Source organism: Delphinus delphis, chromosome X, assembly GCF_949987515.2.
Source record: "Delphinus delphis chromosome X, mDelDel1.2, whole genome shotgun sequence".
NCBI classification, from domain to species: domain Eukaryota; kingdom Metazoa; phylum Chordata; class Mammalia; order Artiodactyla; family Delphinidae; genus Delphinus; species Delphinus delphis.
The window spans coordinates 107,786,192-107,897,625 of NC_082704.1; the positions used below are offsets into that span (position 1 = coordinate 107,786,192).

The 111,434-nt window shown below is 42.9% G+C and overlaps 2 protein-coding genes and 1 pseudogene across 2 annotated transcripts; 1 reads left to right on the forward strand and 2 right to left on the reverse strand.

Moving 5' to 3' along the window:
* Window positions 1–1,619: 1,619 nt before the first annotated feature.
* Window positions 1,620–52,396, reverse strand: SMS (spermine synthase). The gene is made up of 11 exons (XM_060002716.1): window positions 52,022–52,396; window positions 34,761–34,881; window positions 32,655–32,745; window positions 32,038–32,102; window positions 26,803–26,978; window positions 25,116–25,270; window positions 24,363–24,452; window positions 11,099–11,213; window positions 10,170–10,249; window positions 3,556–3,671; window positions 1,620–2,126 (listed from the first exon to the last, which is right to left on the reverse strand). Exons 1-11 carry the CDS (start codon window positions 52,068–52,070, stop codon window positions 2,087–2,089), a joined length of 1,098 nt encoding a protein of 365 aa, XP_059858699.1. The 5' UTR covers window positions 52,071–52,396; the 3' UTR covers window positions 1,620–2,086.
* On the forward strand, window positions 52,360–57,046 carry LOC132418692 (centrosomal protein of 78 kDa-like). Its single transcript, XM_060002685.1, is given in 6 exon segments — window positions 52,360–52,405; window positions 55,851–56,041; window positions 56,085–56,249; window positions 56,317–56,621; window positions 56,707–56,823; window positions 56,825–57,046. Coding segments are annotated over 6 exon segments (972 nt in total). The 3' UTR covers window positions 56,973–57,046.
* Window positions 57,047–67,267: 10,221 nt separating this feature from the next.
* On the reverse strand, window positions 67,268–69,623 carry LOC132419006 (centrin-2 pseudogene; annotated as a pseudogene).
* Between the last annotated feature and the right edge of the window lie 41,811 nt (window positions 69,624–111,434).

Sequence of the window (111,434 nt, forward strand, 5' to 3'; positions counted from 1 at the left end):
GTACACAGAGACTTTGAAAGCATAGAGCCGGAGGGCGGGGCTTGAGTAGGATTCTTAGTGTCTACCAATGCTGTTTTTAACCTCTACCACAAGAAAAATATTTGCTGAAAGCCAATCTAGTTCCCACGTGAGTCTAACTCCTTTATTATTTTTCCCCCATGCCAATCGAACAAAAAAGAAAAAGTGGACATATATTCATTTTTAAAGAATATCTGTTTCATACCATGAACCTATCTCAGGAGGAAGAATGTTCTCGGTTGACACTTATTCTGTCTCAAAACACACACTGGATATTTCATTTTTAATGCTTTGCCTACTGCAAATTCATTGTAAATGAACTCACTCCACTGATAAAGCATAAAACCTTTTAAAAAAACAACAGGGCGGGGCTTCCCTGGTGGCACAGTGGTTGAGATTTCACCTGCCGATGCAGGGGACATGGGTTCATGCCCCGGTCCGGGAAGATCCCACATGCCACGGAACGGCTGGGCCCGTGAGCCATGGCCACTGGGCCTGCATGTCTGGAGCCTGTGCTCCGCAATGGGAGAGGCCACAACAGTGAGAGGCTCGCGTACCGCAAAAAAAAAAAACAGGGGGACTTCCCTGGTGGTGCAGTGGTTAAGAATCCGCCTGCCAATGCATGGGACACAGGTTCGATCCCTGGTCCAGGAAGATCCCACATGCCGCGGAGTAACTAAGGCCGTGCACAACTTCTGAGCCTGTGCTCTAGAGCCCGCGAGCCACAACTACTGAAGCCCATGTGCCCTAGAGCCCATGCACCTCAACTACTGAGCCCACACACTGCACTACTGAAGCCCACGTGCTCTAGGGCCCGCGTGCCACAACTACCGAGCCCGTGTGCCACAACTACTGAAGCCCGCACGCCTAGAGGCCGTGCTCTGCAACAACAGAAGCCACTGCAATGAGAAGCCCGTGTGCCGCAACGAAGAGTACCCCCGCTTGCCGCAACTAGAGAAAGCCCACAGGCAGCAACAGAGAGCCAACACAGCCAAAAATAAATTTTAAAAATTAAAAAATTAAAAAATAAAAGTTTGAAAAAAAAAAAGCAAAACAGGATAACCCAGTGATGTCCAACAGTCCAGGTCAATATAACCTCACCTTTGATGTGGATTGTGACCCACAAGTACACTACCAAGCTGTTACACGTACTTCCTTAGGTGAGTTTAAGCTGTCTTGCGGCTGTGGGCCTCTCCACAACTGTCATCTATCTATGCATCAAAAAACTCAGAAAACTTCACAGCAGCATTCCAAAATGGTCTTTATTTTCACATCTAATACACCAATAAGAGTTGGAATAGAAAGAAGCTTCTGACTTTCAACTTTACAGTAAGGCCAAATCTTTTCCTATCCTTAGGTCAATTTTATAATGAATAACTGGTGAATGTAATAGGTTGTGTGTCATTTACCACGGTGGTAAATGAAGTCATTACTGCTGTTCAAAAAAGGCCCTAAGGCCATCCTATTAGAAAGAGATAAATGGCACCGAGTGATGTAACAGAACTAAAAAAAGACCAAGGAGACATCTTTGTTCTGTGAGATCAGAAGCGAGAAAGAGACGACCTGGCTGAAATAAAACAACAGACACATGAAATTTCTCATTTGTAATTTTAATCGAAAGCATTGCTATTCATTTTTTAAAGTCTTTCCTTATAAGCACCAAATTTTAATACCTATATCAATTTGGGGGGAAAAGAAACTCCCGTCAAGAGCTTCCCTCCAGAAGAAAACAATGATGTTCATTCTTCCAAACAATCAAATTCGAAGTCTACCAAAACAGAAACAAAAGAAGCCCACACAGAAAAACAAAAACGAAAACAAAAATCACATTCTAGAGGTTCAGTGCATTTAGCAGCCTTCACTGTGCTGTCTAATCATCCTTCAAAAAAATAACACCCTAGCTCACCAAAATATACACTTTCCATTTGATTTTTAAATTAAAAAATAATTAAAAAAAGGAAACTTGAAGGAATTCACAACTAATTGCCTGACTCCTTTCGATGTCATGTACAGCATATGAAGGTCAGGAAGGCTATTTGCAGCACACATGATTAGGGGAAATTGATTTTCAAGGTTTAGCTTTCTTCCAAACAGTGTAAAATACCCACCTGCACAAGGAGTCAAGGAATAAGAACAGGTAATTCAAGGAAAAGCAGGCATCACTTCAAATTTGTTTACTGGCCTACAAACTGGAAGATGGATGAAAGCCTCAGAGCTTACAGCACTGTGGTAATGAGAATGAAGACCTCTTAAACAAGGGCACTTTGCAGCCAGGATGCCCACCACCTGTGACGTCGCGGGGTGGGGAGGGAGGGCAGCAGGTGAGCAAAGAAAAGATTAAAGGGACACAAATATCCTCTCAGGTAACACTTCTGCTTGCAAGGACTCTAAAATGTTTTGGGGAATTAACAAGAGAGGAGAGACAAAGACAAGAGGGAGGTGAGAAGTGGGGTGGGGGGGATGGGAGGAAGAGAGAAAGGAGGGAGGTGGGAGAAGAGGGAGCTAGGAAGAGAAGGGGGAGAAAGGTGGAAGGATGGAGAGGAAAGAGGAACCAGAGGGGAGCCAGAGGGCGAAAGCCTTTTCTCCCGGTGTCATCAACTGCTTTCTAAAGTCTTTCAATGTATAAAGAAGAGCTGGAAAAAAAAAAAAAAAAGAAGAGCTGGCTATAACAAATGCTCTGGAGAGGAACCCTGATGAACATGCTCGCCTGTTCGCCAGGGAAAGGTGTCAAAGCTCTCCACAGGCCAGGAGGAACCTGGCGGCCCCTCCTCCCTGGGAGACTGTCATGGTCACAGAGCTCAGGCTAGCAGGCAGCCATGAAACCTGCTCTCACAGGAAGCTAGACCCTGCCACCTCCGGTATGGTAGCTTTGGTCTACAGACCACAGTCCGGTTTTTAGGAGGAAGAAATGCACTATAAATTTCCAATGACAATGCTTTCATTTGGCATTTCTGTGGGTTCTTTTCTTATTTCCCTGGACTAACTTTACTAAGTGGAACTAATGGAGAACATCAACATTAACTTTATGATGCCCACCATTATTTTTAGCTCTATCTCTACTGCAAATCAGAATCAAGTGAAGTGTAGAAACTAATATTAAAGTAGGGTAATTTTAACATAAAAGGACAATGAGCTTCTTCAGTCAGCCTGCTCCAGCTGGGACGGTGTCTAGCTTGGGGCTTCTGAAGCTTTAAAGTGCACATCAATCTCCTGGCAGGCTGGTCAAGACAGGTCACCAGGCCCCACCCTCCAGTGTTTCTGACTGGGCAGCAGGCTGGGGCAGGGCTCGAGAAACTAGTTCCCAGGGGATGCCACAGGTCTGGGGACTGCCTGTGAGAACCAGTGGTGCCAGACCATTAAAACCACCTGAGAAGCTGTGTCAGGCCACACCCCAGCATCTGAGGGGCGGGGGGTGGGGGGGTGGGGACCAGGGCCTTACATGTACTATACAACTAATTCTGTTTCTTTAAAATGTTAAACAGGCATGATATTTACATGGAGGTTCTGATTTGGCAACACAATGTGGTCAAAGGATACAATTCCAAGTATGAAGGGACACAGACGATCTCCTTCGAGAATTCCACAGGACAATACAGGTGCCCCAGCTGTTCTTCATAGAGTGACAGGGCTTCAGTCAAATTGACACAGTTTCCCTAAATCAAAGAGAGAAAAGCAAACAATAGGATTCTTAAGTCCTACTGAACGTCCCACTCATTTGAAGGTCTCTAATAATGAGCAATTCTAGCTTTAGATGAAAGTTCAGCTCTGAAAATGAGATAAGGTTTCTGTACTTTCACAAATTGCACTGAGTTCTATTTATAGATCCATTAGCTCATTATCCTTCTACCTCATTTAACAAGCCATTTCAAATTATTCGAGTATGAAGCAACAGAAACCAGTGAGACCAATTTCTCATTAGTGACACAGTCATTGTATCAACACCATGCAATTAGCAAAGATTCATACACATAACCCATTCAAAATAGTCACCACTGTGTTGAGAATGAAGTATCAAAAAGATAATGTTCTTGGCTTCCAGAAACTACAACCCTCTTAAGAGTCTAAGATGTTGACACAGAACTATATTCACACCTCTGTGCTTTCCCCCAAAATCTGTGATTTATTTTATTTATTTCAATAAGAGAACAAAAGTCTATTCAGGATGTATACACTAAGGATATTCCCCAGTTCTACTCTTTATCAAACATTTTCTCTTGACTTCATTGTTCTAATTTTTCTCCCTTTTTTGCCACCCCTTTTCTGTCTCCCCAGCAGGTAGGAGTGCTCCATGAAATATAGTGGAAGTCTGCTGGGAAAGATTTATTTTTTGAAATGTGTTCTTTTTTTAAACTCTTGAAGTATAGCTGATTTACAATATTGTGTTAGTTTCAGCTGTACAGCAAAGTGATTCAGTTACATATACTATATATATTATTATATATTATATATATATATATATATAGATAGATAGATAGATAGATATATCTATATCTATATATCTTTTCAGGTTATTTTCCATTACAGGTTATTACAAGATATTGCACATAGTTCCCTCTGCTATACAGTAGGTCCTTGTTTATCTATTTTATATATAGTAGTTTGTATCTATTAATCCCAAACTCCTAATTTATCCCTCCTCCTCCCTTTTCTCCTTTGGTAACTATAAGTTTGTTTTCTATGTCTGTGGGTCTGTTTCTGTTTTGTATATAGATTCATTTGTATGTTTTTTTTGTGGTACGCAGGCCTCTCACTGTTGCGGCCTCTCCCATTGCGGAGCACAGGCTCCAGACACGCAGGCTCAGTGGCCATGGTTCACGGGCCCAGCCGCTCTGTGGCATGTGGGATCCTCCCAGATGGGGGCATGAACCCGCGTCCCCTGCATTGGCAGGCGGACTCTCAACCACTGCGCCACCAGGGAAGCCCTGTATTAATTTTTAGATTCCACATATAACTGATACTTGATTCTGGACAATCAAGGATAAATACAGTGACCCAGCTCCTTCAACTTTCTTCCAGCCTCCAACTTAGATAGGATATGTGGAGCTGCAGCAGCCACTCTAGGACCATTAAAAAAAAAAAAGGTGAAGAGAATCAGAAATGCTGGCCAAGACACAGGAGAGCTGCTGAATGCATACAGTACCTGCATAATTCTACAGCAGTGATTCTCAATCTTTAATGTATGTATGAATCATAGGGGGCCTTATTAAAATGAAGATTTTCATTCAGTAGATCTGGGGTAGGGTTTATCATTTGAGCACAATTTTCCCCCAAGGGCTTTTCATAATGGATTTAGAAAACAAGATGGATATTTAATACCAACAATTTCCTCTTAACCTCTAAAATTCTTATATATTTATTTATTTAATTTGGTTGCGCAGGTCTTGGTTGCGGCAGGCGTGCTCCTTAGTTGTGGCACATGTACTCCTTAGTTGTGGCCAGCAGGCTCCTTAGTTGCAGCTCACCAGCACCTTATTTGCAGCTCACCAGCACCTTAGTTGCAGCACATGTACTCCTCAGTTGTGGCTGGTGGGCTCCTTAGTTGCGGCTTGAGGGCTCCTTAGTTGCAGTTTGCTGGCTCCTTAGTTGCAGCTCACAGGCTCCTTAGTTGCAGCATGCGAACTCTTAGTTGCGGCATGCATGTGGGATCTAGTTCCCTGACCAAGGATCAAACCCGGGCCCCCTGCATTGGGAGCATGGAGTTTTAACCACTGTGCCACCAGGGAAGTCCCAACCTCTGAAGTTCTTAACATTTGGAAGACAACTGAATATATGTGCTGATCACATTCTCTCATAAGAACTTTGCTATCAATTTGCCTCAAAATAGCCAAGTATAATGTAAGATGAAAATTATTCACATATAATAAAGCAGCCTGTGATATAAGCGTTCCTGAGGATGGCTTTCAAAACCAAAGAACCAGTCAGTCATGGGCAAGTGGGTAGACAGAACTATTCCAAGGGCTGGCCTGGGCGGTTTTAACGTAGCACATTCGCTCAGCACATCGTCATCCTTCAGTGCCAGCCTGTTTAGTAACCCATCATCTAGGGTCCTGCAGTGGGAACTGGCCAAAGTGCCCTTGGCCAGCATATAATTTGGTTTCAACATCAAGTTCACCATGACAGTACATAAACACCACATGTGTAATTTAAGATTCACAAATAGAAAACACTGCCCGGTTGTTTATAGAACACCTCACTACCGGGGAAGCTATAGAATGGAAATGCCACCAAGGTTCACAGTTCAAGGTTTTCCTTGCCATCTTAAAAATGACACCATGCTCTCTCTTTACAGAGGGTATATGGGAAGTCCTCCTTACAAAGAATGTGGTAAAGAAATAGGATAGTTTCAATTTATGCTTCCCCAAAATTGTCAAAAAGCAGTTTAAAAAAGAAAAAAAAAACCCACAGATACCTACCCAAAAAAAGTAATGTGATACATTTCACTTTTCTATGTATTTAAATGGAACTACACTGTTCTTTTCTTACGACACATGAAGGATGCATAATAACAATCTAATAGCAAAGAATTAAGAAGTTTCTCCTTGCCTCATGTTAGCTGTGGGTGACACTTGCTTTATTACTTTATAGATTTTAGTTCTGTTTGTATCTTTTACACAGCTTGTGTGATTTCTGTAATATAAAAAAGTCTGGACTTCTCTGGTGGTCCAGTGGCTAAGACTCTGCACTCCCAAAGCAGGGTGCCCGGGTTCGATCCCTGGTCGGGGAACTTGATCCCACATGCGTGCTGCAACTAAGAGTTCGCATGCCGCAACTGAAAAGATCCCACATGCCGCAACTAAAAAAAAAAGTCTGGAAGAATACCTCCTTAAGGACACCATTTTTATCTAGTTCAAAAGCAAGCAAAAACAATATGATGATTTAGCAGATCACACGTGTGTAAAACATCTATAAAGAAAGCACAAGAGTAACTGAAACAAAAAAATCACACTAAAAATGGGTTACTTCCAGAAGGCGGGAGGGGATTAGGGAGGAATGCAGACGAGTCAAGCGTACTGGTAACATCCATGACTGCGGGGGGACGGGGAAGTTAATATCTTTGTATCATAACTAATATGAATACCACACACATATTTTTGTACTTTGAAATAACCTACAGTTTTTTTTTATAATGAGGGGTGGGGGGAACCTGCCTCCTAGTCCCACAAAAGCAATTCTTCCCTGGATTCAAATTCCCCTAGCCTGCCAGCGGTGGATCGATGAATCCCCACACATTCCAGGACGCCTTCCCCAGCTCTGTGGCCCACAGACAAGGCTGTCTTCAACCAGCCACAGTGACACTAGTGACATCATGAACTTGCCATTGTGATGCAAGCAGTTTTAGGCAGGAACATTTAGCTTTTGTCAGTCACCAAGTTAACAAGCCAAACAACATTTTTGTCCCATCTTTAACCTTACTCCATTTCTAAGCTACAGGCTCAGGGAAGGGGGGTGGGTGTGAATTAAAGGTATCTCCTGAGCATACCACGTGGTAGTTTTTGAAAGTATTACACTGTGGGAATGACATCAGTACATACTGAGTCAAACCACACTGCAGCTCTTGACTCCTGCTTCTTCAAAGGCCTACGCCCCCTTGGTTCATATGACACATTCAACCACCCAACATACTGTGGGATTCCTGGGTATCATAAAAAGAGATCGCCTTGAGTTTCCAACTATAATGAATGCGGGGGTGGGAAGGATGTCCTAATACATCTTTTGGACAATTCTTAGAAACCAGCACAGCCTTGAGTATTTAAGGTGATTTTTAGTAAAAGTTGGCTGGCAAAGGCCAGGTTATCAAAGCCTGAATCATTAGTATTTAGGAATGGGCGGGGATGATCTGTCAAGTAAGCCTTTCTATTAGTTGTTCATACTGAGAAAGCAGTTCCCCAAGGAAGCAATGTACCAGGTAAATACAACAAAAGAAAACACTCGTGCTTTCTTCCTAACGGTACCTATTCTCTACTATAAACTGACTGGTTTGCAGTAGATCCAAATTGTTTTCAGTCACTTTTGATTAAAGATGTCAGAGCCTCACAGTCTCCCCAACTTAAGCTCCATGAGACTTCTATTTGCAGAAACATAAAAAGAACCAAATTCTATCAATATATGCTCTGCTTGAGAAATATCCACTTATGAAAAGCCCAACTCACTGAATTCGGGTTGTTTTTATAAGAATAAGACCACTTGGTTTGAGCAGGTTTCATTGTAGAGTTCCTGTAAAGCAGGGGTCAGAACCCTTTACAGGGTTCCTGTAAAGGGCCAGACAGAAAATATTTTAGGCTTTGCAGATCATATAGTTTTCACCAAAAGTGCTCCAAAGCTGCCGCTGTAGCAAAAGCAGCCATGGACGCTCTGTAATGAATGGGCATGACTGTGTGCCAAGAAAACTGCAAAAACTAGCAGTAGATGAGATCTGGCCCGTGGTTTACAGATCCCTGGACCCATGGCTTTTAAAAAGTCAATTCTACAATGTGTTTTAAAAATCATTCTTAAGGATCAGGGTAAGAAAAAGTCCATTCGTCGACAGTTGTCTGTTCCCTTGAAGCTTGCCAACACTTTCACCAAGTGCAAGGTCCAGGATTAATTGCCCGTGCAGGGGGAGGAGGAAGAAAACAGGATGGGATGGAAACTAATTCAAGGTATCTCTTAAGTTGCCCAGCTGTTTTCGGCACTATGAATCTCAGATCCCGTAAACTGTCTGGGGTCTGCTTAAAAAAGTCTCCTTGGGAGAATAAAGTTAGGACCTTTCTAGTAGCTCTTGACATTTAACTATAACAATGCTTTAAAAAAGTTGGGGGGGAGGTGGAATTCTCCTGAAAATGCTGAAGAATTACAGGGACCAGAGTACAATACTGTTTATCTTCTGCTTATGAATCAAGGGATTTTTGTACCAAGTAAAAAGACAGATCATCAATTAGCTGCTTTTGCTGTCATTTTCGAAAAGTTAAGGACTTTAGTAGGTTATATATATATGTATTTTTTACATTTCAAGAAATACTAACTTCAAACCTTTTAAAATTAAGAATCCCCTAGAAAATGAGGAAAATACAATTTGCTTCCACCTGGTGGCAGCAGCTCATACTACAGCCAGAGCCGTTTATGAAATTATGTAGATGGCTTTTCCACTAAGAATCTCCTAGAGGATGAGGGGAAAAACCACGGTCTGTGTCTCCATCTAGTGGCAGTAACTCATACTACAGCCAAAGCAGTTTATGAAATTATGCTGATGGCTTTTCCACTAAGAATTTCCTAGAGCAGCGGTCCCCAACCTTTTTGGCACCAGGGACCAGTTTTGTGGAAGACAGTTTTTCCACGGAAGGTGGGGGATGGTTCAGGCGGTAATGTGAGCCATGGGGAGCGGCAGATGAAGCTTCGCTGGTTCACTCGCCGCTCCCCTCCTGCTGTGCGGCCCGATTCCTCACAGGCCACAGGCCGGTACTGGCCCATGGCCCGGGAGTTGGGGACCCCTGCCCTAGAGTTTGGGGGTGGGGGGTGGAATCACAGTCTGTGTCTCCATCTGGTGACAACTGCTTATACTACATCCAAAGCCCAAGTTTAATAAATCAGAAGGTTGTGGTAACAGGACACAACAGAACTCATTAATTCCCGAAAAATGACAGGTCAGCTATTTACAAACTTACTGCTTGAGAACATAATCCAATTATACTGGTCTGTCCTTGAAATTTTTTTCAGTACAATACGGTTTTATTTATCCACTTCTCTATTACATCTTCAACTACTTCCTTCCATATTGACAATGTTGGGGATGATAGAATTAATATATTGCATAATTGCTCAATTGCTTTATGCCACATTACAAATATAACAACCTCAATAACAATACTAATACCATCACCACCAACATGATTACTGAAAATATACAAAGGATTTTTGCATATACTTGTCCCAGTCTCCCCCACTCACCACTATTTTTAATAGTTGTACTATCCCTACATTGTCAGAGCATACAGCCATTACATACTATACGCACTCCCTTTTAACCTTCATTTAGTCTTAATTTTACAAGTAACTAAATAGTTAGTGCTACCATTAGTCTTTATGTTAATGTCTCCTTAAGTATTTTGGCTGTGTGAAGCACAAAACATAAAATCTGAGAGTTTTGGGAAAAAAACACTTAAGTAAGTCTATACCTGTGTAAAATATTTCCCATCCTGTTTCAATACTTTCATTGAGAGGTCAAGAATCAGTCTGAGAAACTCCCATGTGGAATCTGGATGTAAAAAAAAAAAATTAAGTTTTATAAATATGAGTTTACGTGCATGAGAAACAACATCTAAAGTCGAACATTCACATTAATATTCAACAATACAAAAAATAAGAAATAGCCATGAGCTTCTTTAAGACCCAATATTCGAGGGCTTATTCGTGAATGACAGCATACTGTCACATATTTTGTGTCTTGGACACACGTGCACATACACGCATACACAAGCAAGATCAAAAGCAAATGTGCATGTACGTAGCAGTGTCCTCACCATACCCATAAAGATTTGACACAGAGGCAGTGGTTGAAATCTGAAAGACAACAGCTTTAAGTAACGGGGAAAGCAGCAACATCTCAAGAGAGAAACTGCAAGGGTGAGGGTCAGCGAGGGTCATCAGGTGGTGACCCGAGTCTGGAAACTCAGCAGGAAGACAAGGTAATAGAAAAAACATGAACACTGAAATCCTAAGCTAGCAGTAATTTCGAGTGGTGGTCTGAGAAGGGGAACTGTCTCTGGTGTGGCTTAGAAAGGTCACCATATTGTCCCAGTACAGGTTAAAAAAATCACAGTATGTAAAAATAAGTTATCCAACAAGCTAGTGTCTCAATGGTATGAGTCATTTTATTTCATGCTTACTTCAAACAACTGAATTAATTTTTCTCATTTAATGGCAAAACAGGATTTGACCAAAGCCAAATATAGCCATCTTTCCACCTCTGGCCTCAGTTTAACTACCTTTGATAAATGAAGGAACTTTTCTAGACAATCTCTTAAGATCCTTTCATTCTCACATGGTGCCAAGAAAAACGTTGCCATGAACATTATCTTGGTTAAAAAGAAAAAACAGAATCTACCTTCTTCCGGAGATGTGGAGATTGGAACAGCTGTCAAATCATTAATCACATAATCAAACTCTCTCCCTTCTTTGGCGTACCTCTTCAGTACTGGAATACAGTCTTCTATTAGAACCTTCCAGAGAGAACAGGAACAGATGCGGGTGAGCCAACACATATGGAAGTAGTTAAACACTTGTAAAAGGAAAGGGGAGACGGCATGTGGGGGTTGAGGGCCACAGCACCCTGCCGCACAAGCAAAAATGACTTCCACCCATACCTGCTAAGAGCTAAAATTCAGGACCTACTGCATGCTTTACAACTCCTCGCAGGTACTATTATCATCCCCATTTTACAAATAGAGACACAAACGAGAGAGGTCACAAAGCCTGCTCAAAGGCACCCAATAAGAAACGGAGCCAAGAAGCACACCTAGATCTGAAAACCAAGTTCACACTTTTAACTCTAATCTATACTGCCTATCCTACTGCATGTATTTTCTTCTACTTTTAGTTTTTCTTTTATACTAAGCACTGAATGACTTTGTTGTCTATTGATTTATTTTTTGCACCTTACCTCTAATACCTCAAGTACTGATGGTAATAAAGCCATGTGATAAATGCCAGCTCTCACAATCACAGTTATTAACAAGCAGAGTATAGCAGGTAGAAGCTGGAATTCTCATACAGACCCTTTACAGTAAATACAGGAAATAAGTTTGGGGTTTGCCGTATCTTTGGAGTACTGAAGCTATGAGCTAGGGACCCACCTAGCTGTAGGCAAATTCCTGAACAAGAAAGGAGTTATTCTCCTTGTCTTTTCATTTTTCTACTTAACAAAAAACATGTTCGTGTATATAAAAAAAAAAATCACATGTAACAAGTCAGAAATCGAGCTTGCCACAATTCCCTAAGATAAACTATTCCAGATCTTTTCCTATAAATGCTCTTACACATATCCTCAAAACCACAATTCTTGAAGAAACTGGATCTTCCTGTCCGGTTGTTACATAACTCGTTTCATTTAATGCATCAAGTGCAACCATGCAAAGATCTAGAAGGCACTAACACCTCAGCCGCCTCCAACTACGTATCAGTCTTGTTTGATATGTTCAGTTTTCCCTTGTGCTCAAAGTCTTGTGCACATTCACCCGCACATAAACACAAATGCTTGTTCTCGTTTGTATAACTAGGATCACACACATCGTTCTGAACTTGGCAACTTTCACCTAACACCATTCCAGGTAATGATGTTTTTTTAAAAATATTAACATACCACTAAAAGTGCTATATATTCTTACCATCGTCAAGTCTTGGTCTCTACAAACACAGCCATAACAAACCTCCTTGTATAGATGACGGTTGCCTGGATGCCCAAACATTGGGTTGCCAGAACAAAAGGCATGTGTACTTTACTTTTTAATTCTGAAGGCAATTCTTGCTCCATAAAGCACCTGTGTCCTTGCAGCCTTCCCAGTACTGGATGTTGTCCCCGTTGTTTTATTTTGTCGAGTCCCTTGCTAACTTTTCACAAGAACTTCACGCCACCAATAGGGGCAAGCAGCTTGTCATAAGTTTGCAGGCTATTTGACTTTCGTCTTCTGAAAAGTACCAATGAAAGCGAGTACCCCTAAAGCCGAATTCCTCTGCCAACTTTATGATTAACCTCTCTATCCAAAACTTTATTCCCTTTCTTGTCCCACACCTGTTCCCCTCAAGCCTGAGGAGTATCAAAGAAGTTGGGGGCGGGGGGTGTTGAAACTGAGCAGGGCCCTGCGGGCCCTCCCGGGTACAAAACCTTTCTGTATCCCTACACCTAACAATCTGATACATAACTCTGGGATCTTCGACAGGAACTAAGGCCCCCACCCACGTGGAGGCTGGTAACTTCAGGCTGAGCACAAGTACTTACAACCATTAGACTGATGACTGAGAATCCAGTTAACACCACCGGGGTACCTCACCACCAACCAATCAGAAGAAAACTACACACCCTGCAGCTCTCCCCTCAAATTTGCCTTAAAAAACTCTTCCCTGAAAACCCATTAGAGCTTGACCTGCCTGTTCCTGCTTGGCCCTTGCAATAAACCTTTCTTTGCTCCAAACGCTGAAGTTTGTTTGTTCGGCCTCACTGTGTATCAGGCACACGAATTAGGTTTCACCAGTTTTGATGAGCCAACCAAGAGACTGTGTCCGAGACAGGTCGGCCCTGGCCGAGGGCAGCCTTCTTCCCTGAGTCCCCAACAGCCACCAGAGCTCATTTCACTCAGAGGAATTTGGAGGGACGCTCCCTGGCGATGCCGGATGCCAGCCCTTTCAGCACAGGACTGTTTAGAACCAAGAAACATTCTGACCTACGGCCCACCTTAGGTATCGGTTTGGGCTGAGTCTCTCCAGCATGCGTGAGCTAGGAATTCTACCGGCTCCGTCTAGGTTCATTCCCTTTCAGGAAGTGAGCCACTCTGGGTTCACTGAGAGTCAATCTGATTCTCTTTTGGGAGTCAGACGAATCTGTTTGGAGGCCTCCATCTGGGAGTGGGAAAGCAATTTTGAAATATACCTTATCTGATCTCTTGTCTATGCGACCGTATTTGTTTTTTATATCTGTGTATCAGTCAGTACTTGCATTGGCTGGTTAAGATATCTCTGGTAATGGAGCTCATACTGACACCATGGTTATTCTTCCCTATTGCACTGGCTTCACCTACAGCAAAGAAATCTTCCCTTCTAGTTACAAAAAACATGTTCACGTAAAAAAAAAAAATCACATGTAACAAATCAGAAATCGAGCTTGACACAGTTCCCTAAGATAAAGGGACTAGGGGACTAGGCTTGGTCATTTGGCTTCACCTCTGATAGGGCATTGGTTGGCTCTCTCCCTTTCTGGGGCTACGGAACTGTGGCCCTGAGATTGTTCTGCATTGCATTGGTTTGCTCTTTGCTTGGTATTTGACACCACCAGCCATGAATAACTGTGGATGAGCACAGCTCTGGCCCATCTTGTAGTCCCCTAGAGTACATTTTTCAGAACTGGGAGATCAGCTTTGCTCCCATGAATGAAAGAAAATATTCATCGTAACACTGCCTGGCCTCAGTACGCCTTGGGATCTGGACAACAATGGCCCTCTAAATTATAACAGCATCTTTCAACTAGAACTGTTTTATAAAAGGGAAGTGAAATGGGGTGAAATTCCTTATGTATAGGCTTTTATGCTATGTCGTATCTAACTGAGCCTTTTGGAACTGATTTGGCTTTTATTTTGGGTGTGAGCATGAGTGTCTTGGTACACGAGTCCCAATCCTGTTCTCTCTTCCTGGTTTTAACCCTCTTTAAGGGAGTCTTGGTAACCTGAACGCTGATTCAAGTTCATCTGGAAGGGAAGCATGTGAATGTGCGTGAGTGATATGTATTACTGTCTATTACTGTTATTGATTTAAACCGAATTGGCTACTTACAAACTGAAGGAAATCTCACCCTGAAAATGGCTAAGATGGGGCTCTTCTGACATTCCAAAACTAGTTTGTGTGTGCACAGTTAGTAGAGGTTAGCTAATACCTTGGAGATGAAAATGATCTACCTGGGCTCTCAGAAACTTTAATCGTCTGTGATCCCTGACACCGGGGTGGGAGTGGGGGGGACGGGGACAGGGAAGGGGGCTTTTTAAACACAAACAGGAAAACTTTTACATCTGTGTCTATATAGACATATGTATATCTATGTGTACATTATAAATATGTGTCTATCTCCAAATGGCATTGACAAGATTGGTTTGTGGATGAGTTCCATTTAACTGACCTAAACAAAATTATGTGCTTATTTAAATTCTCAGAAATATAAAAAACTAGTTAAATTTCAGGTTCATGTGATCTGGGAAACATTATTAAATTGATATTTGGTATTAAATCTAACTTAAGCATGTTGGTTTAATATACACATGTCTTTAGAGTCATCAGTATTAAGTATAATACTTTTATTGCATCTAGGGTTACTGAAAGTTCATATTGTTATAAAATTTGTCAACAAAAAAAACAACTTGATGAGACATTTGAGTAAATTAAATGTAAATTAGGTAAGTTTTCTAGGAGAAACTTTCTTTTCAAATGTTTAAAAAATAAGGGAAGGGCTTCCCTGGTAGCGCAGTGGTTGGGAGCCCGCCTGCCGATGCAGGGAACACAGGTTCGTGCCCCAGTCCGGGAAGATCCCACATGCCACGGAGCAGCTGGGCCCGTGAGCCATGGCCGCTGAGCCTGCGCGTCCGGAGCCTGTGCTCCGCAACGGGAGAGGCCACAACAGTGAGAGGCCCGCGTACCTCAAAAAAAAAAAAAAAAAAAAAGGCTGATGACGCATGCGCCCTTTTTGGCCAACTGCATCATTGTCGAAGTTCTGCCGCTTTTCATGTGCTTTAAAGGCGAGTCCAATCTACCTCTTGAAAACTGTTTCCTGCAATTCTGCATTGCTTTCAAATCCTCTTCGTTGCCTTACCTCAATATATTTTTGGACGATAGTTATCATTTATAACTCTGCAGGTTTGTGAATTGCAGTGCCCCTGAGCTCCATTTTTCAACTCGCTTATTCAGGAGCTGGCCGCAAAACCCCAGGATTGCTTCAGGCCCTATTCTGGTTCCGGGGGGCAGGCTGATCCTTTGGTTAATTCTTCTTCCTGATTGGAAATTAGAGTGACATGTGCCTGTCCAAACACCTAGAGCTAGTCTCTCATTGGTTCCCCTACTTCCCGTTCATCCTCCGGCCAAATTGCACACTGTATGAAACAGGAGGTTAAAGGTGCTGATTCTCCAAGTGGGGAGATTGTTAGTAAAGCGGCTGGAATGGCAAACCCGCGCACCAGGAGATGAAAAATGAGGTGCGTTTTAGAAACCTTTCCCGATCACACGGTGTACCATCGTCTGGGTTTCCCATGCAGGTTGTAGCTATAGGAAGATTTCCTTGAACCTGGAGATTTGGGACCCTTGGAATGGGTACCACGCAGTATTACTTTAAAGGGTCTGCATTTGCTCACCCAACCTCACCAATCCTCTCAGCCCCAAGATTGCCCAGCCTTATGTCTCATCCAGCTGTGCGTCTAGATGTGGTCAATCCAGGTTGCATCACAGCCCCTGAACGAATTTTGTAAAAATTTCTCTTTCACTGTCTTTTTTTTTGTAATTTATTTTTATAATGGGGTATCTGATTTTCACTGCTGTGTTTATGCCGCTTTACACCCACTTGATTCACTTACAAAGAGATATCAATAAACGTTTTTTTAAGATTCTTAAAAAAAAAAAAGAATAGGCTGATGCAAGACTGGAGTTTGGTTTTTTGGTTTTCTCTCTCTGCTGGCAAAACAAAGTTTTCTTACAATGCTAAGCTGCTTTCAATAACAGATTGTGAGTTTTTTTGCCTTTCTGAGGGATCTGACTGTAACTTTCTATATTTGCCTTTGAGATCTTTTATTGTCACTTTGGTTAGGTGAATGGGTATTGTTTCACAATGACCTATGCTCTTATTTGACCAGGTGTTTTGAAATTTTTTAATATTTTTGACAAACGTCCCAAATATCAAATTCTAACTGATGTTCTTTTGACCTCCAGCTAACTTTAGGATGCTTCAGAAGAACCCTAAGGCATCTCAGAGATTAAATGAACTAGGATACTTCAGTATGTTAAATTACATGGGAAGCATTGTCAAATGAATGTTAAGCCTTATCAGGTTATACGGTATGGGCAAATGTTTTTATATTCTTAAAATTATATGAAACACAACATTATAAATCAACTATACTCCGGTAAATTTTTTTTAATTATATGGAATTTCTCAAAGTCTGGTGTGTCCTGATAAAATGTTACTCATAATTCTAGTTATTATAACCAAGTTTTTGGTCAATTACATTGGGATCAGGTGTTTAACTGTACCTTTTCAGTTTTGTCACTCAGTTACTGTTTTACTGTTTTTCCAAAAGTGCTTCATCTTCAAGAAGATTCATAAAAAGGACTTTTTGACATGTCCAAGTCTCATAAATTTCAGATCATATCGATGAACTGGGTAAGCAATTACAGAATCCTAACAGAAAAACCTGGCGTCTTCATAAACACTGTTAACAAAAAGGATTACTGAGTGAACTGGTGAATATGGTTATAATTTTTATGGTTTTTGTCTAAAATACTACTGGTTTTGATCTGTGTTTTCCAGATATAAGGAAACACTTCCCCTCAAGCTAATTATGACTTACAGCAATGAAACAATGATTTTTTTTTTCTACCTGAGCCCTCCAAAAATTGGCAACTCAGATTTCCCAGCAACCTCATCAAGGTGAACAAGAAAGGTCACTACCTGACAAGCGCAGGAGTCTCAAGATGTTTTGGAGACCTCTAGAAGAGAGGAATTCACCCAGATCTACAGACATGGCAGGCAGAATCTGTGGCAAGCCCTTGGCATAGCTTTCCTGGCCCTGAGGGGCCTTTTAAAAATTCAGTCTGGGATTCCTTATGAAAAGTTCCAGCACAGCTAACTTAAAGGATCAATTACACGTATGTAAATAAATCAGACCAAGTTTGTGAAAGTCTGATTTCCATAATTTGGCTAAAATATTTGGTAAAAAATGAGGGTAATTTTGGAGAAAGATTGTTTCAATAGATATTAAATTCTAGTTCTGTTGGGGTCTGTATTTATTGCCTAAGACTTACTTCCCAGATAGCTCCTTGTTATATAGTTGTAAAGTTTAACCGAATTATTAAAGACACTGAGCTTGTTTCTGAAGCTTATAACAGCAACCTATCTTGAGATGAAGATCAGATGTCCCATGACCTGTGTGTGACAAGGCCCTATCAAAATTGAAAGCTACTGTGTTAACCATATTGTTGCCCCCAATGTTCAGGATAGAAAGAAAATTTTCTAGTGAAGTTGTCAGGGTATAACTACTCATACATGACATATATAATTGCTAGCTTTAAGTCTACTGCTAAAAGCACATACACACTGCTTGTGTTACAATTCGGTATAATTAACTAAATGTGTAGCCTATGAAATGTTTCCCCATTAGCATACCTCTGAGCCTGTTGACAGCATCTGACTAGTTTTCCCCCAAAGTAGATACCTAGGCAAATTTATATAAACAAAAAGGAGGCCTAGCACAGAGGAACATGAAGGACCCAGGGGGAGGCAGCAACCACCCTGACATCGAGGGACAAGTACTTTGGTCTACTGAAAGATTTGCAATCAAAAGGGGAAATGATAGAAAAATCTTCACATATGGAAGTATGGGGGAGTCATTCTGGCTTATACACGGTTTAACTTAAACTTTACTGACCAGAGCGGCCTGGTCATATGGTACATATGCTTTGGCCATTGAGGAGGGGAATGAATTTGTCAAGTCAAAATGGAAGACATGTGGTTCAGACATCCAAGGTAGAACTAGGTGGCCTTTGAGGACGTGATTTTAGACACATCTGTCTTGTTGAGAACTTGAATTTTCTGAACTGTATCAGACTCTGGGATACCACCAGCCATTCTCAAAGTAGTGCTGGCAGCTGCAACCTTATCTCAAGGTCTCCTCTTGTAACTATTAAATTTTTTAGACAACAAAACTGCTTTAGATCATACATTAGCAGAAAAAGGAGACATGTAATGGCCAATAGCTCCTTTCATGTTAATATCACATCAAAAGTTATAACCTACTTAGGGGGAGACTTGTAACCAGTTAATGTAATTTTATCTAAGTGCCAGGTCCAGATTGGTTTTCAGGCTCATTCTCCTGAATTTCTCAGGGAATGATATCTACTTTCCAAGGTCTGTGTGGGTTGTCACTACTACTCCTACTCCTAGATCTGGCACACCAAAACAGTGGACTAAAGAACTGAGATCTTTTTTTTTAAAAGAATTGTTTTGATGTGGACCATTTTTAAAGTCTTTATTGAATTTGTTACAATATTGCTTCTGTTTTATGTTTTGGTTTTTTGGCCGTGAGGCATGTGGGATCCTAGCTCCCAGACCAGGGATCAAACCTGTACCCCCTGCATTGGAAGGCGAAGTCTTAACCACTGGACCACCAGGGAAGTCCCAGGAACTGAGATCTTAATCATACAAGACTCTGATTCAAGACTTGGAACTTGGGAGTATTTCCAACTCAGTGTCCACTCCCCAAGGTGAGGCAGGACTATGCCCCATTTTAGCAGGAAGCAGACAGACAGGTCATCACCCCATTCCCTCAAAGATTTGGAGAAGGTTGAAACAGGGGTGGGGTATTAAAACTGAGTCATCCATCTCCCCAGCCCCCAAAAGTGGACTCCCTCGGCGGAGTTTATGATTAACCTCTTTATCCAAAAGTTTATTCCCTTTCTTATCCCACACCTGTTCCCATCAAGACTGAGGAGTATCAAAGAAAAGGGGAATTTAAAGTGAGTGGGGCGCCGCAGGCCCCTCCCAGGTACAAGTCTTTCTGTGTCCCTATAGATAACAATCTGATACATAACAGAGTTCTTAACCAGGAACTAAAGCCCCCACCCAGGCAGAGGACAGTAACTTCAGGCTGTGCACAAGCACATGGACCCAGCCTGGCTGAAACAAGATGGCTGATGATTTGAGATTTCTTTAACACCACCCTGGTACCATCAACCAGAGGAAGGTCACACACCCTGCACCTTCCCCCAAATTTTGCCTGTAAAACCACTTCCCTAGACACCACCAGGGAGTTCGGGTCTTTATCACATGAGCTGCCTGTTCTTTGCTTGCCCTTTGCAATAAACTTTGCTCCAAATTCCATTTCAGTTTGTTTGGCCTCACTGTGCACTGGGCACACGAACTTGGGGTCTACAACACCAGTTTATATCCTTTACACCTTTAGTTAATATTTTAAAATATTAGTAGGGGCTCTTTGTATTATTAAAGGGATTAATTCCCTATCATGTTTGTTGCCATTATTTTCAGACTTTTGGCTTGGTTTATATAGTATGATGTTACTACTTACTGGTTTCTTGTCTTTCATTATGAGGTTTCCCAACTCCAAGGTTAGATACTCTAAATTTCTCTAAATGTATTAGTTTTAGTATCTAGAGCTTAAGTCATCTGAAATTATTTTTTCTATGGCTTCTAGGGTTAATTTTGTTCTCATGCAGATGGACAGCCCATTATGTCGACATTTACTAAATCAACTAAACCTTTTCCCAAACTGAAAACACTTAGGTCCATATATTAGCTTTGTGTCTACACAAACACCAAGGTGTGGTCAAGTCTCTGTGCCATACTTCTATATTTGTCATCATCATACTTCCTCTATTTGCTTACTGTACTTCACAGTAAATTAATAAGAGGACAAATCTCCCTTCACTGTGATCTTTTTTTAATTTTTTCTTGGCGAGTCTTAGATAATTACGGTTTCAAGAGAACTTCAAAATCATTTGGTCTAATTCTAAAAACCCCCTTGGGGATTATGGTACTTTTTCATCTAAGAAATAACTTGTCTCTCCACATATTCACACTTCAGTTGCTTGTCTATCAATAAGATCTTAACATAATTCTATCAGTCTCAAAATCATTCCTGTTAAATTTATTCCTAGTATCAACTGGTTATTATTTTGAAAACGATTTCTGGCCCACACTCAATTTCCATTCAAACGTTTGCATTTACAATAAGGAAAAAAGTTTTAGTCTGCCTTTATCCTATCGCTACACCAAATTCTCATGAGTTCAGCTTGTTTTCTAGATGAGTTTTCTATATTTTGTGAGCATTCATGTCCTCTGCAAGTAATGTGGTTCTGTCTATGTTTCTACTGTTTTCATTTTCCTACCTTACTGCATTAAGGAGTCAAAAACAAGGTTAAACAGAGCATCCTCTTCTACTTCCTAGTTTTAGTGGAAAACGCTTATGTATTTTGCCATTTAATACAGTATCTTTACATTTCTGATCGTTTCTATTATGTTTAGGTAGTTTCCCTTCTCTTGTAATTTTCTTACCAAGTTTTTATTAAGACTGCTAAATATTCTCAAATGGTTTGTCACCTGTTAATACCAAATTATTTTATTATTTTTATAATGGATTGTGTTGACAATAGATTTATGGATTGTGTTAAGAGATTTAAGATTCATATCTCTTCGGGCTTCCCTGGTGGCGCAGTGGTTCTGCCGATGCAGGGGACGCGGGTTCGTGCCCCAGTCCAGGAGGATCCCACATGCCGCAGAGCGGCTAGTCCCGTGAGCCATGGCCGCTGAGCCTGCGCTCCGCAACGGGAGAGGCCACAACAGTGAGAGGCCCGCGTACCGCAAAAAAAAAAAAAAGATTCATATCTTTATACTTAACTAAATTTTTTTTGGACATAACTGAAAATTCTTTAAACTGCTAGATTTACTGCTTATAAATCTATTTTCTAAAAAAGGATAACATTAATTATGTTTTATAAATGATAAACAGTTGCAAGGACCTGGTATTTTTTTAATGGTAGTATTTTAATGGCTAAGGGGCTTGCCTACTGCTGTCCCACAGACCAGGAACCCCCACCCCTTTAGAGCTCCAGGAAAACTCTCAGCCTCAGAAGAATTTTTCAGACTCCCCCTGGTGGCTTTTCTGTTCCTGAAAGGGAACTCCACAGTACTGAAGGTTTAGGTTTGCGGTTCTTGTTACATTTTTTTCTTAATCCATAAGTCAACCTAAGGAGCCGCCAGGGAGACATGAATTTGAAACATTCCTCTAAAGTTACCCTATAAATTGCCCTTTAAACTCCCTAAACTTACTGTCTTCATCTACAAAATAGAAACAGTTGCCACTTGATACACATGTGAGGATTAACACTGTAGGCAGAGGGTCTGGCTAACAATGCAAACATTTGCAAACAATGGTAACTTTTAGCTCATTGTGAAAAGTCTGTCATGCTCTGAAGAACCTAAATTCCCCCTCTTCTTTTTCATGTGTATAGCATTATATTTTGACTTCCGTGTATACTATAGTATGCTCACTGCCAAAAGCATAGTTTCCATCCATTACCATACAGTTTGATCCCCTTTAGCCATTTCACCCTCCCCTACCCCTTCCCCTCTGAGAAGCACTACTCTGTTCTCTGTATCTATGTATTTTTATTTGGTTTGTTTTTTTCCTTTATTTAAATTTTTTTTTACATTCCACATGAGTGAAATCAGTATTTTTACAGTATTTTTCTTTCTACATCTGACTTTATGCTAAGTGGAAATAATACCCTCAAGGTTCATCCACGTTGTCACAAATGTCAAGATATCTTTCTTTTTTTATGGCTGAGTAGGATTCTATTGTGTATGTATACACCACATCTTCTTTATCCGTTCATCTGTTGATGGACAGTTAGGGTGCTTCCATATCTTGGCTATTGTAAATAATGCTGCAATAAACATGGAGGTGCACGTATCTTTTCGAATTAGTGTTACCCTTTTCTTCAAATAAACACCCAGGATTGGAACTGCTGCATCCTCCCTCCCTTTTTAAACTTTCCAACAGTGTAAGTGAAATACGTACTTTCTTTTCCTTTTGCCCATAAAACTATCACAACTGCATTTTAACATTGATATAATTTCTCTCTGTTTAAAAAATTAACACACGTGGGCTTCCCTGGTGGCACAGTGGTTGAGAGTCCGCCTGCCGATGCAGGGGACGCGGGTTTGTGCCCCGGTCCGGGAAGATCCCACATGCCGCACAGCGGCTGGCCCTGTGAGCCATGGCCGCTGAGCCTGCGCGTCTGGAGCCTGTGCTCCGCAATGGGAGAGGCCACAACAGTGAGAGGCCCGTGTACCGCAAAAAAAAAAAAAAAAAAAAAAGAAAAGAAAAAATTAACACATGTACCATGAAATCGAATTTGGATACACACGTATTAGAGAACATGGGTAGGTGTAGGTAATTTACATAACAAATGAAAGCATTCATCTATATGTTTATAAAACTAGAGGTACACATTTAAGATTCTGGACAAATAAAAATATGCATTTGCTTAGTTATCTTGTTCTACCTAATAATGTAGGTATGGGCACCTAACATATGAATCCTCAAAATACAATACAAAATGTATCCTATAGGGCTTCCCTGGTGGCGCAGTGGTTGAGAGTCCGCCTGCCGATGCAGGGGACACGGGTTCGTGCCCCGGTCCGGGAAGATCCCACATGCCGCGGAGCGGCTGGGCCCGTGAGCCATGGCCGCTGAGCCTGTGCGTCCGGAGCCTGTGCTCTGCAACAGGAGAGGCCGCAACAGTGAGAGGCCGCAACAGTGAGAGGCCCGCGTACCGCAAAAAAAAAAAAAAAAAAAAAAAAAAAAAAAAAAATGTATCCTATAAACTATAATGATCAGTCAACTTACAAGCACAGTAGAATTTAGGAACTTATTTGCTTAGCAAGAATCAATTATTCCTACATCAAACATCATCTACACCCTCTAATAAATACCTGAATTCCTTCTCAAAGACCCAGACACAGAAAGACTCAGGCTAAAGAGACAAAAGTCAAAAGTGGTGGGTTGCCAGGTCATAAAAAAGGTACATGGCATCTTTTATACAAGAATGACTTAATGTTATTAAATTCAAAGAATCTGGAGTTAGCCATTTCTTTCTTTCTTTCTTTCTTTTAAACTATATGTACACACCTTCCCTGAATACAAATGTATATAGAACTCACATAAAGAGAATAAAGGATAGCAGAACAGGCTACCTCAAAATACGGTGCTTTGACATATTGAACATTTTGAGCTGTAGGCACTTGAAAAACAGCAAATGTAGGGAGAGGCTTTCTCTGAACTCCCCTTTATCTGCCTAAAGACACATCCTCCAAAAGGAATTCAACTGCCATAGATCCCCTCCCCGAGGAATTCAACCAGGGAGGATGGCCTCTTATCACAGCACATAAGGCTGACACCACACCCAGACAAACTCTGTCACAAACTATCATACTTCTTTTTCTACTCTTCTAAGGGCCCTGTTCATTTTTCCTAAGTCATTTATTCTCCCTTAAGACTCCTACATCCCTCTAACCCTATTAGGATCATATTTAAGCCTAAATTCTAAAGCTACCTCTGAGTTGCTCATTTTTCTGTGCATCTCCCATAAATACATGAGTTTAAAACATTTAATAACTTGTTTTTCCTCTTGTTAGTCTTTTATTACGGGGGTCTCAGGCAAGTACTAGAAGGGTAGAGGGAAAATTTTTCCTCCCCTACAAGATGACCTATCATCTTGATTATTTATCTTCTTAACCAATTATACTTAAAGCTGTTTTCAGAAGGCACAGTTCTGATCAACATATTATCAGTTGACATAATAAAAAAACATTATCTGATAAATATAATTACCTGATAGCAGTCTCCTTTAAGATTGTCTAGGACATCACCACATGTTTTTCGCATGTATTTCTTACATCCGTCAATCACCATTTGGTCAATGTTCGAAATAGGTTAAGGAGAAATTTCCCCTGGATTTGGATGTATCAAAGAATTCTGAGATATACTTTTTAAAAAGGTTAAGATGAACATAACATTTTTTAACACTAATTTGCGTATCGTAAGTTTAAAAAATGATAAATGAGACAATGACTTCATTTGTTGTGCACCAAGGACACTCAAAAGGAACTCAATTTTCTTCTAATGAAGAAGCCATTTCAGCAATTGCTGAACAGTAGACACAGTACAAAGGTTACTTGCTCTTTAATTCTCAACCCTGCTTCTTTGTTGGTAGCCATATAAAAAGGTACTGGTGGGCTTCCCTGGTGGCGCAGTGGTCGAGAGTCCGCCTGCCGATGCAGGGGACACGGGTTCTTGCCCCGGTCTGGGAAGATCCCACATGCTGCGGAGCAGCTGGGCCCGTGAGCCACGGCCGCTGAGCCTGTGCGTCCAGAGCCTGTACTCGGCAACAGGAGAGGCCACAACAATGAGAGGCCCGCGTACAGGAAAAAAAAAAAAAGGTACTGGTACTAAGTCGAAATGTTTGTTCAAGGTAGTCTTTATAACACATTTACCTCGTAACATTAACTTGAGTCTTAAGACAAAAAACGAGGAAGAAAACAAACAAAGCCCACTTAACTTGATCTCTTATACCACAAAGGATATCTCTACCATAGTGACCATCTTTGGTTTCAGTTTGACTATTTCACATAATATGCCCCCATCTCCGCCTCCTAGAATCAGTACATCTTTGCCAGTGTAATCTTCTTTGCCGCTGCCCATGATGGCCCGGGTATACGCCAGATCACTTTCCGCCAAATCTAGGGAGAAGAAACATCCAAAATGGTGACTATAACCAAAGCCATACACCACCTGACTTATACCAGAAAGTGCTAGAATCTAGAAAATTCAGAAATTTTCATTTTCAATCTTTAAAAACAGCAGTATACAGAGGTGTTGTTTTTCTGGTTTTTTGGATTGTGGACTTTCATCAACCCTACTCATCTTAACACCCAACATAAAATGTTACCTACATAGATTATATACATATATACTTTAGTCAGTAGGAAGAAAATTCAGTCTTTAGACTGTTCTGATATGATAATTAAAAAGCAATTGCATGTGTCCAGATGAAATATGAAGCAGAGTTGCTTCAAAAGAATATGAGAGAGGGCTTCCCTGGTGGCGCAGTGGTTGAGAGTCCGCCTGCCGATGCAGGGGACACGGGTTCGTGTCCCGGTCCGGGAAGATCCCACATGCCGCACAGCGGCTGGGCCCATGAGCCATGGCCGCTGAGCCTGCGCGTCCGGAGCCTGTGCTCCGCAACGGGAGAGGCCACAAGAGTGAGAGGCCCGCGTACCGCAAAAAAAAAAAAGAATATGAGAGGTATGTATGTCCATGCCTCTCTCTCACTTTGTCACAGACATATATATACACTACCAAACGTAAGGTAGATAGCTAGTGGGAAGCAGCCGCATAGCACAGGGAGATCAGCTCTCGGTGCTTTGTGACCGCCTGGAGGGGTGGGATAGGGAGGGTGGGAGGGAGGGAAGGAGACGCAAGAGGGAAGAGATATGGGAACATACATATATTTATAACTGATTCCCTTTGTTATAAAGCAGAAACTAACACACCATTGTAAAGCAATTATACTCCAATAAAGATGTAAAAAAAAAAAAAAAGAATATGAGAGGGAGAAAAGTAGACCGCAGTTCAGGGGAAACAAGATTGGCCAGGAGTTTATAATCGTTGGCACTCAAGGGTGAGTATATGTCGGTTCATCTTACTGTTTTGTCTACTTTGGTTTGGAATTTCCCATCTAAAAGACTTCTTTAAAAATAAGCAACATAAAATAGATAACCAACAAGGACCTACTGTATAGCCAAGGACCTACTGTATAGCACAGGGAACTCTACTCAATATCTTGTAATAACCTATAATGGGAGAGAATATAAATAACAATAATATATATTCATATACATATGTATAACTGAATCACTCTACTGTACACCTGAAACTAACAACACTGTAAATCAACTATACTTCAATAAAAAATTTTTTTTAAAAAGGCAATTACATTTTCTTTTGAAATACAATCTAAATACTAATCACTAAGAAAACTAAGGAAAAAAGAGTAACAAGACAAAATTTTCATGGCTCTACTATAAAACATGAAAGCCCAGACAAGCCACAGGTTAATCCAATGCAAATACTCATCTCAAAAAAAAAAAAAACAACCCAGCAGGGCCATGGACAAATCTGGACAAATCCACAATGGTGGTATGTGTCAGGAAAACACAATCTAATACATTGTCACTTTGTCATGCGATTGGGGTAGGGATGGAATACTTACTAACATCCCCACTGAGGATGAGAATATTTCCAAATTGTTTTGAGTGTAAAATTTTAATGTTCTGGTAAGGTGAGTCTTCATCATACACCACTTCATCTATGTCGTACTCAACCAGGCGGCCATCTGCAGTGGGCCAGTATCTGTCAATGGCCCCTCCTCGAACTATGGGTGGTAATCTGGAAAAAAAGGAAAACAGGAATGAGTCTTAAAAGAAAGGCTGCTTAGGTGAGGCTGCCTTAAAAGAGGACCTGGGAACAAGCATGTGCAGGAGCCACATGACCCCAGGCAGACTCCTAAATAGTACACAACCAATCTAAAACTTGCGCTTTGAGGTTTATACAAACATGGCCACTACCAAATTTCAACACTGTTGTACATTAAGAATTTACTTTTTAAAAAACCTTTCTGGCATACTTTAAATTTTCCCTAAAAAATGTTGAAGGAGAAAATGGCCATTGCAAACATCATCCTTCACCCCCAAATACTCCAGCAGGAATCTGTTAAGACTGCCTACATAGCTACTTTGTCACTACCACATCCACTGAAGTCCACATGGATGGAATACCAGCACCTAGTAAGGAATCCATGTTCAAGTATCCCCAACTGCCAATTATCTCCTTCAGAGCTATTCTACTTTTGAATGAAGAATCATATACTGTATTTTGCTGTTTCCCTTTTTTACCCTCATTTAATCGAAAATAGTCCGTTGCAGGAATAGACACAGACAGAGAATGGACTTGAGGACACGGATGAAGTGAGAGATTGGCATGGACATATATACACTACCCAACGTAAAATAGATAGCTAGTGGGAAGCAGCCTCATAGCACAGGGAGATCAGCTTGGTGCTTTGTGACCACCGAGAGGGGTGGGATAGGGAGGGTGGGAGGGAGACGCAAGAGGGAAGAGATATGGGGATATATGTATATGTATAACTGATTCACTTTGTTATAAAGCAGAACTAACACAGCACTGTAAAGCAATTATACTCCAATAAAGATGTTAAAAAAGAAAAGAGAAAAAAAAAAAGAAAAGAAAATAGTCTGTTGGCGTCGTCACCTCTTCCCCGTGTTTCATGACATTGACATCACAGCAAAGTCCAGACCAGGTGTTCTGCAGGAAATCCCTCAAGTGGGTTTGCCTGAAGATCTCTTCAATAGAGTCAAGTTGGCATATCATGCAAGCATCACATCAGGGGCACGAGATGTGTTCCTGTCCTATTATTGGTGATGCAAAGAGTGACCACATGGTTAAAGCAGATGCCCACGAGATCCCTACACTTGCAAAGGTACCGTTTTTCCTTTTGAAATTACTAAGCAGGGTGTGGAGCGGTCCTGTGAAACTGAGTCAAGGTCCTGATCTTTCAACAAACCTTCACCAGTGGCTTTGGCATGTAGAACATTCTTGCCTGAACCAATTATTACGAGAAGAGCTGCAAACTGATGATTTTCTCATTCAGTTCTTTCTGTTAATACTGAGTATTTTAGATAGGGTGAATGTACTAGAAACTAACAGCAGAAGACACTACATGAAAAGGAAAACCAGACCTGGAAAGGGGGCTTGGCAAATTAAGTGGAACACAAACAAGATGAGAACTCACTGCATACATTACACAACCATGGGCAAGTCCTGTGTTCTCAAGTACAGTGGGGTTTACAGTAAACAAGCCACAGGTACCTAAAATGCTGGGCTGGGCTACCTCTGACTCGCTTTGATAAGTCTTTGCTCTTCCGCTCACCTGTTTCCAAGAATACAGTCTGAACCTGTTACAGGTTAATAAGGCTTTCTATGAGGAAATACTAACATCTGCAAAAAGCACTGAATTTACAAAGCAAATTCCCATAAACTGTCATTTAATCCTAACTCCTCCTAATTTAACCACTTCTTCATCTTCCAGGAGAACAAACTCAGCTGTTGGAATTAGGCAGATCAGAGGTTTTTCTTGTAAAATGTGGCACCCCAAACAGGACAAACCCCGAGAGTAGGCAAACAGGACTTGGGGGAAGCCTCTTCCACCTCTGGCTGATCGGTGGTGGGTGGCATGAGGTGGGAGCATGAGCTACCTGTGACACTGGATGAAAGTAACAAATAGCAACTCAAGGGCTTTCAGGGGAGGAAACCCACCCCTCGGGTCGCCAGCTACCGGCAATTACTGAACTATGCACAAACCCAATGAAAACAATGTCCATTCTCAATTGAGTCAGTGGTGCCTTGGGTGCAGGTAAGAGCTCTTTCCTCCACAGCAACACAGTGGTTTTTAAAGAGATGCAAAGAAGCAAGGATCTTTTTCTTTTTAACATCTTTATTGGAGTATAATTGCTTTACAATGATGTGTTAGTTTCTGCTTTATAACAAAGTGAATCAGTTATACATATACACATGTTCCCATAGCTCTTCCCTCTTGCATCTCCCTCCCTCCCACCCCTCTAGGTGGTCACAAAGCACCGAGGTGATGCAAGGATCTTTAAGGATGGGGAAGCCATCACCTTGATCATACCGAGCAGGACCCTGTGGGGCTCCTGGGCACAAAAGCCTTTCTGTGTCCCCCATTTCTTGATTACAAGAAACGGGGCTTCATTCAGCCTTCAAGACCTTCCCTGAGTGCCGATGGGCAGTTCAAACAGATGCTAATTAGGGAAGGGAGGGGATGTGCAGAAGAGGGAGGAACAGTCAAAGGAAACAATAGTGCAGCCTTGGGTCACGGTCCTGGTTCCCCTCAAGGGACACACATAACAATATCTTTGAGCTGTTTTGCAGATACTGAAGCCCCCACCAGGTGGCAGAAGTTAACTGCATGCTGCCCACCAGCACGTAGACCCCAGACCAGTTGCAACCAGAAGGCTGATGATGCTGACGCCCACTTACCTCCCCACCAGCCAATCAGAAGAATGTCCACGAGTGGATCACGCTCTCCTTGAACCATTACTATAAAACTCCTCACTACCCCCTCCAGGTCGGGACACGCAGTTCTGACGGCATTAGTCCACTGTGGCCCCCTTTGCCTGGCAAAGCAATAAACCTATTCTTTTCTACTTCACCCAAAACTCTGTCTCCAAGATTTAATTCAGTGTTGGGGTACAGAGGCCGGATTTGGCTTCACTAACATGAAGCACATCTCCCTGAAATGGGCTTTGGGAGATATTCTGGAGCCCTACATAACTCTCTTTTCAACCTTCACTACAGAAAGTTGAAAATAGATGGTAGAGAGAAAGACAGAATATGTCCCGGGCCTCAGGTACACCGTGTAAATTGCAAGAATTTTTCTTTTCAACAAAACATTACTGATGTAAGCTTGTTTTTCCTGTTTCTTTTCTTTTGAATAGCAGGATATGAAAATAAAGTTTCTAATGAATCCCATGGCTTCTTAATTCAGATTTAAATCACTGGCCACAGGGGAGTAATCATTTCAGATGTTACTGAGTCATTTGTTAATGATTCAGTCTCTAACAATGTCATTCCCCAGACAGAAAAGTGGCACCATTCTTGTCCTTTTGAGGTCAAAAACAAAGGGCCTACAACAAAGTATTCCCAACAACTTCCTGCCCCCTCCACCCTGATTTTATGAAAAGATGTAAAAACAGTGACAAGGAAAAACAAGGCCTGTGCTGTTTTGAACTGAAGATCGGAAGTATAACTGCATTCTCACTTCAAAAACTCCCATATCAAAACCACAAAGGAACCAGACTTCTCATGAGTGGGGAAGCCCATAAATGCATTCCATCTATTTGCTCACTCCTAGAAGTAATCCCAATAAAAACCAGACCAATTAAAAAAAAAAATCAGGCATTTTGATGTTGGCCAATTCATTATCACCGAGTTAAAGACACAGTGGGAACCCGTTCAATTCAGATGGACCAGGAAAGATTAGGAAAATTCTGCAAGCAGGAAAAGAGGGAAATTCCAGAAAAGATTGTAGGTGTGGACAAGTTCTTTAAGGATGGGGAAGGGCCCGAGGACACGTAAGCTGAACTTGGGTGGGGTAAACAAGTCTGGGTGCTCCAACAGGTTTCAATCAAGTGGCCGAGTTCTACACTGTGTCCTGCTCTCTTCACATGCAGTTTCCTGCTTTGTGTCCATGTTGGAGGTTAAACAATTTTCCAGTTATCTTACATCTGCCCTGGGGCTTTCCTCTAGGCTGATCAAATTTAGCAGGATGAGCCATTATGTACTTAACTGTTCTTAAACAGCCAATAAGGACTCCCTCTTGTGGAAAGTGCCCTGAAATGGAGAAGTCTGTATTCTGGATGGTCACTTCCATCAGTGATGCCCCGACCTTACCGAAGTCTCTCTGTGTTTCTGCATCTACGGGTTTGCCTTTATGAGCAAGGGACAAGCCCACTTTTGAGGGCCTGATAAGGAGCCACCCAGGCAGGGCAAGGCAGAACCGCTCAGAATTACCTGCTGTGCAGCCATGATTAATTCCCAGGACCTACCAGACTCTATCCCTCGCAACAAATGTCAAAACTGTTACTTCTATCACAGCTCTTTTAACATCTGACACCACTGACAAATACTTCTGTTCTGTCCAACAGAACATTTCTGGCACCACAGAAATGTTCTTTATCTGCGTTGTCCAATATGGCAGTCACTAGCCATTAGCTAGAGACATGAGGCGAGACTGAGGAACTGAACTGTTTTTTTATTAACTTAGTTTTAAATAGTCACATGTGGCATATAGTGGCTGCACTCCTCAAGAAAGGTTAATGGTCTTCGTTTTCATCTGAAAAGAACCCACCAGGGGCTGCTCAAGGTGGGTGGCCTCTGAAACTCTTAGTACCTTGCAGGATCAATGTCATCTTACCTGAAAGCACTGAGGCAAATTTTCTATCATCCCATGCTGTCATAAATCTCTTAAAACTGCTTAATTCTACTCTGGGGCCCAGAACTCTGAGGAAAGACAAGACAATCTTTTCTCTTTACTGGACAGGGTCGAGGCGTTTTCTAGCTCCCCTTCGAGGTGCCAGCCCCACCTGATTCTCTGCGTTACACAGTTCCAGCCCCTTGGAATCACTGTACACTCCCTTCTGCCTTTGTTCCACTTTGTCTAGCATCTCTTTCTCTCATATACAGTTAGTCTTCTGTTGTAAGGGCCCACTACCTCAGTCTACCAAGTGGCCAGAAGCAGAAGTAGACTTTGATCTCTTCTACATCTTAGACACTGCTCAGGGATAACACCACCATTCTGATTATTTTATCGATGAACCAAATATAAAAGAACATTCAGGAGTGGACTTACCGCTTCACCCGCTCAGTACTGTCCTGACTCAATTCTTTCATTCTTTCTTCTACTTTGTTCAAAAGCTGCAATCAAAAGAAAAGAAATGGGCTTATCGAATAAGCTGAGTGGAACAGGAGGTTGAGACTGTGTTGGCAGAGCTGTGATACTGGCAGATGCCCAGATACACCTGTCCTCCCTAACCCCTACAGCAGCCTGCAGGCCTGGCACAGTTCCACACGCCACTAGCGCAACACAGTGTCAACCTCGCTTCAGCCTAAAGTACCAACAAAATAATGGCAAAGGGAAAGCCTCAAGAATATTGCAGCTGTAACATCCTGGATAAAGGTTTACATTCCCTCCAGTGCAAAAGTAAAATCATAACTCAGTACTCAAGCAGTCAAGGGAAAGATGACAGCCAGGTTCCTAAAAACTACTGAGGAACAACTATTTTTCTTCTAAAATCACTTACTTGAAGGGAGGCAAGTTTAAAATTAAGTGAATATTTAAGATAAAATAGAAATTTTATTGAAAAAAAATAAGTGAAACTCAGCAAATAGGTGAAAATAATTTTATCATTAAACGGAGCAGTTTTTGTGATCCTCAAATACTTGAGTAAATAAAAGTGGAAAACTGACACTGTCAACTTCTTTGCCTTGTGCATCACCGTCGTAACTCTGAAGGTCCAGCAACACCAATCCATGCGGGTAAATTCTCAAATTGGCAAAGCTACAGAGGAAAGCATAATTTTAAGGTTAGGAATTGTATCACGGCACTCAAAAGAAAAAAGACACCAACCCAGTTAAAAGGCAAAACCACCGCTCTTTTTTCCCTATATTACATAATTGTCCCTGTTGCTTTCTCATTAGAGCCTCTTCATGGGGGCAGGGAAGCCAATCATTTAGGGAAGATTTTAGAGAGAGCCATCAAGTGCTAAGGTTTTCAAAACAGGTTCTTGGGTCCAGAAAGTGATTCAGCAGCAAGTCCTATGCATCTGATTTTTAAGAAGGTTCCCCAGCAGTGATTGACTCCTCCTTAAAAGGAAGCGAGGGTGGTGAAGAGCAAACTGGGTTCTCCCAATTACCCTCAGAGTTCAAAACAGAGCCGTGGTATTTCTTTTGTTTGTTTGAATATATTTATTTATTTTTGGCTGCGTTGGGTCTTCGTTGCTGTGCACGGGCTTTCTCTAGTTGTGGCGAGCAGGGGCTACTCTTCGTTGCGGTGCGCAGGCTTCTCATTACAGTGGTTTCTCTTGTTGTGGAGCACGGGCTCTAGGCGTGCGGGCTTCAGTAGCTGTGGCACACGGGCTCAGTAGTTGTGGCTCGTGGGCTCTAGAGCGCAGGCTCAGTAGCTGTGGCACACGGGCTTAGTTGCTCTGGGGCATGTGGGACCTTTCCGGACCAGGGCTCGAACCCGTGTCCCCTGCACTGGCAGGCAGATTCTTCACCACTGCGCCACCAGGGAAGTCCCCAGAGCCGTGTTTTTCTGACTGCAAGCAGGTGGTGGCTAAATTCACTGAGCTTGGGGCCTGCAAGCCAGATCCAGCCCGCGGCATGTTTTGTAAAGCCTGCAGATTAAGTATGTTTTTTTACATTTTTAAAGAGTTGCTTAAGAAAAAAGAGGGAGTATGTGACAGGGACCTTATGTAGCTCCTTACAGGAAAAGCTTTAACCTCTAATTTAGTGTATCTGACCAGCTTTTTTATGGAATAAAAATAAAGAGTGTATTACACATGTGTAAGAATTATCTGAAGAAACTTTTCTTTCAATTAGACATGTATATTTGTATACATGCAGATGTGTATGTGCACATCTGATATAAAATCACTTCTTACTATAAGGTGTGGTTAAAGAAACGTTTGAATGACACTAAATAAGATGAAGAATTCTGTTTGGAGAATATGGGCAGTGTGCTTAGATTAAAAAAATAAATACAACTGTGGGAGTTCCCTGGTGGTCAGTGGTTAAGAATCCGCCTTCCAATGCAGGGGACATAGGTTCAATCCCTGTTCGGGGAACTAAGATCCCACACGCTGCGAAGCAACTAAGCCCTTGCGCTCTAGAGCCTGCGCAGCACAACTAGAGAGCCTGTGCTGCAACAGAAGATCCCGCGTGCCGCAACGAAGATCCTGCGTGCCACAACTAAGACCCGATGCAGCCAAATAAATAAAATAAATATTAAAAAAAAAATACAACTAGTTAATTTTCACCTTCAGCCCTTAAATGGCCTCAAAATCAAGTTCAGGCCCAGGACACCACAAACTCATCTGCACCTGCACGAGCTGACCATCCCCACCCACCACCACCACCAGTCACATAAAGGAGAGGGGCCAGGGGTAAAGGAAGGAGAGAGAAATGCCACCTCTTAACCAGCTAGGTGGTTCTAGCAAAGAATCCCCCACCAGAGAACCTAGGAACACAGAGAATGCCGAAAGGTAGAGTCAAACCTCACCGGATTAAAACCGGAAATAAAGAAAGAGGAAAAGTTGCAAGGGGGAGAAAATGGAGACCAAGAAAAAAGGTGACTGAGGACCAGGACCACACACAAAGGGGTCATTAACCAGAAGTGAGGCCACCCTTTACACACACATCCACCCACACATACAAACACACATCCCCACCCCTACACACACACACACACACACACACACACACACACACACACACACACACACACACACACACACACACACACACACTGCTGAAGTGCTCAGACCTGAATAGGAGCACTCAAGGCCGCCTCACCTGCCGTTTTTGTTTACGTAGGTCGCTAAATAGCCATGGTCCTGCCAGGTGTGCACCGACTCCATCATCCCCTGCTCCTGGAAAATGGACTGGAGGCCTTTCAGAATGGTCTCACCATCAGCTGGAGAACAGGGGGAGAAGGCAAGATGGTCAGAATGAAACATTCAGAAGCAAAGCCAGCGAGGCACAGTTTGATGAATGAACTTTTAAGAAAACCTGAACAGAGCTGCCAGCGTCGCTTATCCCCTTTGTCATGAGCTACAACGTTCTGAACCCTATAAGGAGAGGCTTCAGATTACCAGGGAACAAAATAAGAATGGCAACACCAACCACAAAACAGCTGTGCCAAAAATGCAGACAGATATTCAGGAAACTAGAAATAGTCTAACAAAATATTCAGGCTAGCCAGAAACCAGAAATACAAACACAATAAAAGACATTCCACTTTAGCTTAAGTAAGTTAATGCGAATACAGAGTACTAGAAAAAGAATTCCATCCACTGTTGATGGGTATCATAAAAAACTTCAAAACTTTTGGCTTTGTGTTCCAGGTTTTCTACAATAAGGATGGCTTGCTTTTATTATTGGAAAAAATAAATGGCGCCACTCAGTAACCTATCTCTAACTGGTAGAAACTGAACAACAATTCAATATGGTACAAGCTGCTAGGCACTGTGACCCCATCTCCCATCCCACTACCTGCTACCCAAGTGGAGCTCAGGTCAAGGACTGAGGTCAAGGTTATAGAAATTGCGTTAACCTCTGTAGGCTCACTTGAAGCCAGAATCTTCAAGAACATCCATCATTATGATATTTAGATAAAAACAAAATGCAATTTATTCTTATCTAGTTGTACCTGCAAAGGTACTCACTCCTTGAGAAGGGTAAGATAAAGAAGCAAGATGAGACAAAAGGAATTACTCTGTATTCTCAGGAGCCCACCACAGGCTGGTGCTTTTTCCACACAAAGGAAAAGAGCAGGGGCTGCAAAGCGTCAAAACAAAGCATCCCTGTGACCTGAACCGAGGGCAAAAGAAAAAAAAAACAAGATCCACAGCTGACCACCGTGTGGTTTCACAAGAAAATTACACTAGAATTCCTTCCAGAAACTAAGGAGTGCCAAAACAGACTGGAAGGATTTCCACAATCTACGCAAGAGTCTATCTCCAATGACATTTGGAACTATGCTCCCAACACCTTCCAGTGCACAATAAGAACGAAGGCCACAAACTGGGTTCAGAGGCCAAACTGGGCAGCACAAGTGTCTTATTCTGGCCTATGCAGACATTTTAAAAAATGTAAATTGCCACTTACATAGCAGATGATTTCATCCACTCCAACTGTCGTGGGTGGAATAGTGACCCCCAAAAGATATGTCCACACCCTAATCCCCAGAACTTGGGAGTGCGACCTGATTTGGAAAAGGGTTTTTGCAGATGTAGTTAATTTAAGGATCTAGCGATGGATCATCCTGGAGCCTCCAGGTGGGTCCTAATTCCAGTTAAGTCCTTATTAGAGACTGAAGCCTGGAAGACCCAGGGAGGAGGAGGAGGGGGAGGGGAGGGGAGAGGGGAGGGAAGGGGAGGGGAGGGGGAGGGGAGGGGAGGGGAGGGAGGGGAGGGGAGGGAGGGGAGGGGAGGGGAGGGAGGGGAGGGGAGGGAGGGGAGGGGAGGGGGAGGGGAGGGAGGGGAGGGGGAGGGGGAGGGGGAGGGGAGGGGAGGGGGAGGGGAGGGGAGGGGAGGGGGAGGGGAGGGAGGAAGACAAAGACTGGTGTGATAATGGCTACAAGCCAAGAACACGTGGAGCCACCAGAAGCTGGAAGAGGCAAGCAAGGACTCTCCCCTAGAGCCCTTAGAGGGAGTGAGTGTGGCCCTGATGATACTCTGTTTTCAGACTCTAGCCTCCAAAACTGGAAGAGAACGCGTTTCTGTAGTTTTAAGTCACCCAGTTTGTAGTACTTTGTTACAACAGCCCTGGCCAACTAATATACCCACCAAAAGTCCTATTTTAACTCTGCTTAACAAACAAAAGCAAATGGAGTAGCAAAAATGGCAGTGAAGGAGTGATTTTTTTAATCTTCTCAATCTCCAAACACAGAGCAATTAGGCTAGCACAACCAAACCTCACAGACAACATTTAGAACAAAACTAAATGACAGACTGCATCCCCAAACAGCACACCAGGAGTAGGCAGAGACAAGCAGCCCTGGCCCACAGACCTGGTGGGGTACCAGCAAGTGTGAGAGAAGTGAGCAGAGCGAAGGGACTGCAAACCCCCATAAAAATACCAACAGCGGTTCACCCACAAAGGAGGGGGGCTCCTCCTTTCAGAAGGCAGTGAGCGCCCAGCAGGTCGCGGGGACCTGGGCAGGGTGGAAGAGCCACGACCTGTGCCCGGTCAAAATGAACTGAGGCCCCTTCAGGAAAAAGCCCCGCATCGGGAAGGGACCACTGGAGCAGCGGCCACACCACGCCCCACCCGAGCACAAGCACCGCCCAGCATGAGCAGTGGCCTCCAGTCTCATTCGAGTCTCCCTCTTTCCCAGCAAAACTGTGCCTTTGGGAAACTCATTTGGCAAAGACTAATCTAGCTGGCTTTGCTATTCTGGAACTGGTTTCAGGAAATTAAAACGGGGAGGCCTGAACTATATCCCCCAGAACTGTGGTTTTAAGACTGAATTCAGCCCCTGAAAAAAATTTCAATTCCAAACTTGATACAAAGAACTGACCTCGTTCCATTTGTGTTTGTCAACGAAGCCTGGTGGGGTCGGGCCACCGTGGAAGTGACTGAGCTGCGGGGCGGTGGAGACAAGTGCGCCCAGCAGTACTTGAACTGTGACTAGGAAAGCCACTATGCAATTATTCAATCCCTCCCTGGCCAGAACAGATGTTTTCTGTTTTGAAAGTGTATAAAACAAATCATCACTCCTGGTAAACGGCCTCAAGACCGTGTTCAGCTGGCACATCACAAAACAGGACACCAACTCCCCATGCTGGTGAAGAGGGCTGTGCAGGCAGGGTCATCCTGCGGATCACTGGCCAGGCTGTGCACCGACTGAGGGCCCTGGGGCTGAGCTGGAGCAAACTCTGTCCCCTGGGCAGGAAAAGGGGGTGTCTTTGTCTGATACACGCAAAGCCCTTGACTGCTGGCCAAGCCCAGCGTGGCAACCATCCCCTTTTTCTAACTGGCACAATTAGCATAAAGGCACTGAGTGGGCTAATGGAGGCCCTCCAGCCAGGTTTCAAACTGAAGGAAAACAGATTACAAAAGAGATCCAGTTTAGTGTTCCCTTATTTCTATACTGTGGGCTTACCCCCGCAGCTCAGTAGAAATAGCCCGGGTCTGAATGATCCTTCTGGCTGTTGCCACCGCCCAGTCCCTGTGGCCAGGGACATGGGGACCATGCCGTTTTGCCCACTGTTCACCTCACTTCATATTCACCTTCCTCCTGACCTGGGGGCTCCCCTGTCACCCAAGCTGCTCCCAGCCCTTGGAGAGGACTCCAGAAAGCAGAGCTGGAGCTGAAACAACTACCTAGCATCTCTTTTCCAGAACCAAGGTTTTAAGATGAAAACTGGAAACCAAAGAAATGAGATCCACTAGCCTTAACAAGGTAGCTTCCTTGGTCATCTTGATCTCAAGTGCTCAATAAATGTTTTGTGGCTAAATGAAAATTTCATCTAGCTAAATTAATCATCCTTATTCCTGTATCTCTGCAGAGCTTCTGGAACACCTAGACCAGTGGATTTCAATCCTAGCTGTGCATTATAACCACCTGGGGAGTTACAAAACTTCTGATGCCACATCCTAGACCAATTAAAGAAAAATCTGGGGGTGGAACCCAGGCAACACTTTTTTAAAGCTCCCTGGGAAATTCAATGTGCAGCCACGTGTGAGAACCACTGATCTAAACCACTAGATAAAAAAAGAAAAATAAACCCCCACTAACTCCAAGCTAACTACACTACAGTCACCAGAAGGTTACAGAAAATATTCAACACAACAGGAGGCCTGAAGAAAGTCCGAACTCCCTGCTAGCTATAGCCACAGGTAACCCGTGACGGGCCCCCAGAAAATGCTCTGCAATCAATTATCCAATTTCAACCTTTATGCCTGTCTAGTAAGGAGCACGTAACATGACCAAACAAAATGTGCTTGCTCTATCAGGGTTCCTCAACTTGGGCTGAAAATACAGTGTAAGTGACTTTCCTGTCCCTCACAGGACTTTTGATAATCCTAGCCATACCCACTAAATACAAGAAGAGCCCCCCTTTGTTAAAAAAAAAAGACCCCACACCCCAATTTCCCAGGGGCAGAAGGGAGGTGGGTAATGCAATCCCTTGAGAACTACTAGATGCTCTACACGTAAGCGAGCAGGAGCCTGGGGTCAAAGCGCACCCAAATTTGGGAACACAAAACAGCAACGTCATAAGTGCCTATGAATCAGAAAATATGAAAATAGATTCAATGCTAAAAGAGATATAAGTACACTGCTTTCAAGTAGACATGGTAATCCAAACTAGGCTAATAAAATGTTGCTTGGCACAAGTTCTTAGAAAACTCTGCCCAGGCAAGAATGATGTGCAACTAGTAAAGCACTCAGAGCCTTCCAAAGTGCTCAGAAACACAGAGACCTGTCCCAGGGCAAATGTGTCCTTTGTCCAATGGGCAACTCAGTGTCCTCGTTTCCAGACCACTGCCCACTTTGTGTGTGTTTATTCAACAATAACTTAAGAAGAATCCACTTGGAGGTCTGCTGGAGGTCTAGTCCAAATATACCGCTATCAAAAGAAGACAAGGGAGCTTCCCTGGTGGCGCAGTGGTTGAGAGTCCGCCTGCTGATGCAGGGGACGCGGGTTCGTGCCCCGGTCCGGGAAGATCCCACATGCTGAGCAGCGGCTGGGCCCGTGAGCCATGGCCACTGAGCCACAACAGTGAGAGGCCCGCAAAAAAAAAAAAAAAAAAAAAAGAAGACAAGGGAAGACAAGGTTTCATCTCCCTGCCTCATTTTGTCCCAGGGATCCATTCATAGGCCTGTCTTGGAGAATGAACCTCATTCCTCTGACCCTGGCCATCAGCTCCAGACGGCCGAATCCCAAATCTGTACATCCAGCTACAACCTGCCTCTCACCCAAATGCTCAGCACACTGTTCCAATCTCAAGTCTGGAATAAAATCCAGACTTCCCCACTCCTTCCCACCAATGGTTAATACCCCTGCCACTTAAGATCCCCCTTAACGGTCCCCTGAAGCTTCTCCCACAAGTCCCCCACCACAGCCTCTCTGCACCACTCAAACTCACTGGCCTCACAGACCTCATTTCATCAAACATCAAATGGAGGCACCACTTCACAGGGTTCCTATAAGGAAGCCAGCACCAATGTTCGAGCCCTCCACCCCTCACAGTCAGGCACTGCCATTTAATCATTATCCATAAGGTGGGCAACCCTGTGGACATAAGTAGATTAGCTGCACCCCCCAACATTACTAGCCCAAGTAGAAAAGAGAGTCCTCCCCAATAAAAACCTATGACACCAGGTGCCCTGCTTCAGTTAGATTCCCTCTTCTCCAGCTTCAAGAGGCTAAAATACTGTAACCTCCTTAACTAAGTGAATTCCATTAGAGAGGCTGCCCTCAGGAAATAAGCAATTCTCACACTTCCAGAAAAACTCTTGGACTCTCCACCCCATGACCGTGACTTGTGCCTTTAAGTCTTTTCCAACTTCAAACACTTCAACTAAGAAAACTCTGGACATAAATTATGAGGGCTTTAAGCTACATAATGCCAAGTCTCTGCCGCTGCAGGGTCATCACCCTGCACCAGCTGTGGGCCAGAGCCACACTAGTCCCCCCCCCTGCAAAATTAGGTGGCTGCATTCCTCTCTGCTCTCACATTTAAGCAGCACCTGGCTTATAAAATTAGAAGATGAATTTCTATTCTTGCTAAACGTATCTTTATATGCGCTGGAAATGCCACACTTCACCATCAAGGACCACCCCCCCCCCCCGAATTTTACTGTCTCCTAGGTCTCTCTCTCCCAAGGTCTCTCTCTCCCACAAAGCTCGGGCAATTTAAGCTCCAACAGGTGGTTAATTATTCCCGTGGTTGCACCATGCCCAAGTAGTGAGGCCCAAAACCCAGCCTCCTTCCATCCCACCTCCCACTCCCCAGACCCTGGAATTTCCAGAGCCCCCTGATGTGCCTCCTCCATGCACACTTCCCATTTACCATCAAGGTCAGACGCCCCACCCCCCCTCCCACCTCCCCCTCTCAGAGATCTGCACTCTCTCAGTGGGAAGATGGCCCGAAGCTGTTGGCAGATCCATTTGCAGCTCCCTGCAAGGGGAAACATAAATGCAGGTATCCTTTCCCCAAAACCCCAGACTCTCATGTCAGAGAACCTATGAGCCAGGCTTGGGTTTGTACAGTTTACCAGCTTTCTGGTCTTCTCGACAGACCCCTAAACCTAAAAGAGGAAGATAAGGAAAATGGACTCCAAATACAGTTTGAAATCATTCAAGTATCTGCTTTAAAAATCCTCTCAGATATTCTCATCTTCACAGTGGTGTATTCACAGGACAATATGCATTGGTCAAAGCTCACAACTGTACACTAGGCACTTCCCTGGTGGCGCAGTGGTTAAGAATCCGCCTGCCAGTGCAGGGGACACAGGTTCGAGCCCTGGTCCGGGAAGATCCCACATGCCTCAGAGCAACCAAGCCCGTGTGCCACAACTACTGAGCCTGCGCTCTAGAGCCTGCGAGCCACAACTACTGAGCCCACGGCCACAACTACTGAGCCTGCGCTCTAGAGCCCGCAAGCCACAACTACTGAAGCACGCTCACCTAGAGCCTGTGCTCCGCAACAGGGAAAGCCACCGCAATGAGAATCCTGCGCACCGCAACAAAGAGTAGCCCCCGCTCTCTGCAACTAGAGAAAGCCTGCGCACAGCAACAAAGACCCAACACAGCCCAAAATAAATAAATAAATAAATATGTGAAAAAAAATGTACAACCAGCATCCTACTTAATGGTAATAGACTGAATGCTATCAGTAAGGAGGCAAGGATGTCTCAATAAGGCCTAGAGGTCAAGATGTGCCCCAAGGTTACACATTTAAGGCTTGTAAGTGGTAGAGCTAAGAGCTAGGATCCAAACTCAAGCAGCCGGGCTCCAAAGATCCAGTGCTTTTAATCATGACACTGTGTTGCCCCCTGCTTAGTTAAATACGGGACAATAAGCCATTTGTCCCAGACACCAAAACATCAACAGGTTATCTACTTGTGATAAGGTGAGAGATCTGGGTTTCCCCCTTTCTATTTCCCTACACCCTGCAGGTAGTCTAAAATGAGCACATAACTTAAACAAAAATATGTAAAAAGACAAATGCATAAACCATTATTTGAACAGCTTCTGGAGTTTCTTCAAGCAAAGCCATATCCTTCATTAAAAGAAAAAAATATGCATGGGAACTCTTAACAAACAAAAAACATTCACAAAATGTTTTTTTTAAGACCTATCATATTCCAAAGGGAATAAAGTGATAGTAAGCTCTTTTTCTCTCCAACCTAGACAAACCCCACTTAGGAACACTTGGACTGACAGGCCCATGATCCCCTTCCTCACAACCCCAGACCAACTGGGTCACTTAGCTGCAACATTAAACAGTTCAAAAATTCAGTGTTAAACCATTTATAAAACCTACACCACTACTGTTTCCCCAAGTGTGATCCATGGCACCGGTTCTAAGAAAAAGGGTCCCATAAGTAAGTCATAGGATGTAATGTACAGCATGGGTGACTATAGTTAATACCGTACTGCATATGTGAAAGTTACTAAGAGTAGGTGTTAAAAGTTCTCATCACAGGAAAAAATAATTTTCAACCTATGTATGGTGACAGATGTTAACTAGACTTATTGTGATCATTTCACAACATATACAAGTATCAAATTACGATGTTGTAATTAGTTGTAACCTGCAGCTAATACAATGTTATGTGTCAGTAACACCTCAATAAAAAAAAGAGAAAGGACCCCATGTTGAACCCAGTTTGAGAAATCTTCTAATATTTTCTAGAAATTCAGAATGCCCATTATCCTATCGGTCTTGCTTGACCACTGTGATCTGCAGTCCTTCAGAAGAGACAATTTGGTGCTAAATGTAACAGTATCCTAGAAATTGCTCAGGATTCTCACAGGAGAAATTTCCATTCCAGAGAAAACAGTCATGCCACACAAACCCATGGAAGTGTTATCTTAAAAATCAAAACGTCTTCATAAAATTCTGCTTTAGTAACTTAGAGAGGTCAAGTAAAGTAGACCAACCTTCAAATCACAGGCCAACCCTTTATTTTCTGCCTCTTCTTTTGCCAGCAGAACTTTCCTTATCTTTCAGTAAGTGAAATTCACACCTCTTTATAACAGATCATCTTTACCCACTGGCACAATTTCAAAGTACTCAGCGCTAAGTACTGCAATTAGTGTTAAGTGTTTTATGTATCATTTGACACTCTTCCAAACATTTTATTGGACATCCCACCCAACAACACAGCGTGTGGGATATTGGTATCACTGGTGCCTTCACGCAAAGGGCGAAATTAAGGTACATGAGAAACTACCCAGAGGGTCAAGTCAGCTCAGGAACCCAGAACACGCTCCTGGCCCTTACCAGTTCCTTTTGACTTTGCCGCTTAGCCCATGAATGCCTTTGATCACAAGTGCGGCCACTAGCTCAGGAGCTCACTCCAGAACACAGGTGACATCATCAGTTTAACGAACTGCAGGCCCACCACAACTTTGGGCTCCAGAGTTGCCTTTTTCCTGGGGTCTGGAAAAATGCCCAGTCGTAAGGGTTTAAAAGAGCATTTGTGCAATGGTTTACATACTTGGCTGGCAGAATTCAACTGAGGAGGTTTCCTGACTTTTCAAAAGAACTGAGCCTGTATTTAAACTACCATGAAATGGTGGTTGGAGCCGCAGCACACACCAGCAGGCTTAGGTTACAACTGCAGTGAAATGGTGGATTAAAACGCGCAGAGCATGCGTGACTCCAAAAACTAAACTCAATAATAGCTTTCTTGAACACGTTTTTAAACAGAGGCCCAACCACAATCCAGTAACTTTCGAGCTAATCCTTACGTGCCAAGGGTTAGTATAACCACGGTGGTCTCAATTCAAATTATAAAGCCCGTAATTCCAAATCTTACCCAGGGTCCCAAATCCAACACCAAAAGCTCTAACTTTTCAAAGCTATGAGAGACCACAGCACTTCAGTCTACCTCCCAAGAAGGTAGGGAAGGTCTGTGAATGCTGATTCAAATACGGCCAATTTCATTATACAATTAAGAGGATTCAAAGAATCCAGGACTTCCCTGTTGGTCCAGTGGTTAAGACTCAGCGCTTCCACTGCAGGGGGCACAGGTTTGATTCCCTGGTGGGGGAACTAAGATCCCACATACCGGGCAGGGAGGCCTAAAAAAGAAAAAAAGAAGAGGGGCTTCCCTGGTGGCACAGTGGTTGAGAGTCTGCCTGCCGATGCAGGGGACACGGGTTCGTGCCCCGGTCCGGGAGGATCCCACGTACCGCAGGGCGGCTAGGCCCGTGAGCCATGGCCGCTGAGCCTGCGCATCCGGAGCCTGTGCTCCCCAACGGGAGAGGCCACAATAGTGAGAGGCCCGCGTACCGCAAAAAAAAAAAAAAGGAGGATACGAAGATTCCAAATTGGTAACTCCTCCACTGCAAGACAAAACTAGCTTTGCCCCACAAAAACAAAACAGACAAAAAACCCACAAATCATCCACCAGTTGCTTATTAAATTGGAAAACACTCTTTTTAAGAAACATCACCTGCAAAGCTTCAGGTTACTTGAAAAAATACCTCACTTGTTAGCTGGGGTGATTGTTCCTAAATGCCTGGATTATGGAATCAATTTCTTAAACAGCTGTTATCCCTTCCAAAGCATTTAAAACAATAGAGAACTATCAAGTAGGAAATAGATGAGGCTTTTTGATACAAAGCACAAACTAACTTTACCCTATACCACCTCTACAGGTTTAAAGACATAGGTATAACTGCGGAACTATACTCTAAAAAACCATTAAGGTTTACACAATTTTTTAATGGCAAGCTCACAAAATGAATTCCCAGCAGTGTGCAATTATTCAGCCTGGGGTCAAATACAGCATTATCAGTGCAATTAAGAATCTTGCAAAGTTGGGGAAAGGGGAGGTTTTTTTTTAAATCCCAACAAAGCAAAGGAGCATGCCAAATGTAGTCAGACTCTAACAAGGAACCTCCCCCCAAGCAGTCCAGAAAACATTTTCAAAGACAATGAAGGTATGAGAGAATACCTATGTCACACAAAAATATACCTTCCCCAGAGCTGTTAGAAAATTCTGAGTCCAGGTTCTACCTGGAAGCACAAGGAGTGTGAGACTCAAGTGTGTGTTGGGTGAGGATGGAGAATCGGGTAGAAATGGACCTTCATGTACCTTGGAAGTGCTGATAAGGAGTTTCAACTTCATCTGTAGAGTAATGAGGACTCACAGGAGGGCTTTTAAATGGGAAAGGGGACAGGGATCTGTTGTGTTCCTGTTGACTGAGCCCTTCCCAAACAAGGGAGGGAGACAAGTAGGGAGACTGTGGCCAAGGACTGTAGCCAGGAAAAGGGTGAGCAAGGAATCTGAGAGGGTAGCAGGTAGAATCCATAGGACTTACTGACGTGGATGGGTGCCTCGAAGGTTTCTGATACACGGGGGTTTTTTTGTTTTTAATGAGGATCCTATTATAGTGGTTCTCATATAATCAGCATCAGAATTGCTAGGAGGAAAGCTGGTTAAAAATGTAAATTCCAGGTACTACCCTCCCGTCAAAGACTGTGATTCACGTCAGTCTAGAGTGGGGCCCACGCATGCATTTTCCCATTCATCAGCCGCCCAAGGTTTCATCGTTAAAGCGGGTGTGGATGTTCTCTATCACAGTGGTGGATAAAGTGTGATGGGACAATGATAATGCTGAGGGGGTAGGGAGAAAGCTTTTTCTACTCTTGAACAAAAGAACCAAAAAGCTAGATGCAATCAAAACTGGTTTAGGTTTTATGCTTATAGTTATAGCTATTTAAAATACATGAAGATGGGCTTCCCTGGTGGCTCAGTGGTTGGGAATCTGCCTGCCAATGCAGGGGACACGGGTTCAAACCCTGGTCCAGGAAGATCCCACATCCCGCGGAGCAGCTGGGCCCGTGCGCCACAACTACTGAGCCTGCGCTCTGGAGCCCACAAGCCACAACTACTGAGCCCACAAGCCACAACTACTGAAGCTGGCATGCCTGGAGCCCATGCTCCACAGCAAAATAGGCCACCTCAATGAGAGGCCTGCGCACCTCAACGAAGAGTGGCCCCTGCTCGCCACGGCTGGAAAGGGCCTGCGCGCAGCAATGAAGACCTAACACAGGCAAAATAAATAAATTAAATAAATTTAAAATACATGAAGACAGTGGGAGGGAGACAGAAGAGGGAGGGGATATGGGAATATATGTATACATACAGCTGATTCACTTTGTTATACAGCAGAAACTAACACACCATTGTAAAGCAATTATACTCCAATAAAGATGTTAAATTAATTAAGTAAGTAAGTACATGAAGATGATCTGCTTCCGCCAGAAAGGAGCTCAATAAATACATGGAAGAGCGGGAGCTTGGTGGAGAGGGTCCAAGATGGTTCAGGAAATGGGGGGTGGGGGGTCACCTGAAGCCACAGGCTTTGCTCGGTAGGAAGTGCTAACTGACCCCAGTGCAAACCTCAGGGGAAGGTAAGGCCCATCCTCCTTCCCTGCACCACGGACACTTGCAAAAAGAACCAGGGAAATTTTGCTGATTTGTCATCCAGATCACTGCAACAACCTGGTTAGAATTTACACCGGGGATTCTCTACTCCAGCACCACAGATATGTTGGCTTGTCAATGCTGTGCACTGTAGGATGTTTAAAATCACCCCTGGCCTACTAGATGCTGGTAGCACCTCCCAAGGTGAAGAGACAAAAAAAGTCTCCATATAGTGATAAATTGGGGGGGAGGGGGGGAACACGCAGCCATTGCCTTAACTTAGAGGCTTCCTGGTTGTGGAAATTAACAAAGGACTTGGAATCAAATATACAGGGTTTTGAATCACAGGTAGCCCACTTAAAAGGAGAAAAACTTCAATGGGCCTATTTACTCATCTTTAAAATGGGGATAAAACCCACCATATGGCTGTTGAGAAGATTACATAAAATAATGTGTTATGCACTTAGGGCAATGCCTAGCCCAGGAGGCAATTAGTAAACACTGGCTTTTTTGTTTTCAAAAAGATGTTTTGAAGAAGCGGGGACATTTGCTTACAGCTTTGGCCTGAGTGGAAACCTCCTCCCAAAAGGAACAATATAGAGAAATGACAGTCTCAGTTCTCTCTCCAGCTCCTGCGGGCCCTGAACCTGGGGTCTATGGACTCCCAAGGGCCAGGGGACACAATTCAGGGGCTCTGTGAACATGGATGGCAAAAAGCATACATCCTTATTTTCACTAATTGAAACTTAGCATTTTTTTCAATTATGCTTGTAAAACCACACATTATCAACTACCTGGCCACTGTCACAACAGAAGCAAAGCTTTTCCTGATCAAATGACAGCTGAAATACGGATTTCCTTGGCTCTACTCCGAAATTATGGAAATTTGGAAATTATGAGGCCTGCAGCTAGACTGTATTTTGTGTTATGAAAGAAGCACATATTACTATTTACTATGTCACATATTAGGGGTTTTATTTTGAGAATGTTATTTTAAATAGATGGGTTATTTTATGCATTTAAAATTCTTATTCTGAGAAGCGCTCCACAGGCTTCCCCAATGAGGGCCAAAGGCACACAACTTAAGAATCCCTACCCTCAACATTTTTCGGCTAAGCCCATAATTCCCAAGCAGGCTTATGGTTTTTCTTGTTGTTGTTTTGTTTTGGGTTTGTTTTTTTTTTTTTTTTGGCCGCGCTGCGCACTTGTGGGATCTCAGTTCCCCGACCAGGGACTGAACCTGGGCCATGGCAGTGAAAGCCCAGAATCCTAACCACTAGGCCACCAGGGAACTCCCGTGTCCTTAATTTACTAAATAAATTTCTGTTATAAAACTAATTTGTTAATTTGAATGACATAAGTCACTTTGTTTCCCTACATAAACTATAGTGATCCAAAGGACAGATACAACAGCATCAGTCACATTTCCTCACTCAGGACCCATCCTCTTAATTCTAACAGTAAATGTGTGCCTCGTTTTCCCCTAGTGGACTTGAACTAGCTTTCCACCTTTACCATAACATCAGTCAGGTCCATTTAACCAGTACTTCTCAAACATCTATGATGTATCAGAACTGTGTCCAGGATAAAAACCCTGGAGGTCACCCTTCAAAGACACTCCCAGCCCGGGGAAGAAATGGACATGGAAAGGAAGACTGCAACCCTACCCTTCCAGGGCGGGCAGAGGTCGTGCGTACCTCACTCGGTCTACCTCACTAGGTCTACACAGAACACTTGCTGGCTGCCTAGCATAAACAAACCACGTGTCCTCCACCTGCCCAAAGATGCTTAAGCTATACTAGTGTGGGACATGTTTATTCTTGTTAGCCTCAGGCTAAGAAGTCACAAAATGTTTTCTGGGCTCAAGAGCCTTCACAGTCCAATACTTCACTTACGAGAGGATCAAAGGTGAGATTTTTTTTCAGCAGAAGTTAAAATTTCCTGAGTTACCTCATCAGCCAGAACTAAACAGGCACCGCCAGGCCCAACCTATAATTGCCCTCAGTGGCCCAGTGGCTGCTGGGTACTAGCTGGCTTGCACTGGTAACCAAGTTATACAGAATCGTAACATAACATAACTAAGTGGTTCAAGTTTAATTCCATTAAAATCACATCGTGGAACTGGGGCATGAGGAAGGATTACTGACAAATGAGAAAAAGAACATGATTCCAGGCTCCACAGGCATTTGACTCACCCTTGAGTCACATCCAATACTCACACGCCAAGATTAATGCCTTTTGACTCATTATTATCAATTAAAATAAATGTTTTTGAAGACCTCACAGGTGGTAGACTTCTCATCAAGTGCCCCTTAATGAAAACCGAAAACAGATCCTAGTTTAGCCGATCCCCTTATTCTACAAGGGTGGATACCTACAGACAGCAAGGGCGACATGCCTCCCCCCAAAATCAAGTGATGGGGGGAATACAATAAGAATCAGGGTCCTCTTACTCCCAAAACAGTTTTGTAGGGACTCAAGATCTAACACAGATGCATACATACATGTCCCCTTAGGATCTCTTTCTAGAATATTCACCTTGTCATCAAAACTTTCTCATCTTTGAAAACAAAAAACTTTCTCATCTTGAAGATCAAACAATCTGGGAATTAAGAGTAACTGGCTGGGGGACATCCCTGGTGGCGCAGTGGTTAAGAATCCGCCTGCCAATGGGCTTCCCTGGTGGCGCAGTGGTTGAGAGTACGCCTGCCGATGCAGGGGACACGGGTTTGTGCCCCGGTCCGGGAAGATCCCACATGCCGCGGAGCGGCTGGGCCCGTGAGCCATGGCCGGTGAGCCTGCGCGTCCGGAGCCTGTGCTCCGCAACGGGAGAGGCCTCAACAGTGAGAGGCCCGCGTACCGCCAAAAAAAAAAAAAAAAAAAAAAAGGCTTCCCTGGTGGTGCAGTGGTTAAGAATCCGCCTACCAATTCAGGGGACACGGGTTCGAGCCCTGGTCCGGGAAGATCCCACATGCTGCAGAGCAACAGAGCCGGTGCGCTACAACTGCTGAGCCTGCGCTCTAGAGCCTGTGACCCACATCTGAAGCCTGCACGCCTAGAGCCCGTGCTCCGCAACACGAGAAGCCACCGCAATGAGAAGCCCGCGCACCGCAACGAGAGAAAGCCTGCTCGCAGCAATGAAGACCCAACACAGCCAAAAATAAAATAAATAAATTTATTTAAAAAGAAAAAAAAGGATCCGCCTGCCAATGCAGGGGACATGCGTTCGATCCCTGGTCCGGGAGGATCCCACATGCCACCGTGCGCCACAACTACTGAAGCCCGCGCGCCTAGAGCCCGTGCTCCGCAACAAGAGAAGCCACCGCAATGAGAAGCCCGCTCACCGCAACTAGAGAAAGCCTGCGCGCAGCAACGAAAACCCAACGCAGACAAAAAAAAAAGAGTGGGAATTCTCAATTATTTTTTACTTTCTCTTCACACGACTAAATTATTTGGATGCCACTTCCACACCTTGGCAACTTCGAACCCGCCAGCTTCTCCCGCTCCCTTCCAAAACTGCACGTCCATGGTTCTCTCTCCCTCTCTAGACGGTGCCTGCCCAAAATGTTCAAGTTCTCTCATTTTTTCTTCATGCAATTAAGGGAAGGTTTTCCCCACTTCTACAATAGAACACAGAAGTCCATTGGGAGCACCCATTTCAACAGACAACACCTGAATTTAGCTGCAAGCTGTTTAAGGCTTCAGGCAAGGACACTCAGGCTGAGGGAAGGGCAGGAATCTTCCGGCCTCATCGTTACCGTGCTTAGAGCCTGGAAAACTCACACTCAGTAAGTACAGGTGAGCGCTCACACAAGACTGCCACCAGAAACTCAACTCAGCAGCTTAGTGGCTTTGAACCCCTATTTCTTCCTCAAGCCTCACCCTCCCAGTGAAACTGGCAGGCTAATTACTCAAGAAAACCTTTTACAGCTCCAATCACCATTTCATCTCCTGATTCTCCCCAGCCGCCTCCCTTCCCTCCAGCCTCACCTAAGAAAGGAGGGAACTAAGAAATGCTTTTTCTCCTAGTCACTTCCCCACCACCCAAATACGCTGATATTACTTCACAACCCTGTAACGTTTTCCAGCAACTCCATTAACATTAAAAGCCCTGGGGGATGGGGGTGCCCAACGAAGTGCGCCCTATCCTTCCCCCTTTTTACCACAGGGAAGAAGCAGCTCAGACAGGTTGAGAAATAAAGCCAAAGTCACAAGCAGAGCCAATCAACACAGGACAGAAAACTAGGTCTTGTCCAAATCCCTAAGGTCTTTTTTTTTCCCCTCATCTTATGCCTTCGGAAATCCTTTAAACTGGGGAAGAACATGCAAAGTGAGTACTCAGAAGTTTAAAAAAAGGGGCAGGGGAGAAAGAAAGTGTAAAAGTAATGTTTTCAATGGTAACAGAAAAGGTGGCTCCAGCCAATTGGAGGAAGACGGTGAAAAAGCAAGACCTGGGTGAGACGCTCCAAGTGGGACAAACCGGAAGCGCAGATTCAAGTCTGCGGCACTCACAGGTTTAAAAGCCACCAGAGGGACTTCCCTGGCGGTCCAGGGGTTAAGACTCCGCACTCCCAATGCAGGGGGCACGGGTTCGATCCCTGGTCGGGAAACTAAGATCCCGCATGCCGCTGGGCCCGGCAAAAAAAAAAAAATCCACCAGAAAAAAGACCAGCAGTCCTACCCCTCCCCCTCCCCCCCCTTAGACGCACCCAGGAAAAAAGGATGCAAAATACCCTTCCTCTCCACAATTTCCGCAGTCAGTCCGGACTTTCCCAGCCCCCTGTTCTGGCCGGCTCGCAGTCTTCCGAGCCTCCCCGATTCGGAGACTTATAGTTCCCGCGCTGGGACTTCACCCCCCACCCAATAATAATATAATCATCGTTTCCTTTTCCCGTGCCCAGTCCCTTTCCGGGGGAATCTCTCCTACGCGGTCGCCTGAGAATTCTGCGAGCGCGGCGCGGTCCTGCCCCAGGCCCGGCTCACACGAGGGGAGCCCCCACCCCCGGGGGAATTTACCCGCCTCGGGGAACGGGGAAAGGTCCCGCGGGCGGGCCCCTCGCACGCCCCCCGCCCCACCCGGACTCTTCCTCCCGCGCCCAGGGCGCGAGGGGACCCCCGGCGGGGGCGGCCGAGCCCGCGAAGGGCGCGGGTGGGCGACCCGGGCCCCGGAGGGCGGCCCGGTCGGGGTCGAAGAGGGAGCCAGCGCGGCCCCCCCCGGGCCCCGCGCTGCCGCCGGGACAGAGCGCGGCGGGAGCAAGAGCGCGGCCTCCACGCGGGCGCCGGTGCAAGCGACAGCCCGGGAGACGACAGCGCCGGGGCTGGGGCCGCGCGACCGTCCGCATTGTTCGGCCCGCGGCGCGCGCCCCGCCCGGCCCCGCCGGCCCCAACCCGCCCGGCGGCGGGAGCGACGGGGCAGGTGGCGGGCGCGCGCCCTCACCTTTGGTGCCGAGCATGAAGTCAAGGGTGCTGTGCCGTGCTGCTGCCATAGTGAGGCGAGGCCCTGGGCCATGCCTGGGGAAGGCGGCCGGGGAGACTGGGGGGCCGCGCGGCGTGTCAGGCTGCGGCCGGCGGGGAGTGCGCCGCGCCGGGGAGGCTGAGGGTAGGAGGTAGGAGGGACCGCGGGGAGCCACCCGGGGAGCGGGGGCGGGGTCGGGCCCGCCTCCGGGAGGGAGGAAGCGAGGACGCCCGCAGCCCCGAACTCCGAGCGCAGCGTGTGAGGCCGCGCTAAGGCAACTGTGGAAACGTGGGCGCCGTGCTCCCCGGCGTGCGTCACCAATGGCCGCGCCCCGCGCCGAGGATCTGGCGGGCGCTCCCGCCATCCGTTAGGTCACCTTAGGTTTAAACCACGCAGCACGACTTCCGGGGGGCCCACCCCCTGCGCTTCCCCCAGACCGGCCCCCCGAGCCCAGGCCCCTCTGATTTCCTGGCCAAGCCAAGAAAATAAAATGCTGGGAACCACCCTGGAGTCTAAAAGTACTGCCGCCTTTTCCTTAACTCTTCAAATGCTACAATTTAATCTATTAGAATTGTCATTTACATTATCTATAGCCAGGGCCGGCTCTGCGTTTCCGCACAGAACAGAAAGCTCTTGGGTATTCAACTTAGTTGCCTACGTTTTTGCGAAAAATGGGAATGGGGAAGAAGTGAGAGGAAAACGTTGTTAATGTTGACTTGAGAAATTACAGCTTCTAGAGTTGCTCGTCCACCACTGATGTCTACATTCGTGGCAGTGAACCTTTTCGCTGTGAGCTTGTCTTTGACTTCGGGGTTGTAGCTAGTGATCAACAAGATGCAACAAAGGAGAGAACATCAGTGTCTGGCCACTAAAGCCCTCTTTATGACACTGACAGTATCACTGGGCAAATGCCTCCATCATCCCATCAGTCCTCTGTGCCTCTCTAGGCGCTCCCAGGCTCCTCAGGAATTGCTGTAATGGCTGGACAAAGTCTAGATCAGTGAACTCTTGTACCTCCACAAGCGCAGGAGGAACCTATATATGAAGCTTAATCTCTCCTGCAAACAGTCCCTAGTGGCTGTTTTGCTGAGTCCTTCACCTTTCCACAGGAACTGGGCAGTGTCTTCACAAGTGTCCTTTAATAGACCATCCTGTTAAGAACCGGGGCCCCCTTTCAGCCCCCACATTAATTTTCTCCAGCCCAGGCCACCTGTTTGTTGCCCTGCATGTTTTCCTTTCTTCTGTGGATCCCAGGGTCCTCAATTTCCATAGCTCTTCTGCTATCTCAGCCTTCAGTCCCTATTCTTCAGACTGCAGCTCTTGCTTGCTTCCTGGGATGCTGTCCAGTTCTGGTCATTCCTCCGGAGTCAGGTCCCCGGGAACCCAGTTGTCCTTGTCTGCCACACTGCAGGGGCAGCAAGGCTCCACAGGCCTCCTCAGGCTCAGAACAGCCCTGCACTTGCTTTAACTTTCTGCTCTCGCTGTCTTGAAATTGTGAATGATTTTTGAACAAGGGGCCCCGTGTTTCCATTTTGTACTGGGCCTGCAAATTATGTAGCCGGTCCTGCTCAACAGCTTGTGTCCTCCAGGGCAGGTGGCAGTGGCCAGCGATAGTGCCCCGCCTTGCTTCTGCAGGTGCAAAATAGACAGAGATAAAAGTCCCTGAGATACTCTGCCATTAACTAATCAGAAAGCCACAACAAAACCCTAACGCTTCATAATGTTAGCACAGCATCAGAGATAAATGGGCCTTGAAATGGAGCCAGCATTGTTGGGTAATTTTAAGCATGTTCACAGTGCCTGTATTACCTATCAATGACACAATCCTGGTGAGACTGTTACAGGTAGGACATGGACAGGAATCAAGGGCTTGAGGCCTTTGTAAATACCTCCAACTGGGCTGTGAGTACCTATTTGGATTCTGGAACGTGTTCTCTTTGCCTGGGTTTTATAATCTAGGCCCCTGGCTTCAAGGCCTCTTAGAAGACAAATAATCACTTTGTTTGTGGGAATTGCTTGTGTTACAGTTGACCAGTGTATCCTCTGCAACTGTTATCACATCAGAGAATTCAGTAACTTATCCTGCAACAAAAAAGCAGAAGAGACTTACCCAACGCCAGCCTGCATTTCCTCATCAACAAAATCTTGGCAATGGTGAAAATGTAGATATCATGGATTAATGTCCTCTTACCTGCCCTCGTCTGCTCTTGGCCCAAAGGAGGCCTGAGACAGAGAAAAGCAGTACCTGGCATCCAGCAGGAGCTGGCCAGATGCCCTCCTGTTGAACATAAACAATTCCCCACAACCCTGACATCAGACAAGGCCACTCTGTGACCAGGATAGGACGGAACAAAAACAAGACCACTCCATAATCATGTCAAAACACGGACAAAGCAGGAATTTGTCCAAACCACCAAAGTCACCCCAACGTCCCTGGGTCCTGGCTCCTAGAAGAGACTGCTGCTTCTTCACCAATCCCAGCCTTTGTCTGGTCTTCCCCGCATCTCGGGCAAGAAGACTAAGACGCCTGATCAGGACTCACCCCCGCTTCCTGACAACATCCAATCCAGAGCGACACCCGGCTTCCTTAAACGCTCCCCAAATCACCAGACACAGGCCCCACTGCTACGTGTGGTCCTTTGTGACCCCCTCTCGCTGTGATGCCCCGTGGGTCCCCGTGGCATACGGCTGTTCCATTGCAGGTGCTCCTGAGGACGGGGGGGAGTGGCTGGAGGGCGGTGAAAATAAGCTGAAGTCAATACTTAGAGCGGAAAAGTGACCTCTTAGCAAAATCCTACTTGATGTTAGATATTACACTTATCCAAAACTCACATTCACATGGACCCATCTGCTTATTGGCAGTCAGGCCAACTTGCACGTCTGCAACAGTTTTTAAAAACTCAGAGAGGGGCTTCCCTGGTGGCACAGTGGTTGAGAGTCCGCCTGCCGATGCAGGGGACACGGGTTCGTGCCCCGGTCCGGGAAGATCCCACATGCTGCAGAGCGGCTGGGGCCGTGAGCCATGGCCGCTGAGCCTGCGCTTCCGGAGCCTGTGCTCTGCAACGGGAGAGGCCACAACAGTGAGAGGCCTGCATATCGCAACAAACAAACAAAAACCTCAGATAAAGAGCCACACTGTCCTGCACAGTTAGCAACAATAACTACCTCCTGGTAAGAAGAGAATGGAAAACAGAAGAGATTTCTGTTAAAAAGGAGAAGACAGTGGCCATGGCAGGGAAGTTGGGGTGCTATCTGGAAACTTCCCCAGCTGAAAGAATGCACAGGCCATTCTATGGGGCTGCAGTCCAAACCTCTCTTGTGAAGAGAGGTGGGGGGGAGGCAGGGGCGAGCGCTACCCAGTAGCCGTTTGTTCTACTCTTTTGTTTTTTGCTTTTTCACCAGTTCACTTGGGACCCTAGGAGACATTCTGCCTCCCTGCCCCCTGTGTGCAGCTGTGGTGAAATCACTTCCTCTCTTAAAAAAAAAAAAAAAAAGAACTGGCCTTAGCTGTTTGTTAGGGTTACAATGTCTGACAGATATCTGGATCACTCCCCCACCATTTCTCAGATGAATGTGGGCCTGGCCTAGCTAGTTAAACACGGTTTAAATTTCTGATTAAAAAGAGCGTATAACCAAGAGGGGCCTGGAATCTTTGATACAACGATTCTCAACTTTGGCTGCAGACTGGAATCACCTAGGGAGCTTTAAAAGCTATTGCTGCTACCTGGGCCCGGACTCAGGTGCAGCTCAGGCATTGGATTGTTAAAATAAATATATAAAAACCCGGGAGGCCTGCCGGTTTGAACCGCAGCCCCGCACGCGGAGGTCGATGAGGCTGGCGCCAAGGGCCGGCGATTCGCCGTGGGAGACGGCGCGGGAGCGCGGCATGGAGGGCCTGGCCTAGCTGGGGCTCTGGCCCTGCGTCATCTGGCTGCGACGCGGGTCCTGCGCACGCTGCGGGGCTGCAGCCCCCCGGGCGGTGAGCACCCAAGGGGCCGGGAGGCGAGCCGGGGACCCCAGGTGGGTGTGGGCATCGTGTCCACAGCCAGCGTCCCCGAAGCTGCGCTCGGGCCATGATCACTCGGTGAAGCTGCGCTGCGACACCGCGGCCGACTTCTTCCCGCGCTGTGAGGACCTGTGCGTGCTGCAGGACTCAGTGCCTCTGCCCGCCTTGCGCGCTTCCCTGCGGGAGGGCCTGCTGGAGTTAACGGCGACCGCCTCCGCGGGGTAGACTGGGCACCGCTTCTGAGCACCCTCTGTCCCTGATCTGTATCCAGAGCTTCTTCCAGCCACGGCTGGGCGAGACAGTTATTTGTCAAGGTGTAAAGAACTCTATCACTTTTAAGACAGTAAACTTCACGGGGTGTAATCTGACATGGCAGGGAGCAGATCACATGGCCAAGACCTTAAAGTATCTGACTACCAGAAGGCATGAAGAAACCTGGGCTGAGAATCTCCATTCCAGGAGACCTGATCTTGACTGTATGGCTGGTTTGAGGCGCATCGCTCCGAACTGCGACATGCTCATGGGTGACCTGGGTGCAAGTGCTTCTGCAGAATCTCTTAGTGAGGATTTGTGGCTTGGAGGACTCTTCCACACGTGAGAAAATGAGAGTTGTCTATATGTTAAATCTGTAGAGTTAGCAAGTGACCTTTTGTCTTTCATCAAAAGCACTGGACCTGCAGCAGTGTGGCCTCACCAGTGAAGGAGCAAAGGCTTTACTAAAGGCCCTTGAAACCAATGGAACTCTGCTCGTTCTGGATGTAAGAAAAAATCCACTTGTTGTACCAGTGGATAACTTCTCCATCGGTGAAGGAACCATCCAAAGCTGCTAGACAGAAGAAGAGAACTCTAATTTTGGAAAGTGGTCGAAAAGGAAAAGCTACTATTAGAATTGATGTCCAGTGGAGCCCCAGAATAGAAGCAAGATGAATATTCCATTTCACATTGGCAACACCAAAGGAGATGATGCTTTAGAAAAAAGATTTGTCGACAAAGCTCTTGAACTCAATATGATCTCCCTGAAAGGGCATAGAGAACAGCAAAACATCCACAGCTATCCCAAGCTGTTGAAACTTAACCTTAATTCTGACTTGAACTGGAAGCTTTTAAAAAGTCTTCTCTTGCTTTTCTACCAAATTCCAGCTACTGTTGTCTTTGCTGCTACTTTTTCTGCCTAGATCTCATATTCAAAGCTGCCTATGGGTTTAATTATATGCAAATTGCAGGTGGTTGTTTTTAGAGACACACAGACACACAGCATGGAGGGTGGGTGGGGCCCTCTAGGTGCTGAATTTTGATCCTTTGCAAGATGACAGCAGTGGGGTCTTCTGGACTTTCTTTATACGGTTATTCTCATAAAGCGATAAAAGTGACTTACTATATGTTTATATAGCAAGGTCTGTTTTTAATACCAAATAGTTTATATCTCTATGCATTTATATCTCTGTGCCTTTATATTTCTAATAATACGGTTCTTGTTGGTATATGTTGAGACTTTGAGAATTTGTTAGGATCCTTGACCTTGTGCATTAGAGTGTTACGTTCTCAACAGTTGTGTGCCTCCCCTTCCCCCTCCCCTCTCCCTTTTTAAGCTGCTTCACAAGATTTGGAAGCTCCCTGATTCACTTTTACTTTCCTTTCAGTGGGTAGAAGAACGGTTGGTTGGTTGGTTGGTTGGTTTTGTTTTTCAGTTATGCTGTTAAACTAAAAATCTGTGTTAAATTCCCTTACTGTTTCTTCACGTGACTGTTCTCTTTCTGGTGTTTGACCAGTGATGCCGTGAGTTCGGGAAGATTTTTGCTGAAGAGTCTTTTCCCCTATTGTTCATCCATTGTCAGTGTTTTATGTTGACCGTGTGAAGGACATTAAAGTCCTAAAACATCTTAAAGAATAAAACAAAAACAAACAAAAAAACCCCGGGAGATTCCAGTGCAAAGTGAAGAGTGCCTCTGCCAAACCCCAAAGCAGTGTGAACCCCAATAGATAAAGCCATGAGGCTGGCTCTGATACAAGTAAATAAATACATTTTAAAAGCGAGAAAGGGCTTCCCTGGTGGCACAGTGGTTGAGAGTCTGCCTGCCGATGCAGGGGACACGGGTTCGTGCCCCGGTCCTGGAAGATCCCACATACCGCACAGCGGCTGGGCCCGTGAGCCATGGCCGCTGAACCTGTGCATCCGGAGCCTGTGCTTCGCAACGGGCGAGGTCGCAACAGTGAGAGGCCCGCGTACTGCAAAAAAAAAATAATAATAATAAAATAAAATAAAATAAAAGCGAGAAAATAACAAGTGTTGGGGAGGATGTGGAGGAATTTCTGGTGGGAATGTCAAATAGCACAGCCACTGTGGAAAACAGTTCGGTAGTTCCTCAAAACGTTAAACAGTTACCATGCAACCCAGCAATTCCCCTCTTGGGTGTATACCCAAGAGAATGGAAAACAGGTGTTCAAACAAAAACTTGTACACAAATGTTTATGGTAGCACTATTTACAATGGCAAAAAGGTGGAAACAACCAAATTTCCATCAACAGATGAATGGATAAACAAACTATTTTCAGCCACAAAAAGGAATGAAGTACTGATACATGGCACAACATAGGTGAACCTCAAAAACATTACGCTAAGTGGAAGAAGCTAGTCACAAAAGGACAAATACTGTATGATTCCACTAGAAATGTCCAGAATAGGTAAATCCATAGAGACAGAAATTGGGTTAGTGCTTGCCAGGGGCTGGGAGAAGGAAGGAAGTGAAGTGACTGCTTAATGGGTATAGGGTTTCCTATTGGGGGGGATGAAAATGTCTTGGAATTACATACAGTTACCCCAAATTGTAAATGTACTAAATGCCGGTGAATTTTTCACTGTAAAATGGCTACTTCCATGTTATGTACATCTTACCTCAGTTAAAAAAAAAAAAGACATGTAGCCAAACCAAGTTTGTAAGGTAAAGCTGTATAGAAATTTTTATTAAGTGAACTTCATCACCTATAGCAAATTCCAAGTAAATGCCTGATGGGGTGGACTTGAAGTGAGATGTTTGCAAAAAGGAGCAAATTGAAGGCAGCTGCGAAACCAGCCTCATGGTTGTGGTTTTCCCAGAGAGAAGCATTCTTCAGCCTCTCAGCCTCGAATGCTAACTTATTTAATCCTTACAATAGCCCTAAGAGGTAGGTGCAATTATCCCCATTTTACAAATGGATTAACTGAGGCACAAAGAGGTTAGGTAGCTATAAAGTGCTGGAGCCAGGACTCAAACCCAGGCAGGTGGTTCCAGTGTCTGGCTAGTCAACCCTTCATGGTGCTGCCTCTGATTGCCCTGCCTGTTGTCTCAAAGTGTCCCCACTTTTCTTTCTTTCTTTCTTTTTTTTTTTGCAGTACGCGGGCCTCTCACTGCCGTGGCCTCTCCCGCTGCGGAGCATAGGCTCCGGACGCGCAGGCTCAGCGGCCATGGCTCACGGGCCCAGCCGCTCCGCGGCATATGGGATCTTCCCGGACCGAGGCACGAACCCGTGTCCCCTGCATCGGCAGGCGGACTCTCAACCACTGCGCCACCAGAGAAGCCCCCCCCACTTTTCTTATAACTCCCCAAACCGGAGGTGTGTGAGTCTGCCCGCCTCCCACCAGCAGGCGCCCCCTCCCCGTCACGGAGTGTGTGATTGGAGAGGGTGTCCTGCTCCCCTCCTCTCTGGAGCCATTGCCTATCTCCACCAATTTCTGGGCTGAACCCCTACCCAATCTCTTACTAGCTGTGTGACAGTGAATAGGTTCACCAACCTCTCTGTGCCTGTTTCCCCTCTCTGTAAAATGGAGCTAATAACAGTAGAGCTGTTGTGAGGATTAAATGAATAACTATATGACAAGCATAGAGGGCAGTATCTGACACCTGACAAGTATTCAATAAATGGCTATGCTGATGAGGATGTTTGATATTATTACTAAGGCACACCCTACTCTGGGCACTGAGTTCCTTCAGGACTCTTGACTTTTCATCCTTGGGTTCCCAGTTCTTAGCACTGTGCCTGGCACACAGCAGGTGCTCCATATCTGTGTCCTTTGAAATGAACTGAGGAATAGAGCATCATGCTCAACACCCCAAAGGACCCCAAGCAGAGACCCAGTTCTCAGGAGTCCTATGTCGGGAAAGGAAGATGATGGTGACAGCCAACCCACTCTGTTCCCCACTCTGGACTTCCCCACTCTCTTCCCAGTCATTCAACTCTACAGTTGGCCCTCCAAATCCGTGCGTTCCGCATCTGTAGATTCAACCAACCTCAGACTGAAAATATTAAAAAAACAAATTCCAGGGCTTCCCTGGTGGCGCAGTGGTTGAGAGTCCGCCTGCCGATGCGGGGGACATGGGTTCGTGCCCCGGTCCAGGGGAAACCCACATGCCGCGGAGCGGCTGGGTTCGTGAGCCATGGCCGCTGAGCCTGCGCGTCCGGAGCCTGTGCTCCGCAACGGGAGAGGCCACAACAGTGAGAGGCCCGCATACCGAAAAAAAAAAAAATCCATAAAGTCCCTAAAAACAAAACTCAAATTTCCCTCTGTCTGGCAACTATTTACATAGCATATACATTGTATTTATAATTATTTACATAGTATTTACATTATATTAGGTATTATAAGTAACCAAGTAATAACCGAGGGAATTCCCTGGTGGTTAAGACTCCGCACTTTCACTGCCAATGGCCCAGGTTCGATCCCTAGTTGGGGAAATAAGATCCTACAAGCCTTGGGGCACGCCCCCCCCAAAAAACAAAAAGTAACCGAGAGACGGTTTTAAGTATACTAGAGGGTATGCCCAGGTTGGTTAAATGGAAACACTAGGCCATTTTATACGAGGGAATTGAGCATCCTCAGATTTTGCTGGGGGGGGGGGGGGTCCTGGAACCAATCCTCTACAGATACAGGGGCAAACTGTATTCCTGACCCCCAGGGTGCCAGGCAGTTCACAGCCCATTCAGAACCTCCTTAAGAGTTTGTTGGTAGAACCCTCTGGATGATTATTTAAGAAAAATAAATGACAAAATAGGTTTTCTGCAAGACATTTCAAGCCAGCACCCCGAGTGCCAGTCATAATCCTCATTTGTGTCCCCGCTGACCCTTTTAGAATTAGCATGTAGAACACAAAAGGATGAGAAGCAGATTCCTATTATTACCTGCAGCCACTTTCCTCACCCTTGCAGAATCGCAGTGCCCTGAGATATGTCCACACACCGCCCGCCCCACCAAAGGGTTCCTCCAGTTTGAGAAAGCCTGACTTAGAGGGAAGATTGGCAGCCTGAGGCTCCATCACTCAGCCCAGAGAAGACACACTGGTCCAGGCTTTCTTAAGAGAATCTCCACTTGACACTCTTTACAAAGCCCACATTGCTCCAAGTAAAATGCTGTCCAACCCATTCCACTTCCTTCTTTCCTCTCATTTCCAACAAAGAATGGCGCATTAGGGGGAGGGGAGACTGAAGTGTTGTAAGGCATTACTTAACCGCCTATGTTCAAATAATGAAACAATCAAAATTGTTACCAAAGCAAATAATAGAGCATGTTTTGGTCCCAAAAGTAATGCCCTGGCTTCTCATCTGAAGGCAGCATTTCCTACAGCTATACGCAAAGATGTGACTAAATTCTCAACTGTTAGTGCTAGTTAAATATATACTTTTCTGTTGTAAAACAACTATACTTCAATTAAAAAATTATGATATATATATAAATATATATGTTTTTTATTTTTATTTTTTTCTGTAACATTGATTCTTTACTTCCTCAGTCTCTAGAGAGGCAGCCTGCAGAATGGTTAGGATCGGGGGGCCTGGATCCTAATTCTAATTCTCCCATTTCCTTGCAGGTGACCTTTGGCAAATGATCTAATTTTTCTAACTTTCTTTATCTGTGAAGGAAGTAACACAACAGCACGTCTTTCACACGATTGTTCTGAGAATTAAATAAATTAATAGAAGTATAGCACTTCAACAGTGCCTGGCACATAGAACACACCATGGAACGATTAGTTATTATTATTAGTGAGTTAAGACTTATGTTTAACTGGTAGTTTCCTTTGCCCCAGTCCAAATGGTGAGTACCTGGGGTTTACAGGGCAACTCCCATTTCAGTTAACATTTCCCTAGAGTAGAGCTAAAAGATTTCCAAAGCCCACAGAGGGTCCACTTGTTTTAAATGTATTTGATACAACTCAACAGTCAGAGGTAGTCCCAGAAGCTGATTGCAGTGGGGTTGGATATGAGCCGCCATTGGACAGCACCATGCTCTTTCACCTGCCGGACACTTGGGTCTTTGTCCTCACCTGAAACACCTCCTTTCTCCAGTGGAAAAGCCCACGCATGAGCACTGAAGGTCCAGCTCAGGTGCCACACCTGATCCAGCCAGAGCTGATTGCTCGTTTCCTTGCTCACCTGTGTTTCCACAGCACAGCAGTCAGCTCCCCAGTGAAGAACTTTCCACCTCGCATTAGTGGCAGCATGCTAGCGCCCCTCCAACTGGACCTAGTTTCTCTCCAGCCAACACTTCTTCCCTAATGGGACAAAAATCCAGAAAGTTTGAGGAACCAGCTCAAGTTTACATGCTTCTTAGTGAAATGAAGGCTCAGGGACCAGGACTGTAAGCAGGTAGGATAGGGAGTCCCCAGAGAAAGAGAACCAGGCACAGCTTTCTTGACATAAGAGAAACCATCTTTGGCCTAAGCCATTTTGTGATCTAAGCCTGGCCACAGTGCTTGCCCTTGAACAGGTCTCAGTAATTAATGATTTTAAGGGAAGTGAGGGAATGCAGGAACAAAGGAAAAACAGTCAAGAAACAATAGTTCAGAGATAAAACAGTCCTAGTTCCTCCTTAAGGGATATACATAACAATCTGATACATATCTTTGAGTTCTGTGGGAACTAAGACCCCCCCACCCAGATGGAGAATGGAATGAGGATGTTGACCTTTTCTGACCCTTAAGACTTCGATCAACTACAGCTTGGACTCTGTCAACCTTTACCCCAATTCTATGCTATAGTCTCCTCTGCCCAAACCCCTTCAAAAATATGCATGTACCCTTAGCTTAAAACTTACCCAGTTTTGGTGTTTGGGGAGACACTGCTTTGGGAAAGATCCTCAGTGTTCTCCTTACTTGATGCAAGTAGTTAATCCTTCCTTCTCCCAATCAACCTGTTGTAGGAAAGGGGTCCCTTCCAGGGTCTGAGAGTAGGCTCTTGTCTAACACTTGGAAATGAACTGTCCAAGGAGACACATGTGCTGACAAAGCAAGAGACTTTATTGGGAAGGGGCGCCTGGGCGGAGAGCAGCAGGGTAAGGGAACCCAGGAGAACTGCTCTGCTATGTGGCTCGCAGCCTCGGGTTTTATGGTAATAGGGTTAGTTTCCTGGTTGTCTCTGGCCAATCACTCTGACTCAGGGTCCTTCCTGGTGGCGTGTGCATCACTCAGCCAGGATGGATTCCAGCAAGAAGGATTCTGGGAGGTTGGTAGGACATATGGACTGGTGTCTCCTCTCTCCTTTTGACCTTTCCCAAATTCTTCTGGTTGGTGGTAGCTTGTTAGTTCCGCATTCCTTACCAGGACCTCCTGTTGTAAAAGAACTCATGTAAGTGGTTACTATGGTGCCTGGCTAGGGCGGGTGGTTTCAGTCAGTGGTTCCCCTAACAACTCCCCCAGAGAGACTTCATACTCAAGATACTTCTTGGGAATTGGGGCAGAGGTCTCTTTCTTCTGTAACTACTTCCTGATGAGAGTGGGTGTAGTCCTGCCTAGTGGAATAGAAGTCTTTCTCCACCTGATTGATTGATTGATTGATTGATCCGCATTGGGTCTTCGTTGCTGCATGCGGGCTTTCTCTAGTTGCGGCAAGTGGGGGCTACTGTTTGTTGCGGTGCACAGGCTTCTCATTGCCGTGGCTTCTCTTGTTGCAGAACACGGGCTCTAGATGTATGGGCTTCAGTAGTTTCAGGACACAGGCTCAGTAGTTATGGCGTGCAGGCTCTAGGGTGCACAGACTTCAGTAGTTGTGGCTCGCAGGCTCTAGAGCACAGGCTCAGTAGTTGTGGCACACAGGCTTAGCTGCTCCACGGCATGTGGGATCTTCCTGGACCAGGGATCAAACCCGTGTCTCCTGCATTGGCAGGTGGATTCTTAAGCACTGTGCCACCAGGGAAGTCCCACTCTCTCCACCTGATTTAAATCGAGGTATTCTGTGCCCCAAATCAGCATTCACCCTCATAGTAACAACAGTTTAGCCTGAAACTGTTGGACCCTATCAGAGATGAACCTTGTTAGCAGCTGAAATAGACAAGGGCCAAACAGGAGGCTGAACAGGATGGTCATTGCCGGGCCCAGAAAAGGAAGGCAAAATTTGGGGTGAGAGCTGCAGTGTCTGTGACTTTTTTCTGATCAGTTGGTAGTGAGGTAACAGGGCGGTGCTCCAAGAGTCTTGTGCTCAGCCTGAAGTTACCATGCTTCACCTGGGTGGGGGCCTTAGTTCCTGCAGAAGAACTCAGAGAGATTGTTATGCATACTCCTTGAGGAGGAACCAGGACCCCGCCCCAAGGCCATACCATCACTTGACTGTTCCTCCCCTGTTTCTATATATCCCCACCATTCCCTGATTAGCAACTGTTTGAATCTGCTCTTTGGAACTCAGGGAAGGTCAAGGAGGCTGAATGAAGCCTATTCCTACAAACAAGAAATAGGGGACACAGAAAGGATTTGTACTCCAGAGCCAACAGAGTCCTGCTCAGTTTCAATTCAGGGAACTGGGGTACAACAACTCTGGCCACTCCCTGCTAAAAGGGGGACTAGTCCCGCCTCAATTTGGAAAATAGACACCGAGTTGGAAATATTCCTGAGTTCCAAGTCCTGGATCTGAGTCTTGTATGATTAAAATCTCAATCCCCTAGGGCCTGCATGCCACAACTACTGAGCCTGAGTGCTGCAACTACTGAAGCCCACGCACCTAGAGCCCGTGCTCCGCAACAAGAGAAGCCACCGCACTAAGAAGCCTGCGCACCGCAACGAAAAGTAGCCCCTGCTCGTCACAACTAGAGAAAGCCCACGCGCAGCAACAAAGACCCAAAACAGCCAAAAATAAATTTAAAAAAAAATTAAAATCTCAATCCCTTGGTCCGCCATTTTGGTGTAATAGACCCAATTAGAAGTAGTTGGGGACTTCCCTGGTGGTGCAGTGGTTAAGAATCTGCCTGCCAACGCAGGGGATGTGGGTTCAAGCCCTGGTTCAGGAAGGTCCCACATGCCGCAGAGCAACTAAGCCCGTGCGTCACAACTAATGAGCCTGTGCTCTAGAGCCCATGAGCCACAACTACTGAGCCCACGTGCCACAACTATTGAAGCCCATGCACCTAGAGCCTGTGCTCCACAACAAGAGAAGCCACTGCAATGAGAAGCCTGCACGCCACAACAAAGAGTAGCTCCCACTCGCTGCAACTAGAGAAAGCCCGCACGCAGCAACAAAGACCCAACACAGCCAAAAATTAATAAGTTAATTAATTAATTAATTAAAAAAAGAAGTATTTGGACGAGTGACAACTGGAATTTTAAGAGACAAAATAAATCTCATTCCCTGAGGAATACAGAAGAGTAAGCCGGAAACCCAGTCTGGACCTCGCACTTTGGAGAGACTTGTAACCAGGTAGCCAGTTGTTTATTCTTATCTAATCTAAGTAGGTTTTAACTTCAGATATGGTATTAATATGTACATAACAGGAGCTATTGGCCACTACACATCTCTTTTTTCTACTACTATCTGATCTAAAACAATTTCATTTTCTAAAAATTTAGTAGTTACAAGAGGATACCTTGAAACCATAAGGTTGCAGCTACCAGCTGCCAGCAGACATTTTTTTGCGAATGGCTGGTGGCATCCCAAGTCTGACACAGCTCAGAAAACTCAAGTTCTTAGCAATACAAGGACTTGTCTGAAATCATGCCCATAATGCCACCTAGTATTACCCTGGATGTCTGAATCACAGCTACTCCATTTTGACTTTCAGTTGCACTTCTCTCTTTAATGGCCAAAGCAGATGTCACTGTTAATGATTTTAGAGCTTTTCTAGATATGAGAAGATGGAAGAATTTGGGCTCATAAAGTCTTCTCTTGAAAGTATCTAATGATCTGCAGGCCTGTTCTACCAGTTTTTCCCAGAGCACAGAGTGCCTCATTCCTGATCTCCACCCTGAACTCCTTTCAGGGTATGTTAAGGTCAGTGGCTGCAGTGGCCATTGACCTAATCCTTGCATAAGCATACGGCAAGTGACAGTCTTCATTTGGCAGGGCCCCTTCAGAGTCATAAATTCAACCATGGTTTCGGGGGCACTTCATGACCACTTCGTCCCATGGTGCTAGGAATGATCATTCCCAGGTCGGGCAAAGATTTCACTGATAGGCCACTCAATGTGCTATTACTAGACTAGGCCTTATTCACAGTAGCCAAAAATCTCTGGACCACCTGTCTTACTAGTCTTTTATGGTCCACGAAAATATTCCCTCTTGTTGCTTCTTCCCATATCTAGAGTTACTATTACCATCACTGATCTTATATGGAACTATATGTCATCATTTTATCAGAGGCTCAATCACACATTTGGTAATACAAAGAACAACAATTCTGTAAAACACTCAATATAAAAAATAATATAGGGACTTCCATGGCAGTGCAGTAGTTAAGAATCTGCCTGCCAATGCAGGGGACACGGGTTTGAGCCCTGGTCCAGGAAGATCCCACATACCGTGGAGCAGCTAAGCCCGTGCACCACAACTAATGAGCCTGCACTCTAGAGCCACAACTACTGAGCCTGCATGCTACAACTACTGCAGCCTGTGAGCTCAGAGCCCATGCTCCACAACAAGAGAAGCCACCGCAATGAGAAGCCAGTGCACCACAACGAAGAGTAGCCCCCGCTTGCTGCAACTGGAGAAAGCCCGTGTGCAGCAACGAAGACCCAATGCAGACATAAATAAATAAATTTATTTATTAAAAAAATAATATAGCTAGCAGTATTAGTAAGCTCACAAGTAAGAATTTAAGTCAAGAATTTCCATTAGGTGCAGCCCAGTATATCCCAGGTTTTCTTAGTCTGTTCTGTACCAATCTTTATCTTTAAGGGAAATAATATATTGGCACTATCCATAAGGCACCCAGCCCAGTTTCCTATTGTTACTAGGCTGGTTATCTCTAGTATGGTTTAATTGTCCCCAAATAAAGTTGCCTTTAAATTTAAATGACCATAACCTGGTGTTAACCTCCCAGTTGCAGATCATGGAGCATCTGAGCTTTGTCCAAAGACAGATTACTGAGTTAAGCTTCAGAAACAAATTTAAAGTGTCCTTTTAATAATTCAATTAAAACTTTACAACAATATAACATAACAGCAAAAACTATCTAAGAAGTGAGTCTTAGTGAATATAGACCTCAATAAACAGAATTAGATTTTGATGTCCATTGAAGCATCACTTTCTGTCTAAAGTTACCCTCATTTTTACCAATATAGTCAAAGCAAGATTAATTTGTCTGCACATTAAGTCTGATTAATTGATTAAAGGCTTCCCCAGACCAGGAAAGCAAAGCCAAGGGCTTGTCACAGATTCTGCCTCAGATTTAGGTGAATTCCTCCCTTTTTAAGGTCCACAAAAATACCTTCAGATTCCTGCACCTATTAGGAGGTGGCCTTTCTAATTTATCTGATAAAGCTGCTGGGAACCCAAGAGTTTCCAATCTCTGGAGGGGTCAGGTAGACAGAAAAGAGAAATCTTTCAATTCTGCTTACAAAGGTGTAATTTACCAAATTGCTGTAAGTCATAATTAGTTTGAGGGGAAGGGTTTCTTTGTATCTGGAAAACACAAATTAACAGCTTGTAATGTTTCAGATAGAAACATAAACATTACAACTATATTCACCAGCCCATTCAGTAACTAATCCTCTTGTTAAACTTTTGATGAAGCATCAGGTTTCCTTAAGATTCTTTACTTTCTTACCCAGTTCCCCAGGATAATTGGAGATTTATCAGAGTACAACAACTGTCTATAAATGACAGAAAGACTTAAAAAGTCACAGTTAACCATCTGATCACAATGTAACTGACAAAAGAAACTTACTGCTGTGACATGCAACATTTTAAAATAACTAGAATTATGACTGGCAACATTTTACCAGGACATACTAGATTTTTAGGAATTCCATGTAATTTCTAGAATAATAACATCCATACGGTATATATATATATTTTTTTTTTTTCAAAATAAGAAAGGGTTATTTGAAGACAAAACAATAGCACACACACACACACACACACACATCCAAATGCAAGTAAGAGAGTTCACTGGGTTTTATAAAAGAGAAAGCTGCACTCAGGCGCCAATTAACATTGGAACCATTGAAGAGATGCCCCCTGCTTGTGGTGACACAGGTACAACATGTGCTTGTGAAGAAGTTGTTCTGCCGTAGCATAAATGTGGGAATGCGGGACAAAGCGATACAAGGCAGAGCAGCAGGTGGGCAAAAGCTTGAAGACCCTTTTCTCCACTCTAACGTGCTCTCGTTCTGCCCTGGGGAATTAAAGCACTCAGCAGGTCACCTTACAAAGAACCTCAATTTCGGGCTTCCTTGGTGGCGCAGTGGTTGAGAGTCCGCTTGCCGATGCAGGGGACACGGGTTTGTGCCCTGGTCTGGGAGGATCCCGCGTGCCGTGGAGCAACTAAGCCCATGCGCCACAACTACTGAGCCTGAGCTCTAGAGCCCGCAAGCCACAACTACTGAGCCCATGTGCCACAACTACTGAAGCCTGCACACCTAGAGCCCATGATCTGCAACAAGAGAAGCCACAACAGTGAGAAGCCGCAACAAATAGTAGCCCCCGCTCACCACAACTAGAGAAAGCCTGCACACAGCAACGAAGACCCAACACAACCAAAAATAAAAATTAATTAATTAAAAAAAAAAGATGACACTGATCTTAATAAAGGCTGGTCTTCTTCATGATACACAGGAACTCTTGCTCATTGACTTCTCAATCTCCATTTATATTCATCAATCATTTCCTGCCCCTCCTCATCGGTGAGGTTTTCACCCAACTCCTTGGCCACACATTTTAGATTTTTGAACGATATCTTCCCCGTTTCATCATCATTGAAGAGCTTCAAAGCTTTCAGGATTTCTTCTTTGGTATCTTTCTCAGACATTTCCTGACTCATCACCATAAAAAAGTAGCTACAGTTCATTTTTCCAGTCCCTTCCTTATCAATTTCGCTTATCATTTTCTTATCTCTTCTTTCTTGGGTTCAAAGCCCAGTGCCCTCACTGCCACCTTAAGTTCCTTAACATCAGTTGTCCCAGTTCCGTCAGCATCAAAGAGATCAAAAGCTTCTCGAATTTCCTGTTTCTGCTCTTCAGTAAGCTCTGGTTTAGGACTCATCCTTTTTCGCTGAGCAGTTGATGCCATGTTTGCCTTCTTAAAGTTAGAGGTCATCGCAGATGGACTCCACTTCCCGTTCCATACAGTATATTTTTTAAAAAGTTTATCACTCATGTAATAATGCTCTCCATGTACTGTAATTTAACATACTGATGAAATATTTCTCTGTGAGATGCTTCATGGGTCTTCTAAAGCATCTCGAACTTAGCTGGAGGTCAAAAGAACTGTAATTAAAATTTGATATTTGGAAAGTTTGTCAGAAAAATATCAAAAGCGTTTAGAACACTCAGTCAGATAGGATCACAGGTCACTGTGAAACAATAGTTATTCACTTAGCCAAAGTAACAATAAAAGATTTCAAAGGCAAATACAGAATATATCGCTTAAAAGGTAAAGAAACTTAAAATCTGTTATCAAAGGCAGTTCAACATTTTAAGAAAACTTGTTCTCTTAACAGAGAGAAAAGCCAAATTCAAGTTTTGTACCAGCTTACTTTTAAAATTCATTTAATCAATTAAATTTATTCTAAACTTAGCCAGTCCTGACCATGCACAAAACTCTTTCTTCAGGGTCCACTCCCCACAAATCTTCCATCACTTTCTGTATCCATCACTTTTTCTTCTATCTAGAAACAACCAGCTCTCAGTCAGACTTACTTTCTTTTCACTAATAAAATGCAATTCTATTCCTCATAGCTTCTTTTTTTTTTTTAAGCAGAGGGAGTTTTATTTTATTTTATTTTATTTATTTATTTTTGGTTGTGTTGGGTCTTCATTGCTGTGTGCAGGCTTTCTTTAGTTGCAGCAAGCGGGGGCTACTCTTCATTGCAGTTCATGGGTGTCTCATTGCAGTGGCTTCTCTTGTTGCAGAGCATGGGATCTAGGCACACAGGCCTCAGTAGTTGTGGCTCATGGGCTCTAGAGTGCAGGCTCAGTAGTTGTGGCACACAGGCTCGGTTGCTCTGTGGCATGTAGGATCTTCCCAGACCAGGGATCGAACCTGTGTCCCCTGCACTGGCAGGCAGATTCTTAACCACTGTGCCACCATGGAAGTACCACATTTGCTTTCAAATAGAGAACATCTCAGGGTGGCACTAAACCTATTCATTAATAGTCCTAAATATCTTTAGTTTCTCTGTTTAGTAACTGATGTCTCAGCATCTTATTTTATTTGGGAATGACCCAGCTATTCAACAAACTTCCATCATTTAACTTAACACAACTGTAAAATTTCACATTACCAAATATCTGGAGAGATCATCCTCAAGTAGACATTTCTAAAACATAATTATTCCTAAAAAGTTCATCCAAAAGCTCTTATCTCACTTGCATTTAATACACTTATAAAAATTTCATCATACCAAGTTATTTTTCTTGCTGAAAAATTTGCAACAGATATAATAAGGTCTTATTTGACTTCTATTAAACCCAAGTACAATAAAGGTATTATATTTGATGTTGATGACTCTAAAGACATGTCTATATTAATTAGATCAACAAACTTAAACATTAATACCAGGTATTAATTTAATACTGAATATTTCCCAGTTCACGTGAACCTAAAATTAATTCCGGCCAGTTACCTTCTGTGTGTTTTTGAGAATTTATATAAGTGCTTAATTTCCTTTAATCCAATTAAGTAGAGCCCACTTACAAATTAATTTTGTTAATACCATCCAAAGGTAAAAACAAAGATAATGCACACATAAACATATAGACAGATACAACCAGAGGTCTCATAGCCTCATTTCTAAACTTAGTCATGAATCAGGTATTACAATATAAAACTCACTAGCTTATAAATAACAGTTGGAATAGGTAAAATTTAAAAGTCCTCTTACCTTTTTTTTCCCCTCAGTCTCAGGAATTAGAGATGGTCTAGATAAGATAAGTGATCCTGAGAGCGCTGGTCTCAAGGCACAGGGAGAGAAAGTCAAGTTCTCCTAGTAGGACTTGTTCCCTCAGGGTCAGAATTCTGAAAAGACATTTTATCAAGCTTGCTTTTCCTAACTGTATATGCAAAAAGAACCAGTTTTGGAATTTTCAAGAGTTTTACCTAGACCAACTTTCTCTGGAGTCTAAATAATATGGTGGCCACACAATGTTGTAGTAAAATATCTTTTTCTTAGTTATAGGTTCATAGCTAAAATCTTTCCAGTCAGACAGAATTTCCCCAAGAGGGCTTCACAGTGGAACAAAACTAGAATTTCCCATTTCACAAGGCAGAATGGCCATCACAAATCACAACACAGAACACAAAGCATAAAACACACACAGGCTCGGCCATCCTAATCAGTCACTCCCTTAAATACAAGATTGCAGTCTCTCAGAAAACTTCCTGCAGAGACACAGAACTTCAGATCTGAGTACTGACAGAGTAAACGGAAATATCTCGTGTCTTCAGAGATTTCAAAGGGAGGAAAAGAGGTTGAAAGAAGAGGGGAAGGAGGGGGATAAAAGGGATGGCCTTACAGATATCTCCTGCCACCTGCAGATGCCCAGGTTGTTACGGGACTTTTCCCTTGGGCTTCCAGGAAGGGAGGATGGGAACTTGGCCCTACCAGAAACCAGAAACCAGATACCACATACCACATACCAGACCAGAATTTGAGTTATCTGCCCACTGGAGGTGATCAGGCTCCGACCCTCAGATTAGGCTGAGGCCCTTCAACTAGACTCCTGCATCCACGACCAGGACAGAAGAAAAAAGGGTAGGATAGGAGGGGTTGAAAAGAGGAAGGGAAGAGGGAAGGGGAAAGAGATCAATAAAGTCTCTTGTTCCTTACCTGGTCAGGGCACTCTGGCCAGTCATGTGTGTCAGAAGGACATGAGGGACAAAAGGGTCCCGGTTGTGGCCTCTGGGTCTGGTCTGTCGGCAGGCGAGCTGGTCCCTGAGTACCCCGAGTGGCCAGGATGTCAGTCGTAGCAAAGAAGAGGCCCACCAGAGTCACCATTTGTTGCAGGAAGGGGGACCCCCTTCCAGGGCCCGAGAGTGGGCTCTTGTCTAACACTTGGAAATGAATTGTCCAAGGAGACATACGTGCTGACAAAGCAAGAGACTTTATTGGGAAGGGGCGCCGGGGCAGAGAGCAACAGGGTAAGGGAACCCAGGAGAACTGCTCTGCTTCGTGGCTCGCAGTCTCCGGTTTTATGGTAATGCCGTTAGTTTCCTGATTGTCTCTGGCCAATCACTCTGACTCAGGGTCCTTCCTGGTGGCGTGTGCATCACTCAGCCAAGATGGATTCCAGCGAGAAGGATTCTGGGAGGTTGGTAGGACATATGGACTGGTTTCTCCTCTCTCCTTTTGACCTTTCCCAAATTCTCCCGGTTGCTGGTAGCTTGTCAGTTCCACATTCCTTACCAGGACATCTTGTTGTAAGAGAACTCATGCAAGTGGTTACTATCGGGCCTGGCTAGGGCGGGTGGCTTCAGTCAGTGGTTCCCCTAATAGGTCTTTGGCTTGGTTGTGTCTTTTGACTTGACACCCACCAAGAGATGAACCCAGTGTTTGGGTAACAGAACCCTGGTACCCCAGTTCCCAGGCCAGGGCTCTTTTCTTTAAACTACATCGTCCTTATGTGCAGCTTCCATTATTGAATGTCCACTATGGGCCACAGTATTTGTAAAGTACTGTGAGTTCTTTACATATGTCATTTCTAATCCTCCCATTCCAGCAAGGTTCATTCCTTGTATAAAGACATAGACACTGAGGCCACTTGCGGGCGTCAGTCTGACTCCAAAGTCAGGAGACTTCTAGTCTATCATGTTGTCGCTCAGTACTGGAAATGAGAGCAGAAAAGAGCACTGAATGGTTCATTTAAAACACATTCATTCTACATGCAGACAGTTGTTGCTTTAAGGGAAGGGTAGAAGAAAAGAAGAGATTACATTTTGGCATGCAAACGCAAAACAGTAAATATTCTTTTTTCCTGTTCCTGGATCCTACTGCAGCTTCTTCAAAGCAAGTGATTGTATGCATGTTGACACAGCTCTTATTTTAAAATCTTCTTTGGCTCAGTTTTCAGCTTCTTCTTTCAACCAGTCCCATGACTCCCCTCTGTCGGGCTCTGAGAATCTGCCTAAAATCATTATGCAGCAGTTACTGTTAAGATCCACTCTGCAAAAATAATTCACTTCTCTCCACTTCTTCTGGTTTTAGAGTATATTACCTGGCATGGTGCCATGTTAATCATAAAGGTCTTGCACTTTCAGTATACTTTAATATTAATATTTAAAAAATAGGTTCATTCTTATTTACAAGTATATAGTTTTCTCATTTTTGTCTGAAATAGTACATTTTTTTGCCCCTGCCCCCACCCCTGCCCATGCCTGCCAAGTCTAAGTACATTTTGCTTTAACCTAAGTATACCGAGACTTGCCTGGTGGTGCAGGGGTTAAGAATCTGCCTGCCAATGCAGGGGACACGGGTTCGAGCCCTGGTCCGGGAAGATCCCACATGCTGCGGAGCAACTAAGCCTGAGAGCCACAACTACTGAGCCTGCGCTCTAGAGCCCACGAGCCACAACGACTGAAGCCTGTGCGCCTAGAGCCTGTGCTCCGCAACAAGAGAAGCCACCACAATGAGAAGCCCACGCACCGCAACGAAGAGTAGCCCCCGCTCGTCACAACTAGAGAAGGCCTGCGCACAGCAACGAAGACCCAACACAGCTATAAATAAATAAATTAATTAATTAATTTAAAAAAAAATCTAAGTATACCTGTTGACGTTAAAACTCCACAAGTAAAAATGAATGGATAGGGAATTCCATGGTGGTCCAGTGGTTAGGACTCTGCACTCTCACTGCCAAACCCTGGTCTAGGAATTATAAAAATCCCACAAGCCGTGAGACATGGCCAGAAAAAAAAAGGATATTATTTCTAACTTGCTTCCTTAAAAAACACCAGGTTATTGTACTTTGGTTATTTGCAAGTAATCAAAACTAATTTAGAAACTTCACATTATCATGGTTGTGCAAAAAAGAAAGTTATACTGCAATGCAAGATGCCTGCCAAATGGGAAAAATAAAGCTCAAAGAACGTTCTATTGCTGTTATAAAGCAATGGTAAGATCTCCAATTGGGCCAAACTGACATCATGTGCCTCCTGCTGGGATGTACTGAGAAGGAACAAACATCCCTTCTGTGGTCTTTTTGCCAAAAATGCACAACGTGAATCTAATCATGAAGAAACATCAGATAAACTCAAACTAAAGGACCTTCCACAAGATGAATGACCTATATTCTTCAAAAAATGTCAAGATCAAGAAATACAAAGTAAAGTTGAGGAACAGTTCCACATGAAAAGAAACTAAGAAGACAAGACAACTAAATCACAATTTGTGAGTCTGGACTGGATCCTAGACCAGGAAAGAAAAATAGCCATAGGAGACATTACTGGGACAATTGACAAAAGTAGAACAAGAACCGTGGATTGAACAATAGCTTTATCATAATGTTAAATTTCCTGACTTTGATCAGTGTACTGGGGTTGCATAAGATAAAGTCCTTGTTCTTAGGAATTACAGCCTGAAGCATTTTGGGTAAAGGACTATAACATCTCCAACTAACTAGTGGTTTGGGGGGAAAAAAATGCATGTAAACATAAAGAGAGAGAGACTGATAAATAAACGGAGCAAAATATCAACACTAGTTGTATCTGGATAAAGAGTATAAAAGAATTCCTTGTACTCTTTTTACAGCTTTTCTGTGCATGCATTTAAAATTATATCAAAATGAAAAGTTATCGAAAACAGTGAATGTATAGAAAATGTAAGAATATAAGAAAAAGGAAAAAAAGAAAAACAATGCTCCTGAATTATATATGACACAGCACCATCTAAGACATGTTTAAAGCTCTCGATAACAGGCAAGCTTGACTTAAGGGAAACAAACGGTCTGCCTTTTAAAGTGCAGGGTTGAAGAAAACAGGAAGGTGGCCTTTTTGATACTTTCAGCCCATTGTTCACAGAGTTAATAAAATAACCCCAGGAGGTACATGCCTCATCCAGCCCAGTCACTCTCTACCAGGCCTCCAGGCCTCAGCTCACTTTCACTGACAACTTTTTTTTTTAAACAAATTTACTTATTTATTTATGGCTGCATTGGGTCTCTGTTGCTGCACGCGGGCTTTCTTTAGTTGCGTCAAGTGGGGGCTACTCTTCGTTGCGGTCCGCGGGCTTCTCACTGCAGTGGCTTCTCTTGTTGCGGAGCATGGGCTCTAGAGCGCAGGCTCAGTACTTGTGTCACGGGCTTAGTTGCTCCGTGGCATGTGGGATCTTCCCGGACCAGGGCTCGAACCCGTGTCCCCTGCATTGGCAGGTGGATTCATAACCACTGTGCCACCAGGGAAGCCCCACTGACAACTTTGACACCTGTGTGACCTCAATTCAATGCCTGCCTTATTCTGGGTGGAGTTTCTGCTTCTCTGTGGAAGATTCAGCCAAGGCCCTGTCTCAGTTCCTTAATCTCCTCAACTCCAGTACTTCTGGATACTTGGGGCAGAGCGGGAGGAGGAAGCAGTTTCATGTAAAGGCCATAGGCCACTCAGAATATGTATGCTGTGCCCATTCCTTGATCATATCAAGACCTACAGTCCCAAACCACCTTATTTCCCTTCACATTATCCCTCACCTTGTTTCCATTCTCTCCCCATGGTTAATCATCGCATCCTCAACCTCTCAAGCCCCTGTCCTTTGTCCCTGCAAACTCCCAACCCTGGATCAATCCAGCCTTTTGCCTCTTCTGGTCCTGCCCACTTGTTGTTCAGGATAATGGGAAAAACCTCATGTTGGTGCTGACTGGTATGTGCATGTACACACACACACACACACACACACACGTGTGTATGTATGTGTGTGTTTCCCCCAACATGATTGGGCTTTCACCTTATTTGGCAATTTTTTTTTTTTTTTTTTTTTTTTGCGGTACACGGGCCTCCTCTCCTGCTGCGGAGCACAGGCTCCGGACGCTCAGGCTCCGGACGCACAGGCTCAGCGGCCATGGCTCACGGGCCCAACCGCTCCGCAGCATGTGGGATCTTCCCGGACCGGGGCACGAACCTGCGTCCCCTGCATCGGCAGGCGGACTCTCAACCACTGCACCACCAGGGAAGCCCTTGGCAATCTTTTTTCACCTTTTCTCGGTTCTTTTATTCTTTGAACTTATTTCATATTGTTGAAACCTCCTTTTCCGGTGGCTTCCATGACATCACTATCTTTGGGTTCCCACTGCTTCTTTGCCCTGCTCTCTGTTGTCTCTCTAAATGTTGAGTTTCTGCAGGATTCTATCATTGGCATGTCTTTTTTTCTTACCCTGTACCAGTGGTTCTCAAACCTGGCTGCATATTAGAATTGTTACAGCAGGCAGGTAGCTAGATATGAGCAGAAAAAGGGGGGCATGGCCAGATGGCAGGAAACCACGCATCTTGTAAATAGCGGGTGGCCCATGGACAGACAAAGAAAAGCAGGACCTCCAGACTGACAGGAAACCACACATTTTGGGGTGATAATTGTTCTGAAGGCAGAGAAAGAAAGGTGGGAAAAGGCGGGAACCTCCAGTATCTGGATGTAACCTTTTGCTCATTATGCTCTCATTACAATAAAATTAGCCTTGCAGGGCTTCCCTGGTGGCGCAGTGGTTGGGAGTCTGCCTGCCAATACAGAGGGCACGGGTTCGAGCCCCGGTCCGGGAGGATCCCACATACCATGGAGCGGCTGGGCCCGTGAGCCATGGCCAGTGAGCCTGCGCATCCGGAGCCTGTGCTCCGCAACGGGAGAGGCCACAGCAGTGAGAGGCCCGCGTACCACAAAAAAAAAAAAAAAAAAAAAAATTAGCCTTGCAGATAAGTACCCATCATGCACCAAAGCCATGACACTTCCAATCAAAGCTAAATAAGCACCGAGCCGATAGGGATATCGGCTGGGTGCTTTGTGACCGCCTGGAGGGGTGGGATAGGGAGGGTGGGAGGGAGGGAGACGCAAGAGGGAAGAGATATGGGAACATATGTATATGTATAACTGATTCACTTTGTTATAAAGCAGAAACTAACACATCATTGTAAAGCAATTATACCCTAATAAAGATGTTAAAAAAAAATTGAAACACAAAAATAAAACACCCTATGAACCTCTCGTTTAAAAAAAAAAAAAAGCTAAATAAGGACAAAATCCCTCCTCCTCTCGGGAAGGTGGTGGTGGGGTGAAAATCAGAGAATACGACTTCCAACCCCTCCCTCCCCAATGAATATTCTGCCCCTTCATTTGTACACCCCACATAACCAGCTTGCCAAAGAAACTCAAGGCAGCTATTCACCTGAAACTGCCCGCTCTCATCTCCGGAGCATACAGTCGCTTAAATGAATCCTCACTTTACTTATTTTACTGACCTCCCTGTCTCGTTTCTGAATTCTTTCTGTGATGAGACAACAACCTTTCACTGGGAACAGAATCACCTGGGAACTTTAAAAAAACATCATGCCTGGGTCCCACCCCTGATTTGATTTGTTGGTAGGATGGCCTGGGCATTGGGGTTTTTCAATCCCTCCAAGTGATCATAAGGTGCAGCCAAGGTAGAGAATTTCTTCATCCAGGTGATCTTCTCTACTCCCACAATTCTAGCCACCTATATGCAGAAGATTCCTAAATCTCCACTCCTAGCTCCCACCTTTTCCCCTGAGCTTTGGACCTGTCTATTGGTTATGTTCACCCCCTAGAGAGTCAAAGTCAAATGACCAAACTGAACACTTGACCTTCCTCCCCAGCTTGATCTTTCTCAAGTAATCTCAATCTTGAGATATTTACATGTTAGTACATAGTGATAGTCTGTAGCATCGCTGTTCACTGAGCTGACCACATCAAAAACTTCGGACTCATCCTTTACTCTTTACCTTCACTTCCCACACTCCACCAATCTCCAAATCTTTCTTAAATCCATCTCATCATTTGCCCCACCCCTTATTTCCAATTACCTAAACTTGGGTCTTTATTCTTTCTATTCTGTATAGTAATAACTGGCTTCCTGCGATTCATGTCCCACAGGCTTCAATAGTTACCTTTCCAGAATACGAATCTAATGATGAAAAAAAAACCCTTTCTAAAACTCTTCAATGGCTGTCAATTGCCAGCAGAATAAAGATCAAATGCTTAAAGACTTCTCATAGCTTGGCCTTAGACTTCCTTTTCTGACTCAACTGCTATTATTCTTCCAAAGACACAGGCTCAAAACCTGCTGAGTTACTACAAGTCTCAGACATATCATGGTCTTTCATGAGCCAATAATATTAAGAAAAATTATCCAAAATTTGGGAATAAATTTATTTATCAAATAATAAAAAGACTATTCTGTACTCTTTCAGCGTTGTACTGGAGGATGTCAAATAAGTATGACTATGTTACCTGATGCAAAGCAGTGCTGTCCAACGGAGCCACATATGCAGTTTTAAATTTTCTAGTAGCCATATTAAAAAAAGAAGTTAAAAAGACACTAGAGAAATTGATGTTAATAATGCATATTATTTTACTCAGTATATCTAAAATATTATCCTTTCAATACGTAAGAAAAAAGAGTACCAAAAATCATTTTCCTTTAATATTTGCATCCACACTGATAAAACTAGTTTATTTTTTTCGAAGAATTGATTTGACCTTAAAGTTAAAGCATGTCAATTTCAAAACCACATCTGTCCAAGTTAAGCAAATGCACTTATTTGTGTCAACTTAGTATTCTTGACGTTAAATCCACAGGGGTACTGTGCGATTTGAGAAGCAATTCTACTTCTCAATGTAGAAATGTACTTCAAAAAGTAAATGAGGCATTCTTCAAATTTTTCTTCCAGTATTTACAGTCAATTTACATAATACTATTAAAATTAAAATCTTCTATACATTGATTCATGATAGAAAAATGTATAAAATCACTATTATTGCTTTGAATCACTGAAAAATTTCAACTTTAACATAAATTCTTAGACCTGTCTAGCTAAATCACAAGCTTCTTCTTGGACTTTCAAATTTATCTTGTTCATATGTAGTGTGAAATCCGTGAGAAAACATGTAAGACACATTGACTTTTTTTTTTAATTAGTGAATATTTGGCAAGCATTACTTTTTTGTTTTGTTTTGTTTTGTTTTTTGGGTTTTTTTTTGCGATACGCGGGCCTCTCACTGTTGTGGCCTCGCACGTTGCGGAGCACAGGCTTCGGACACGCAGGCCCAGCGGCCATGGCTCACGGGCCCAGCCGCTCTGCAGCATGTGGGATCTTCCCGGACCGGGGCACGAACCAGTGTCCCCTGCATCGGCAGGCAGACTCTCAACCACTGCGCCACGAGGTAAGCCCAAGCATTACTTCTGTTTCAAGAAAATCTTGATTTGGAGTTAACAGCACAGTAAAACTCTTTGTGGCTCAACCAAGGAGCATTGGCAATGAATACAAGATCATTAACTTTATTTTCTACTTCTTTCAACATTTCCATAAACTGGTGATGAGTCATAGCATTTGCATGTATATGCTGAACAGTTTTAACAACTGTATCCGTGACGCTTTTCATAGAGTCTGTTTCAGAGAACTGGGCACAAATATTTTCAGTGTGTATCATACAGTGATATGAAGTCACCAGAAAAACATCAGTCTCTTGTTTTTAAAATTCCAACAGATCCAGAATTTTGACCTAACAGCTGGAGCACCATCCGTTATGATATATTCTTTTCATATCTAACTGAATTTCTTCTTTGACAGATATAAAAGATTCAAAAATATCTATGCCATAGTTTTTTAGGCTATGAATTGGCTTTTTTTTTTTTGCAAATATGGGAGTACTTTGAGACAAAACATACCAAAAGTATTAATTAGACAGTGTCTTGTATCACATGAATCATCTACAACTAAAGAAAAGTACTTGCAATTTTTCCAATTTTTGAATCAATTAATCTTGGTTACTGTTAGAAAGGTCTTGTAATCTACAGGCAATTATTTTGCAGTTTAATTGAAGATCTTTTTTTTTCTAAAATATCATTTTTAGTCTTTCCTTTACATTTTTATTTTTTTATTATTTATTTATTTATTTATTTTTACATCTTTATTGGAGTATAATTGCTTTACAATGGTGTGTTAGTTTCTGCTTTATAACAAAGTGAATCAGTTATACATATACATATATCCCCATATCTCCTCCCTCTTGCTCTTTTACATTTTTAAAACAGAATTTCCATAACAGAAATAATTTCTTTTACTATCACCATCTAAAACAGTTTTCTATTATGTGCAAGAATGTAACTCATTATAAAGATGGCCAACATTAAAAACAAAAAAAGCTGACCAAAGTTACAAGTTCAGAGGCTGTTATCATTTTTTTAAGCAATTTTCACTGGACATTCATTTTGAATGCTGGCAACTAATTATATTGACTTCTTTTTTTGGACTGTTTTAATTAAACTCACTCTGTACTTACTGAAAATGTCCCTTAATATTATCCACTTTACTATCTTTAAACAATTTTTACACAACAGCTTTTAAATTTTTCAAATTACATGAAATTTACAACATGCTTTCTTCCAATCTGTTTTTTTGCCTCTTCTGATATAGTGCTAATATCCACATCTCCACTCAATTCTGCCTCAGTAGTATGCCTTTGTTTTTGTTTGTTTGTTTTTGTTTTTTAGCAGTACGCAGGCCTCTCCCGTTGCAGAGCACAGGCTCCAGACGCGCAGACTCAGCGGCCATAGCTCACGGGCCTAGCCGCTCCGCGGCATGTGGGATCTTCCCGGACCGGGGCACGAACCCGTGTCCCCTGCATAGGCAGGCGGACTCTCAACCACTGCACCACCAGGGAAGCCCTATGCCTTTGTTTTAAGTTTAAAAATTAGCCCATACTTATTTTTTATTAAAAAAATAGATTAATTATATTATCATTTAAAGCATAAGAAGTATTTCAATTTAGTTACCAATTATGATTGACAAAGGTATCACTGTAAACGGTGCTGATTGCATAAGATGTTCAAATAAACACATTTCAGTGTTATATTAATGCATATAAAAAATAATTTGAATTGATTCAACCCATTGACACTTACTAGAGAGATGAGTTTACGTGTAATACTGGAGACAACTCTTGAAATACAGTACAGCAATATCCATGAGATGCAACAGTTAAAGTGAAATGTAGTCCTATGGAAACAATAAAGTTGAATTTAATGGAAAAATATTTTACACTGCTTCAGTTTTACATTTAAATTAAAATTGAGTAAAATTTAAAAAAACTAAAACTTCAGTTCCTTAGTCTATCACACTAGCCTGTCAGGTGCTCAGTAGACATGTGTGGTTAGTGGCTACCGTATTGGATAGTGTAGCTCTAGAGAAATGAAACTTTAACTTATTAATTACTATTGATTAGGGTCCAGACTCTATGAAGTTACATATTTACAATGTTAACTTGCAGAAGAGATGGATAAGTTGGGAATGAATTATATATATTTTTGGTCCAGTAGAATTGCCTGGTAAAAATGATAACACTAACGCTTGCATCTGTACCTAGCTTTGTAGCTTAGTCAGTAATTTTATTTCAACATTCTCTCTTTCCATATAGTGCTACCCTTTAATTTGATATCCTAGGAGAATATTTGATGATGTAGAAAGATAATCACAAAGTATTGTTAAATGAGAAAAAAGTAGGTCACAAAAGAAAATATAGATCAGTCCTATTTTCATATATTTTTAAGTATATATGTTCTAGAAAAATAGGAAGGCTATAAACAAAGATGCTTACCTATGGGTGGAATTATACATGATTTAAAAATATTTTTCTTGGACTCCCCTGGCGGTCCAGTGGTTAAGACTGTGCACTTCCATTGCAGGGGGTGTGGTTGGATCCCTGGTAGGGAACTAAGATCTCACATGCCACGTGGTGTGGCCAAAATAATAATAATAAAAATATTTTTCTTTCTTTGATTGTCTTCATTGTTAAAACTACAGTTTATACTAACAAAAAATCTCATTAAAGTATTTTATAATTTTAACTCAGGTTAACTGCAGGAGGCTTTTTTTTACCCCAGTTTAGCAACACTGGTAATCCTAGGTACTTGTCAGCTAATTCAAGTACTACTTTTAAAAAATGATGATGGGGCTTCCCTGGTGGCGCAGTGGTTGAGAGTCCGCCTGCTGAAGCAGGGGACGCGGGTTCATGCACCGGTCCGGGAAGATCCCACATGCCGTGAAGCGGCTGGGCCCGTGAGCCATGGCCGCTGAGCCTGTGCGTCTGGAGCCTGCGCTCCGCAGTGGGAGAGGCCACACAGTGAGAGGCCCGCGTACCACAAAAAAAAAAAAAAAAAAAAAAGATGATGATGGTGATGACACTGAGACTGTACAGTTCTAACTATGCTAGGTTCTTTCAGCTGCTAACTGAGATGCTGTGCTTTTTTTGCCCTTCCCTATGAATACTATTCTGATGTGCCTAAATTGTGAATAATTTGACACTGCCTTATAAATACAACAACAACAACAAACCCAGTGCACATTTATATCAGTGCCTGCCTCTCCCCCCAGGATTTATAATTCGTTGTTTATGTTTCTCTCTTTCCATCTAGCCTGTGAGCCCTTGAAGCAGGGGCTGTGGTTTATTAATCTCAGTGGCTCAATGCCTAGGAGAATTCCTGGCACATAACAGGAGAGTGGGTATGATATAAATCTGTGAGGAATGAATGAAAGAATGGGAATCCTCATGTATTCATCTATTCATGTGTGTACACACTCAGGCCCTATTTGCTAACCTAGGCATGAGGGATATAGCCATGAACATCTGTAAGTTTGGAATATAAGAGGACCATGACTTAATTGCTTGAATATGATTAAATAGTATATTTAAAAGCAGAAATTAAGAGATATGGAACCAAGAAGGCAACATAGACCTGACTAGTTTTATATAGTGGGATGTTCATCCTAACTAGGAAACAATTGCATTGCTGTCAAAGAGAGAAGCAGTGTCCTTAATAGACTTCTTTCTCAGCAGACACCCGATCCTAACTCCATGTGAAAAGCTTAAAATAAAAAGACTGCTCTTTGCTTTTTTTCTTTCTCCAAATCTCATAATTTGGGATCAGAATCACCAGTTGGCAAACCTACACACAGTTTGTAGCATTCTGTTTTAAGCACAGACTCTGTTGAACTACAAATAGAATTGAATGTTTTCATCACAGCTGGATTTCCACCTTTTTATGCCAGCTGTGGCGCCCACTCGCTGGGTAATCAGTCACTGGAGCTCACCTTCTGTCTGTATTCCAATGGCATTAAGGCAGGTATTTCCACAGAGAAAAATGTAACTCTGAAGTAGGGTCCCTTGACTGCTATTGTTACGGTGGTCTTAAATCCATGTAGCAACAGTTACTAAAGAAAGAAGATGAGACACCCCACAGATTACTTATTAATGAAACAATCTGGTAGACAAGACTTTAACCAAATGATACAACTTTTCATCACTGTTAATGGGACAAACTGACATCATGTGCCTTGTGATATAATGCCATGGTGTCTGGGCTATCCATTGCTGTCTGATAAACTACCTCAGAAGTTAGTTGCTTAAAGTAACAATTGAAGGGGACCTTAAAATTGAATACAGGGGACTTCCCTGGTTGCGCAGTGGTTAAGAATCCGCCTGTCAATGCAGGGGACACGGGTTCAAGCCCTGGTCCGGGAAGATCCCATGTGCCGCTGAGCAACTAAGCCCATGAGCCACAGCTACTGAAGCCCGCATGCCTAGAGCCCATGCTCTGCAACAAGAGAAGCCACCGCAACGAGAAGCCTGCGCACCACAACGAAGAGTAGCCCCGGCTCGCTGCAACTAGAGAAAGCCGGCACACAGCAAGGAAGACCCAATGCAGCCAAAAATAAATTAAATAAATAAATAAATTTATATAAAAAATTGAATACAAACAGAAACAAATGAACTCCGGCTTTTTTCAAATAAATAACATAACATTGGGGAGGGAGTATTAATCCAAGTAACTTTGATACACAAAATTTGTACCACATGCCCTCAGGCTAAAGAGAAAAAGAACTCTAAACAAATATTGAACTCTCTAGTAAGAAAGCTTTTTTTTGGATAGGCAAAAGTTCACAATTCTGAAACTACTTTCTACACATTCTAGGATTAGGCCAATAAGTAAATATATTCTGTATAATGGGATCCAGGTTTTCCTGTTTTGGAGAAGGTAGTCACAATTATGGAAAGAGGAAGGAGTAGATTGAACACGGCTGTGTTGGAATGGAACTAGAGGTATCAGATGGATAGATAGATAGGTACATAGATAGATACATAGATAGCTTGATATGGAAATGGATATAGATATGTGTGACTATGTATATGTATTCACTACATATATACATCTATTTCCCAGCTCTGTCTGATGAGAGGGTCTAGAAGTAATGACACCCCAGGAACAATGAACATACCCAGGACCCAGATGATAGTTCCCAAATAACATTCTCCACTAAAAGGAACCAGGGATCCTTGGAGAAATGAGTGGAGCAAGGAAAATACAAACTGAACCTAGATTATCTTGTGCTAAAAAATAAAGAAGAGCTCAAGAAATGATGGGGGCATGTTAAAAGTTCACAGAAGCCAGCTTGAAGAACTCCTTCTGGCTAACTCCGGAAAAATTTGAGCATAAAAGTAAATAATAACATTAAGGGTTATAATTTATTGAATAAAGTAAGAATCCGTGAGTCCACACTTAACTGAATGAACAAACAAACAAGTAAATAAATAAGAAGAGAAAGATTTTTCTTACAGTAGAAAGTCAAATAATAAATGTAGAAGGAATGATGGAAATATCAATATAAAAATCACCATTTGGCCACTATAGTAATAATAGTCGCTTCAGACAAGAATCATCAATGTGTGCTAAAACCAGTAGGTGAAATTTGAAGTAGTAACAGGATAGTTACAGTCTCAAAGCATCTCTCCAGAAGAAATTTGTTAACTACAAAGAGGAAAGCAGTAACTTTATAGTTACTGGCAGATGCTAGCTTAACTCAACAATCAAAATTAACATTCTCAGTAACAGGTCTAATTGACAGGAAGTGCCTCTTGGTAGGATGCCCTGAGAAGAACTCAGCATCACTTCTGCGGGATTCTTGCCCCAAATGCATGATCTGAACCTACTCATGAGGAACAGCAGACAAACTGCAAGTGAGGGACAATCTACAAAACAACTGACCTGCACTCTTTTAAAAATGTCAGTGTTACGAAATAAAGAGAAGACTCACGAAATCTTCCAGATTAAAGGAGACTAAACAGACATGATAAGTGAAAACAACATGTTATCTTGGAATTTTCTGGGGTTTTTTGTTTTTCTGTTTTTTGCTATAAAAACAAGTCATTGAGGGCTTCCCTGGTGGCACAGTGGTTAAGAATCCGCCTGCCAGTGCAGGGGACACGGGTTCGAGCCCTGGTCCGGGAAGATCCCACATGCCGCGGAGCAACTAAGCCCGTGTGCCACAATTACTGAACCTGCGCTCTAGAGCCCGCGAGCCACAACTACTGAAGCCCGCGCGCCTAAAGCCCGTGCTCCGCAACAAGAGAAGCCACCGCAATGAGAAACCCGCGCACCGCAACGAAGAGTAGCCCCTGCTCACCGCAACTAGAGAAAGCCGGCGCTCAGCAACGAAGACCCAACGCAGCCAAAAATAAGTAAAATAAAATAAATACATTTATTAAAAAAACAAAAGTAGATACTAGTACAATACATTTGATAATCTAATACATGATCAAGGAGGCACCATAAATCAATGGTAGAGACATGAATTCAGTAAAATTTTTTGCCATATTTAGTTAATTATTAGGTTTAAAAATATTTTAGAGCCTTACTCCAGAATGCCTATTATTTTAAAAGTCAAATTAGGGGATTCCCTGGCGGTCCAGTGGTTAGGACTCTGCGCTTTCACTGCTGAGGGCCCTGATCGGGGAACTAAGATGCCAGGAACACCCAGCAGAAGGCAGAGATGGTTTAAAAGCAACCTCCCTTTTCCAAGTCTGCTTTTAAAAGCCCAAGCTCCCTGAGGGATATGTGCTGAGTAGAGAGAGGCCAACTGCATAGACTCCATCAATGTTTTTTTTTAATTAACTTTATTTGAACTCATCATACATATTTCACATAAAAGATTCCTCACCTTTAAAATGAAGAGAGTGTATTAACCTAGGCATTCTCAACCTGGGGTTTAGTAGATCAGTGAACTTCAAAGAAAAAAACATTTCCTTTTCACTTTCAGTGATCTCTAACAAAAGTTAAATGTTTCCTTCAACTGCAAATATAAGTATCAAAGCACAGTTGTGTTAGAAGGACCTGTGACTTGTCACCAATGGAAATCACAAATATTTTCCTATCACATGACAGTTGTCCCAGATGCCTTGAAATATCATTTACACTCATTGCCACTTCAAAATCATGGGTAGTTATTAGACTGCTGCTAGATCTCGTTATTTAATAGATTAAATAAAGAAGTACATCTATCACACATTTATAATATTTAATACTTTGATAATCACATTTTCAATGTAGTTGGCTTCCTTTGTATTCCTATGTATGAAGTTTTATGCATTCAGAAACATTATTCTGAGAAGGCAGATTGAAAGGGCCCCTGGATCAAAAAAACCATGTAGAGCCCCTGGACTGAATGCTCTCTGGCTTTCAACGGGCACATTGGTACATACCCAATATCTCTACCTGTTCCTCTTGGAAAGTGACTCACAACTTAGATAATCAGCTCTGTGACAAGGTTACAGTGATATTTTGATCATTCCGTATATGACTTGAAGTACAACCTCAGGCCGAAACATCTGCAGGCTGAAACTTTTAAACTTAACCTTCCAGACAAACCCTTCTATTAAAATTATTCTCTAGGATTTTCACGGCAAAATGTAGGAAAACAGCACCAGAAACTGAACCAGAAAACACACGTCTTACTCCCACTTCTGCTATCTGATCCTGAGAAAGTCATTTAACTTCTCTGAACCTCATCTATAAACACATTTAGATGAGCTTTAAAATCTGTAAGTTCCCAGCGGGGGGTGGGGAGGGGTGGAGGGATGAATTGGGAGATTGGAACTGACATATATACACTACTATATATAAAATAGATAACTAATAAGAACCTACTGTATAGCACAGGGAACTCTTCTCAATACACTGTAATGACCCATATGGGAAAAGAATCTAAAAAAAGAGTGGATATATGTATATGTATAACTGATTCACCTTGCTGTACATCAGAAACTAACACAACATTGTAAATCAAGTATACTACAATAAAAATTAATTAAAAAAATAAAATAAAATCTATAAGTTCCCTTTACTATATGTATAGAATTAGTAAAATTCTATACTTCTGAAATTTTCTGCCTTTTTGCTGGGTGTGTTCTTTGGGATTTAGTTCTTAGTATTCTATCTTTAATTAGTTCATTCACTTATCAAATATTGAGGTGGGAATAACTAAGCAACTAAGCTAGAGAATTCTGGGAAAATTTTCTAATAAGTCATATTTAAGCTGGGCTTCAAAGGCTGAGTAGGAGTCTGTGAAGAGAGGACTAGGACATTCCAGGCACAGAGGACATTGCTAATGCCCAGTGTGCTCAGGGCACAGAGCACACTGAGGGGCTTGATAGGAGTTCAAAGGAGACCAGATTTTGTTTGTTTGTTTGTTTTGCGGTACGCGGGCCTCTCACTGTTGTGGCCTCTCCCGTTGCGGAGCACAGGCTCCGGACACGCAGGCTCAGCGGCCATGGCTCACGGGCCCAGCCGCTCCATGGCATGTGGGATCTTCCCGGACCGGTGCACGAACCCGTGTCCCCTGCATCAGCAGGCGGACTCCCAACCACTGCGCCACCAGGGAAGCCCAAAGGAGACCAGATTTGTACTGAGTCTGGGCTCCTTGCCTTATAAGAAATGGGAAGAAAGTATATAAACATTAGGTGAAGTGACATGGCCAGGTATGTGTTTTGGAAAACAGCCCTGAGAGGAATGTGAAGCGTGGGAGAAATTGAAATCACAGCGGTCAGTTAGAAAGGATACTGCAACATTTGAGGTAAGAGATCATGGAGACCCGAAACAAGGCACTGGCACAGAGAAACGAATGCAAAGAAGGAAGTAGCAGATCTTTATGAGAAACTGGGTGTGGTGACGAAAGAATCAAGGGTAACCCTAGTTTCTAGTGAGGACAGCCATGTGAAGGGTGATGTTGAAAGGTGCAGTTCTTTTTTTTTTAATTTATTTGATTTAAGTATAGTTGATTTACAATTTTGTGTTAATTTCTGCTGTACAGCAAAGTGATTCAGTTATACATATATGTACATTCTTCTTCATATTCTTTTCCATTATGGTTTATCACAGGATGTACTTTTAAAAATTTTTATTGGAGTATAGTTGATTTAAAATGTTGTGTTAGTTTCAGGTGTACGGCAAAGTGAATCTGTTACACATATACATATATCCACTCTTTTTTAGATTCTTTTCCCATACAGGCCATTACAGAGTATTGAGTAGAGTTCCCTGTGCTATACAGTAGGTCTTTATTAGTTATCTATTTTATATATAGTAGTGTGTATATGTCAATCTCAATCTCCCACTTTATTCCTCCCCCACAAAAGGTGCAGTTCTTAACTAGAATAGGAAACACAAGAGGAAGAAAAGGCTCTCTGGGGAAGAAGGCTTAGCTTTGAAATGTTGAGTTTGAGGAGGCTGTTTGACCTCCAGAGAGAAATTCTGGCCAGCCCTTGGAAGCATGGGCATGGAATTCTTGGGAAAGGTCCACCTGGAGATATAGAATTATAAACATCACATGAGGTAGCTGAAGTCCTTTCTTCAGCTTCCCCATCACCAGCAGCAGCACCACCATCTGCCTGGTCTTTCTGCAGGGAGAGAGACCTTTCCAAGCCCCTCCAATCCTGACGCCTGAGCTTGCTAATTTTTTTTTTGTGGTAAGCGGGCCTCTCACCGTTGTGGCCTCTCCCGTTGCGGAGCACAGGCTCTGGACGCGCAGGCTCAGCGGCCATGGCTCACGGGCCCAGCTGCTCCACGGCATGTGGGATCTTCCCGGACCGGGGCACGAACCCATGTCCCCTGCATCGGCTGGCGGACTCTTAACTACTGCGCCACCAGGGAAGCCCCTGAGCTTGCTATTAAGGCTTAAAACAATTGCTTCCTCCTCACTCCTACCTTTCCAACTCACCTTTCTTACTCTATAACACATCTCTGTATTAGTTAGAGTACAGGCAAAGTTGCTGTAGCAAAGAAACCCCAAAGTGCAATAGCTTATATATGATAGGAGTTTCTTTCTTATATACCAGTCCAGGGCCTGCAGGGCAGCTCTGTTCCATGACATACAGGAACCTAAGCTGGTGGGCAGCTCTGCCACTCTCAGCATCCCTCTTAGCACTGAAACGATTGTTCCAATCATCGCCATTTCCCAATTGGTGGGGAAAAAAATTCATGGCAAGCAGCTTCATCTTTATGGAGGTAATACACATAGCTTCTGCTCATATTGCATTGGCCCAAACTTGGTCACACAACCACACCTACCTTTGAGGGAGATCGGAAATGTAGCATCTTGCTGGGCAGTTGTGTGGTAAGCTCACACTCAGAGAGGCTCCTTTACTGAAGTGCAGAAAGGGAAAATGGACACCAGGAACAATTAGCAAACTGACATTTCTAAACCCCTGGCTGTCTAAATATCCACGCGCACCCTTATTTCCAAGACTAAACTACATTCATCCCTCCCCTCAGGAGATAATCCACAGTACGATCCATTTACTGAGTACAAAATAAAGTCTAATATCTCTGGGTAATGGGCAATCCTCTCCATCAAGTCTAGCTCCAGCTATCTGTATAATAACAGAACGTTACTCCCCCACCACTACACTACTCAACTTTCAGTATGTAATGTGAAGCAGAAACAGGATATCTACAGTGAAAACTCCCATTTGGAAAAGAGAAGAAAGGAAAGCACTTAGCAGTCACTGGTGCATAGCAGAAATGAACCATGTTGGACAAGAAGTGCAGATTCCCTCCCCCAGAGTGAAGGAAGTTCTCGTGTCAGGACTTGGATCTGCTCTCTGGGAGGAATGCTCTGTACCTGGTCCTCTCTGGACTTTGTCTTTGTCCATTATTCTCCATGATCATACCTGAAATGGGATGTAGAGAGATTAATATAGTTATATCAGCTTTCTTTTAGTTAACAATTGTGGGGTAAATGTCATTTCTTTTCTTTCTATCTTTTTTAATTCTCATGTATTTATTTATTTATTTGGCTGTGTCAGGTCTTAGTTGCAGCACGCGGGATCTTCGTTGCGGCATAGCGGGCTCTTCCTTGTGGTGCGCAGGCTCCAGAGCGTGCAGGCTCAGTAGTTGCAGCACGTGGGCTCTCTACTAGAGGCTCTCTTAGTTCCCCAACCAGGAATCGAACCTGCATCCCCTGCCTTGGAAGGCGGATTCTTAACCACTGGACCACCAGGGAAGTCCTACTCTTATGTTTTAAATGTATCTCTTTAAACAACAGATAGTTGGGTTTTGTTTGCTTTCCATCTCACGATCTTTGTTTTTTCACTGGAAAATTGAATAAATCAGACAAAGACAAATATCACATGATATCACTTATATGTGGAATCTAAAAAAGTGATACAAATGAACTTATTTACAAAACAGAATCAGACTCACAAACTTAGAAAACAAACTTATGACTAACAAGGGGGAAAGGGGGGGAGGGATAAATTAGGGGGTTGGGATTAACATATACACATTACTATACATAAGATACATAATCAACAAGGACCTGCTGTATAGCACAGGGAACTCTACTCAATACTCTGTAATAACTGATACGGGAAAGGAATCTGAAAATGAATAGATATAAGTTAAAAAAAAAAAGAAAGTTGAGTTCACTTATATTCAATGTAATTACTGATATATTTTTGTTTAAATCTACTGTCTTATTACATACGTCTCTTTTCCCTTCTGCTCTGTGTTCCTTTTTCATTTTTCCCTTGCCTTCTTTTGGATTAATCATTTTTATCATTCATTTCAAAAAATCTTTTAGTTTAGAAATCATGTACTCTTCTTCTATTCTTTTGGTAGTTATCCTAGAATTGCAGCATGTACCTTTACTTATCTAATGTTAATTGGTATCTTTCCTCTCCTCTAAATGTAAGAAATTTAGAACATTTACCTCCACTTAACCCCCTCCCAAACCTTTATGGTATTATTGTCAAGCATTTTAAATATCTATCCATCTATCTATCCCCACAGGACATTATAATAATTGTTCCACATAGTCAATGTTCATTTCGATTTACCCAGTGTAATCCCTTTGTGTCTGTTTTGTTGTTTATTTTTCCTAGTGGTTCTTGCTCATGGTTTTCTGTCTCCTATTAAGGCTTAGTTATCTTTGATTGTGTACAAATTAGTTGTAGAAATAATTTGATACCCAGGTTGATGTGTCTTCCTCTAGAGAGGATGTTCATTTGCTTTTTCCAGGTTTGCCTTAATTCAAGATTTGAGATTCTGTAAGCAAGCCACTTCCAATTCACCCTTACTTCTAGGGGTGTGTGTGTATGATGGGGAACGTTTTACCAGATCTCCACCTTGGCAGGTCCTGATCCAACTTTTGTCCCCCTAGTCCCATGAGATTGTTACAAAGACAGCTCACCCTCTCAATTGTCTCTTCAAAATCAGTTCATGACCCTAAGGGAAAGAAGTTTAAAATTAGGCAGCCTCATCCCTCTGAATTTCTATTCCCTTCTGGATCTCATCCCAGTAATTTATCAGTATTTTCTTAGCTTTCTGATGCTTAAAAAAATATGTTTAATAAATTATGTTCAGCAAGAAGGCTGATCTGAATTAGCTAGTGTGCCATTACTGAAACTGGATGTGTTGCTTCTCTACAGCTCCTAGAACAATGTTTCTCAAGATGGGGGTCCATGGACTATGTGCATCAGAATTACATTGTGTTTGTTAAAAACTGAGATTCCAACGCTGCCATCTCTGACGTCATTCAGAACCTATGACACAAAGACCTAGATATCTGCTCTTTTGATAGGTTCTCAGGCTATAATTATGAAGACTTAAGTTTAAGAAGTTTTGCCCCAGAGCTTAGCCCAACACTTAGTAATAGGCATTCAATGAATTGATTTGATTCTTGTTTAAAGGTCAGTTAGGGAGAACAGTTCTCAGAGCTTTCTGAGATGCTCTTCCTAGGTTATAATCCTCAAACAAATTTGGCTCGAATAAAATTTCCCATTTCTTAAAGGAACAAATGAATGAATGTCAGGTAAGGCAGAAGAAAGCTGAATACATGTCCCAGTCAGAATTTGGTCAATGTTCAAATCTCCTATCTACTCACCTTTTGAAAAAATCCTCCTTAAGACAAGAGGATCCTAAAGAAAAATTCTCAAGAACCAAGCCCCTATCTGGAGCTAAAGTCTAATCCTGTCACATTCACCTGTCTCATTTTGATCATTTTGAGTAGGATTCATTTTGATCATTCATGGATGACAGGTACTTCAATGTGTCTCTTAGTCACTAATGAAAGGTATGAGAAAGAATTTACCTAAAGATATCTTGACCCCAAATCCACTGGTAAATCCAATTATGAACTAGCTTCAAAAAAAGTCTGTGAAAGGAATAAAGATGCAGACCTACTGGAGAACGGACTTGAGGATATGGGGAGGGGGAAGGGTGAGCTGTGACAGGGCGAGAGAGAGTCATGGACATATACACACTAACAAACGTAGTAAGGTAGACAGCCAGTGGGAAGCAGCCGCATGGCGCAGGGATATTGGCTCGGTGCTTTGTGACAGCCTGGAGGGGTGGGATAGGGAGGGTGGGAGGGAGGGAGACGCAAGAGGGAAGACATATGGGAACATACGTATATGTATAACTGATTCACTTTGTTATAAAGCAGAAACTAACACACCATTGTAAAGCAATTATACCCCAATAAAGATGTTAAAAAAAAAAAAGTCTGTGAAAAAAAAATTGTCTGTGAAGCCCCATCTTTTATGAAATGATGGCAATGATAAATAGTAAGGTTTTTTCCCCCAGTATTATTATTTGGCAAAATAAGAAGTTAACACCATGTTAGCTTTCAATATTATTTTGAAAGTTTACTGGTCTAAGAAATCTGTAGATTTTGGAATCACTGACTTAGAATTTCTCAAACCACTCCAGGCTCCAGTATTCAAGAAAGCTCTCAGCCTGAATGCTAAAGTCTCTGCAAACAGCAGGCGAATCTGCATTCCACACTGTCAGGAACATGATTGATTATCTGTTTGGGTTAGCCAGCAGAATCTATGTTCCCATGTTTCTGTGACAGTTACTTAAATTTCTTAGTTTTGGTCATACTTCTTTCTCAAATGCTTGTTTTTGCTTCCTTGCAGGAAAACAAACAAACAAAAATAAAAAAACACAGCCAAACAGTCAGTGAGCAACACCTTTAGATTTCTCATTTCTGCACCAACATGCAGTGTCTTAGATTTCTTCAACTTTTAAAGGAAAATGTTTATGTGAGTTCTTGTATTTTCCACAACTGAATAACCTTACTATGGAAATGTGCTCATGTTACATACCATAGACTTCAATAGAAAGTTTCAGAGAATTTGAGCTTTTTAATCAGATGATCTTACTCTCGGAAAATGAAATTCCATGGGGAAACTGCTACTCAGAGCAGGCTTTGTTCTTTTATAATATTCGTTTTCTTTTATTTCTCTTTAACCAAGAGGATACTTCAAAAACCATCTGAATAAGGAGGATGGTATTACAAATGAGCTGTTATGAGCTTTTTAAAAATCAAAACTGTTTTGGAAACTACTGTCAGTTGGAGAGTGGGTTAAATGTGAACTGGGCTAAATTCCTTAAAGTTAAGCCAACTCTGAATATGCCTTATCCATGAAATAATGTTTGTCACTTCAGTAACCTAATAGACTAGCATCCATTTCATGGGCTGTGGTGACCTACATAATGCAAGATGACTGAAAATTATCACATGCCCTTATGGTTTCATTTAACCCGATTAATCTGCTTTTAATGGAATCATTTAGGCCTAATTAAATCTATCTAGATATGAATCTAAAAACAGAAAGGGTAATTTGTAATAAAATATCTGTAAAACTGTAAGTTTGGAGCAACATCACAATTCTATGTTTTTAAAGATACCTATTCATTTGTGTCTCTAAAGTAGAAACCCAGACTTGCTTTAAATGCCTATCTTTTATTTCTGTAGGCTCTTTATAAATTCATTCATGGCTCTTTGTTCCAGCAGCTGTCACCAGACTGGGTTCGTGTCTGTTAAGGTGGATAGGGTGTATGTAGTGTTTGACTATGTTAAGAAAAAATTACCTAACATTTGGAAACAAGGCAAAAGGATGACTGCTTGTCCTTTCAATGTGGGACTGAAGCTTTATTTAAGGCCCTTTATCTAACAAGCCCACCCAAGGATTCAGTTCTCCATGGGAATGCTCTGTGGCTTGATTAAGGCTCAGACAGTTAACTTGTAGATTTTTGTCCAGTAGAGATGCAAAAGATTTCTGTGCAAAAGTGATAGCCCCAAAGATTATGGTTTTATTGCCCTGTTTTGCTTCTAATTTAGCAAACTTATTTCAGCATTATATTCCGTTTTGAACATATAAATCTCTGTCTCCTGAATTCTCTTTTGTACCAGATTTACCATCCTGCTGGCTCCCCCATTAATGCATAAAACCTGTGACAAGTATTCACACCATATTTTCATCAGAGTTTCGTTTATGTTTTTTAAAAACCTTAAAATTTTTTTTTTAAAATTATACTTTGTCTCTATGAAGATAAGAGATGGATCTCGCAAGACATCCAAGAAAATGAATCTCATCACTTTAGTTCATCTAATTTCACCTCTCTAGGGAACACATTTGATAAGAATTAAACCAATGCACTTTGATTTCCCCCTTTAAATCCTATTCCCTGGTAGCCTTCTGACAGAGTCATCAAGCTTATTGTCCCAGGAAAGAAAGGACAGACAGGTGCTGCCCAGAACCAAGAGGCCATTCATCAGCTTTGAATTTCAAAGCTGATTTTCTTGACCTCTTTTTAGTAAGACAATGTACATAAAACCCAGGCTTTCTGAAGAAAGGGATTTCTAAATAACAAAGCTTCCTTTTTAATGCATAGGCTGTGTGTGCAGAATAGAAGGAAGGCCCTCCCACCCCAGGCTGTAAAGAAGAGAGGGGAAAAGCATTCCCCCAATCCTTCTGGACTCACTTGTAGGGGAAAAACAAGGGGGGAGAGGAGCCTGGGAGGGAGATCACAGGGAACAATTGTCCTGATCTCCTTGTTCCAGGCTGAAGTACTAGGGCAGGAGGTATGTTAGCTGGGTTGCTGGGCAAGCAGAGGACAGGAAGAGGCGCTCAGGGTCTGGATCCTACTTTTCTCTGGCAGGATTAACATCTGCCCTTTGCCATTTTGAGGTCAAGGAAACCACATCCCTCCCTCACACACCCAGATGCCTTCTAGGAGAGGATCAGAGGGAGGGGCGGAACTCTTACCATTGAGCACTTAACTGAGTCATCCAAGTAGAGACTGTTTACCTACAAAGGCATTATAAATTATGGGATTGAACTGAGGTTAACAAATTGGACTTGATCTTATTCCTCCCTCCCTGCTTCTTCTACCTAGAGGAAGGGAGCTTGTCAGGTAAATCAGAGCAGACTTAAGAGAAATAAGCTACATTTTTAACCTAGTTGAGTAATCTTGAGTAAATTTGAAAGGCTGCCACCTATGTATGTATTGCACGCTCTTCTATCCTCTTTCTGTCATACACAATTAACAAATGCATTGATGGTGGTGTGATGAATTGGGAGATTGGGATTGACGTATATACACTAATATGTATAAAATGGATAACTAATAAGAACTTGCTGTATAAAAAATAATAAAATAAAATTCAAAAATTAAAAAAACAAAACAAAACAAAAACCAAATGCATTGCTGCTTTTTGATTTCACAAAGAGCATGTCCTATTCTCTTGTGATTTCTGGTCACCACCTGACACATCTGTGCACTTTCTTCAATGCTTATCTGACAAGATCAAGTCAGCCACAGACTCCAGTAGCTGGTGCCAGAAGTACAACCACTGTGATTACAGATTTACTACAGGAATATGAAAAATACATATAAGCAAAATTTTCGAAACATCACCCTCTAATCCCACCACTCAAAGATAACCAGCCGCCTTTGGGGAGACGATCCTTACAGACTTATATTCATGCATATAAACATTTTTATCTCTTCCTATTCTTTTAAAGGATGTTTTAATGTATGCACTTTTTTAACCTGCATTTTTTTCACTTAATATATTGTAAACATGTTGTCAAGTCAATAGACATGTTTCTACATCATTTTATTGGCTGCTCATTTTTCTATTGTATATTTATACCATAGTTGACTTCACTAATCCTTTATGTTTGAGTTGTTGGACATTTGAGTTGTTTCCAATTTTTTACTAAAAAACCATTAAAGTTGTTTCTACTTTTTTTGCATGGTGATTAATTTCATTATAGCCAATAATCATTTCCCCAGGATCATCTCTTAGAAGTGGAATTTCTGGGCAAGCAGCTGTTGTTTTTTTTTTTTTTTTTTTGGCTGCGCCACACAGACGGCAAAATCTTATTTCCCCGACCAGGGATTGAACCCATGCCCCCTGCAGTGGAAGCACGGAGTCCTAGCCATGGGTAAGCAGCTTTGATTATACCATTTTATAGGATTTTGCTTAATTTCTTTTCTTATGCTATTATAGTCATGCAATGAACAAAGTTTCATATCCTGTTCGCTCTCTCTCTCTCTCTCTTTTTTTAACAGCTTTGGTTTTTTGTTTGTTTGTTTTTAAATTTTTATGGGAGTATAGCTGATTTACAATGTTGTGTTAGCTTCAGGGGTACGGCAAAAGTGAATCAGTTATACATACACATACATCCACTCTTTTTTAGATTCTTTTCCCATATGGGTCATTACAGTGTATTGAGAAGAGTTCCCTGTGCTATTCAACAGGTTCTTATTAGTTATATATTTTATATATAGTAGTGTGTATATGTCAATCCCAGTCTTCCAATTTATCCCTCCCCCCCTCATCCCCTGGTAACCATAAGTTTGTTTTCTACATCCATGACTCTACTTCTGTTTTGTAAATAAGTTCATTTGTACCATTTTCTTTTAAGATTCCACATATAAGCAATATCATATATTTGTCTTTCTGTGTCTGACTTAATTCACTCAGTATGACAACCTCTAGTCCATCCATGTTGCTGTACCTGTTCTCTTTTTTAATGAAAATATCTCCCAACGTTATCACATGTGTTCTGTAAAACAATTTTTAATAGCTTTATGGGAATATAACACTGAGTCATTAATCAATTTAATCTATCCAGTCCACTATTTTGGTTGTTGGGCAATTAGGTAGTTTCCATTTATTCACTGGGGTAAATCACACTTTTAGGAACATCTCTTTGTAGAAAACCTAGTGTGTACTTAGGATAAATTCCCAGAAAAGGAATTACAGCCTGAAAGGCTATAACCGAGCAGGACCCTATGGGGCCTTCCCACAGGCTTTCCCCCATACCTTCTGCTTTAGCTCCTCTCTGAAGTACCTAGATAATAGTAGTTGATGCAAATTTCCTGAGTTGTTTTGCAGATGTGAAAACCCCCCACCAAATGGAAGATGTTAACTACTTGATGACCATGAGCACATCGCCCCAGGCCTCCTGGAGCCTAAGGACTGATAACGTGAACCCCTGTGACACCACCTGTTCCCTCACCATCAGCCAGTCAGAGGACTGTGCACCATCTGATCACGTACCCTGTGACGCCCCCACCCACCCACCCACCCCCGGCTTTTTTTCTTTATTTGGTTGCGCAGTGCGGCTTGTGGGATCTTAGTTCCCTGACCAGGGATCGAACCCAGGCCCTCAGCAGTGAGAGCTCAGAGTTCTAACCTCTGGACCATTAGGGAATTCCCTCACCTGGCTTTTAAAAATGCTTTGCTGAAACTCTTTGAGGAGCTCAGGGCATTTTAGGGCATGAGCCACCTGTCTCCTTGTATGGCCCTGCAATAAACATTTCTCTGCTCCAAACTCTGACGTTTCAGTTTGTTTGGCCTCACTGTGTGTCGGGCACATGAACTTGCACTAACAAGGCCATGAACATTTTTGAGGTTAGTTGATAAATATTGTAAATTGCTCTCCAAACTAGTTATATCAATCTACATTGTAATGTATCATGTCTTACCATGCTAAATTATAGGCTAGATGTTACAACAGCCTGATAGACTGTAGGACAATCTTCCTTAGAGATCTTCAAAAAGAAAACAAATTTCCTTTTCTGTGTTCCAGGTCAGACTTTCAAAGACATAAAAAAGGGTTGCCAACTCTCAATTCAAAAAAAAAGACATTTAGGGACTTCCCTGGTGGCGCAGTGGTTAAGACTCCGTGCTCCTGATCCGGGAACTAGATCCCACATGCATGGCACAACTAAGAGTTCGCATGCCACAAGTAGGGAGCCTGCAAGCCGCAACTAGGGAGCCCGCTTGCCACAACTAAGACCCAGTGCAACCAAATAAATAAATATTAAAAATAAATAAATAAAGACATTTAAATCATAAACACCAGGAAGGTTAACATGCACTTGGTGTTCTTTACCTTCTCTCTTATTTCAGATCTTAGACTTGGATGGTAACTTTCTTTTCAAGTGAAATGTTCTCACATTATCTCTGAGAGTAAAGTAGGTACTTATTCTATGGATAGGGAAATACTGAGGCACAAGAGTTTTATAAGTGACTTTCTTTTTTTTAAGTGACTTTCTTATAGCCATATAATTTACATGGCACTCGTATCTATAGTCCATACCTTGGGGAGGATCCTTTGCCATGCTAGTCAAGTTCAGGTTCACCTCCGGAAAGACTAGATAAAAAACAATATTTTTAGAGAGGGGGTTCCAGGAAGAAAGGCTTCATCTAAGTTCTGTTAAAAAACAAAATTCAACTGAGTAAATTTGAAGATCTAATTGACTGTGCTCAATGATTCATGAATCTGGCAGCACCCCATCTAGTAAACAGAAGGGTATTGTGAAGGGTTGTACAAAATGGAAGGTTTTTATAGGTAGAGGCGGGTGGGGCAAGAAGGCATTGGCAAAAGCAAAGAAAGAATGGTTTCAGGCCAGGCCATCTTCTTCTGGGGGGGGGAAGGGAACAGCAGGGGTCTTTATCGCGCAGATTACCTACCTCACTAGTGTTGATCAAGAAATTTCAGATTGCCTACTTAAAGGTCACATTCCTGGAAGTGGTTGAAACTGCAAGTAAGTCTCGGTTTGTTGTTATCCCTGGGGGCAAATGATTCCATTTTGGGCTTGTTATTTCTTTTCAACAATTCCCTTCTGATCAAACTCACCCTAACCAGAGATGTGATAAAAATTTAAGGCATTAGCATCACTCTCAGCTACTGCTCTGTAGTTCCCACAGCTTTGCTGATCCTTGGTGTGGTATCCATAGGTCATGACTTTTTGTTTAATCCCCGTGACAGTCACAGGTCACGGTTCCAGGTTCATAATCCTTAAATCTGTCATTTTCTTCATTCCCTTTTTGACAGTCCTGTCTTAGGGAGATCATTTGCCTGGTGGTTAGTGGCTGTGAACATGCATTTAAAGCTTTTGAGAGGATACAATACGACGGAAAACATTATGATAACGATAAGCAGGATAATTTCCTAGGAGTACACTTTGGAGTCCCTATTGACTGAAAAACAAAATGCACAAGCTAAAAGTTGAGAATTATATTTTATTTGGTGGACTTTCTGAGGACTTCAAGCCCTAGAGGTAGCCTCTTAGATAGCTCTGACGGACTGCTCTGAAGAGGTAAGGGGGAGCCAGGAGATATGGGAGTTTTGCGACAAAAACCAGGTAGTCAGGACATTAAAAGATGACTGTTAATTAAAGAAAATCACACATTCCAAGTTAATGACTTTAGAGCTTTTCTACGTATGGGAAGATGCAAGAGTCTGGGCTCACTGAACTCCTTCCTTTGCTATGTGCCTCAGCTATCTGGGGCCAGTATCCTGTGCTTTCCCATCCTGAGTCCCCTCAGGGTACACTGTTGGGGGTGGCTGCAGTGGCTGAGGGCTTGGCAGCAGGCATCCTGTTGGTCTCCATCCTGAGTTCCCCCAGGCTCACCTTCAGGGGTGGTGGCAGTGGCTGATGGCTTGATGGCCGCAACATCCTTTGTTTGCTGAGATGGCGGACAACATCTTTTACCCACATCCTCAAGACCCAAACCAAAGAAAGACCCCATTGAAGGACCCCATTTTAAGCCACAGGGCTTGTTCGGTGATCTTACATAACTGAATTTCAACTTCCCCAGAAATATTGATCCAGGTTGTAGACAAAGAATGTCGTATCAGTAAACAAAGTTTACTTTGTTACTGCCTTATCACTAAAGAAAGAATGTTGAGGCCATCCAGCCATCAGCCACTGCAGCCACTTGGACCGTGTGCCCTCAGAGGACTCAGGATGGAGAAAAACAAGATACTAGCCCTAGATAGTTAAGGTGTATACCAAAGGAATGATTTCAAAGAGCCCAGACTCTTGCATCTTCCCATAAATAGAAAAGCGCTAAATTCGTTAACTGGGGATGTATGATTTTCCTTAATTAACAGTCATCTTTTGATGTTTCAACTACCTGGTTTTTGTTGCAAAAATTCCTATATATCCTGGTTGCTCCCTTACCTCTTCGGAGCAGTCTCTCAGTACTGAGAGGCTGTCTTCTGGGCTTAAGTCCTTAGAAAGTCCACAGAATAAAACATAATTCTCAACTTTTAGATTGTGCAAAATTTTTTTCAGTGGATAAGATGTAAGCACTTATGGTAGGGGGTCCCTGGAGAAAGAGAACCAGACATGGCTTTCTTGACATAAAAGAAACATTTCTGGCCTAAGCATTTAGTTATCTAAGCCTGGCCACAATGGTTGTCCTTGAACAGGTCTCAGTAATTAATGATCTTAAGGGAAGTAAGGGAATGCAGGAACAAAGGAAAATCAGTCAAGAAACAATAGTTCAGAGATAAAACGGAGTCCTAATTCCCTCTCAAGGGATATACATAACAATCTGATACATATCTTTGAGTTCTGTGGAAACTAAGGCCCCCACTCAGGTGGAGGATGAAATAAGGAGTTGACCTTTTCTGACCCTCGTGACTTCAATCAACAAAGCTTGGACTCTGTTGACCTTTGCCCCAACTCTATGCTGAATCCTCCTCTGCTCAAGCCCCTTCATGAATATGTGTATACCCTTAGCTTCAAACTTCCCCAACTTTGGTGTTCGGGGAGATTCTGCTTTGGGAAAGATCCTTGGGGGTCTCCTTACTTGCTGCAAGTAATAAATCCTTCCTTTTCCTGCTCTTTGTCTTGGTTATGTCTTTGGCTCGACACCCACCAAGAAATGAACCCAGTTTTTTGGGTAACACTCCCAACAACTATGTTTAGATTACCCACCAAAACTTCATGAGACATTGGACAAAAATCAGCCATCGTTCTAAGTTATTTTTCTTGACAAATCCCATAACAGAGATAACATGGACTTATTTGAGTAGTAAGACCAGGTAGAATAAAAGTTGGTTATCTGCCTTATATTCGGTGTTGATAACTTTAAAGACATGTCTTAACTAAACCAATGAACTTAAACTACCTTTATTTACTGAAGATTATCACTTAAACTACCTTTATTTACTGAAGATTATCCCAGATTACTTGAACTTGAAAAGCATCTGGGGTACTTTCCTGCTGGTCCAGTGGCTAAGACTCCGTGCTCCTAATGCAGAGGGCCCAGGTTCTATCCCTGGCCAGGAACTAGATCCCACACGCTGCAACTAAGATCCCACAAGCCACAGCTAAAGATCCTGCATGCCGCAACGAAGATCCTGCACGTAGCAATGAAGGTCCTGCAAACTGCAACTAAGACCCAGCACAGCCAAATAAATAAATAAATATTTTCTTTAAATCATTTAAAAAAAAAAAAAGAAAAGCATTTGGGTTAGTTTCTGTTAATGCCCCATCCTTGCAAGTGCTTGCCTTCAAACCAACTAAATAGAGTTCTCTTACAAATTAATTTTGGCAATACCGTCTCTTAAGAGGTAGGAAAACACCACACATTTAATATATATACATATATGTGTGTGTATATATATATATATATATATATATATATATATATATATATATATATATACAGACAGATGCAAACAGATAACTTACAGTTACTAACATCTGTGGAGAAGATTTGCAAGATTTTTCATTAGCCCAATTGCAAAATACCCCTTTTTCTTTTTTTTTTCTTTTGATGGGAAACTTCTTCTTAAAGTTTGCATTTCAAAGAATGGCTCCTAGGTGCTGGAGAAGATGGGGGTAGAAAATCTGTATCACAAATGCATAGATTAAGCTCAGGACGATTCTGTTTCCAATGTCCTGATCTTTTCAAGCATTTTGAGAGGAATAGGTGAGGTCTGGGGGATTGGCAAAGAAAAAAACTGCAGGTAAACTTTAAACTTTAGGATTGCAGCCTAAATGATAAAGAGGCTGACCTGTTCTTACAACTACCTTTTCTCCAATTTGCATCTTTCCTTCTGGGTACATGGTTTTATTTTAGCTAAGGAGAGAAAGCATTTAAAAAAAATTCCTATCAGGCTCTGAATATCAGCTTCTGATTTGGCCAAATTTCTGATCATATAGTTATTAAATCCTTTCAAATATCTTATCAGATTTCTGGTTGGATAAACAGTATTTCTGGCAGTATTAAACAATCCCATTAATTTTAGTTTCCCCTTGCTGCTTAAGGGAATAATGTAGCAGTTTACCAAAAATTCCTGAGTTTCATCAATTCTAGGAGGAGTACATACAGGTGCATTGGAGTTGATGTTGAAGAATTCACATAGGGCTTTTGAGGACAATCTGTCTTCCAGTGCCCCAGTTGATTGCAATAGAGACATCAATTTTTGGGCCAGTGATTTGATAATGAACCCTAGGAGGGTGAAATGTAGGAGGCCTAGGTATTGTTTTAAATACCTTTTGTGTCTTTAATTTTTCATTAGCCTTTTGCCATGAATCTTTCAACAAAGCAAGTTTGGAATTTTGAAAAGTTTTGGAGCCTTCTGCATGCTAATCAAAATCAAAATCGGTATTCCATTCTGTTAGCTTGATTTGGGAGCCCTTTTTTGAGTCACATTAGAAAGGATCTTATCTATTTGGAACATTCCTCATAATGGCCATTGTAATCTCCCTGAGGGCTGGCAGCAGGTTGGTAGGTTCCTGGCTGCAAATGGAGTTTAACCCCCATTTCTATGCTGGCCATATTTTGGAGCCCCTACCCTTTCAGCTACCAAGCTAAGCTCTTAGGAAACAGAACAAGCTTAGCAAGATATTACCATTTTTGTAACTATCTATAGCTTCCAGAATCACAGTTCTCAAACATATAATAATAAGCAGATGTGCTTATTTTAGAGTTGAACTTTCAACTCTTTGGATGTAAAGGATCCCATTAGCAGTGAGCCTTTGTCTACAAAAAATAAGTCAAGCAAATACATGAAGATATTGGCAGTAACCAAGAGATGTTACTGTGTCCTGGCTGAAAGATGGCCTAGTGCACACGACCAACAATTCCTGTGGACCCTTGAATGGGGGAAGGATTGAACCAGCAAACCTGAAACAATGGGAACTGAGGACTGATTCCAAACAAAACGGAGAACTGCAGCTGCCACCAACAGTGCCAAATGTGGAATCTGGGGAAGGATTCCAAACAAATGGGGGGATTGCAGACTAAATGATCAGCAGTTCCCAATGTGGAATCTGGGAACTGAATCAAGGGCTGGGGTTTTCCATTAAAAAACTTGGGAACTGTGGTCAGAAAGGCTAGGGGCTTGGCTCTGGGCAGAACTATCTGCTAGCTCGATTGAGCTCTGGGCAGAATCGTCTACCAGCTCAAGTTGACCTGCCCCAAAAAGGAAAGCCAGTTAGTTTGGGAGCTTGAATGCAAAGAGAGTGGAACTCAAATTTGAGAGGAACTTACCAATGGCCTTCAGAAACAGCGGGAACAACAGTGAACTCAAAAGTGTTTGTGGGGCACCACGCCTGTGTTTCTTGTTGTCCCCGAATGCCATCATAAGTTTGCTTTGGATCCCACCACTGCCAACAAGTCTATTAAAAAACAAAATTAAACCAAGTAAGTTTGAAGATCTAATTGGCTCGATTCAATGATTCATGACTCAGGTAGCATTCCATCTAGTAAACAGAAGGGTATTGTGAAGCGTTGTACAAAACGCAAGGTTTTTATAGGCAGCAGGAGGGTGGAGCAAGAAGGTATGAGCAAAAGAAAAGAAAGGATTGTTTCAGGTGAAACCATACTATTTTTGGGGAAGGGAACAGCAGGGGTCTGTGTCATGCAGATGACCTCACTAGTGTTGATCAAGAAATTTCAGATTGTCTGCTTAAAGGTCACATTCCTGGGAGAGGTTGAAAGTGCAAGTAAGTCTTGGTTTGCTGTTGTGGAGGCAAATGACTCCATTTTGGACTTGTTTCTTTTTATCAGTTTTGTCTTTGCATGAAAGAAAATATAACATCGAAAGGAGTTTCTCATACAAAACACACAATACATACAAGCTGAATGTTAACCTAATGTTTTACAGTTTGTAAGAATCCAGCCTTCCCCTGAGAAAATGTTGAAATGATTTTAAAATGATAATAATCTATTCTTTCCTCTATAGGAATTCTAGTGAACAAAGAACTGTTGTCGAACCCAAGTTCATGTGCCCAATGTACAGTGAGGCCAAAGTAAATGAAAAAGTCCGAGTTTGTTTCTTCTTTTTCCTTTGTTTCTGCATTCCCTCACTTCCCTAGTTAGTTTGAATCTACCCTTCGGAACTCAGAGAAGGTCTAGGAGGCTGAAGTCTTTTTCGTACAAAGAAGAAAGAGCGGACACAGAAAGGCTTTGTACCTGGCAGGGCCTTGCAGGGTCCTGCTTGGTTTTAAGCCCCTCTTCTTTGATACTCCTCAATCTTGAGGGGAACAGGTGTCCGACAAGAAAGGGAATAAAGTTTTGGATAGAAAAGTTAATCATAAACTCGGTAGAGGAACTCAGTTTTAGGTGGACTAGGTTTCAGAACCAGTTTGTGCTGTATTTTAAACATCAGGGTGCTTGGTGTAGACCAGAGTTTCTCAACCCTGGAAGTATTGATACTTTGGAGATCATTCTTTGTTTTGGGGGGCTGTTTTGTGCATTGTGGGATATTTAGCAGCATCCCTGGCCTCTACCCACTAGATACCACAGGCACCCTGCTAATTCTCCAGTTGTGACAATCAAAAGTGTCTCCCGACATTGCCAAATATCCCCTGGAGGACACAATCATCCCAGTTGAGAATCACTTGTGTGGTACATATGGTATATTAATTGTATTTGATAAGCTCTGATTATGTCCAGATGAGTAACAGATGGCAAACGATGAAGAGCTTGGACACTAACATGCTTTAACAGATATTTTTATATTAATTTCATTTATTCAACTTGATTTGATGCATTTTGAGAAAAATATATGTCTTAGCAAAATAAATGGAAAAGGAAAATGGACATCAATTGCTAAGTATAAAGTGTTCCAAATCTGCAAATCAAATGTGTGGGTCCCATATAAATTACAGTAAATCTAAATGATAATGAAGATAGTTTTCTAGCAAACTCGACAAAAAACAATGGATTTGTTCATTACGTAATTACCTGTGAACGACAATACTTTATCAGTCAATGGCTTTTCCTGTTTTATTAAGAAAAATACAAGGTCAGATAGCTAGGTTTTCTAAGATATTACAGAAACTACTTCTAAGCTGCTTTATTTATAAATTCTACTTTCAATCTGGATGATTTATGTGGCATTTCAAACTGGACAATTTAAAAACCTCATTACAATCAGAATAAATGACAGATTTGAATCCATAAGAAAATCCTTGACTAATTAAGATTGGCAGTCTTATCTTTGCCCTTATTTATTCACTTAGCATAAAACCCTCCAAGTCTATCCCTGTTGTAAATGGCAAAATTTTGTTCTTTTTAATGGCTGATTAGAATTCCAGTGTGTATTTATATAAATATACATTCTTTACCCATTCATCTGTTGATGGACACTTAGGTTGCTTCCATATCTTGGCTATTGTAAATAATCCTGCTAAGAACATTGGGGTGCATGTATAATATCTCTTTGAATTAGTGTCTTCATTTTCTTTGGATATATACCCAGGAATGGAATTGCTGGATCATATGGTGTTTCTATTTTTAGCTTTTTTGAGGAATCTTCATACTACTTTCAGCAGTGGCTGCACCAATTTACATTCCCACCAACAGTGTATAAAGTTTCCCTTTTCTCCACATCCTCACCAACATTTGTTATTTGTGGTCTTTTTGATGATAGCCATTCTGACAGGTGTGAGGTGATATTTCATTGTGGTTTGGATTTGCATTTCTCCAATGATTAGCGATGTTGAGCATTTTCTCATGTGCCTGTCGGCCATCTGTATGTCTTCTTTCAAAAAATGTCTATTCAGGTCTTCTGCCCATTTTTTTTTTTTTTTTGTGGTACGCAGGCCTCTCACTGTTGTGGTCTCTCCCGTTGCGGAGCACAGGCTCCGGACGCGCAGGCTCAGCGGCCACGGCTCACGGGCCCAGCCGCTCTGCGGCATGTGGGAGCTTCCTGTACTGGGGCACGAACCCGTGTCCCCTGCATCGGCAGGCAGACTCTCAACCACTGCGCCACCAGGGAAGCCCCGTTCTGCCCATTTTTTGATTGGGTTGTTTGTTTTCTGATGTTGAGTTGTATGAACTGTCTATATATTTTGGATTAGCCCCATATCTAGCCAAGTCATTTAGCGTCATTAAATGTCCCAACCTATAAGGCAGAGAAAATGATTGTAAAGGAGAAATCAAAGAGGTAATGTATGAAATTTAGCCACTTAGCTAAACATATGGTGTGATACAAAATAAGTTGTTATCGTGGGGGTGATGAGGGGAGGTTTCATAAGGGCAATGAGATTTGAACTGGTACCGGAAGGGTAGAGAATAACATTTATTGTGTGCCTACTCTGTGCCTATCTCAGTTTACATAGCAACATTTTTGAAGGTATTATCCTCAAAAAGAAGGAATTAAAACACAGAGATATAATTTGCCCAAACCTCAAAGTAGCTCCATATTTCAAATTCCTCATTTTTTCCACTCATAGGAAGTTGTGAAATAAAAAGGTGTTGATATTGGAAATAGATGATAATAGAACATAAAAAAGCAGAGATGATCAATAAATGCAGAAGCTGGTTCTTTTCTAAAAAAACATTTTATTTTGAAATAATTTCATACAAAAGTCTCAAGAAGAGTACAAAGAACTGCCTCATACCCTTCTTCCAGATTCAATAACTGTTAATATTCTGCCATATTTGCTTTATCATCTCCCTCTCTCTCACAACCATCTGAGAGGATCATGCCCCTTTACTCTGTCAGAGAGAAAACAGTTTTTCCTCTACCCTCTTAGGTTAATGATTTGGGGCCTACAAATTAAACTGACAAAAGACAGATTAGCAAGAGAAAAAAAACACACCAGATTTAATTACATATATAACACAGGGGTTCACCAAGAAATGTGACTCAAGGAGGCAGCTGGAATTTAGGGCTTATCTAACATCTGAATGGGGGATGGGAAGGGGTGGAGGGGCACTTCTAGAAGAACAAATGACTTCTTAGAAGCAGGGGAGAAAGGGCACTTAGGAAAAACAAATGACTTTTTGGAAAGATAAATGGGCCCTTAGGAGTATAGGTAGGAGATACGGTAGTTTTGTGACAATGTTTGAGAAGATTAGAGGTGCACCTGGGGAGGCACTTTATGATAATTAGGCTCTTCTGGGAGGCTCTGCTTTTAGGCAGATAGAGGGTTTTAGGAACTCAAATGCCTTCCGCTCAAAATCATTTTTATGCCACAATGCCTTATTCTGGACCTCTTCGACTTTTGTACTTCAGCCCTGTGTTTCCTGAGAATTTAGGTAAACACAAAACATTCTTGAAATCACTAAATTCAGTGCTGTTATCCCAGAGCTGAGCACTGTGTGCCTGTTCCTCAAGTGCCTCTGCTGGCAGGTCTTACCTAGAAGTGGGTTTGGCTAGGCTGCTTCTTGCAGCTATGTGAGGACTATCTTACTCAACAAAGATTTCTAGAGTGCCTACTCCGGGCCAAGCACTGTTCTAGACACTTAAGACTCAGATGATGTTTGATGGAGAACTTCAACTGAGGTTCTCCATCAAACCCACAGATAACCACACCTGAATCCGTGTTTCCTCTTTCTCCCGTCTTAGAAAGGCATCCCTCTTGCTGCTTTGCTTGTGCTCTGGATCCCATCTCCTCCCTTGATGGTCTTTCTTTCTCTAGGGTTCTTTCCATTAGCACCAAAAACATGCCTCATGAACTTCCCATTGCTAAAGCAACGACAGTAACACTAAAAACTTTCCCCTACATCCTTCACCAAGTCCCTTCACTCTTTCTCCCTACCCCTTCCAAATGGAACTTCATGAGGGCATTTTCTGCACTTGCAGTCTCTATCTGCACGCCCCCCCTTCCCCTGTCCCCACAATTCCTCCATTCACTTCAACCTGGCTCAGCTTCCCCTGCTGTACTGGTGCTGCTCTCTTAAGATCATCTATGAACTCCTAATCCCATGGACATTTTGCAGCTTCTCTCAACCACATTTCATATTATCAACACCTCCTTCTTGACACATGCTCTTCCTTTTGTTTCTCTAATACCAAACTCTCACTTATAATTTTCTTACTAATTTTTCTGAAGCTCCTTCTGTTTCCTCTTCCTTGTACCCTTCTTACCTAAATGCTGGTGTTCCTGAGAGCTCCATTCTAGGACACCTTCTCTTCCCTTTTCCTTTTTCTACATTCTCCCTGGACTATCTATCCACTCCCATGGGTTCAATTACATATTTGGTTTGCATGGTATCTCCAACTAATTTCTTTTGAGTTCCAGACCTGTATACCCAGTGGCCCACTTGAAGTCCTCTCAGGCATTCAGACTCAAGAGTTCCAAATTGAACTGTGCATTTTCTGATGTTCCCTAGCTCTGTTAATGGCACTGCCATCATTTAATTATCCAAGCCAGAAATGTGAAGTCCTCTTGACTCCTTCCTGAACCTAAACTATGTGTAACCATCAAATATAGTGGATTCTACTTTTGAGTTGGTCCTCTTCTCTCTTTTGGTCTTTACGGCCACGATTCCATTCTCTCTTTCTTTTTTTTTATATTATTTTTTAATCTTTTGGCCATGCTGTGCAGCATGTGGGATCCTAGTTCTTCAACCAGGGATCGAACCGTGCCCCCTGCAGTAGAAGCACGGAGTCTTAACCACTGGACCGCCAGGGAAGTCCCATGCCACCATTCTATTCTATATTATCACCATCTCTTGCTGAGATTACTGAAATAGTCTCCTAACCAGTTTTGTTGCCTACAGACTTGCTTCCCTCCAATCCATGCTTTACCCTCAGCCAAGGTGATCCATACAAAATGTAATTCTGATTATGGCACTCTCCTGCTTGAAACTTTCAATGACTTCCCATTTTTAATGAGGTTAAAGTCCACAGTCTCCTTATCATATTTGTAAGACTTGGCCTCTGCTAACCTTCGTTTTCTTTTTCTTTTTGGCTGCATTGGGTCTTTGTTGCTGTGCATGGGCTTTCTCTCTAGTCATGGTGAGTGGGGTCTACTCTTCATTGCAGTGCACAGGCTTCTCATCGCGGTGGCTTCTCTTGTTGCGGCGCGCAGGCTCTAGGGCCTGTGGGCTTCAGTAGTTGTGGCTCGCGGGCTTAGTTGCTCCGTGGCATGTGGGATCTTCCCGGACCAGGGCTCGAACCCGTGTCCCCTGCATTGGCAGGCAGGTTCTTAACCACTGCGCCACTAGGGAAGTCCCTCTGCTAACCTTTAATCTCTTGCCACCCCATGCCTACAACACTTAGTAGTAGTCAGCATATACTTACTGTTTTAAAAATAAATAGCATTTTTTTCTTTCAAAATACAAAAGAGAAAAATTGTCTTACTTACTGCAGCATCCTCAGAGCCCAGAACACTGCCCAGAACATAGTAGGTATGCAATAAATATTTCTTAAATGAAGGAAAGAATATATGTATCAGTTCTAGTGACAGCAGAATGAGGATGAGCAAGAAAAAATGGGACATTTTTAATCCAATAAGCATCTATTAGAGTAGTGTACTTACAGTGTCATACTCTAAAATCTGGCAAGTTAAAAAACCAAGTACAATGATCTCAGAAGCATTTTAAATGGGGGGGGAAGCACACTTAACCAACTTCTTTTAAACTGATCATTTATTATGAATAGAAAAAGTTAAATTTTTATAAGAAATAAAATACAAATTCATAGTATCCTAACCTCTCATTTTCCTGATTTTAAACCATGACTAAAATTAACGCATATATTTGAACAAGTAATCAAGAAATGCAGTGTTCCATACTTAATCATTATATAACTAAAACAGATGAAGATACTTACTTTAAAATCAGGACATCTATTTCAAAGACAGATTTTTTTTTAAGCTTTAAAGACTAATATTTAAAATTCCACAGAAAGAGGAATTAATGTTTGAAAATCTCAGCAAAAAAAATTTTAATTAAGAAGTTGATGAAAACAGTACCTTTAGATAATGATATATATTAAGGATAATCTCCAGATTGCTAATCTATATTGTTTAGGAATGAGAAACACTATTTCAAAAAAAACCAAAAACCCGAAAAACTTACCTTAAGGAAAATAAATTATTTAAGCACTCTATTCAATTAAAACACATGAGATATACTCTCAGTTCATTGTATTAATGAATTGAAAAAGTAAAA

Bases quoted from the DNA above. Each gene is read 5' to 3' on its own strand.
- SMS (XM_060002716.1), bottom strand. From the start codon at position 52,070: ATGGCAGCAGCACGGCACAGCACCCTTGACTTCATGCTCGGCACCAAA. The intron at 34,882-52,021 runs GTGAGGGCGCGC...CCTGTTCTCCAG, and splicing joins CTTCATGCTCGGCACCAAAG to CTGATGGTGAGACCATTCTG. The intron at 26,979-32,037 runs GTAAGTCCACTC...CTTTTTTTCCAG, and splicing joins AGTACTGAGCGGGTGAAGCG to ATTACCACCCATAGTTCGAG.